Source organism: Carcharhinus amblyrhynchos, chromosome 7, assembly GCF_965287045.1.
Source record: "Carcharhinus amblyrhynchos chromosome 7, sCarAmb.v2.hapA, whole genome shotgun sequence".
Taxonomy (NCBI): Eukaryota; Metazoa; Chordata; class Chondrichthyes; order Carcharhiniformes; family Carcharhinidae; genus Carcharhinus; species Carcharhinus amblyrhynchos.
In genome coordinates this window covers 53,150,286-53,294,464 of record NC_137330.1, presented here as the reverse complement: position 1 = coordinate 53,294,464, position 144,179 = coordinate 53,150,286, and the positions used below count along the sequence as shown (strand labels likewise).

General features: G+C 42.1%; 1 protein-coding gene across 1 annotated transcript; it reads left to right on the top strand.

The window, feature by feature from the left end:
• Nucleotides 1-58,650: 58,650 nt before the first annotated feature.
• On the top strand, nt 58,651-142,421 carry slc30a2 (solute carrier family 30 member 2). Its single transcript, XM_080193274.1, has 8 exons — nt 58,651-58,872; nt 79,116-79,324; nt 87,466-87,612; nt 127,180-127,333; nt 133,625-133,835; nt 139,150-139,255; nt 140,551-140,685; nt 141,714-142,421. The coding sequence occupies exons 1-8, from the start codon at nt 58,793-58,795 to the stop codon at nt 141,857-141,859; spliced, it is 1,188 nt and encodes a 395-aa protein (XP_080049400.1). The 5' UTR covers nt 58,651-58,792; the 3' UTR covers nt 141,860-142,421.
• Nucleotides 142,422-144,179: the final 1,758 nt, after the last annotated feature.

Sequence of the window (144,179 nt, the reverse complement as noted above, 5' to 3'; positions counted from 1 at the left end):
CCTTTAATGAAACCGTGTTGCGCAATCGAGCCATTTCTAGCTCAGTGCAGGTGGGAAATTCTAGCTTAGGGAAACTAGTGTTATAGATGAACAAAATAATCTTTACCAGGTCAGAAAAATAAAACAATCTACATACCTATCTTATACTGTAACATTCAGAATTATTGAGGTAAATATGAATTAACAGGCAAACTGTCATCCGACACACCACACTGCACATTAAATGGCAGATATGACAAAGGCAGACCTCACAGATTTCTTGGCAATCCACCCAGGTATCAATAACTACAAAGGAATTGGAAGTGGAAGAGCTGATTAGTGAGCCCAGTTTCGGGGAAGAGGTTGAACAATTGGGAGGTGAGCAGTTGTTGAAGCAGTTTGAGTCAGAATGGCTTTTGAGGGAAATCAGAGGCAAGATTGTCAAAAGTGAAGAGTTGAAATCCCTTGTGAAGGAAACAGAGTTTTAATGAGATTGTAGTCATTGACATCTGGGTGGATTGCCGAGAAATCTGTGAGGTCTGCCTTTGTCACATCTGCCATTTAATGTGCAGTGTAGTGTATCGGACAACAGTTTACCTGTTAACTTACATTTATTCCAGTAATTCTGAATGTTAGAGTGTAATATGGATATCTAGATTGTTTTACTTTACTGACACAAAAACTCAGAGGTAAAGGTAAAGATTATTTTGTTTATTTATAAACCATAGAATCTTGTGGTTCCTTTCTACTTAACTGCGAGTTCAAACTTTTATCTACCTTAAACAAAATGTTACTTGTCTCTAACAGGATCACAAGAACATAAAAACATAAGAAATAGGAGCAGGAGTAGGCCATCTAGCCCTTCGAGCCTGCCCCGCCATTCAATAAGATCATGGCTGATCTGTCGTGGCTCAGTTCCACTTTCCCGCCCTCTCCCCATAACCCTTAATCCCCTCTCTTATCAAGAACCCATCAACCCGCTTCTTAAAAATATTTAGCGAGGCAGCCTCCACCACTTCAACGGGCAGAGAATTCCAGAGATTCACCACCCTTTGAGTGAAGAAGTTCCTCCTCAACTCCGTTCTAAACCGCCTCCCCTTTATCTTGAGGCTGTGCCCCCTAGTCCTACTGTCTTTTTTGAGCGGGAAGAGTCTCTCCACCTCTATCCTATCCATCCCATTCATCATCTTATACGTCTCAATGAGATCTCCCCTCATTCTTCTAAACTCTAACGAGTACAAGCCCAGTTTATTCAGCCTCTCCTCATAGCTCAATCCCCTCAACTCCGGTATCAGCCTAGTAAACCTCCTCTGCACTCCCTCCAGGGCTAAAATATCCTTGCGCAGGTGCGGCGCCCAAAACTGCACACAGTACTCCAGCTGCGGCCTCACCAATGCCCTATACAGCTGCAGCAAGACCTCCCTACTTTTATATTCAATCCCCCTCGCTATGAAGGCCAGCATCCCATTCGCCTTCCTGACCACCTGCTGCACCTGCAAGCTGGGTTTTTGCGACTCATGCACAAGGACCCCGAGGTCCCTCTGCACCGTCGCCTGCTGCAGTTTTTTGCCCCGTAAGTAATAGTCCTTCCTACCATTCTTCCTACCAAAGTGGACCACCTCACACTTGCCAACATTAAATTCCATTTGCCATTTCCTGGCCCATTCGCCCAGCCTATCTAGATCCTTCTGCAGACTCTCCACACCCTCCGCACAATTTGCCTTTCCCCCAATCTTGGTGTCATCAGCAAATTTCGACACCCTGCACTCGGTTCCCTCCTCCAGATCATCATAGCAATGAACATTGTTGGGAGTTACCAGGCTGTCAAGGCATTTAAAACTGCAACCGTTCAACACAGGAAAAGCTGTCCGAAGCGTTAAAAGACAAGATTGTTTGCTATTTCACTCTGTCTGTTGACATAACCCTTAAGGTTACCATGACAGGATTAGTGCTGCAGGGCGGATTCCACACAATGTATTAACACAATAGGGTGCTTGTCATTTTATAGCTTGATTGACAGCTCTAGGTGGTTATCAACCCATTGAAGTGTCTCTATGAATTCTAACACTTGTTTTTATAAGGGATTATGCAACTAAATTACATATGTGTTGTTATAAAGGAAAGTCAATTGAAGGAATGCGAATGTAGTAAATTAGTTTTTCTGAATGAGTTTTTTTTTGAATTCTGGAATAGACCCTTTTATTTAAATCTCAGCATGGGTCCAAAAGTCTGCCCTTGGTGGATACTGCATGCGTTGGTGTGGTAGGTGCAAGGGCAAAGGGTGGTGTGTGAGGGCATGGGATGGTATGAGTTGGCACTAAATTGTCTTCGGGCTATAAAAGGCCATGGGCTGGATAAAGTGGCATCAGGTGGTGTGGAGGATATGAGGGGCTGTGGTGGAATGGTGTGGTCATGATGTGGCTTGGGTTAGCATGTTTTTATGTTTTTCTATTAAATTTCAGCACAGTGCCTGTGCATTGAGGTAGGCCTTCTGCCCATCCTGCCTCCGCACTTCGCATCTTCATAACCCATTCTCGATTCACCTGGCTGAACCAATGAGAAACCCCGCCACCTTGAAACAAAACTCCAACCTTCCAGCCACTTTCCCTGGTGTGCTTTGAGTAGCTGGAATCTGTCTCAACTCTGTACTCCTGAGCCGGGTCAAAATTCCAGGTTATTGTTAAAAGGGTAATTACACCTCCCAATCACATCATGACTCGCCTAAATGTTTTACTTATGCTGCAGCCTTTCATGATGAACTCTAAAGGGGGCAACACCATTTTACCTACCTTTTAAACTTTATCTGCCTCCTGGTCGTTGTACAAGTCTGCATCCAACTGGTGTAAAACCAGTCAGCTGCAGAAATCCAGCCACCTCCCTGAAAATTTAAAATAACTTACTACAGATGGATCATCAATGTGCCCACAATGCTGTTAATTGAATGGCAGAGCAGACTCAATGGGCCAAATGGGCTACTTTTGCTCCTTTGTCTTATGGTCTAATTGCCTTCTGTATAGGACTGGGTCTGTTCCAGTGACAACTTTCATGAAAATGCTGGGAACAGAGGCTGGACATCCAGGTGTGCCGCTTGGCGGCTATTTTGCACCGGTCATGCCTCCATCAACATTGCACTGGAACCATGAAAATCTAGCCTGTAACAGGCATGTTATTGTCCATGCCTGACAGTCTGCTATTTTTCCTAATATGCACTACATCTTGTGAAAAGTGAAAAATAATCCCTTAAAGAACATAAAGCATTTAACAAGAAAAGGCTAGTTAGCCCATTAAGCCTGTTCCTTTCACTGACTGCTTGCCCATTGGTGGACACTGCCTCATGTAGTTAGCCTCCTACAAAGTATCTTCCTGCCTTATAAAAGTCAGCACTGTAGAATATTAGTCAGCATACTGTACAAGAGCAAAGCACTGTGTTTTTAATTCATGAGTCAGGGGTTGAAGTTAAATGAAGTATGTAGGATTTAATTAAAGTATTACTCAACATGCTAGCTTAGTGTTGGGGCCCAAATATTTGCTAAACTTTGCATGGCAACATACATTTTCTGGGCCTTTGTTTGTCTTCTAGGCTTAATCTGTCTCATCTGAATGTGTTACCGAGGACCCATAAAAATTAGCGATCCTTTGTTTTGGCAAATCATTGATTCACAGCCGACTGTTGTTCTGATACCATTGCTGTCTATAAAATAAACAGTTTAACAATTTAGGTCCAGCTCTCTCCTAATCAATTGTTTTGAACCTGTCAGCTGAAAGATTAGAGGAGTGCATGTGAAAGGCATAATAATCAATCTAGATCACAAGAGGGTCTTATTGTTATACTCCTGGATTACACTAAAGCGAAAATTTTATCTCAGTAGAAATGGCAGCCATGGCAGTGACACCACCAGGAAATGCATCCTTGGCTGGTCTATTGCTTTAAGCCCCAGTGGTGTTCTGTCTTCATGGCAAAATTCAGCCCTAGGGTAAGGCTACCTTTTGGCACTACTTTTCTAAGTGAATAGTGTTGTTAAACCTGAGAGAATCTCCCTTACTTTAAGGTAGATCCAAAATTTGTAACGACCTCTACATATACATAAACAGCAAATCCCAGTCTTCAACTGGGCTTTCACTGTTGGAGATCTATGTATCCTTCTGTTAAGAATCATACTTTTACGGTAAATTTAAACATTTTACGCTCAAGCTGTATTGCTTCACATCTCTATGCTTTCTACCTGCCCATGTCACTAGTGTTTATATCCTCTTGCAACCTCCCTCATTCCTCAACATATTTTGATATGGCCCATATTTTGTGACCCCTCTGAACTTTGACATTACGAGGTAGACTTCCTACCTTCCACTGAAGCATACAGATCAACTCATCTGAGTTGGACAGAAAAAATTGCATGTCTATTAAGAAGCCAGCTTGATCTTTCATTCTTTGTCATGGCCTGAAAAGCATTGTCAAAAAACCCAAGAAATTGTAATTTTTCTGTTACTAAGTAAAAAGATTAAATTAATCAATTCTGGGAGAGTGCAGTTCTAATGAGACTGGGTGAGTTAATGGTGAGATCAAAGGGAAAGAACGTATTTAAGGAGATAATTAAACTTATGGGTACAGCTGTTTTAGAACTCAGCAGACAGCAGGAATCACTGGCCAAACTCCCAGCAGGCAGTGTGAATGAAGCCAGATCGGAAAAAAACGCCTGCTGTTTAACTTCAGAGGACACCTCACAACAGAATTAAAGGCAGAGTGTGGTAAAAGTTATTGGACATTTATAGATCTTGAATTCTGAACAAATGGGAAAGATTAGCTCTGAAGGTAGTGAAATTAAGATTGTGTGGACTTGTTTTAAAGTATTGGTCCTTTGTGAAGCCATTGACATATTTAAGTGTAATTCTATTTTTTTTTCCCTATTTCTTAATGAACATTTACTTTACCATAAAATCATTACAAGCAGTCAGAGACATCATTTCTTAATTTCTAAACCTCTCCTCATACAATACAAATTGCAAAAAAGTAAACATGAGGGCAGTTGTTTCAAGTTTCCCTTCTGCAAATTGAACAGCTCGGCATTTACTATCAACCGTTCCCTTAGCAATGCCTAATTTTCCACGCAATCCAATGTATGCAGAACAGAAAAATATGTTAGCAATTTGTTCCAAAGCAAATTAAGCTTCTAAAGCATGTCTGTAAATGCAAATCTACTTAAATTCAGCAGCTGTATCCAGGTAATGTTGATTTTATATTTCTCTCCAAATAAGAGTTTGTTTTGTACCTCTTTTGGTTGCTGATTAAACTGATACGGAGTCCACAGTAGCACATTAGTTTGAGTGAATTTGTTCTTTTGACCACATTAGCACAGACGAAACAGCAAGTGCTAACACACTGGAGTGCTAAAGAAGGAAGTAAAACTGTAAACTGGGCTGCATTTTCGAGTCCTGCCAGGGGTAAGAGTAGAGAACAAAGAACAAAGAACATTACAGGAACAGACCCTTCGGCCCTCCAAGCCTGCACCACCCATGCTGAACTAAAACCCCCTACCTTTCTGGGGACCATATCCCTCCATTCCCATCCTATTCAGGTATGTGACAAGATGGCCCTTAAAAGTCACTATTGTATCTGCTTCCACTACTGCCCCCGGCAGCAAGTTCCAGGTTCCCACCACCCTCTGTGTAAAAAAACTTGCCTTGTATGTCTCCTTTAAACCTTGCCCCTTTCACCTTAAATCTATGCCTGCAAGTAATTAACTCTTCCACCCTGACTATCCATTCTCTCCATGCCCCTCATAATCTTGTAGACTTCTATCAGGTCACCGCTCAACCTCCATCGTTCCAGTGAGAACAAACCAAGTTTCTCCAATCTTTCCTCATAGCTAATGCCTTCCACACCAGGTAACATCCTGGTAAATTTTTCTGTATGCTTTCCAAAGCCTCCACATCCTTCTGGTAGTGTGGTGACCAGAATTGAACACTATATTCCAAGTGTGGCCTAACTAAGGTTCTATAAAGCTGCAATATGACTCGCCAATTTTTAAACTCAATGCCCGGCCAATGAAGGCAAGAATGTCATAAGCCCTCTTGACTACCTTCCCCACCTGCATTGCCACTTTCAGTGACCTGTGTACCTGAATACCCAGGTCCCTCTGCCTTTCAATATTCTTAAGGATTTTGCCATTTATTGTATATTTCCTCTCTGTATTAGACCTTCCAAAATGGTAAATATGATAGTTAGCTGAATGTACAGGAGGAAGGACAAGAAAGAAGATCTCTGGATTGGTAAAACGATGTAAAGATGAGGAAACCCAAAAAATATAGTATCAGTTCTGACACTGAATCAGAAACTGGCTGCGACCCTACAAAAAGATCACAAACTTGTGGATGGAGTCCTTCTTTTCCAGGAGGAAGTTTATATAATTGTAGTCTGGAACGGGACAGGAATGGAAATGGGGGCTGTAATTTAATAAGAATGAGGCCCAGAGAGCAAGTTAACATTCTCGATTGAAGTAGTAGTCCCATGGCTAAGAGCTGCTAACAAATTGGAAAATAAGCTCATAGAGGATGTCAAACAGAAAGAATTATAAAATTGGCAAGAATTTGGAGTATTTATTGATGTACTTAACTGGGCACAGACAGCTTTATCTCACTGGTGGATCTGTATAGAAAAGGTACCCCCAGACGGCATGTATCAGGCCAAAGTGAGATTAGTAGTCCAAGGCTTTGAAGAGAGATTAGGAGATCAGGATATTAGGGTGGACTTGCCTACAGCAGGAAAAGTAAGTTTGAGATTTTCTTGGCATCATTCCTGGGAGTGTAAATCAATTGACATAAAGGCTGTGTTTTTACAAGGTGAAAAGCTTCAAGCAGAAGTTTTTTTAAAACCCAAAGAAGCTAGTGATGTAGAGGAAAGCTATGGAAGTTGAACAAGTGTGTTTACAGCTTGAATGATTTGTTAAGAGTATGGTATTTTTTGGTGAGGTCTGTCCTGTTGAAAACAGGTAGTGTTTAGTTAAAGGTGGAACCCATAACGTTCTATTGGCATCATCAAGGAAAGCTGGCTGGAATTTTCGTTATGCCTGTTGATGATTTCTATGGGGAGATTCTGTTGAATTTGAGCAAGAGATAATTGAGAAGGTAAAGAAGGAATTCAAGATAGGAAGTCAGGCTTTTAAATACATAGGTTTGGATGTTAAACAAGACAAGTTATGTTTGACACTGAATCAACATTTTTATCTAGAAAATTTAATTTTATCCCTATAACTCAGGTTAGATCCTCACAAAATGAATATCCAACTGCCAAGCAAAAAAAACAGAACAACTGAGAAATTTGATAGGACAGTGGAACTGGTTATGCACTCAGATTAGACGTGGCACTTGCTTTGATGTGTTAGAGCTAAGTACCATGATGAAACATGCTTCAGTTGAAGGTATTCTGAGAGCAAATAGAACTCTTAAAAAGCTACATTCAGAAAGATGCATACTCAGGTTCCCAGCTTTGGGTGAGCCAGAAGAAATGAGGTTGGTTATTTATAGTGATGCTTCACATGCCAAACTCCCTGATGGATAGACTAGCACAGCAGGGTTTATCTACTCTTGGTGGGAAAAAAAGAGATGTGTTGTCCATTACCTTGGGAAGCCAAGAAAATAGTCATATAAAACACATTAGCTGCTGAAACACTGGCATTGGTAGCTGGATATGGGGTTTTACTTGTTTAAACAATATATTGTCAGAAATTTTATATAAGTGGCATGGCAGCACCGTGGTTAGCTTTGCTGCCTCACAGCGCCAGAGACCCAGATTCAGTCCCGGCCTCAGGAGTGTGGAGTGTGCGTGTCTGCGTGGGGTTCCTCCGGGTGCTCTGGTTTCCTCTCATACTCCAAAGGTGCTCAAGTTAGGTTGATTGGCCATGCTAAATTGACCCTTAGTGTCAGGCTTATTAGCAGGATAAATGGGGTTGCTGGGGTGGTACTGTTGTTGGTGCAGCTTGATGGGCCAAATGGCCTTCTTTTGCACTGTAGGGATTCTATGGTTTATAAAGGAGAATGTGAAAAGCATTTATCCATAGAATGTTATGTAGACAGCTGATCACTTTGAACAATGTTCATTCAGCAAAGAATGTAACAGAGAAAAGGCTAAGAATAGACCTAGTCAGGATAAAAGAAATGTTGGAGAGAAGGGAAATCTCCATAATGCAATCAGTTGATACAAGTCACCAGCTGTCTGACTGTTTTGCCAAAAGAATTGCCAGCCCTAAGAAATTATTAAATGTATTAGAAGAGGGGCATCTTATGTTTAATGAAATGAAAAAAATTTTTTTTTACAATGGCTTATGTATATTTGGTAAAGGAATTACAGATTTATAAATGTGAGGATGTTTATTTCTGTTTGAATCCAAAAGAATGTTCTTAAAAATGTTATTTTTTTCTTCCAAATCTTTGATTTAAAGAGAAAAGAGGGGAATCTGTCAATGTACTACTAATCAGAGTGTAGCCATCACCTTGTTAAGAGAATTACCAAAATGTAAAATTGATTGTGTTATAAATAGAAACAACTGCAACACCTTGGGGCTTGTGTTCCTTGTATGCCTGTAGCTCTGACAATAAAATAGCTTGAACCTAAAGACCAGTGTAAAATGATTCTTCCATTTATCATGAGTAATACTGAAGATGATGAGAGGTTCTCAATCACATTCTCAGCCCTTCCCAGAAGGAAAAAATAGTAAAATGGGAAAATAAGAATACTAGTCTGAACTGCTTAAAATGGAACAGCAGTAAAATGGGGAAATAGGAATATTAGTTTGGACGGTTCTTTCCTTCCAGTTTAGTTGGTGCTCTGGATATCTGGAAGAGAACGCCAACTGGGGTGCAACTGGCATCCACCCCAAACATCTCTGCACTCTCAGTGCCAGTGATCTGTCCAGGTTACAGTATGTCATGCATGCTGGGCACATCAATGTGCACTTCCTGCATCTATTCAAACTATTGTCATATATGGCTTTTCACGATGGAGAACCTCAAGCACTCATATTCCCAAGCCACTGTGGTCACATCAGCTGTATGAATTCAATCCATGATCGCAGACTGATCTTGTCTGAGTGCAGAACCAACTCAACTCAGCAAACAAGCTCCTCAACTGTGCTGTTTCTTCTTTAGGTGTGACATTATGGGGGTAATTCTCCAAAAGTGCTGAATTGGTGGGAAAACTGTTCTGGATCACAACTATTTTTTCAGTGTAACATCAGACTTGGATCTCCGCACTCTGTGCAATGCAGAGGTCACAATCAGGAATCTCATTAAAAACCTGGGGGGCGGGGCCTATTCGCACCAGAGTTTGACAGTTCTGGAACTCTGCGCATGCGCAGTGGTCCCAATCTGTTGCCTCCCCGTTTGCTGGTCAGCTCGATCACTGGCCAGCTGGGAGGCCCACAGTGCTGTCCCTCCAGCCACCCCCACCCCCCCGCCCCACCATGGCCTGATCACAGCCCCCACAGCAATTCCTGGGCCACTCCTGACCCCTCCTGCCCCAGAGCATCCTGATGTCGAGCTCACCCCTCCAGCAGTGGCGATCCTTCCCCATCCCCCTCACCCTAGCTGACCCCCCCTCCACTCCCGGGCGGCAGGCCTCCCTCCCCCCCCACCCTCCAGCTGGCCACCACCTTCCCCAGCCTGCCGCGATTGCTGGCCTCCCTCCAGCCCAGATCAATCCCCAAACAGAGTGGCAACAGGATTCCACCCCCCCACTAACCACCCTCTAGACCCTGCCCACATAGGCTCTGCCCCTTGGCACTGCCCAATGCCTGGTGGGCAGTGCCAAGGTGCTCCTTGGGCATGGGCACATTGCCCCTTGAGTAGTGCCAGGGGGCACAGACTGGCACTGCCAGAGTGCCTGTGCTCAGGCGGTACACCCCCCACCCCGGCTCAACCCCTTGGGAAGCCTGGATTGCACCCCCCCCATCCTTCATTCTGGCAGTGTCTCCCACTAGTTCCCTGAATGTGGGGGGCTACTCCAAACTCCACCAGAATGAAGTACTCCTGGTGGAGTGGGAGATGCTATCGGACCTGGCAAGTTCACCTGCAAAATACATTTTAAAAAAGATTTAAATGACTTACCTCTCTTCCCGTTGGTTTCCAGTGCGGTCTAGACTGTGACTGTTCGCTGGCTGTGGGAGATGCTCATGTGTTCCCAACGCATGCACGAATCCCGTGAAATGGCTGACACACGATTCTCCCGATAAGACCTGCCAGAAATGTTGCAGGTCGCAATGGGAGAATCGGGCCCTATATTTCTGTAATGACCAAGCATGATTAATTGGGATGTGGGAAACACTTTTTGAATAATTTTCTCTGAACGAATTCTGCTTACTGTCCAAACCAAGATATTTAAAGTCCCTGAAGTCTGGTTCCAATCTTCAATTCCACTTTAATCTTATTAGGAATGTATTTCTCAAATTCCAAAGTGACAACTCATAATAAATCACCATGCATCGTAAAGATACCTGAAAGTTTCCCTTTTTTGACATAAACATTAAGGGATCGTTGAACACTGCCTACTTTCAGCAAAATAGATCACAATCAAAAATACCATATCCATGAAGCATCATGCAGGCCATAATGCATTTCTTTAGTTTTTGAAGTTGCCCCCTTTCTGCATTGCTTGCCTCTTTAGACTGTTTAAGAATACTCCCTGAAATTTTTCATTTTGCAAAACTACAGCTTTAATATTAATTGTTCTACATTCCCATGAATATGTGGCCTGACAAATACGTACAGGATCATTTTCCCATTGAGGGTGAATGCACTGTTATATCTGTATTACCCAGTTGCTCTTCAAGACCCAGAGTAATTAGCCTCACTTTAACTTCCATCTGCAAGGAATTTTTCCATTTATGTGACTAGGCTGGTATTACCGGTATTTCAGAATAAACTCTAAATTCCTTCCAATTAACTAATTCTTTGTGTTTTTCCTTTCCTTTTAGTTTATTGGCAGTCACTGAAATGTGTATGGTCATGAGGCTTTCTGCATTAGTCCCATTGAGGGACTGTTCTGTAGCTCTCCTTTCTTCTTGCGTTCTATTCAAGCTGGTGGCTGTCTGTTTCACTTGGCTTGTGCTTGTTATCGATCATTTCAAAAGAGTCACTTTCACATCCAGAATCAGAACTTACACTCCACTTTCTTACTTTCCATGCTTTTACCCTATTCCGTCAGCCTATGGACCTCGCTTTTCTGTCATGATCTTAAAAATTTAACCAATATTTAAACTCGCCAATAGCTTATCCTACACATCCCACAATAGTTGCATCCCTCTACTCACTGGACTCTTCTGGAATATTTGTCACCTGAGAATGTACTTTAAGCAATTGGCTTTTGGGTGTGACATCCTTATCTTGTGTGTCATCATTCGCAAACTATCACCATCCAGCCCTGAAATATTGTATTCTGTTCCCCAGGGCAGTCATCACAATACACATGAGTATGTGAGGTGCTGGGTGCCTCATCAACTTCAATCAGCTGCTCAAATTCTGAGAGTTTGTATATCAATCCCAATTCACTGGGAGGAATGAACCTTACTAGTTAGATTACCATATTGGATAACCACTTCCTTACCTATTACTTTGCCAGGTCAATTCCATTCCTTACAGCCCTCTCTCTTGTAATATCCACAGAATTACAGTCTATATCAGACAATACGATATGATGCTTTAGAGCTGTCTGAATTTTATTTTAGACATTGACTTTAATGAAAGCCCTTCTCTCAGTGCAAAGCTTTCAACTGTGCAAGAAAATATTCATTAATCGTGTTGTAATTTTTTTTGGAATGAAAAGAAATATGGTCCAAGTGACCAGCTGACCTTTGCCTGACAAGCACCTATAGTAAAGAAGTTCAGAAAGAAGCCATTTGCCAGACAGACATAAAAGGAGAACTGCAGACACAAGCAAAGAAGCTGGGGGCGAAGGCAATCAACATATTGTCCTTGCCATGTATTATTTAATCATTATTAATACTTCTCCAACACTCCGATCATGCCTTTTGTTAAGGGGATACAATAATGCCCCGATTGGGTAAAATGCATATCAACTGGCACCTGAGGCTTTGTATTGTAAAAGAATTGTAGCCGAAACTTGTATTAGAATGTTTTTCTTGAAGTAGATTTAAGATGGGTGATGGGATAAGACTAGTATAGTTAATCAGCTCAATGTGTGTTACTTAATGTAATTAAGTGTAACTGATATAATCAATGCATGCGACCCAACAAAGTTAGTATAGTGATCACTCATTCGTGAATGTAAACAGTAGCCACTTGGGAGAACAATGGACACTGCCCAGTTGTCCAACTTGATATGTGACAGTAGCAAAAGAGAGAATAAAGTAAGCATGTTTTTCTTTACTATTCGGCTTGAGTTAGTTAAACTACGATTATTATGTAAGCAGAATTGTCTAGAAAAGGGCAAAGGTTTAACCACCATGGTTTCAAGAAGCAAAGAGATGTAACAGTGGATGACCAATCTCAAGCAAGATAGATAAAGGGTCGACCCAGAAACAATGGTGGCTAAACAAGATTGAATCTTGAAAGTAAGATAAGAATCTTGAGATATGGAGCTGTAATGTGCATAAAAAGACTGTAAGCAGATGGTTCAGTGGAATGTTCCGGACATCCCGGCTTTATTGTCTTATGTTGGAGAATAAAGTCTACTGCTTGGAGGATTACGACTCAGACTCTCTGTTTCAATCGGGTTAAATAAGTTGTCGTCTTGGGGAACCACAACAAAATTGGCGCTGAGGGCAGGGTTGGTGCGAGATCACCCAGAAAATAGCATCTGGAAGGAGTGGCGGAGGCGGTGGTCTGACCGGGGCTGGACATCCCAAAGCCGGCATTCTGACGGCAAGGTAAGCAGACTTATATTGCATGTAAATCCTTGTCGTCGGAAAAGGGGTCTCGAGGCCCGGCGCACCCGGTTCTCTGCTGGTCCTGGATCTCCCCAACCCAAAAGATATCCCGCGTAGGTGAAACTAAATTGGGCAAAAATATTTTGAGAGACTGAGTCCGATCTGAAGGGTAGAGTTTTGCATGCAAAGCGTGCTGCGATTGCTGTATTGTCTGTGAATGGGTAAAAAGTGAGACGCTAAAAGAGCCGAACGCTAATTGATACAACTAGGTTAGTCGAGCGGTTTGGAGCGGGATTCCAGGTTACGACTTGCCCAAGGAGAATAAGTGTAGGAAGGCCTGCCAGTCCGAACCTACCCAGGCCCTCGGGTAAAGGACGCCAACCGAGAGGGAGAGAGGTCTGTGAGAGATTATTCTCTTACCTAATACGGTAGTCAAAACTATAGGAGTGGGAATCGGAGTTAAGAGGAGGGGGCGAGCAGTTAGAGTAAAGGAAGTGAAAGACCAATTTGAACAGACTAGTCTGAGACAGCAGCGTGGAGAACGGGAATAAAAAGGGAGATTCAGAACACATTCAGGGTAATAACTAACGACTTGGAGAAACTACGCTAACAAAGTCTCCAAGTGGTGAAGCAGGCACACTCGTTTTAAGGGGAAGGACAGTTAGGAGATTGAAAGGGGAACAAAAACGGAAGAGACACTGGATTGGAAGAAGATTACATATATAACTAATTTGGATGAGGTAAAAAAATGAGTGGCCATATGTAAACTGGGAAGGAATAGCAGACAGAAATTGGATAAATAAAGTAAAATTAGAAACCTTAGGAAAACTAGTAAAGGGATCTGACCGGTATAGGGTTTTTATACACATAGACGAACAAGTGAAAACCTACTACCCTTTAGCCAGGGAAAGAAAGATAGTGCCAGGGAAGGGTGCCACGGGGAAGTGGATATTGGGACCCCGGTTAGAGTTGCAGATACTGGCAAGGGAAACACAAGGAAAAAGTGAACAGGGGACTGAGCACTGAAAGGTAGTACACCGGGTGACAATAACGATAATACCGAATTCTGACGAATTAAGCGATAAAAATTACAACAGTGATTCGAGAATACAGATAATGGCAAGTAAGGCTAAAACACCGGTGGAGATACTAGGGGATAAGTTGCCAGCCCTTAGAGGGGATATAGCGCATATTTCTAAAAAGTGGGCTAAAAGAACGAGTAAGACAAACACACAGTGGCTGGAAGAAGGCACGTGGTGCATAGAGAGGTGTGAGGATCAGAAGGGAATGTTGAAGAACTATAAAATCAAGGATAAATCGAGAAAGAGGAAGGAAAAGCGCGAAAAGGAGCTGGAGATATTGGCATTATTTGAAGAAGAAGGGAAAGAAAGGAGGAGGACATGGGGGAAAGATAGAATGCAAATGCCAGTCCAATTTCAGGACAAAAAAGAATTAGAAGATCCAAACCTAGCCCCGCCCCCATACTTAGAGGAGCAGAACTCTACGGGGCTGTATCCAGTTATAACAGGCACAATGAATTTTGAGGGAGAATGTGACATAAAGCAGATGACAAAGGAGAAATGGTCACAAAGGGACGAAGAAAGGAGACGAGGTATTGAGGAAGAAACTGGGAGAGCAGAAGAGAATTTGGATGAGCTGATCCGAAAAAGAAGGCAGTTGGAGGCAGAAGTAAACGTGGTAGACCTTTTGGAATGGGCAAAAAAGGTAATGGAAAGGGAAGAGGATAAGGAACAAGAAGGGGAAGGGAAGAATGCTAGAAAAGAATGTGAGCGGAGAACGGGAGGTAATTCCCACAAATATGAAAATGAGACACCACAGAAAAAAGCAGAAGGAAAGGGAGTTGGAATGAAGAAAGAGGATAGAAAGAAAGAAAGAGACGTAGAGGAAAGGTGCTGGGGAACACAGAAGTGGGGGGACAGACGAAAATATAGGGAAGCATGGACATGGAAATTTCCAGAGAAAGAAAAGATAGAGGAAGGAATGGAAGGAGAGGCGGAAGATAGTAGCGAAGAAGGGGAGAGACAGTTAGTGTTAGGGGGATGAAGACAATCAACGCAAAAAAGACAGCAGCCTGTAAAATATCCAGCTGAGGATTGAAGAGAGAAAGGGGTGCTCCCGGTGATTCTGAAGGGTGGCAGACTACAATATATCCCTTGGTCAGGTCAGGACTTGCCTAATTTGATTAGTGAATTACCCAATATCTTGGACGGGGCCGGAAGGTGGATTGGACAGCTGGAGGCTGGAATGGTGGGAAAAAGGATGGAGCTGGGTGACATCAAAGCCCTCCTGACAAAAGTGCTGGGAATGAGTCAAATGGCTGAGGTGATGAGACTTGCAGGCATTCCGACCGCAGCGTATGACCCAGATGTGGATGGAGTGCCAATGGACCCATACCGCCATGACATTTGGCAGGCATTACGAGATATGTACCCCAATCGGATGGATATAAAAACCCTGAAAGGGGAACCATTGGGTGAGGAAGAGAATGCGGCTGAGTATGTGGAAAATCAATTGAGAAGGTGGAGAAGGGACATGGAGAGGGATATTCTAACAGACCCACTAACCAACTCCCTGTTCCGAGCTGCAATTCTAGAAGGCTTGCCGGTTTCAGCTAAGGCAAGACTGGAAGAAGTGGTGGGCCTGGAATCAAAAAGCTACCGAGAATTTGTGGATTATGTTGCCCATGCAGTGGAGAGACACCGCAGGGATGAAAAGAATGCAGACAAACAGCTGAAGGAGATACAACGTAAACTCCTTCAAGCACAACTAGAAGAAATCAAAAGTAAGGAAAAGCTAAAAGCAAAAGAAGATCTCACACCCAAGAAAATAGCACCGATGGTGGTGAACCAAAAGACAGAGGAAATACCTGCACCAGTGCTAGGGAGGAACGGAGATGGAGGCCAGCCCATCATAACCGACAACATTTCTGCCTTCCTGCTGTCCATGAACCCAGGAGGCTATGGCCTAAATTATCAAAACCCTTACACCCCACAAAATCAGACTGACTGGAATGGAAATGGGAAAGGACAGGGAAGTGGTAAGCCACCCTATCAGAATCAGAGAGGACAGGGACAGGGAAATCATCAGACTCTAAGGCAGGGACCACCGCCTGGCCCTCCAGGTGCATGCTGGGGGTGCGGGGAGGCAGGACGTATAAAAAGAAATTGCCCACGGAGCCCCCGCAGGCAGGGAGAAAACCAGCAGCAGACAGGCCAACAAATGGCACAAATACCGTTGAATAACACCCCGATGTTTCAAAGACCTGTGAATTATCAGAGTTCCCTATAGGGAGGCCCAGAGAACCCCGGAATGGTACGACAGTACGTACAAATAACAGATACAGCTGATCAAGAACCTATAATTAGTGTCAGAGTAGGAGGGGTTGAAGTCCCCATGATGATAGACACCGGCGCCACATGTACGTGCATACAAGCAAAATATGCGGATCACCTACCATTATCAAACCAGTTTGTAAAAACTGTGGGGTTCTCGGGGAAAGTAACGTTAACTCAGATGACGATGCCAGTGCTTGTTACCATGGGAAACAAAACTACCTAAGTACCCGTATTAGTGTGTGATAAAACGCCATTAAATTTGCTGGGAAGGGATGCAATCCTAGGTCTAGGACTGAAGTTAGAATGCACAGAACAAGGAATTGATTTGACGGGAATGTATCCGCTTGGAATACCAGGAGAAGAAGGGGTTAATGTGTATTGGCTGGGAGATATAGAGGAGCAAGTTAGAAAGCAGGTATGGGAAGTTTAGGGAAAGCTTATAGACACTTGGGTTCCACAAGCCAAATGGCCAAGAACGGAATTGCACAGTACAATGATATTTGATGAAGAACAGAAACCCGAGACACAGGAGAAGTGGGGAAAGGAGGCAGGACAAGAACAGGAAATAAAGTCAGGAAGTATTTTAATTGGACCAGAGGGAGCGGCCCTCATGGTCGTTCGGGATGAATGGGTTAACAAATGGTTCTCTGTATCTGGGGCGGAGCCACATGTTACATTAAAAGTGAATCCGGGATACAGATCAAAAGACCTAGGACCAATGGTGCTGAGAGCACAGGAATTAGAATTTGTTCAAACAGATAATGTAGATATTTGGATGTCCGCCAATGGACAAATGATGAAAATACTCTCGAACACTAAGATTATCGGGAAGCCAAAACAAGTAAAAATACAGGTAAAGGATGAGAAACGAGAACAGGAGTGGAGAAAGAGTTTAGAAAGAGATTTAAACTCCCTCCCACAGGTACTGTGGTCTAAACAGGATACTGATATGGGAAGGGTCAAAAACGCCAATCCAGTGGAGATCGGATTAAAGACAGGATGACAGGGACCTTATAGGCCACAATATCCCATTAAGGCAGAAGCAATTGAAGGAATTAGAGGAACAATCAGGGGACTGATAGAAGCAGGAGCATTAAAGGAAACCCGGAGCAGGTGCAATACACCACTACTACCAGTGAAAAAGGCGGATGGGGAAAAATGGAGACTGGTGCATGACCTGAGAGCAGTTAACGAGGTAGTGGAAGATATGCCAGTAGAGGTTCCAAACCCTTACACCCTGTTGACTAATATACCACCTGAAAGTAGATGGTTTACTGTAATAGACCTATGTTCAGCATTTTTTAGCGTGCCGCTAGCTCAAGCAAGCCAGTATCTCTTTGCATTTACGTTTGAAGGGAAACAATACACATACAATAGGATGCCCCAAGGATTTAAGCATTCCCGGCATGTATTCAATCAGGTGTTGAGAGCAGATTTAGAGGGGATACAATTGGAAGGAACATTGATACAATATGTGGATGATTTATTATTATGCACAGAAACAAGAGAACAATGCAGGAAAGATAGTCTAAAACTATTAGAAAGACTAGTGGAAGGGGGACACAAAATATCCAGAAAAAAGCTGCAGCTGTGTCAGAAAAAGGTAGAATATCTTGGAAGGGAAATATCAGCAGGGCAAAAGAGGATAGAAGTGGTATTAAAAGTTCCAAAACCACAGACAGTGGGGCAGATGATGACATTCTTGGGAATGACAGGATTCAGTTCAGAATGGGTAGAGAGCTATGCAGAAAAAACACAGGCACTACGAAAGATAACGAGGAGGCAGGATGTGAAGAACTAAAAGCCAAACTAACATGGGACAGGGAGGCCTCGGAAGCATTTGAGAACATAAAGAAAGAAATGGCGCAGGCACCAGCATTGGCTTTACCTGCATATGACAAACCTTTTGACTTATTTGTGAGCAACAGAGAAGCAGGATTTGCTACAGCAGTGTTAATGCAGGAGAGTTGTAAGGGCAGACGGAGGCAGGCTGTAGCACACTATAGTACCAAGTTAGATGACGTAGCGATGGGATATCCTCCTTGCTATCAAGGCCTGGCAGCAGCTTGGTGGGCATACGAAAAGGCAGCCACAGTCACAATGGGGTATCCGATAAACATACATGTATACCCTAAGGTAGCCGAATTGATTGAACAAGGGAGATTTGTCCTGACGCCGGCTAGAATTCATCACTTTCGAATGTTGACCACATTCCCCGACATTACAATAGTAAAGTGCAACAGGGTCAACCCAGCCGACTATATGCTATTACCACATGAGGGAGAGGAGCATGAATGTGTAAGAGAGACAAGAACGTTTATGAAACTGAGGAAGGGCCTGAAGGCAGATAAGTTGGACACTGAAGGGAAAAGAATGTTATATGTTGATGGCTCGTGCTATAGGGATCATGTAGGAAATCACGCAGGTTACGCCATAGTTGAGCAAAAGGGGGAGACATTTGAAGTGATAGAGGCGGAAGGATGCGATCAACCTTGCTGAGCCCAGTTAGCAGAACTTAAAGCGTTGACCAGAGCATGTGAGCTAGCAGACGGGGAAGCAGTGGAGATTTATACTGATTCAGCTTATGCACATGGGGTCTGCCACTTATTTGGAGCAATATGGAGACAGAGGGGATTTATGAAAAGCGGAGGAGGACCAATACAACACGAAGGTCAAATAAGGACATTGATACAGGCCATGATGAGTCCGAGGGAATTAGCGATAATTAAGTGTCAGGCGCATAAAAAGGGAACGGATAGCATCACACAGGGAAACGCAAAGCCGACAAGGCAGCTAAAGAAGCGTCAGGATGCATTGAAACTACGGTAGCTCCAGTAGAAACAACAAGACCGCACCCAGGGCCAGGTGTGGGGAATATCGAACCCCAAATTACACTAGAAGGTGTGGCACAGTTACAGGATGAAGCCCCTGTAGCTGAAAAGATAATGTGGAAAGATAGGGGAGGACTACAGGGACAACATGACAAAATATGGAGAAATGGGGAGGGGTTGATTATAGCACCCACACCACTACTAACCGTACTGATCAGCGAAGCACACGGGGTTGATCACTGTGCAAGAGGAGAGGTGGCTGGGAAGATCAAAAAAGAAGGATTTTGGTCACCATACTTGCAAAACTCAATTGACTACATACTAAGTCAGTGTGAGGTGTGTGCTCAGAATAATATCAGAAAGGGCATTACTGCCCCAATAGGGCACATACCCATTCCCGAAGGACCATTTAAACATCTATGCATGGACTATGTGGATATGGGAAAGGTGGTAAGAGGGAAAAGTGATTATTGATAGATTCAGCAGATGGATAGAAGCAACGCCATCCAAAGATCAAGGATCTGGAACAGTGATTAACTTCCTGTCAAAAGAAATTATCCCAAGATTTGGCATACCCATGCAATTAAGTTCAGACAATGGATCTGCTTTTATCGGAAGGGCACTGAGAGAGACTCTCTCGGCACTCCAAATAAAGCAGAAGTTTGGATGTGTATATCATCCTCAGTCCCAAGGAATGGTGGAGAGAGCAAACGGGACCCTTAAGGCCAAAATAAACAAAATTTGCAGTGAAACAGGGAAAAACTGGATAGATGCTTTGCCATTGGCCCTAATGCAATACAGGAGTCAGGAAAACAGAATTACGCATTTAAGCCCACATGAAATGCTGACAGGAAGAGTAATGCCGGTGCCAAAGATTAAGGGATCGGGGGCCCCACGCAGGAGTGCTTAGATCAGGACACGAGAGAGTATATTCAACAACTAACTGTTATACATAGAACTATATTTGAACAGGAAAAAGCCAAGGAGGAGGAGAGTCCCACAGCGGAGCACCAGATCAAACCTGGAGATCGAGTATACATCAGAAAGTTTCGCAGGCGTTGGAACGAACCCAGGAGAGAAGGACCGTTTGAAGTCATAAGAACATAAGAACACAAGAAACAGGAGCAGGAGTAGGCCATCTAGCCCTTCAAGCCTGCCCCGCCATTCAATAAGATCATGGCTGATCTGTCGTGGCTCAGATCCACATTCCCGCCCTCTCCCCATAACCCTTAATCCCCTCGCTTATCAAAAACCCATCAACCCGCGTCTTAAAAATATTTAGCGAGGCAGCCCCCACCACCTCAACGGGCAGAGAATTCCAGAGATTCACCACCCTTTGAGTGAAGAAGTTCTTCCTCAACTCCGTTCTAAACCGCACCCCCCTTTATCTTGAGGCTGTGCCCCCTAGTCCTACTGTCCTTTCTGAGCGGGAAGAGTCTCTCCACCTCTATCCTATCCATCCCATTCATCATCTTATACGTCTCAATGAGATCTCCCCTCATTCTTCTAAACTCTAATGAGTACAAGCCTAGTTTATTCAGCCTCTCCTCATAGCTCAACCCCCTCAACTCCGGTATCAGCCTAGTAAACCTCCTCTGCACTCCCTCCAAGGCCAAAATATCCTTGCATAAGTACGGCGCCCAAAACTGCATACAGTACTCCAGCTGCGGCCTCACCAATGCCCTATACAGCTGCAGCAAGACCTCCCTACTTTTATATTCAATCCCCCTCGCTATGAAGGCCAGCATCCCATTCGCCTTCCTGACCACCTGCTGCACCTGCAAGCTGGGTTTTTGCGACTCATGCACAAGGACCCCGAGGTCCCTCTGCACTGTCGCCTGCTGCAGTTTTTCGCCACGTAAGTAATAATCCTTCCTACCATTATTCCTACCAAAGTGGACCACCTCACACTTGCCAACATTAAATTCCATTTGCCAGTTCCTGGCCCATTCGCCCAGCCTATCTAGATCCTTCTGTAGACTCTCCACACCCTCCGCACAATTTGCCGTTCCCCCAATCTTGGTGTCATCAGCAAATTTCGACACCATACACTCGGTTCCCTCCTCCAGATCATCTATATAAATGGTAAATAGCTGAGGCCCCAGCACCGATCCCTGGGGCACTCCACTAGTCACCAACCGCCAATCCGAATAGCACCCGTTGACCCCCACTCTCTGCCTCCTATTTGACAACCAATCCTCTATCCACGCTAACACCCTACCCCCAACTCCATGTCCCCTGACCTTCTGCAATAACCTCTTGTGAGGTACCTTGTCAAACGCCTTCTGAAAATCAAGAAAGACCACATCCACCGGCTCTCCTTTATCCACCGCCCTAGACACATCCTCATAGAGCTCCAGTAAATTTGTCAGACACGACTTCCCCTTAACGAAACCGTGCTGCATCTGCTCTATCAAGCAATTCCCCTCAAGATGCCTCGCTATTTCCTCCTTGATGATGGATTCTAACATTTTACCTGCAACAGACGTTAAACTAACCGGCCTATAATTCCCCGCCTTTTGCCTGGCACCCTTCTTAAACAACGGCGTAACATTAGCCGTTTTCCAATCTTCCGGCACTTCCCCGGAATCCAGCGACGTCTGGAAAATAACCACCAAGGCATCCACTATCACCTCCGCCATTTCTTTCAGAACCCTCGGATGCATTCCATCCGGTCCTGGGGACTTGTCCACAATCAGCCCTTCCAGTCTATTGAGAACCGCCTCTCTAGTAACAATAATGTCATTAAGACCCTCCAGTCCTACCACCTTTCCATCACTAACACCCGGCAAATTATTCACGTCCTCCTCCGTGAAGACCGAAACAAAAAAGTTATTCAAGGCCTCAGCCATATCCCCATCCCCTACCACTAAGTCCCCCTTCTCATCCTCTAAGGGTCCAACGTTCACCCTAGCCAGCCCCTTCCTTTTTATATACTTATAAAAACTCTTGCTATCCTTTTTTATATTAAGCGCTAGCCAAGTCACCAAAGTTTCTCCCACGGCCCTGCAAGTAGAAGGCAGTACACTGTGGTATCATCTAAATCACTGCACCAAAACGGTACTAGGAGTAGAAGAGGATAGGGAGATCGAAGACATTGATCATTTGGATCGAAGCAGTAGTGAGGAAGAGGGAGAACCGCAAGGGGAGGGTCTTAGGGAACAGGAACAGAACCAAGTCAGAAAAGAAGGGGAGGAGGATGGTGAAAATGATTCTGTGTCTGAGCTGGCTGATGATGCAAATATCCAGCCTGGGCTTACTAGCCAAGGTACGAAGGGAGGTGAGGAAGGGGCAGGGGCCTCTTTTCCCACCTAGGATTTGGAAACTATCTCCCGCCGGAACTTTCTTGACCCATAACAAAGGAAGAGGGGATACAGACAATGCGTGGTTCAATGATAGGAGAGGCGAGGTATCATTAGAGCTGAAGATGCAGAGACCCTTGAATAAGATACTAAAGAAAATAAAGAATAAAAGACATAGGGAAGGTGGTCTAGCAAGACGAATAAAACATAAACGATCAGTAAACACAGATACTATTTGGGAAAAGGCACAGAGAAACAAGTGGTGGAAGTGGGCTGAGTATACAGGCCGGAAGAATAATAATGGGAAAGAGTGTGTGCTATGTGCATCAGAAAGACCCCACACCCAAGTAATTGACATACCGTGGGGATCAGGGGAGTGTAGGGCTTGGCAACAAAACTGGAAGAAAGAAAACTACTGGGGAACATATGCAACGCACCTATGCACCCACACTGTAGGGAATCAGACAGTTACTGTACACATGATAAACTGTACGGGAACTTCATGCAGTGATATTTGTAAGGGGAAAATGCCAGTGTGCCAGTACCACTGCATTCTATATGCCGGAGTAGGAAATGGCACATATAATGTAGCTTCAAGGTGCCCGAAGTGGCCACGAATAACGATGGATGAGACCCCTGAAGAGTGGAGGATAGACCCTGATTTACAGATCCAAGACTGCTACTGGAGAGAGGATAGTAAGGGAACCGGGCTAGGGGAGTATGCAGGGAGATGTGAAAGGATATGGGATGTGACCGATATTCGCAGTTTGTATATCCCACAGAAAGGGGGGACCCCACCTCCTCCGTGGGTGTTGGATGTACAGATAAAGCAGTTGGCCGATCTCTGGTGGCTATGTGGCCCTGAAAAAGGGTTGTTGGCACGATTACCGCCAAATTGGATGGGATTGTGTGCCCGAGTCATGCTGGCCCAAAATACTGTGGTATTGCCAGTAGAAAATGAAGTAAAATCCCAAAAGGTTAAAAGAGCATACACCCCTAATCCCGAGGTAAAATTGGACGCGATTGGACAGCCCTGAGGCATTCCTAATGAATTTAAAGCTAGGAACGAGATAGCAGCTGGATTTGAATCTATTTTGGTCTGGATTACACCCAACAAAAACACTGAATGGATTAATTATATCTATTATAATCAACAAAGGTTTATTAATTATACAAATGATACCCTTGAGGCACTGGGTGAACAATTGGATGCGACCAGCAAGATGGCCTGGCAGAATCGACAGGCATTAGATTGGCTTCTGGCAGAAAAAGGAGGAGTGTGTGTCATGTTTGGGGACCAGTGCTGCACATTTATCCCTAATAACACTAACTCAGAGGGATCATTCACCCAGGCCATGACTAAGTTGAAAAATCTCAGGAGGGAGGTGAAGGAGAATGCTGGGTTCCGGCACGAAGTGTGGAGCTGGCTAGACAGTATGTTAGGAAGATGGGGGGCTTGGTTCGCTAAAACTGGAGTTGTAGTGGTCATGACAATAATCATCCTGGGATTAATATTTTGCTGTTTTTTACCTGTCCTGAGATCCCTCCTTGCTAGACTGGCAGTGCGACAGATGGTGACACAAGTATCAAGCAACCCACTTTCAGGAGAAGAAACAAAGGAATGGGGAGACATTGAACTGCCCCCGCTGGATGAATTCACAATGACCCTGATCGAAACTGAAACTTGTCATTCTGTGAAATAGCAATATTAAGTGGAAGATCGCCTTATGCCAACAGTAACACCTTGCTGATGCCTATTGAGGCCAGGAAACTTAGTTTGTACACAGTGATCAGTCTTTTTCCCTTCCCTAGACAAGAGTGGGAAGGTTTTTGGCTGATAACTGTTAGCGGCAGGTAATCTGGGGGAGCAACCTAAAAATCAGGACTTTGATAGACAGGCCATGATAAAGCTAGAATAGGGACATTGATCCCTGACCAAAATAGTTGGCTCCCCCACATTACTTGTAAATATGATAGAAGTGTGTATATGAAGAGGATTAAAACAAAATGACTACCTGAGTTAGCATTTTGGGAAACTGAGATGAGACTGGAAGATAGTCTCAAAGGGGGGATATGTAAAAGAATTGTAGCCAAAACTTGTATTAGAATGTTTTTCTTATATGTAAAAGAATTGTAGCCGAAACTTGTATTAGAATGTTTTCCTTGAAGTAGATTTAAGATGGGTGATGGGATAAGACTAGCATAGTTAATCAGCTCAATGTGTGTTACTTAATGTAATTAAGTGTAACTGATATAATCAATGCATGCGACCCAACGAAGTTAGTATAGTGATCACTCATTCGTGAATGTAAACAGTAGCCACTTGGGAGAACAATGGACACTGCCCAGTTGTCCAACTTGATATGTGACAGTAGCAAAAGAGAGAATAAAGTAAGCATGTTTTTCTTTACTATTCGGCTTGAGTTAGTTAAACTACGATTATTATGTAAGCAGAATTGTCTACATAAGGGCAAAGGTTTAACCACCATGGTTTCAAGAAGCAAAGAGATGTAACAATGGATGACCAATCTCAAGCAAGATAGATAAAGGGTCGACCCAGAAACAATGGTGGCTAAACAAGATTGAATCTTGAAAGTAAGATAAGAATCTTGAGATATGGAGCTGTAATGTGCATAAAAAGACTGTAAGCAGATGGTTCAGTGGAATGTTCCGGACATCCCGGCTTTATTGTCTTATGTCGGAGAATAAAGTCTACTGCTTGGAGGATTACGACTCAGACTCTCTGTTTCAATCGGGTTAAATAAGCTGTTGTCTTGGGGAACCACAACAGTATCTGTATAATTAAAAACTCACTTTCAAAAGTATTTAACCAAAGATTGCTTTCACAGCCATGTTTCCTTCCTCAGTCACTGTTTCTGGTTCTGACATACCACGTGTCCTTTGTTTGAATAGAGGGGAGTACGGTAGGATGAGAGAAGAATTGGCGAATGTGGACTGGGGGAGCGCGTTGGAGGGAGGGTCTGTTGAGGAGCAGTGGAGGATCTTTAAGGAGATCTTTCTTGGTGCTCAGCGGAAATTTATTCCGATGGTCAAAAAGGACAGTAGGAGGAGAGGTAATAAGCTGTGGATAACGAAGGAGGTGAAGGAAAGTGTTAAATTAAAAGCGGAGGAATTTAGAGTAGCTAAGAGTAGTGGGCGAGAAGAGGATTGGGAGAGGTTTAAATGTCAACAAAGATTGACAAAGAAGTTGATAAAGAAGGGTAGGAGAAACTATGAAGCTGGGCTAGCGCTTAATATAAAAAAGGATAGCAAGGGTTTTTATAAATATATAAAAAGGAAGAGGCTGGCTAGGGTGAATGTTGGTCCTTTAGAGGATGAGAAAGGGGACCTAGTGGTAGGGGATGAGGATATGGCTAAGGTATTGAATAACTTTTTTGTTTCTGTCTTCACGGAGGAGGACGTGAATAATTTGCCAGGTGTTAGCGATGGAAAGGTGGTAGGAATGGAGGGTCTTAATGACATTACTGTTACTAGAGAGGCAGTGCTCGACAGACTGGAGGGGCTGATTGTGGACAAGTCCCCAGGACCGGATGGAATGCATCCGAGGGTTCTGAAAGAAATGGCGGAGGTGATAGTGGATGCCTTGGTGGTTATTTTCCAGACGTCGCTGGATTCCGGGGAAGTGCCGGATGATTGGAAAACGGCTAATGTCACGCCGTTGTTTAAGAAGGGTGCCAGGCAAAAGGCGGGGAATTATAGGCCGGTTAGTTTAACGTCTGTGGTAGGTAAAATGTTAGAATCTGTCATTAAGGAGGAAATTGCGAGGCATCTTGAAGGGAATTGCTTGATAGAGCAGACGCAGCACGGTTTCATTAAAGGGAAGTCGTGTCTGACAAATTTACTGGAGTTCTATGAGGATGTGTCTAGGGCAGTGGATAGAGGAGAGCCGGTGGATGTGGTCTTTCTAGATTTTCAGAAGGCGTTTGACAAAGTGCCTCACAAGAGGTTATTGCAGAAGGTCGAGGGACATGGAGTTGGGGGTAGGGTGTTAGCGTGGATAGAGGATTGGTTGTCAAATAGGAGGCAGAGAGTGGGGGTCAACGGGTGCTATTCGGATTGGCGGATGGTGACTAGTGGAGTGCCCCAGGGGTCGGTACTGGGGCCTCAGCTTTTTACCATTTATATAGATGATCTGGAGGAGGGAACTGAGTGTAGGGTGTCGAAATTTGCTGATGACACCAAGATTGGGGGAACGGCAAATTGTGCGGAGGGTGTGGAGAGTCTACAGAAGGATCTAGATAGGCTGGGCGAATGGGCCAGGAAATGGCAGATGGAATTTAATGTTGGCAAGTGCGAGGTGGTCCACTTTGGTAGGAAGAATGGTAGGAAGGATTATTACTTACGGGGCGAAAAACTGCAGCAGGCGACGGTGCAGAGGGACCTCGGGGTCCTTGTGCATGAGTCGCAAAAACCCAGCTTGCAGGTGCAGCAGGTGGTCAGGAAGGCGAATGGGATGCTGGCCTTCATAGTGAGGGGGATTGAATATAAAAGTAGGGAGGTCTTGCTGCAGCTGTATAGGGCATTGGTGAGGCCGCAGCTGGAGTACTGTGTGCAGTTTTGGGCGCCGCACCTGCGCAAAGATATTTTGGCCTTGGAGGGAGTGCAGAGGAGGTTTACTAGGCTGATACCGGAGTTGAGGGGGTTGAGCTATGAGGAGAGGCTGAATAAACTGGGCTTGTACTCGTTAGAGTTTAGAAGAATGAGAGGAGATCTCATTGAGACGTATAAGATGATGAATGGGATGGATAGGATAGAGGTGGAAAGACTCTTCCCGCTCAAAAAAGACAGTAGGTCTAAGGGGCACAGCCTCAAGATAAAAGGGGGGCGGTTTAGAACGGAGTTGAGGAGGAACTTCTTCACTCAAAGGGTGGTGAATCTCTGGAATTCTCTACCCGTTGAAGTGGTGGAGGCTACCTCGCTAAATATTTTCTAGACGCGGGTTGATGGGTTTTTGATAAGAGAGGGGATTAAGGGTTATGGGGAGAGGGCGGGAAAGTGGAACTGAGCCACGACAGATCAGCCATGATCTTATTGAATGGCGGGGCAGGCTCGAAGGGCTAGATGGCCTACTCCTGCTCCTATTTCTTATGTTCTTATGTTCTTATATGGATTCCAGCTGAAGTTCCATCCATCATGTTTTGAATCCACCCAGGATTACAAGTATCTCTGAGACATACAACGTCCACACACACACCTTTCTCTCCAGCAGCACTGGCGCACCCATCTCAAAGGAGTCCTTCTACCAAGTTCCATTTCATTCTTTGTCTCATCTGACACCTTAACAGGGAACTTTTTCTCTTCCTTACAGATGTTAACAAATGCAAGCTCCAACATTTGGATCCTTTCTCAGCTTCTTGTCCCTCTGACTCCATCCCCTTTTCTAATCCCAACTCTTGCCATGTATTCAGTATTCAGTCCAGACGTTTCCCCCATGATCATTCTGCACAGCAAAGAATCCTGTTTTCTCCCCTCAATGTATTTGGTCTCAGCATGGCGATGAACATTTCTTCTGTTGCCTACGATTCCATTCTCACTTCTTGGGCAGGATCCTCCTCTGCACTGAATGAACCTTTTTATCTGCCTCCAATATTCTCCCTTTACCTGGCCCCACCCCCTGACCTCATGCCCGTTCTTAAGCTTTTAATTGAGAACCCTTGGTGTGACATTGGCCACTTCAATTTCTGTGCCCCCTCACCCACTCCAACCTGTTTTCTTTTGTACTTGCTACATTCTGTTCTCTCAGGTCTAACGCTGATTTTGTTATCATGCCTGCTAACAAGGGAGGGCCTTGTTGTTTGACACATTGACCTCTAACTAGCACAGGCTGAATACCAAATCTCAGACACTTTTTCCTACCTCCCACTGGACCATATCTCCACCACTAAACATCAAGTCATTGTTTTCAGGACTATCACTGACCTCATTGCCTTTGGAGACCTTCCCTCCACAATCTCCTACCTCATAGACTCCAACCCCAAACAGCACTTTACCACCTCCTTCCCAAAATCCACAAACAGGAGTGTCCTGCTTGACCCATCATTTCAGCCTCTTCCTGCCTCACTCAACTTATTTCTTCCTACGTTGACTTTACTTCCTTTGTCCAGTCTCTTCCCATCTACGTTCATGATTTTTCTGATTTCCTATGTCATTTCAACATGTTACATTTCCTGGCCTTAACTGCCTCCTCTTCATTTTGGATGTCCAATCCCTCTACACCTCCATCCCCCACCAGAGTTGTCTGAGAGCTCTCCACTTCTTCATAAACAGTGCCTGAACAATCCCCATCCACCACACCCTCCTCCACCTAGCTGAACTTGTCATTGAATAGTTTTTCCTTTAAATTGTCTTACTTCCTGCAAATAAAAGGTATGACTATGGGTACTCCACATGGGCTCTAGTTATGCCTGTCTCTTTGTAGGGTATGTGGAGCACTCCTTTTTCCAGTCCTTCTCAGTCTTTTTCCAGTTCATCAATGAATGTATTGATGCTGCTTCTTGTTCTCATTGGACCTGGAGAACTTAATGAACTTTGCTTCCAATTTCCACCCCTCTCTCACCTTAACATGGTCCATCTCTGATACTTCTCTTTCCTGATTTCCCTGTCTCCATTTCTGGTGATTGACCATCTACCAATACTCAGTACAAGCCCACTGACTCCCACATCTAGCTATCCTACTCCTCCCCCCACCCTGTTTTCTGTAAGGATTCTATCTCATTCTCCCAGTTTTTCCAACATATTTGTTTCCTGTATGAGCCACTACCAAACATATTTTCCCCTCACTTCCCCAGTCAGAATTCCAAATGGATTGTTTCCTTCCCTGGTCCACTCTTCACCACTCCCAACACTTCATCCCCTTCCCATGGCACCTTTCAATGTAAGCACCAGGGCTGTAACACCTGCTCTTTTACCTTCCCTCTTCACTGTCCAAGCTTCCTAAAACTCTTTTCCAATGAATCAATGATTCGATTGCATTTCTTTCAATTTATTCTGCTGTATTCACTGCTCACAATGTTCCTCCTCTTTAACTGGGAGATTAAATGCAGACTGGGTTACCACTTTGTGCAACATCTTCACTCCATCTGCAAGCACCACCCTGACCTTCCAGGCGCTTGGCATTTCAATTCATTAACTTGCTCTCATGCTCACATTTCTGTTCTTAGTCTGCTGCAATATTCCAGTGAAGCCCAACACAAACTGGAAGACCAGCATCTCATCTTGTAATTAGACACTTTACAGCCTTTTGAACTCAACACTAAGTTCAACAAATTCAGGCTATGAATCTGTCTTGTAGTTTGATTTTTTTCCAACTCCCACACCCAATGATTGTCTGTTTTTATGATCATGTTTTGCTTTCAGACAGTAGTGATTCTTTTTCTGCTATTAACACATCCTGCTTTTGGGCTTTCAAACTGGGCTGACCTTCATATCTACTTTATACCTCCTTTAGTCTACAATATTATCATTACTACTCCCTCTGTCTTATATCTATGACACCTTTGTCATTTAATCTCTCCTGACCTCCAACGTATTCTTGACCTTTGTTTTGCTCCCACCTACTCCACCCCCTCCTCCCCACCTCTGTTTTCAATAATTCAAAACCCAACACATTTTTTCTCTTCAGCTCTGAAGAAGAGTCATATGGACTCAAAGCATTAACTCTTTATCTCTCTTCACTGAGTGTTTGCAACACTTTCTGTTTTTATTTCTGTTTTCTAGCATCCACAGTATTTTGCTTCTATTGCCTGGCATTTGACTCTGTCTTCCTGCCTCAGGGGGAACTGTGCATAGCTGCTTCTGCCTTTGGTATCTCTTCCTGCACACCCATATCATAGAACAACAAATTCATTGGTTCCCTACAATGCAGAAGGCGGACATTCAGCCCATTAAGTCTGCACCAACTCTCTGACAGAGTATCTTATCCAGGCCCTACACCCACTTACTCCCTACAACTCCACTCATTTATAATGGCCCATTGAACCTACATATCTTGGAAGATTAAGGGGCAATTTAGCATGGCCAATCCATCTAAACTGCACAGCTAGGGCTATGAGAGGAAACAGACAGTCAACCAAGGCTGGACTTGAACCAAGGTCCTTGGAGCTGTGAGCTAGTAATGCTAACAACTGTGCCATTGTGCCACCATGTGACAGTGCTTCTTTGGATCTTTGCTGGTTACCTTCGTCTGGGGCCAGGGGCAGGCATCTACACCCATGCAAGACAAAGAGATCAAAGCCTTTTGCACTGCTAAGGCTTCCCAATGCAGTTTTTTAAACTGCCAGCAGGTTGGCAGATTCAATCATTGAGTGCGTATGCAAATACTTTTCTAAGAGGTGGCATATGTCACTGACAGCCTCCTTACTTACACTAAGCTTTCTCTGGCACTGCTTCACTGAGTGTGTGATTTGATGGACAATGCAGCTGTATTTTGTGGCAAGGTACATTCTGTACGTCCTTTCCAATGGCTTCACCATCAGAAGAATGCTATCAGATGAGGTGGAGACCAATATGCACCTCCCTAATGAATGCATTTCCCTCTGTAATTTGACTGCCATTTTAACAGGGCAGACTTCCTCCATCTGCAATCCTGGCTATTGCTATCACTCAATCCGCTAGTCGTGCAATGATGATGTGAACGCAGGACATCCCTCCACTTGTTTGTGCCCTCTTATGAGGAGATGCAGCGGCGTATCGTATTGTCACCAGACTAATAATCCAGAAACCTAAGATAATCCTCTGGGGACATGGGTTCAAATCCCACCATGGCAGATGGAGAAATTTGAATTCAATAAAAATCTGGAATTAAAAGTCTAATGATGACTAAGAAATGATTGTCCTAAAAATGCATCTGGTTCACTAATGTCCTTTTGGTGAGGAAATCTGCCACCCCTTATCTGGTCTGGCCTACATGTGACTTCAGACCAAAGGCAATGTGGTTGACTCTTAAAATGCCCTCTGAAATGGCATTTTAACGGCAATTAGGGAAGGGTGACAAATGCTGGTCCAGTCAGCAATGCCCACATCCCATGAATGAGTTTTTAAAAAATGAGTCAGCACTGCGGTCCTCCATGGCCGATATATATGTTACAGTTATGATCCTTAGCAGTACTATAGCTGTGGGGCATTCTCTGGAGTCAGGAAGAGGCCTGGGCATAGACCTTCCTCATGTTCCGGAGCAGCACGAGCCCTGATGCTTCCTCAGCTGAGTATCTTGTTGGAAGGTGAATACCCAGATTTCAGGCCTGATAGTTGGGGATAGCACCTTGCTAGAGCACATCAGGCCATTGAATCTTTTCCCACACTAGATTTGGGTTCTTCTCAAGGCCTCCTAGGTCTGTGCAAGTACCCTTCTCTCGCCATCCGCACAAATAGTACTTGTCTCTTCTCCCTCATGGCATCCAAATCTGTGACTGAAAAACGAGGTTGCCCTGCTCTGGGTTTGAGGCCGATGGCTCTCCTCAGCTATCATTATCTATACCAGAAGTTTTCTGTGCATTTTCGATATTCATTTTTAGAACTCATGTAGGAGCCACAGCAGTGATTGCCATGTGAGTTTAAATCAGTCCCACACTTAGATCCTTGATCTACCTCTGTTCCTTTTCCCATAGCTGCGAGTTGGCTGCCAAACCCATTTCCACACTAATTAACTGATCATCTCTGTCAGATTTGAGGCCCATTCCTGTTCTCCAAGGAGGGACTTTATGACCCAGAAACCATCCTGATTTCTATTGTCTGCCCCTGATGGGGAGGCTATTGGAAAGGACACACAGAATGTACCTTGCCACAGAACACAGCTACATCACTCTGTCAGTGAAGCAGTGCCAGAGAAAACTTAAACCGAGTAAGGAGGCTGTCAGTGACATATGCCACCTCTTAGAACAATACTTGCAGGTGCACTCAATGATTGGATCTGCCAACCCGCTGGCAGTTAAAATAACAGTGCTGAGTTACTACATGACAAAATCTTTCCACTATCCCTTGGGGATATATCTAGTTTAACTGGTCGTGCATTCAATGATATGACAGATGCTGCTTTTTCACATACAGCCAACTAAACCTAATCCCTTTCACAGCAGCAACAACTGTTAGGGCAAAAAAATGTGTTTCTTCTAAAAATTTGCTGGAATATGGATTGTGTTGCCACCATGATTGGTGGACTCCTGGTGCAGTTCTTGGTTACTGGTATATGTGACCTAGTTTCCTGAGACAGACTATAGTCTTACTCTGGCACTTGTTTTCAACGGATTTATTAACACTATGTATAAGATAGGTTACAGAGTAGGTATATCGCTCCTGAGTACAGAGTGTTCCAACTCTCTCTCAGGAGTCTAGCACATGACTGCTGATGTCGCTGGTACATCAAAGTCTACATCGTTCATCAGCATATCTAGTTTGTTAACTCTTTACACCAAATCTCTTCTCAAGCATTCTATCATCTACTTAATAACAAAGCGAAATAACGTTTTTAACAATTTACGTTACATTTCTGTAATTCCCCATTATTGCTACAGATTCTATCCCAATATCTACTCCTACTATTTCCTTGCCAGCTCCCCAGCCACATCCTCCAAGTCACTGTTATGAGGATTCAGTCTCCCACAGCATTCTCAACCATGAGGGAAGACATTTTAGTGATGTGGACTTTTTGCTTTTCTTTGAAGAACATCATCATGAGTAAAATGGGACAGCAACTTTGCAGTAGTGCTGATTATTGGAGTGTAGACATCAGAACTGTAAGGACAATGGTCCTTTCTCAACAAGAGACTGATGCATGAGAGACTAATTTGTTGCTGCCTCAACACTGGGGAAAGTCCTGAGAAAACAAATAGTCTTCAAGGTCAACGAATACTGTCACAGCCATATCACTACTGCTGCACTGAAGTCATTGAATTTATTGAATTGATTAATTATTGTCACATGTACTGCAATACAGTGGAAAGTATTGTTTCTTGTGAGCTATACAGACAAAACATACCATTCATAGAATACATAGGGGAGAAGGAAAGGACAGTGTGCAGAATATAGTTATGCAGTTACCAATAGGGTGAAGAGAAAGATCAGTTTAATATGTAATAGTGCCATTCAAAAGTCTGACAGCAGGGAAGAAGCTGCTCTTGAGTCAGTTGGGACAACTTTTCAAACTTTTGTATCTTTGTCTCGATGGAAGAAAGTGTCTCGGTTGTGTGGGATCCTTGATTATGCTGGCTGCTTTCCTGAGGCAGTGGGAAGTATAGACAGAGTCAATGGATGGGAGGCTGGTTTGCATGATGGACTGGGCTACATTCATAACCCCATCTGCCTTCATCTGAGATTCCACTGAACCTGGTTGATATGAATGAAAGCAACAAAATTGCTGTTGGCCGTTCAAGAAACAAAGAGATGTTTTCCAAGTGGTATTTTGGAAAGAACATGTTCTTTCTGTGGGTGGTGGTAACATTTTTCCTGTGTTGGGCTGCTTTATAATGGGCAATGGAAAGAATTTTAGAGGATATGAAGATAAAACAACACCATCTTCTACAATGGGTTAAAACTGTAAGCCGATTTGAAGACATTTTTCTTGTAAATGAATAAATTGAAGACAAAGGGTGGAATTCTCTGGCTGTTCTGTGGTCCCACTATAGTGAAAAGGACTGGAACCAGGAGTGCTCTGCACACTCCTTGGAAATGGGTCCTACCAACTTTTTGCCAGTATAATCCGCTAATGAATTGAAGCCTGGAATCAAATAAATCATTCCGCCTGGAAGGCTCTTCATAGTCTGCCAGTTACAGGCTAGACATTGATTGGTAGGTTCAGTGGAATAATGATCTGAATATTGAAAGTGGTGGTTTTAATGCCAATCAAACAGACTGCTTTGTCCTGGATGGTATTGAGCTTCTTAAGTATTGTTCATCAAGTGGAAGGTATTCTGGCACACTCCAAGCACACTCCTGACTTGTATCTTGTAGATGGCGGACAAACTTTGGGGACTCAGGAAGTGAGTTATTCACTGCAGAATTCCCGGTCTCTGACCTGCACTTGTAGATGCAGTGTTTATATGATTAGTCCAATTCAGTTTCTGGTCAGTGGTAACCACCTCCCCCCCCCCCCCCACCCCCACCCCCCAAGGATGTTGATAGTGGGAGATTCAGTCTTGGTAGTGACATGGAAAGACAGTTAGATAGTCTCTTGTTGGTGATGGTCATTGCCTGGCACTTTTGTGGTGTACATATTACTTGCTACTTATTAGTCCATGCCTGAACGTTGTCCAGGTCTTGCTGCATTTGGACACAGACTGCTTCAGTATCTGAAGAGTCATGACCGTGGCAGAACATTGAGCAATCATCAGTAAATCCTCATGTCTGACCTCATGATGGAGAGAAGGTCATTAAAACAGCTGAAGGTGTTAGGTCTAGGACATTCCCCTGAAGAATGTCTGCAGTGATGTCCTGCAACTGAGATGATTGAGCTTCAACAACATTTGCCTTTGTGCCAGGAATGACTCCAATCAGTAGAGAGTTTTCTGCCTGATCCCCAATGACTTAAATTTTGTGAAGGATTCTTGATTCTGCATTCCGTCAAATGTGCCTTAATGACAAGAGTTATCACCTCCGGAGTTCAGCTGTTTTGTCATTATTTACACCATCTGTAATGAAGTTGGGAGCTGAGCATTAAGAACATAAGAACAAGGAGCAGGAGCAGGCCATTTGGCCCTTCGAGCCAGCTCTGCCATTCAATAAGATCATGGCTGATCTTTTTGTGGACTCAGCTCCACTTACCATCTGCTCACCATGATCCTTTATTCCTTTACTGTTCAATAAGGTAGCCTCAATTACCTCACTGAGTAGGGAACTCCACAGATTCACAACCATTTGGGTGAAGAAGTTCCTCCTCTGCTCCCCCTTATTTTGAGGCCATGCCCCCTAATTCTAGTTTCACTCGCCAATGAAAACAACCTCCCTGCTTCTATCTTATCTATTCCCTTCATAATCTTATATGAGATCTCCCCTCATTCTTCTGAATTCCAATGAGTATAGCCCCAGTCTACTCAGTTTCTCCTCACAAGCCAATCCTCTCAACTCCGGAATCAACCTAATGAATCTCCTCTGTACCCGCTCCAGTGCCAGTATATCCTTTCTCAAGTAAGGAGACCAAAACTGTACACAGTACTCCAGGTGTGGCCTCACCAGCACCTTATAGAGCTGCAACATTATCTCGCTGTTTTCAAACTCCATCCCTCTAGCAATGAAAGAGAAAATTTAATTTGTCTTCTTAATTACCTGCTGCACCTGCAAACCAACTTTTTGTGATTCATGCACAAGGACACCCAAGTCCCTCTGCACAGCAGCATGCTGCAATTTTTTATCATTTAAATAATAGTTTATTTTGCTGTTATTTCTATGGATGACTTCACATTTACCAACATTGTACTCCATCTGCCAGACCCTCACCCACTCACTTAGACCGTCTATATCCCTTTGCAGACTTTCAGCATCTTCTATACACACTTTGCTCTGCCACTCATTTTAATGTCATCTGTGAATTTTGACACACTACCCTTGGTCTCCAACTCCAAATCATCTATGTAAATTGTAAACAATTGTGGTCCCAACGCTGATCCCTGAGGCACATCACTAGACACTAATCACCAACCAGAAAACATTCATTTATTCCCACTCTTTGCTTTCTGTTAGTTAACCAATCCTCTATCCATGCTAGAGGTGAGTGCTGTATGACTGAGAGGAGTGCTTTTGGAGTTGGATGAAAACAGGGAGTTAGGTGAAACAGGTAGCAGAGGCTACAAGCGAGAGTGCTGATTGTTAAGTAAATGTTATTTTTACCTTTCTGCTCTTGGCATTGTAGTTGTTGTACACTACTATAGTGTTTCTGTGCAAATTCTGTGGTTTATAGTTTGAAAAGATTATACTTGGTGGTATAAGGAGCAGGAAAGAAGGGACCTAGAAAATTGGATATAATCTGAAACAAAACATCTTTCAAAAGTTTAATTTAAAGGGGTAGGACATGATAGGAGAGCTCCAAGGTGTGGTTTGCTTCCCTTGCTCCATGTGGCAGGCTGGGGACAGTTTCAGACCTCTGGGTCAACATGAGTGCAGGAAATATCTCCAGCTACAGCTCCTGGAAGTTCGAGTTTCAGAGCTGGAGCAGCAGCTGGAGACACTGTGGAGCATCCGTGAGTCAGTGAGAATCGTGGATAGCATGTATGGTGGGACAATTAAGGAACAGTGGAGGATTTTCAAAGTGATCTTTCACAGCACTCAGCAAAAGTACGTACCAATGTTGAGAAAGGACTGTAGAAAAAGAGACAATCAGCCATGGATATCTAAGGAAATAAAGGAAGGTATCAAATTGAAAGAAACTGCATATAAAGTGGCAAAGATTAATGGGAAATAGAGGATTGGGAAATCTTTAAAGATGAGCAGAAAGCCACAGGAAAAGCTATAAAGAAAAGTAAGATGGATTATGAGAGTAAACTAGCGCAGAGTATAAAAACAGATAGCAAAAGTTTCTACAAATATATAAAATGAAAAAGAGTGGCTAAAGTAAACATTGGTTCTTTAGAGGGTAAGAAGGGGGATGTAATAATTGGAAATGAGGAAATGGTTGAAGTATTGAACAGATATTTTGCATCTGTCTTCACAGTGGAAGACACAATAACATGCCAAAAATTGAAGACAGGAAGGCTATGGCAGGTGAGAACCTAAAAACTACCTTTATTGCAAAAGAGGTAGTGTTGGGCAAGTTGATGGTGCTAAAAGTAGACAAGTCTCCTGGCCCTGATGGAATGCATCCCAGGTACTAAAAGAGATGGCAGGAGAAATAGCAAATGAACTATGATAATTTACCAAAATTTGCTGAACTCTGGAGTGGTTCCCGCAGATTGGAAAGCAGTAAATATGATGCCACTGTTTAAAAAAGGAAGTAGACAAAAGACGGGTAACCATATGCCAGTTAGCTTAATCAGGGAAGAAATAGCGAGACATCTGGATATAAATTGTCCCATTAGTAAGACACAGCATGGGTTCATGATGGGAAGATCATGTTTGATTAATTTGGTGAAATTCTTTAGGAACATTATATACGCAGTGGATAATAGGGAACCTGTGGATGTGGTGTATCTGGATTTCCAGAAGGCATTTGACAAGATGCTGCACCAAAGACTGCTACATAAGGTAAAGGTGCACGGTGTTACGGGGATTGTATTAGCACAGATAGAGCACTGGTTAACTGACAGAAAGCAAAGAGTGTTTTTCTGGTTGGCAGTCAGTGACTAGTGGTGTTCCTCAGGGATCAGTGTTGGGACCACAATTGTTTACAATTTACATAGATGATTTGGAGTTGGTGACCAAGTGTAGTGTGTCAAAATTCGCACATGACACTAAAATGGGTGGCAGAGCAAAGTGTGCAGAGGACGCTGAAAGTCTGCAAAGGGATACAGATAGTTTAAGTGAATGGGCGAGGGTCTGGCGGATGGAGTACAATGTTGGTAAATGTAGCGTCATCCATTTTGGTAGGAATAACTGCAAAATAGACGATTATTCAAATGGTAAAAAATTGCAGCATGCTGCTGTGTAGAGGGACCTGGGTGTACTTGTGCATGAATCACAAAAAGTTGGTTTGCAGGTGCAGCAGGTAATTAAGATGGCAAATAAAATTTTGTCCTTCATTTCTGGAGAGTAGGTCTTTAAAAATAGGGAGGTTATGTTGCAACTGTATAAGATGCTGGTGAGGCCACACATGGAGTACTGTATACAGTTTTGTTCTCCTTACTTAAGAAAAGATATACTGGCACTGAAGGGGTGCAGAGGAGATTTGTTAGCTTGATTCCGAAGTTGAAAGGTCTATGAGGTGAGACTAGTGGGCTGGGACTATACTCATTGGAATTCAGAAACATAAGGGGAGATCTTATAGAAAGATATAAGATTATGAAGGGAATAGGTAAGATAGAAGCAAGGAAGTTGTTTCCACTGGCAGGTGAAACTAGAAATGGGGGGCATAACCTCAATATAAGGGGAAGCAGATTTAGGACTGAGTTGAGGAGGGACTTCTTCACACAACGGATTGTGAATCTGTGGAATTCCCTGCCCAGTGAAGCAGTTGCGGCTACCTCATTGAATATCTTTAAGGCAAGGATGGTTAAATTTTTGAACAGTAAAGAAATTAAGGGTTATGGTAAGCAGGCGGGTAAGTGGAGCTGTGTCCACGAAAAGATCAGCCATGATCTTATTGAATGGTGGAGCAGGCTCGAGGGGCCTTGAGGGTCTACTCCTGCTCTTAGTTTTTATGTTCTTTAATACATTACCCATAACATTGTGCACCTTTATCTTATGCAGCAGCCTTTGGTGCAGCATTGTGTCAAATCCCTTCTGGAAATCCAGTTACACCACATCCACAAGTTCCCCATTGTCCACTGCACATGTAATGTTCTCAAAGAATTCCACCAAATTAGTCAAACATGACCTGCCTTTCATGAACCCATGTTGCGTCTGCCCAATTGGACAATTGATATCGAGATGTCTCATTTATTTCTTCCTTGATGATACATTCAAGCATTTTCCCTGCAGAAGTTAAGCTAACTGGTCTATAGTCTACCTCCTTTTTTAAACAGTGGTGTCACATTTGCTGTTTTCCGATCTGTGGGAACAACCCAGAGTCCAGCGAATTTTGATCAATTACCACTTGTGTATTTGCTATTTCCCCCACCATTTCCTCTAGTGCCTGGAATGCATTCTATCACGGCCAGGAGACTTGTCTACTTTTAGCCTCCATTAGCTTGCCCAACATTACCTCTTTTGTGATAATGAGAGTTTCTAGGTCCTCACCTGCCATTGCCTTCTTGTCATCAATTTTGGTCATGTTATTTGTATCTTCCACTGTGAAGACAGACACAAAATACCTGTTCAATGTCTCAGCCATTTCCTCATTTCCAATTATTACATCCCCCTTCTCATCCTCTAAAGGACCAATGTTTACTTTAGCCACTCTTTTTCATTTTATACTTTTGTAGAAATGTTTGCTATCTGTTTTTATATTCTGAGCCAGTTTACTCTCATAGTCCACCTTACTTTTCATTGTAGCTTTCTTTGTGGCTTTCTGTCGACCTTTAGAGGATTGGGAAATCTTTATTTCCCATTAATCTTTGCCACTTTATATGCAGTTTCTTTCAATTTGATACCCTCCTTTATTTTCTTAGATATCCATGGCTGATTATCTACAGTCCTTCCTCATCACTGGTACATACTTTTGCTGAAGACTGTGAAAGATCGCTTTGAAAATCCTCCACTGTTCCTCAATTGTCCCACCATAAAGTTTTTTGCTCCTAGTCTGCCTTAGCCAACTCCTCCCTCATCCCATTGCAGTCTCCTTTGTTTAAGCACAAGACACCGGTATTGGATTTTATCTTCTCACGCTCCATCTGTATTTTAAATTCAACCATACTGTGATCGCTTCTTCCGAGAGGATCCTTAACTGTAAATCTTAATTATTCCTCTTCATTACACTGGACCAGATCTAGGATTGCTTGCTCCCCCACAAGTTCTATTACATACTGTTCAAGGGAACTATTGCGAATACATTCCATGAACTCCTCTCAAGGTTCCCTTGACCGACCTGGTTTGACCAATTGACATGTAGATTAAAATCCCCATGATAATTGGTGTACCAGTTTTACATGCATCAGTTATTTCTTTGTTTATTTCTCACCCCATCGTGGTGTTATTATTTAGTGGCCTACAGACTACACCTCTCAGTGACCTTTTTCCTTACTATTTCTAATTTCCGCCCAAATGGATTCAACCTTTTTTTCCATAGAACCTATATCACCTCTTACTACTGCCCTGATGTCATCCTTAAATATCGGAGTTACACCACCTCCCCAATCTTCCTGTCTGTCTTTCCAAACAGTCTGCTACCCCTGGATATTAACTCCCAGTCGTGACTATACTGCAATCATGTCTCTGTAATGGCCACCAAATCATACTCATTTGCAATGATTTGTGCCGTCAACTCATTTACCTTGTTTTGAATGCTACGAGAATTCAGATAAAGTGTCCTTATACTAGTTTTTGTGCCTTCTTTTTGAATCCTAACACCACCGTTGATAACCCGTCCTGGGCGCTCCTTCCTTTTAACTATTTTCCCGATTTTTGATGTAGTTGGAACCTTTTCCCCCATGTGCTAACCTGCTGCTTTGCTTTCCATTAACCGTTATACTTCCCGTAGTTTTATTATTCCCTTCCCCTCCACTTGCTTGTTTAAAGTCCTTGTGACCACCCTATTTATCCTTTTCTGTAGAACATTGGTCCCAGGTCGCTTCAGGTGAAGACCGTCCCTATGGTACAGATCCCTCCTGTTCCAATACTGATGCCAATGCCCCATGAATTGGAACCCCTCTTTCCCACACCATTCCTTTAGTCATGTGTTAATTTCCCTAATTTTCTCAACCAGGCTAATTCTCACATGGCTCGGGTCATAATCCAGAGATTATAACCCTTGAGGATCTGTTCTTTAATTTAGTTCCTAGTGTTTGATAATCCCCAAACAACCTAATGCTTGATAATCCCTCTTTCCTAGTCTTGCCTATGTTGTTTGTTGCAACGTGGACCACAACAACTGGATCCTCCCCCTCCCACTCCAATATCCTTTCAAGTCAGTCAGACAGGCATCAGGCAGGCAACCTACCATGCAGGACTCATGATCTGGCTTGCAAAGGATGCTATCAACCCCCTAATTATAGAATCCCCTACAACTACCACTTTACTTTTTGCTACTCACACTTGAATGGCCTCCTCTTCCATGCCTCCTGTAGCATTAGTGTGTAAATTATGGCTGAGTAAGTACCACTTGATGGCACAGATGACAAACGTTCCATCACTTTGCTGACGGTCAAGAATAGACTGGGTGGTAATTGATTGGAATTTGTCCTGCTTTTTTGGACAGTACATACCTGGGCAATTTTGCATATTGCCAGGTAGATGCCAGGGCTGTAGCTGTACTGGACCAACTTGGCTATTGATGGGCCTAGTTCTTGAGCACAAGTTTCAGTACTATTGCCAGAATTTTTTCAGGACCCAAAGCCTTAGCAGTATCCAATATCTTTAGTTGTTTTTTGATATTATGTGGAGTTAATTAAATTAGCTGATGAGTGGCATCTGTGAAGTGGGAGATCTTCAGGAGGAGGTCGAGATGGATCACCCACTTAGTACTCTTAGCTAAAGATGGCTGCAAATGTGTAAACTTTTTTTTGCACGGTTGTACTGGGCTCCCCCACTATTAAGGATGGAGATATTGAGGTTGGGAGGTGCACTTGCCAAATACCCTTGCTTCCCTGCTACAAGATGGGCCACTCTGCTTAGTCTCCATGCCTCAGTTCAGACCAGCTACAGTGAGGCACATGTGAAGGCAAGCAAAATTATCATACTGATATTTTGAGTGTTAGAACCTTTTATTTGATGCTTGGAACGTTCAGCATTTGCAGTATTCAGGACTATGCAGTACCAGCCAAAGACAGTTATGCATAGATAGGATGCAGGACTGGGCGGAGAAGTGGCAGATGGACTTCAACGCGGATAAATGTGTTGTCGTCCATTTTGGCAGAACCAACGGGATGAACGAGTACACTATTAAGGGCAGAAGTCTGAGTAGTGTTGAGGAGCAGAAGGATCTTGGGGTCCGGGTCCACAGGACTCTTAAATCGGCCTCGCAGGTGGAGGAGGTGGTCAAGAAGGCGTATGGTGTACTGGCCTTCATTAATCGAGGGATTGAGTTTAGGAGTCGGGAGGTAATGCTGGAACTTTATAAGACCCTTGTCAGGCCTCATTTGGAGTATTGTGCGCAGTTCTGGTCGCCTCACTATAGGAAAGATGTAGAAGCTATTGAAAGGGTGCAGAGGAGATTTACAAGGATGTTGCCTGGACTGGGAGGCATGCCTTATGAAGTTAGGTTGAGGGAGCTGGGACTCTTTTCCCTGGAGAGACGAAGGTTGAGAGGTGACCTGATAGAAGTTTACAAAATGTTGAGAGGAATAGATAGGGTGGACTCTCAGAGGCTATTTCCCCGGTTTGAAATGGTCGCTACGAGAGGACACAGATTTAAGGTGCGGGGAGGGAGGTTCAGAAGTGATGTTAGGGGTAAGTTTTTCACTCAGAGGGTGGTGAGTGAATGGAATCAGCTGCCGTCAGTGGTGGTGGAGGCGAACTCGCTGGGGTCTTTTAAAAGACTTCTGGATGAGTATATGGGGTTTAATGAGATTGAGGGTTATAGATAGGTCTGTAGGTTGGTAGGTGATGTGGTCGGCGCAACTTGTGGGCCGAAGGGCCTGTTTGTGCTGTAGTGTTCTATGTTCTATGTTCTATGTCTAACTTTTGGTGGAGATATTTCATTGGACTTCACCAGGAATATGAAAGGGATAGGGGTCTGAATATTCAGCAGGTAACTTCATATCTACTGATCCAAAGAACACTTATGCATTGGTCAATTATCAGGAGATCAGCATTCAACTCCATTAAAATGCCCACATTGAAACCACTCAACCTTTGTGACAAACTCCTAACATGGGCTTTCACATTTTACATTTAAACAATAAATAAAATAGATACAGCAATGACTCAGTGAAACAATTACTGTTTATTGTAGTAATAATGAATATCTGTAGGATGTGTAGTGTGCTTGGCTGTTCTGACATTAACTTTTGTGATATGATTGCCTATCTTGTAGCTATGCTGCGATGCAAAAGCCAAATTTTCAAATGTTCCTCATGGAGAAATGGCAGAGGAGGTTTCAAGGTTTGCTGTGCATGTTTTAAGGATTGTTCTGGCACCTGACCGCCATCTGTTTCTAGCAATGTGGGACCAACAGATTGGGAATGCAGGGGACAGCACAAGTTGCATTACTCATTTGAAAAGTCAGTGCAGGGATGATGAACCGAATTGCCACCTTCTGTAGCGATTCTGTGTTTCTGTGATCATCTTTTGTCATTGACCCAGGAATAATAATTCTTTTAGCAGCATCGTGCTTCACCTTGTCTTTCCATGCAGGGTTCAGCAACAGCAACTTTTTTTTTCTCTCTGCCATTTCCTTGGCTTGGTTTCTCCCTGTAAGCTGTTCATCTGTGCGGCTTCCTTTCTCCACAGATGCTGCCAGAGCTGCTCAATGCTTCCAGCAATTTCTGATTCCACTTCAGATTTCTGGCATTGCTGTATTTAATTTCTTACAGTTTCCTAGGCTGTTGTCAAAAGGATTATGAGTTAAATGATTTCATTTTTTCCCCTTCTTCAGTATGCTCACAAAAATTCACAGATGTACTCAGTATGCATTTTTCTAGCTGGCTGAAGTATAATTTGTGCACAGCCAAGCCATCAAAATAATGCTTTACTCCTTAAGCAGACATGTGTTAATGGAGCAGGGAATCCAAAGAACTCCTTTAATGATGATTACTGTGAATAGCATGAGAGAGAGAAAGGTCAAGCAATTGTGGAAGATAATTGTGCACAGGTCATAGAATTTCAATAACCTGCTCCATTTAGGTGAGGTGAATTGGCCGTACTAAATTGCCCATTGGTGTCCAAGGAGGTGTAAATTAGGGGGATTAGCAGGGCCAGAGAGAGATGGAAATTGAAGAACGGGACGTTGTAAAGAAGAAGAAAGGAATTCTGCTGAAGATCAGTTTTGTAAAAAGGACTCCCAGTGCTGGAGTGACAGGGACTCTGAATGAGATGGCTGGGGGGATTCCTGTGTAATGGAAAGAGATTCTGAATAGAGACATGGTGGAACTGATGGAGAGTGGTGGCAAGGGGAAAACTGTGGCTTTGATGATGGGCCAACCTTCCGTTGTGAGGTTACGGGGATAGGGAGCAGGGTGTGGCCCTGGTTAAGATGTCAGTCGGTGAAGACTTAATGGGCCAAATGGTTTCCTTCTCCACTGTATGATTTGGAATGATATAGGAAGGAAAGTAACTGTTTTGAATGTTAAGGCAAGCCTTTCAGAGAGGAAAGGATTGATTAGGGACAGTCAACATGGCTTTGTGAGTGGAAAATCATATCTCACGAATTTGATTGAATTTTTAGAAAGGGTAACCAAGAGGGTAGATGAGGGCAGAGAAGTCAAAGTTGTCTACATGGACTTCAGCAAGATCTTTGACAGGATACCACATGGTAGGTTGTTGCATAAGGTTAAATCGCACAGGATCCAGGATGAGGTAGCCAATTAGATACAAAATTGGCTTGAACCCGAGGGTGGTTGTAGAAGGTTGTTTTTCAAACTGGAGGCCGATGACAAGTGGTGTGCCTCAGGGATCGGTGCTGGGTTCACTCTTATTTGTTATTTATATTAATGAAATGGATGAGAATTTAGGGTGCATGGTTAGTAAGTTTGCAGATGACGCCAAGATTGGTGGCATAGTGGACTGTAAAGAAGGTTACCTAGAATTGCAATGGGATCTTGATCCATTGGGCCAATGGGCTGATGAATGGCAGATGTTGTTTAATTTAGACAAATGCAATGTGATGCATTTTGGTAGATTGAAACAGGGCATATTCTATTCAGTTAATGGTAGGGCACTGGGGAGAGTTATAGAACAAAGAGATCTAGGGGTACAGGTTCGTAGTTCCTTGAAAGTGGAGTCACAGGAGGACAGGGTGGTGAAGAAGACATTCAGCATATTTGGTTTTCTTAGTCAGAACACTGAACACAGGAGTTGGGATGTCTTGTTGAAGTGTACAAGACATTGTACAAGGCCACAGTTGGAATACTGTGTACAGTTCTGGTCACCCTAGTATAATAAGAGTGGAGAAATGATTTACAAGGATGCTACTGGAACTTGATGGTTTGAGTTAAGAAGAGGCTGGATAGACTAGGATCTTTTTCTCTGGAGCATAGGAGACTTAGGGGTGATCTTACAGGAGTCTACAAAATAACGAGGGGCATAGAAAGGTAGATATTCAATATCTTTTCCCAAAGGTAGAGGGGAGAGATACAAAAGGGTCCAAAGGGGCAATTATTTCACTCAGAAGGTGCTGAGTGTCTGGAATGAGATGCCTGACACAGTAGTAGAGGTGGGTACAATTTTGTCTTTTAAAAACATTTAGACAGTTACATGTGTAAGATTTGTATAGAGGAATATAGGCCAAATGCGGGCAATTGGGACTAGGTTAGTGATTAAAACTGGATAGTATGGACAAGTTGGGCCAAAGGGCCTGTTTCCATGCTGTAAACCTCTATGATTCTAAGCAATGAGAATGACAGTGAATTATTTCACAGTCGTATTGAGGGAAAGTAGCTAACACTGATTGAAATGTCTAAGTAAGAGTTTGCAGGTTTCCATCATAGAAAAGGTTGGCAACAGTATTCTATAGTAAGAAGTCTCATGACAGGTTTATTTGGTAGCAAAAGCCACTAGCTTTTTAATGACATGTTGAAGGCTCCGGAGAAGATGTTGTAGCTTCTCCGCTCCAGGGAAGTACTGGACGACAAAGGGTATGTCATTGATGAAGGCGAGCATCTCATTGATGAAGACAAACATCTCACCAAGGCCATCCCCACACACCCACTTTTCGCCTTCAAACAACCGCACAACCTCAAACAGACCATTGTCCGCAGCAAACTCCCCAGCCTTCAGGAGAACAGTGACCACGACATCACACAATCCCGCCATAGCAACCTCTGCAAGACATGCCGGATCATCAACACAGATGCCATCATCTCACATGAGAGCACCATCCATCAGGTACACAGTCAATACTCTCGCAACTCAGCCAACGTTATCTACCTGATACGCTGCAGGAAAAGATGTCCCGAGGCATGGTACATTGGGGGGACCGTGCAGATGCAATGCCAACAGATAAATGAACACTGCTGAACAATCACCGGGCAAGACTGTTCTCTTCCTGTTGGTGAACACTTCAGCAGTCACAGGCATTTGGCCTCTGATCTTCCGGTAAGCGTTCTCCAGGGCGGCCTTCACGACACACAACAGCACAGAGTTGCTGAGCAGAGACTAATAGCCAAGTTCCACACACATGAGGACGGTCTCAACCAGGATCTTGGGTTCATGTCATACTGTCTGTAACCCCCACGACTAGCCTGGACTTGCAAAATCTCACTAACTGTCCAGTCTGGGGACAATACACATCTCTTTACCCTGTGCTTAATGCTCTGTCCACTCACATTTTCTGTACCTTTAAGACTTGATTACCTGTGTAGACTTGCTTTCCAACCATTATTTTGTAAATTGAGTTTGTGTCTTTATACGCCCTGTTTGTGAATAGAACTTCCACTTACCTGACAAAGGGGCACTCTGAAAGCTAGTGGCTTTTGCTACCAAATAAACCTGTTGGACTTTAACATGGTGTAGTGATACTTCTTACTGTGTTCACTCCAGTCCAACAACGGCATCTCCACATCAAGAGTACTCTACAACAGAATTGAGCCAATACTTTAGAATGGAATACATCAGAGAAGTAATGATGATATTTCACAAGCATGATACAGGCTAAAAAACAAAAGACATTCTTATTAGGTTTACCAACTATTAGGTTTATTAGGTTTACCAACTATTCTTTTTATCAACTGGAACAATTAACATGAACAGTGGAACTACAGAGGTTTACAGCACAAAAAGAATCAATTTGGCCCATCTCTTCACTTGTTCTTTACTGAATTACTCAAAATTAATCACGTTGTCCCGTTCAGTCCCCAAAGTCCTGTACCTTCCTCTGATTCAACTATTTGGGCATTTTCTTTTTGTTCCACCTCCTACTTTGACAATGTTGCTCTTAGCTATGCTTTCATAAATGGCTGATCGCTTTGCTGAACTAAAAGTATACTATTGTAATAGTGAGTTTTTGGATGTTATAGTTTATTTTGCATGTTCAAATTGTCATGTTTATTGAAATCCTTTCAAATGTAGTTATCATGTCAATGACTCATAATTACAAATCAAGATATTTGATAAGAGACTTTTTTTGTGAAAACTGAAGCACATGGCATTAAAAGTAATATGTTATCCAGAAAGATTACTGCAGGACAAAGTGCAAAGGGAAGGTGAAGGGTTTTTTTTCAGGTTGGCTGGACGTAATGATTTACCCTGGGATCAGTGGTAGGATGTCTTGCTATTTATTTATTTGGCCATAAACAGAAGAATTATATCAAAGTTTGTTCATGATGCCAAGTCAAAGAGCAATGCAGTGATTCCAGGAGAATGTGTATGTTTTCGGACAAAATGAAGGCACAGTTCAATGTAGAAAAATGTGAAATAATGCATTTGGACACAAAGGGCAATGAAAGGAGTTAAATGATCCAAAACTAGGAATCGTAAGTATAGGATAGTCACTTGTGATGTCAGGAGAATTCCTTTTACAAGACATTGGTAAGAATGTGAAACTTGCTACCACATGGAATAGTTATACAAATGCATATTCTTGTTGTAGCTGAGGTGATTAGCATAGATGCGCTTAAGGGGAAGCTAAATATGTACACAACTGAGAAATTAATTGAGGAATAAAGGAAAAGGATATGCTGATCGCGTGAGAGGAAGTAAGATTAGAGGTTCATGTGGAGCATGAAGGTTGACATAGACTGACTAACCTGTTTCTGTGCTGTATATTTCATGTAATCCTATGTAATATTTATTCACTTTCACTTAGAAGTGTAATGGTTTGTACCAAATCATTCCATGCTCTAATAATTCTGGTTAAAGAAATTTCTCCTAATCTCTTTCCTTGTGCTCTTCCTGGCAATTTTGGATAGATGACTTCTCGTCACTGACACTTTCCCAGCTTGTCTAAGACAACCTATTTCTGACACAGAGTCGGAACCTTATTGGGCTGGAATGCAGAAATGTAAGCAGATAACAACATTGCACATAGATGCTTTCAAGAGATCTCATGTACTGTTACACTTATAAAACAGTCATCACTTTTTATGTAAACACTAATGTGTAAAAATGATTTTGTGCACAACCAAAATATTTACTTTTGTATTTACCAATTCCTGAATTGTGTCCATATCTTTGCAGAAAATGCTATGTGTGGGGCTCAAGGGAAAAGTAATAATTGATGAGTTCCCCTTGCATGTTTGTCATTTTGGACACTAGGGTGTGCTGCAAGTGGTTCAAGTTCTCCCTTATCCTCTTCTTGGTGTCATCCTTATTATAGGTCATTTTTTGCAAGATAATATGCCTCTTTCAATAATGTGAGCAAACTTCAATTATTTTGGCAGCCCATTCCATTTCGTACTGAAAGATATTGAAAGAGCAGTCCAACAACCAAAAACTTTGGGTTAGGGTGTCAATGATTTACCATGTGTATGTTTCAGCTTTAAACATGTACTCCTTATGACCAGTTACCTACTGCTCAGGTGTGTTGTGCAGAGCAGCAACATTATTCAGTCAGGAACATTTGTTAGAGCAAAAAATTGAGACCTCAGCAAGAAACAATTTTATCAAATTTTCTATATCCAAAGCTGTCATTAGAGAATTATTGAAGTGAAATCTATGACTAACAAGAGTACAAGAATTAAAAGGAAGAGAAGGGGACTTAAAACAATTATAATTACCAGGGGAAAGAATACCGAGAAAATTATTAGAACTAAAAACTGAATATTCCCAGGTCCTGATGGACTAAATCCTAGTGTCTTATAAGAAATAACAGCTGAGATTGTGGTTGCATTTGTTTTAATTTTCCAAAACTCCCTAGATTCTGGAAAGGTTCAATCAGATTGGAAAATATTGAATGTCACTCATCTATTAATGGTAGGGGAGAGACAAAAATCAGGAAAATACAGACCAGTTAGCTTAACATCTGTCATAAGGAAAATACTGCTATATGAAGGTGGTTATGGTGGGGTGTTTAGAGAATCTCCCTGCAGGGTCAACATAGTTTTGTGAAAGGCAACCATATTTCATTAATTTATTTGAGTTCTTTGAAGGAGTAACAAGCAACATGGCAGAACCTTTTGATGTGGCCAGGTTAGATTTTCAGAAGGCATTTAACAAGGTGCCACATCAAAATAACAGCTCATGGTGAAGAGGATAGTTAGGAAATAGAAAACAGGCATAAATGGATCATTGTCAGCTTGACAAAATGTGACAAGTGGTGACAGCACTGGGGCCTTAACTATTTACAATCTATATTAATGACTTGAATGATAGATTGAATGTATGGTTGCTAAATTTGCTGACAATGCAAAGATAGGTGGGAAAATAAGTTGTCAAGAGGTCGCAAGGAGCCTGCAAAGAGACATAGCTAGGTTAAGTGAGCAGGCAAAAACTTGATAATTATGTGGGAAAATGTGAACATGTCCACTTTGGCAGGGAGAATATAAAAACAGGGAGTACTGCGTGCAGTTTTGGTCGCCGCACTTGTGCAAGGATATTTTGGCCTTGGAAGGAGTGCAGAGGAGGTTCACTAGGCTGATAGTGGAGATGAGGGGGTTGGACTATGAAGAGAGGCTGAATAGGCTGGGTTTGTACTCATTGGAGTTTAGAAGGATGAGGGGGGATCTTATAGAGACGTATATGATAATGAAGGGGATGGATAGGATAGAGGTAGAGAGATTCTTCCCGCTTAGAAAGGACAGCAGGACTAGAGGGCACAGCCTCAAGATAAGAGGGGGACAGTTTAGAACAGAGTTGAGGAGGATCTTCTTCACTCAAAGGGTGGTGAATCTCTGGAATTCTCTGCCCGTTGAAGTGGTGGAGGCTACCTCGCTAAATATATTTAAGACACGGGTAGATAGGTTTTTGGTAGGCAAGGGAATTAAGGGTTATGGGGAGAAAGCAGGAAAGTGGAACTGAGCCACTTCAGATCAGCCATGATCTTATTGAATGGCGGGGCAGGCTCGAAGGGCTAGATGGCCTACTCCTGCTCCTATTTCTTATGTTCTAATGTTCTTAATATAAAAGCAGCATATTATTTAAATAGGGAGAGATTGCAAAACTCCACCATAAAAAGTGATCTGGTGTCTTGGTACATGAGCAAAAGGTTAGTATGCAGGTACAGCAAATGATTGGGAAGGCACAAGTTGCATACAGGGGAATGGATTATAAAAATTTTGCTGCAGTTGTGTAGGGTATTGGTGGATCAAACCTAGAGTACTTTGTGCAATTTTGGTCTCCTTATTCAAGAAAGTACATAATTGCGTTAGGAGAAGTTCAGAGAATGTTCACTCATCTGGTTCCTGGGGTGAAGGGATTATCCTGTGAGGAAAGGATGGACAAGTTAGGCCTGTAAATATTGGACTTTAGAAGAATGAGAGGTGATCATATTGAACCATATGAAGTCCTGAAGGGACATGACGGGGCAAATGCTGAAAGGAGATTTCTCTTGTGGGAGAAACTAGAATTAGGGGACAGAGTTAAAAATAGGCAGTCTCCTGTTTAAGGCAGAGATGAGGAGAAATATTTTCTCTGAGGGTCACGAGTATGTGGGATTCTATTCCTCAGTGGTTAAGACAGAGTCATTGAATATTTTTTAAAGCTGGATTAGATAGGTTCTTGATTGACACGGGAGTCAAAAGGTATGGAGGCTAGGAAGGAAAGTGAGGTTGAGGCCGCAACCAGATCAGCCAAGATCCCATTGAATTGTAGAGCAGGCTTGAGAAGCTGAATGTTCCTAATTCATATGTTCATACATGTGTTCATACAAAGATAACAGCCCCAGCGAAGGCATTACACTGAGAAAGTGATTATATCTGAACCATGTTTTTCAGAAAATTCACATAGTATACGTATATATTTCCTGCAAATCTTTGTCAATTGTATTTTTAATCCAGATACTGGGAAGCACGTCATAAGTTGCTATGGTAGTCTGATTTCATCTCCTGGATAAATTGGAAGGAAATATTGGCAGATGAGACAGCGAGCAAACAATGGGAAATGTACAAATAAAGAATGCTTAGGGCACAAAGCTGCAAATTCCCACAAGGGTAGATGCTGAGAGACTGTTTCCCCAGGTGGGAGAGTCTAGAACTATAGGTCATGGTTCACAGAACAGTGGTTGGCCATTTTGGACTGAGATGAGGTGGAATTTCTTCACCCAGAGAATTGCCAATCTTTGTAATTCTCCAGCCCAGACAGTAGGGGATATTAAGTCATACTGTGTATTCAAGACTGCAATTTTAATCACTATGGGAATCTAGGGTTGTGGAGGTGAGGCAGGAAAGCGGAGTTGATGTCGAAGATCAACCATGATCTTATTGAATGGCAGAGTAGGCTTCAGGGGTTGCATGACCTACAGCCACTCCTATTTCTTATAATCTTAGGTTAACATATGAAGCTGCATTTATTTTTAATAATATCAGACATCAAAATATATCATCTTTTAAACTAAAATGAGTGGTTGTAGTTGAGGAGGTTGAGCTATGAGGAGAGGCTGAATAAATTAGGCTTGTACTCGTTAGAGTTTAGAAGAATGAGGGGAGATCTCATTGAGACGTATAAGATGATGAATGGGATGGATAGGATAGAGGTGGAGAGACTCTTCCCGCTCAGAAAGGGTAGCAGGACTAGGGGGCACAGCCTCAAGATAAAGGGGGGGCGGTTTAGAACAGAGTTGAGGAGGAACTTCTTCACTCAAAGGGTGGTGAATCTCTGGAATTCTCTGCCCGTTGAAGTGGTGGAGGCTGCCTCGCTAAATATTTTTAAGACGCGGGTTGATGGGTTTTTGATAAGCGAGGGGATTGAGGGTTATGGGGAGAGGGCGGGAATGTGGAACTGAGCCACGACAGATCAGCCATGATCTTATTGAATGGCGGGGCAGGCTCGAAGGGCCAGATGGCCTACTCCTGCTCCTATTTCTTATGTTCTTATGTCTAGTTGTATTTCACTCATGCTGCATATTTAAAAGAAATCTCAATGCTTCTAAACTGATGCAAATTGGACTTTCTCTAATATGGGGAAAATTACACAATCTCCCAGATGTGACAGTAGATCAGGGTTTTGTAAACTTGCTGCTGATAGACTAGGAGAAGCACTGACATCTTGTGTTGTCCATTTAATTATCTTTTGTTGCTCAACTTTTAAATTTGATATCCATAGTGCTTTTTATTGATTCTTGATGATTATATCTTTCACAGATATACTTGGCTCCTTTCCAAACTTTTGAAACCATCTGACAACACTAGTTTGAAATACTGTGTGTGAAGTATCTTAAATGCATGACTTAACTCTTTCACTAACATAGTTACTTCTCTATTGGGATAAAGGTACAAAAGTCTGAGGTTACGTACCAACCGACTCAAGAACAGCTTTTTCACAATTGCCATCAGACTTCTGAATGGGCCTATCTTGCATTAAGCTAATCTTTCTCTACACCCAAGCTATGACTGTAGCACTACATTCTTCACTCTCTTCTTTCCTTATATATGAACGGTATGCCTTGTCTGTATAGCGTGCAAGAAACAATAATTTTCACTGTAAAAAATACATGTGACAATAATAAACCAAATCAACTTTTGTATTCACTGAACAGAAAATGGTTGTAGATATTTGGTAAAGTCATTTCATATTACCAATAAGTACATGTGTCGATTATGAGGGATATAGTAATGTGGTGGTTATATTACTGAGTTAGTAACCCATTAATTAATTGGTACAGTTGGTGTTATAACTCAACAGGAAAATCCCAGAATGGAACGCTGGCTCAAAAAACCGTAGCCTTTACATTTTTATTAAAATGTGGAGGAACAGAGTCAGAGGATGACTAATTAGGTTTAATAACAAGAAAAAAACATTAAATGTGGAAAAAATTGATTATTATATAGTAGTCCTTTATTCTCCCTTGGCTTAAAAAGTACACATAAACTTTCAGATTGACACTGATGACTAAGTATATCTTAAGCTAGAATGGTCTCATTAACACAAAGTCCCTTTAAGCACACAAGATCACTGTGGTCAAATACATGCATGTGTTCTGAACCCAAGTTAGTGTCTTTGGACTGCTCCTTGGAATCCCACAGATGATTGTCACATGAGAGTTTCCAACCTCCACTCCCAAAAACACTCTTTAAAATCTTCTGTCATATGCTTTCTCTTTGCAATTTGCATTCCAAATCCAATCTAGATTTTCCAAATGACACTCCTTAGCAAATTTTCCACTCCACTTTTAACAGCAAATTGAGTCCAGGATTTTACAGCACCCCCCCCCCCCCACCCCAAGTCTGCTACTCCACTTTAAATCTGGTTGCTGCAATTGTCCCTTTAACTCAGAATACTTTGTTTACTCTTCCTTGAATCCTTCTGAACAATATCTCAGTGTCTGTTCACTTAACGTTTGTCGTCTTTATGCATTCTTTCTGTCCCTGGTTATCTGGACTGTAACTTGTTCCTTAGGAAGTCTGCATCTTTGCAACTCCCTTATCCTGTGCAGCTTCTCCTGGCAGAGCTGAGAGTTGTTTGCTTCTCGATGTCCTGTCTCCAACAGTTACAAATCCAGCTAAAACAAAAACTTAAAAGCATATCAATCCTTGGATGGGCCTCCCGTTGCTAACTGTTGCCCAAACACTTCTGCTTGACTATTTATTCTTCATGCCATAGCCCTCTTTAAGAACAATAGAATCACATTGGAATTGAAACCAACCCCCATACATACAAACACCTTTGTCCAGCATGAATCTAACTCTAGGTTTTATCCTTCCAGGCAAAGAAACATTAAATTAGACCCACTTAAGAATATACATTATTTTTAACGTTTACTAATACAAATATAAATACCATAAAACTACCTTTGCTTTCCGAACATAATAATCCAGAGAATTGAAATTCAAATCCCAACAAGGAACTTTGAGAATTTGAATCTAGTTTTTTAAAAATCTGCAAATAAAAAGCCACTGCATGTAAATATCAGATCTTCACAAAAATCCAACTGTTTCGCTAATGGGATATTGTCAAACTATGTCTGATTCTAACCCCACATCAATATTATTTGACTCTAATTGCTCTGAAATGACTTAGCAAGTCACTTGGTTGTATCAAACTATTGCAAACAACATCTTCTCCATGTAAACTCATTCATAATGGCCCACCACTTTCTCAAAGCAACTAGAGACAGGCCGCAGATGCCAGCCTGACCAGCCATCATGAGAATAGCTACTAATTACAAAAAAAGACCTAGAACATTAATGCTAACACTGAAGAGGTGTTACATAGTCACTATATGATTTATAAGATTTTTTATATGTACAATTTCAACTTTGTGCTACAGTCTAATAATAGTTCTCCTTTACTTTTATCAGTACTTTCAAGATGCCGATGCAAACAAATGAATCATTCCAAGGACTTTGCTTCTCGTATTTTGGTACAACAGATGTCTAGATTCCATGAAAAATCTTTATGATGTGCTTTGATGCTGAATTACAAAGCCACAGTAGGAAGTAAGGGGAATTAAAAATGATCATTTTTAACCGTCAAGCAGGGAGATTTTGGAAAAGAAGAGAGAATAAACAGAATATTTGCACTTCAGACAAATACTGCAAATCTAAAATGGGAGTTGAAACTAAAGAAATGCTAATTAACAGTGCTGATAGTTGAGAACAAAGAATGTTACCTACATCTTAACAAAACTTTGTAAAGTGTTACATTTCAAGTATATTGCTACAATACGCTCACACCAATAAAGTGGTCCCCTAGTGTTAAAGATGCAATATGCAGGAATGAAAACTAAGGAATATTTCTTATCTTGTGCCACTTACATGTTTCGATAAATTTCCTGTTGTAAGTGAACTAATGCTCAATTGCATTGCAATGGAATATGGGTAAATTCTCCGTCCTGGACAATCTGTGTCCAGTGCTACTGTAATCTCCCTCCAGTGCCACTGTAATCTCCCTCCAGTGCCACTGTAATCTCCCTCCAGTGCCACTGTAATATCCCTCCAATGCCACTGTAATCTCCCTCCAATGCCACTGCAATCTCCCACAGTATCATTTTAATCTTCCACCATTGCCACTGTAATCTCCTTTCAATCCCACAGCAAATTCCTCCCACTGTCACTATAATCTCCTCAGGTCCTCTGTAACCCCCTCTTAGTGCCACTGTAATCTCCTCCCAATTTCACTGTAATCTCCTAGTGTCTTGTAATCTCCTCCTAGTGTCACTGTAATATCCTTCCAGTGCCACTGTAACCTCCTCCCAATACCATTGTAATCTCCCACCATTGCCATCATTTCCTCCCAATTTCACTGTCATCTCCCCCAGAGCCACTGTAATCTCCTCTTCAATCTCCCAGTGTGACAGTAATATCCCACTGTCACTGTAACTTCTCCCAGTATCACTGTAATCTCCCAGTGCCACTGTACTCACCACCTTGTGCCACTGTCATTTTATTCCAGTGTCACTGTAATTTTATCCCAGTGCCACTGTAACATTTTTATAGTGCCACTGTAATCTCCTGGTGCCACTGAAAACTCTTCCCAGTGCCATTATAATCTCTGCCTCGTGCCACTGTAATCTACTCTCAGATGACTGTAATGTCACAGTGACATTATAATCTCCCCCATGCCACTGTCATCTCTCCCTGGTAGCACTGTAATATCATCCCTGCTGCACTTCAATCTCCCAGTGTCACAGTCCCACTGCACTTGCCAGGTGCCAGTGTAATCTCCCAGTGATCCTTCCAATGCCACTGAATTTTTCCCAGTGCTGCTATAATCTTTCAGTGCTACTGTAATTTTACAATGCCATTGTAATGTCCTCCTGGTGCCTGGAGATACTCAAAAGGTGAAAAGTAATGAAATTGCTCAGAATGTGATCCCTATGATTCTGCTAGCATTGCATCTGACTGTGCCCTCTGGCATTGATCTTATTGGAATTTGCATGAATGGTAGGAGAGTCCCTCATTAAATAAAGAAAACAGTTGCATTTATAAAGTGCCTTTTATGAAGTATACAGCAGAAGGCCACAAGAACCTCCACAGAGTGCAATGTAGGGCCTGTCAACTCCATGACATTAGAAACTTAGGTTTTGTAAAAGTTCCCATCTTTTTGCCAGTACTCTCCTGGCATGGGGCATGAGGTAAAAGATCATAGACTTGCAGCCTGACTACAACTGGGGCAGCACAGTGGCGCAGTATTTAGTACTGCTGCCTCACAGCACCTGGGATCCAGGTTCGATTCCCAGCTTGGGGAATAGTGTGGATTTTGCACATTCTCCCCATGTCAGCATGGGTTTCGTCTGGGTGCTCTGGTTTCCTCCCAAAGTCCAAAGATATGCGGCTTAGGTGAATTGGCCATGCTAAATTGCCTCTTAGTGTCAGGGGACTAGCTAGGGTAGATGCATGTGTTATTGGGGAGGGCCTGGGCGGGATTGTGATTGGTGCAGACTTGATGGGTCAAATGGCCTCCTTCTGCACTGTAAGATTCTTTGATTCTATAATTAATAACAATATAAAGCAATGGTGGAACCAAAATCCCAATGGAGTGGTTACATACTTGTCTGATGATTATGTCTATGTCCCAATCTTCAGTCTGGACACTGCAACTGAGGAAAGTAAGTTGGGCAGTCATGTTTTGGGTAGACCACAGCTTCGGGACTACACTTGGCCAGAGGGTTCAGGCAGATAAGGTTTTTGGTCCTGCTTGCCACAGGAATTGGATAGAAGACCAGATTAGACTTTAACATTAGATGTAGGGCAGCGGAAACTAAGAACTGGGTTAAAATAGCAAGCTTGTGTAGAAAGTGTGGACTATCTTCTTATGATCTGCAAGGTTTTTTATTTAAAAAGACAGACAAATATTGGCATATAGATCAATAGTGACAAGTGCAAGACCAACATAAATGTACTGTGAATGTTGACAGGTCAAGCGTGTCTGAAAAATAGTGGCATTTAAAGTGAGGTTAATGTTGAACAAGAGGTGCATTTTGTGTCACACCATGGTATCCACAGGTTTTTGAGTAGATTTCATTCACTAATGCATCCTGTTTTTTCTCCGCCATACCTACCCGAACTGTGTAAATAATACCACCATGTAAAATTCAGAGCTTGCAGAGTGATTAGAATTTCCATTCTGGGAGCTTTGCTCAGTGGCCACATGCCTCTTCCTATTTCATACACTTTACAATCTCAGCACCAAGGGACTGGCCATTCCTGCCCTCGGAGTCCATTCCATGATGCAGATGTCCAAATCTAATCCAATGTGGTAAGGAGGAGAATGGGTTTTTACTTAGCCACACTCCACACAGAGATCTGAGGAGATGTTGCTTGAGCTGTTTTGGGGCGAGCCACTCAAACTATTCTGGAGGAGGTAGAGGTGTGAAAAGCGTGAATCTGTGAGACCAGTGTCCAGCTGACACCTCGGTGCCACACTGAGAGGCGAACCTTGATGAAGGTGTTTGGGGAAAGCAGGATGTTTCCGGTCAGCAGGACGGGATGCAGTAAACAATGCTAAAGTGTTGAGTGACAGTTATATGAGAAGACCGCAGTGTTCAGAAACTATACACCGCAGTTGCAGAATCATTGGCCTCAAAAGATGATCAGATGCATGCCAGCTGGGAAGAGAGCAAGTGAAGACACCAAAGCGAGACTTACCACAGGGAAATCTGAGTGGAAAAATGACAATGGGGAGACCGCTGCAGAGATTGGCATTAGTCTCTGTGTGACTTTAGCTAGTCTCCTTGTAACGACTGACTCTCCCTACAGCCTTCAAATGAGGCATTGCACAATCGGCTTCCCCCTGCCTTCCATTCAACAGGCGTGTTAAGCTCATGTTAAGCAAAGCAAATAAAATTGGATTGAATTTACGGCCCTGAAGGGCTATTTTCTACACATAATGGCCAAACGCTCTGATACCTGTTGGACTCTTCGCACGCTCCGTTAGAATACAGTTATGTTGTGTGGCAAGCGGCTAACTGCATTTGCGAGGCTATACTTGTGCAATTGAAATTCAGGTTTTTATGCCGTACATCACTCCGTAAGGCGAACGGCACGGACTAAGTTTACAGTTGAGCTGCAGAAATGTTATAAAAGTCAACATTCCGGTAGTGTCGAGGTGGGAACGCAAGGCTACAGACTCGGTTTGCCAGCGGCTCGACAGAAAGCGGTCGGTGGCAGGGATTTGTTGCCAGTCCTCGGGGACTCGGCAGCAGCATTTGAGTCTGAAAGATGTCAGTCGTGTGGGCACACGTCGCACAGTGTGCAGTGTTGGTGCTCACAGTCAAAAGCCGCTCGGATTGCCCTTTGCACACGACTCACTCTCTGATTAACATATAGCTCAGCGGGAAAGAACCCCTCGGGCAGAGGAGCTTTCAGCCCAGTAAGACAAACTTTACCCGGCCGGAAAGAACCACACGGGAGGAAAGGTTGCCTTCATTTTTTTCAGTGAAATGCGTTATGATTTGAGATGACTTTCAAACCCAGAGAATCTTCACTGAAGTGATTTAACTCAGTCTAAAGGATATCCGGTTAGTGCTTTCTTAAGTTCCACTGTGCTGCATTGTTGCAGTTGGAAATATGGATCAGTTTGTGGATTCAGAAAAAGCTAATCTGATAACTGAAAATAAAGCGAGGATGTATACTCTGCGCCTGAAAAGGTAAGAAAACAAAGCATAGCGGGCTGTCATTGTTACTGTACAGTTATTATAGCTGGGAATGTGCTTGCATTAAGGAAGGTCACGATGCGTTAATACATTGGCATTCAATGAATCAATTGAAAGGAAATTGCTTTCCGTAGGCTATTTAACTATAATAACCAAATGGAATGCGTGTGGAATGTATTTTTCCTGCTATCAGCTATCTCACACAATTGGCGTTTTGCATTTTAAGCACATTAATGTGAAACGTGCTGGTGATATTACACTGAGGCGATGCTGTTCCGGTTGGCTGTGAGTAAATGTTTGTCTAAGCTCGTTATTCAGTGAATTGGGTGAATGTTTAGCGAGTAACGCGGGTATCCAGGTAAACGTGATGGAACCATCGCAAATGGTTAGGTTTGAAGTGAAACGATGAGGGCTGGACTTTTAGTCGGCTCACCGAAGAGCTGCAGTCCTGTAGGTTTGTAGGAGATGCATTTAAATTCTGGTGCCATCGCTTTCCCTACTTTTGATTTTGTTGGATTAAATATAGTTCAAGAGGGATTCTGCTGGGCAGATTTTGGAGCCAGTTGATGTATCTTCCCGGTGGCGTTATCACACCCTGCAGTCTACACTGATGCGCAAGCGGGAGGGAGAATGTGGCCAATTCGGTTACTGCGTTGGTAATCGTGATTATTATCTATGGAATATGCATATGTTGGCTATTATCTTTTATATGATTAGGATACACTAAATACTTGGACATTTTGTTTTAATTCAGCTTGGGCACACACTTTACATGTTACACTTTATGGTTATACGTTCAAAGGCCTCTTGAAGCAAGTGCAGATTTCCAGCTGGGTTTCAATGTTTGTATTGTCACTGAGCTAAAAATCCCCACTCAGAATAGATCCCCGCAAGAGCAGTTTGTGTGAAGAAAATCATTTTCACGCCTGGTTTCATTTCAGACAATCTGTGATTAATAGCTCGGGGAACTGATCGTTTACCAGATAATGCAAAAGGCAATACTAATGATTGATGCTATTTTATAAGAAGGATTTTAGAAATTCGTTCACCATTTATTGAAATATTTATTTTAAATGCCCACACTTTGTTTCCCATCTGTTATCGTGGTTCATTTGATAACTTTTGACTGAAATATTTGCTTTTGAAAGGCAGAGGCTGCCACAAATATCCCATTACTTTCAAAATATTCCACATCCGTACACAAATCAGTTAAACGGAGGGCTGAAAAGCTGGACCACAATTTCAACTGCATCTGATAAGAGCAAGATTTATAAAACACGATGTGAAAACAAATATATATTGTATAAATTGAATCACAGAACAGCATCTTAACAAATGTGTAGGCTTTCACTTCCCTCAGTGCGTAAAGTTGTAGAAGTAACGTTTTACCACTGCATTGTGACAGCAGTTTGAATAAAAGTAGTTTTTCTTAAACTTGACTCTCAAGAAATCATTCCACATGTCACGGTCATGCATAGGGCCAATTTCTACATAGAAAACGATTGGTTATAGCCTATACTTTCAAATATGTATTTGCCAAATAAATAGAAACAGAAAATTCCCGAAAGACTCTGCAGGTCTGGCAGCATCTGTGGAGAGAGAAACAGACCGGAAATGTCACCAGTCTACATTTGCCAAACTTGCCTTCACTCGTAGTTTACCGCCGAGCGAGCAGTGTATTTTATCCAGTGTATTAAGTTTAAAACATTGGGCAACATTTTTTTAAAATCAGCTGAACACACTGCACACTTCCTAATGGAGTAAAATGTTTCTAGTGGCTTATGGTAATTATGGTAATACCAATTCTGCAACACTGGCCATTGTAATTGTAGCATCGTGGATAGTAATCATTGATTAATTTAGCCTTGGATGCGGTAGATTACTCTAATACTCCAGTGAATCGTTGTTAACATTCCAGAGCTGCAGGGACACTTTCTTGGTCTAGGCATTCACCTATACGTTATTCCTCACCTGGACCACACCCATTGGACACCACAGGGGCTGGGGTGCATTATAGACCCCGATAATCACATTATGATTTAATGTTTTAAGTTTCCTTTATACTTTGGTTCTGTTCGGGCTGTTCCCCCTGCCTTTGGGGAGCTGCCCCTTTTACTTTGTCCCTGACTTAATTTGAGTTTTTTTTTGTTTTGCCCTAAAAGAAACCTGGACCACTAATGAAACTCAAGTAGGTTTGTGAAAAGATCACCTACCACACATCACCTCTGGGTTTGTCTTGATTACCTACTCAGTCCGGGACAGTTCCGTCAATTCAACCAGACTTGTCTAATTGGCGCGCTCCAGAAGTAAAAATGTATACGCTTAATGTAGACTTCTAACGAACTCGAGAAAGGACGCAACACTTGAACTGTAAAATAAACCTAAGCTGTTGCGTGAAATCAGCCGTATCGGGGCTGGGGGACAAATCAATAACTAATTTATCTGGCATAATGCTCATGTGAAATCGGTGAATCCCGTCTCTGCATTGTAAATAAATGCCATGTAATTACATTAAGAAATAACATTGACAGTTATTTTAAATATGTCCCAATATTAAATCCTTAAGAATTGGAAACACTGCACGAAGTTGAGATACCCACTAGTAAATAATCAAATGGTATTCGAAGAATAACACATTTTTTACTCTTGTATTACCCAATCAATGCAGGTTAATAATTATTGGCCTGCTGTCTGTTGTGTGAAGATTGGACTTGTTTCTATTGTGACGGTTTGGCTATTAGTTTTCCCCTCCACCACCAGCAGCCCAAAATAACACTACGAGATCACATCATTTCAGATTCCAACCCTGGCTCTGAAAGAAATGGGACGAAAGCTTAATTTGGAGATAGGAGATCGAAACTGCAGATGTATTACAGCACAGGCATGAGATGAACTGATCTGTCGAGAAAGGAAACATTCTAATGGCGTGTTTGAATTTACTACTTAAATGCAGAGGATCATTTTTCTTGCCCTCTGCAAATCATTTTGTACAAAATAAGTATTTTCCGTTGATTGGCCATAAAATCTGTTTATCCGTCGGATTTCAAAATTACAATGTGGCATTCATCCTTAATCCAAAGAATCTTGAAAATGATCAGCATTTTCTAAATGGGAATTACTGGTGGTAAGCAAAAGCATATTTGTATTAAAAAAAAATCTTAGCCACAAGGAAGACATTAACATGTCAACACATAAACTGTTGAAAACCAGACCAGACAAAAAGGGATGCAATTGCAACCGGGGAATCGTCATTGTTTAACAGTGGGGGGGGGACCCTTTCCGGATGATATACTAAAGGATATCAAAATTCAGCAAGAGTATTTCTTATCAAGCGTCCCAGCACTCTAAAGGAAATTTACCAAAAACAGCTCCATAAAAAAAATTGTACCTGAATTGCTTTTGTTTCAAAAAGGAATATTTGAAAATAATTGAAACGCTGAACCTCGTGAAGCGAACCGAATCCACCCAAAATACCAAGTCATCTGACTTAATGTGTTTATGAATTTCAGAGGTCGGGTCTGACTGTCTGACTTGGAGGTAGGGCACAGAAATTAGGATAATCGTATCATCGGAGTTAGGGATTGGGTCAGATTATATCTTCTATCACTGAAAGCCTGTATTCTGAGTATTGCAGCACTGTACAACATCTGGCAGTATTAAATCTGCATTTCACTTGTACTGTAAAATAATTATCCATTATTAACTTGTAATGTAAAATTATCACTCAATTTACCCATTCCTTATTTGCTTTTCTGAGGCTGTTGTTTAGAGATATCATTGAATACATAAGCTTGCCATTGAAAAAATATATTTCAAAATATATACAGAGCAAATTAGAATTTAACCCATAGCAGAAACATTGAGTATTATCAAGGTATCTAGGTGCAAGCAACGTACAGCCCTGTGCACAATAGTTATCTGCTACCCAATATCCTTTCTGTGGTGATGTTGTAGAACATGCATTCATGAAGAATAGGAACCACAATCTCCCACAGTAATCTGGAAAACAAAAATATATGCTTTACACTCCATTAATCCAATGGAACCCAACAGCATAGGAAGCTTCTTCACAAACTGGAGCTCTTCAATACACACACAAGGCAGCATTTGTGATTCACAAAGTTAAGGAACAGTAACAAGGTAAATTAGATTTAATCGTTTTATGCCATGATAGCACTAAATGCTCAGAATGGTTCCAGCTTCAGTTTGGCACCTTCTCTCTGATTTTGGTGAGGCATTTTCTTACTGTTCTACAAGGTTTCCTTTCAGTAATTTTTACTCTCTTTGGTATTCAGTCTGCATTTGACACGCTCATATGAAAATTACTCATTTAGCTATATAGTATGCTAATGCTAAATGGGTGGATCAGAAAAGACACACAAATGATGATTTTTCGAGATTAATCTTTGAATGTTGATAAGAGCATACCTTAAATTGTTATTTGTTTATAGTAATAATAAATAGTGGCACAGTGGTTAGTACTGCTGCCTCACAGCACCAGGGACGCATGTTCGATTCCTGGCTGGGGTCATTGTCTATATGGAGTTTGCATGTTCTCCCTGTGTCTGTGCGGATTTCCTCCCGCAATCCAAAGATGTGCACATTAGGTGGATTGGCCATGCTAAATTCTCCATTACTGTACCCGAAAAGGTGCCAGAGTGTGGCGACTGGGGGATTTTCACAGCAACTTCATTGCAGTGTCAATGTAAACCTACTTGTGACTAATAAGTAAGCTTCAAAAACTTTACAGTGGGACTCTACACATGTTCTTAGCTTGCACAAAAACTGCATGGCAAACTTGAGTGTGAAGATGATTGCCAAGGAAACAAACCGACACTGAGTCACCCAGACTACAGTGTTTCCTTTCTGTTAAGTGGTTTCTCAATGGGGTGATCGACCATGGATGCAAAGGATAGTCCTGGTCACTGAACAATTCCATCCAATGTTTCTTCTTCTTAAAATAACATTGACTTCATTGTGTGGAAGTCAACTGTGCCAGTATATCCACTTTTGAGGTAATGGTCATTGACATATATAATGCCACTTCTGTAGTTAGGTACTGTCTGAAAAATAATTGAATGCAAAACCTATTAGTTGATGGAGGCCATAGGATTGATGAGATGAATGCTGATATGCACAAAGGTGTGCAGTGCACGGCATTACCCTGCATTTGGAGGGGATCCACTTCTCAGAATTTTCTGCTCAGCTTCTTTCTACAAGAACTGAAATGAAGGCGTTGTTTCATTCAAAAACAACATTTGTTCACTGTTTGGTAAAGGGGTGCACTGTAAGTTGCCTCATGTTACCAATGTTTCCCTTTAGAAGTTAGAAGGATGGCATGAGAGCTTCATGCTGTGGTAATCTTCCATTTTAAAGTAAGAGTTGTCAGCAGGCTAGCCTGCAGCAGGTGGTACTGTTTGAGTGATCCTTGTGAAACAAACAGTATGCACAATGTATCCTCAGGTACATCCAATAAATCCGGGAGTGATCTATGAATGCAATGATGGGTGCAAGACGAAATGTGGTAGCATCTGTATTTAGGCATTCATGAGCTTCTTCTGATCACAATGATGCAAAATGTTGAGAAGTCCAATGGAATACTGATTCCCATCACTTCTTACAGTAGGACGAGAACATCATTAGCAATCAAGAATAATGAAACTTATTTGCTTTAAAAAATGCCAAATTCTTAACTGCTGGATAACTTTGAAAAATCAACTAATGCATGCATTAATAAATGAAAAAGGAGCAAAAAAAATCACAGAAACCTTACAATCATTAAAAACTATGAATTAGCTTAAAAGCAGGCCCGATCCTAAGTCCTCCTTTCGCATGTTTCATGAATAGAATCCACAGTTGGATGATTTCATGTGGGGCCAGTTTAGTTCCATCCTATGACCTTCAGTTTAATGTACCAGCTACCACATGATATTGGACATGCCACTGCTCACCACAGCTAGGCAGATTTTCAGATGTAACTTAAGAGGAAATCCAATTTATTTTAACATTTCTTTACTTATCAACGATATAGTGATGGCAAATATATTTGTTTCTGATATAATTATAATTATCTCCAGTGTCTTCCTTTCCTCTGTCAATCCTCATGTTAACTTTCATATACAGATTAAAAATCTACATGTTCCTCTTCACGCTTAAATTTTTTGTACTTCAATTTTCTGTCACATCTAATGCTCCTTCATGATTTGAATTTCATACTCCCTCACACTTTGACAATTTTGTGCAAAAATACTACAATTCCAAAACCTTTCTGATTATCCATTTAGAATATGCAATATGTCAATGTGGATTCATTGCCAAAAAGGTAAAATGGTAATGATTAGAATGCCTCAATAACTAACTGGTAAAATGCTAGCTAGTAGTTGAATTGCCTTTCAGATAGTTGAATCTGCTGGGTGGGATTTGATAAAACTGAATGTTTCTTGTATGTAGCTCTTAATCATTTTGCAATTCCCATGAAGGAGCACCTTGCAATGAGTTGGATGTAGAAATTCCGAACGAATGAACTTCTAAATGGATCCAAGCACCAACAATCCAAAAAGAGTCCATTTTATTGAGACAAATTAATGTTCTGCAGTTGTAAGATCACAATTGTGGATAATCATAATCAAATTGCTGCAGATACACAAATTGAACAATCATTTTAAATAATATCTCCAAATGCATTGCAGATAAAAGGAACAAAACCTGCAAATGTGAAAATCTGAATTAAAATGTGAAATGCAAAATACCCATCAGCTTTGGAAAGGAAAGAAGGAAGGTAAATATATCAGGTGGAAACCATTCACCCAAACAGAACTGAGTTTTGATTAACAAGTGAAATTCTGTGATATGATTCAAATTAATAACTGGAAAATTGGGTGTGCTGTAAATTGGCCATGTGGATCCCTATGTCCAATTCTTCAACCCATGACCCGTCAAATATGGCTCTGTGTGAGGAGCAGAAGTCCATAACATGTACCCTAAGGATTTCAAAGCAAAACAAAAACGTTTTCCTTCTGATACTTTTTATTTGTTGGTATTTTCAGCATTGCATCTCATTGTCTTTATTTTCCATTCCTGGTTAGTAGCCTTCTATCTTGTAAGACGATGGTTAGTGCTGCGGTGTTAACTCTGTGGTTAAGTCTCACCTGATGTGATTCAGGGGCCTCACTCCAGCATGACAGTCTCTGCTGACAATGGGTTGAGAAGGTGCATGATTCACTACCCTCTATTTTCTCTGGGCCCTCTGCTCAGCTAGCTGAGCTTTCCGCTCACCTCTTCCAACAGTCAGCCTCCAGGGGTCACCAACATCAGCAACTGTCTCCTAGTTTTCAGTGCCAATGACGTTATTTCATAGCTTGCTTGCTTGTTGAATAGACACGCAGGAGGCTGTGACTCAGTGGCCAATTCACTGCACAGAAGGCCTTTGGGTACATGGCTATCATCCATCTGATGAAAAAGGCTAACTAGTCATGATGTGGATATGCCGGTGTTGGACTGGGGTAAACACAGTAAAAAGTCTGACAACACCAGGTTTAAGTCCAACCAATTTATTTGATAGTACTCTCACTAGCTTTTGGGGTTAGCCCCTTCAGAACTCTCCATTCACCTGATGAAGGGACTAACCCCGAAAGCTAGTGAGTACTATCAAATAAATTGGTTGGACTTAAACCTGGTGTTGTCAGACTTTTTACTGAAAAAGGCTAAGACAGCATAGGCATTGTTAGCTTGGCAATGAATATATACTGATGGAATTAACATACTTTAGGACCTCTGAATTGGTGACCTTTTCCTGCTAAGAGTTACCAAGGATATGTCTGAGAGAGCAAAGATGGAAACTGTTCAGCATTTTGTCCTGCTCTGCATATGCTGTCCGGATCTCACCACTGTAGAGAGAGTATGCTGAGGGCAGAGGTAGACTTGCAGTTTGGTGTTCTCAGTTAGGTTGCTGTTGTTCCACGTTCTCTGACACAGCTTGGACATAGTAAGAAGTCTCACAACAATGCATCTCCACATCATGACTTCTTACTGTGTTTACCCCAGTCCAATGCTGGCATCTCTATATCACAACTTGGATGTACCAGCTTCAGCTTTTGTGAAGCAATTGTTAATTTTAGCATCAAGTGACTGATTGCTGGTGATTGTGAAACCTAGATATGTGAAGATATCAACAATTTCTAGTATCAGGGTGTGGTGCTGAGGACAGAGGAGTGGGGGTGATTAGAGATGTGGGAAAGCATACAAAACCTCAATAGAGCCGAAGTGGCCTGAATGTCTTCCGTTAAATGATTGTGCCCCTATTCCACTTGTTAAATTCTGCATTTACATCTGCCTCCTTCACCCCATTGATGCTCTCTCAAAGGGCCATGCTGCTTGCTCCCTGAAGCTCCTTGCTGCTCTCTAATACACAGACATATATATATATGTTTCCCTGACTCCCTTCCCTTGACAGACATACCCAGAAATTCCTCCCTCCAACCAATCCTGAACACCTTAGTCTGTATTTTTCTTGCAGTTGCCAGACTGAGAAGATATGTCAATTGTTGATCTTCCAGTCCTGAAACCACATTGAGATTCAGGGTAAATGGGTTCAGCCAGGATCTGCAGGCTGACAAGAACAACATGGGCAAATACTTCACCCATGATGCTGATCAGGGAGATACCTCAATAGTTGTTGCAGTTGCTGTGGTTGTTCTTGTTCTTGTACTTGTACAAAGTCACAATCTTCACATGTATATCCTGGCACACTGCTCATTCCCTCCAGTGGAGACAGAGTTGTTCCTGCAGATATTGCAAGAGTCCTGGTATCCCGTGGCTTGATGAGTTCAGGCAGCATAACATTAAAACTTTGCCATTGTAATTGTGTCAGTAACTTTGTGAAGCTTCATTACTGCGGGTTTATGATCGAGCTGTGCCATGGCAGGCAGGCTATCTATGGTGTCTAGAAGTTCCTTGGTGAGTCAACCTTGGAGTACTACTCAAAGTTTCTTGCACCCATCTCTCCAAACAGCTTATTTCTGCTTGTGACATCTCTTGCCTTTTGTTCTGAATGGAACTTTTTTTTTTGCTCATAGGTCTGTTGTTTTTTTGATCCCTCCATACATGTCCTTTGCATTCCCTATGTCAAAGCACATCTGGATATTCTGGCAGAGTTGTAACCAAATAACGCCTAGCAGTCTGTTGGACTTTACTTTGAGTAGCTCTTAATCATAGAATCGTAGAAAACCCTGCAGAGCAGAACAAGGCCTTTCATCCCATCGAGTCTGCACTAACAACAATCCCACCCAAGCCCTATCTCTGTAACCCCACATATTTACCCTGCTAACCTCTCTAACCTATGCATCCCAGGACACTAAGGGATAATTTAGCATGACCAATCAACCGAACCCACTCATCTTTCGGACTGTGGGAGGAAACCAGAACGTCCAGAGGAAACCCAAGCATACACGACGAGAATGTGCAAACTTCACACAGATAGTGACCCAAGCCAGGAATCGAACTCAGGTCCCTTGAGCTGTGAGGCAGCAGCGCTAATTACTGTGTCATCATGCGTAATGCATTCAGAGTTTTCTTGCTCTCTCTCTCACTAATGAGAGTGGACTAATTGACTTCATTAACACATTCCATCACACTGATGTTGGCCTCAAAACAATGAGCACTTTTCCACGATTGCTTTTTGTTTGTTGAGAGTGCAATATTGTAGATGGTGTCTCAAAGTCAGTTCTATTTCCTTTCTTTACCCTGTAAGGAAATTCTATGGGGTGCCTGTTCAATTGAGTCATTGAACTGTTTTTTTTAACCTGAGTGGACAGTATGACTGATGTTGATACGAGGATGGCATTTCTGCATTGAATGAAAAGGCATCAGGTTTGCACCTCAACCTGTGCCCCCCACAGGGAGTGATCTGTATCCCAGTCAGTGCCTTGGCTGCTGTGTGAGTTGAGAATGCTGTTCAGAGAGTCATGGTTGCTGATGTGCAGATCTAGCTCGTTCCAATGCCCTGTTCTTCAATGTCTCCAGAACACCTTCTGGCATGTTTTTTTTCTGAAAGAAGGTGTCGGATGCACAAGGCTCATTTTAGTGGCAATGAAGCAGCATGAATTAAGTTTGGAACACTATTTTACAAGGACTTCGTTTCCTTTAGCGCCTGACACATTCTCTAACCTCTTTTCCCTTAGGTAGGTGAAGCACCTCACACGTTAGGTGGCTTCATGCAAATGAGATAATTACGTAATAGTGCCATGGTTGAGTTAAAATATTGGCCAGGAAAGATTTCCTTTCCCTTCTTTGAAATAGGATCACAAGATCTTTGTATCCACTGGAAAGAGCAAACAAGTCCTGGAATTAACAACTCGCCCAAAAAATAGCCCTGCCAGCAATGCAATACCCACTTAATGCTGCAAATAAATCCTAAATAAATTGGGAATCCTAAGACTCAAAAAGAGAGACCTAGAGGGGAGATAGAAAGTTATATAAGAGAATGGAGAAAATATATGCAAAACAATGCTTCCAGATGTGCCAGATAGCAAAACAGGTGGGCACATCATTCAGTGGAATTGAAGGTAATTTTGTGACCTTGCTTGACAGGTAGAAGAGAAAGAGAAAGGATAAAGTCAAAGTTCTTTTGATTGGCAGAGCTAGATATTGATAATAACATCCCACTAAACAATTCTTCCCCTTTGGACCTAACTCATCCTTTGCATTCTTGCCGGAAACATTTAATAATCTGCTACTGATTTAGTTTATCAATTAATTTCTCAAGCCATATTTTATGAAAGTTTTTAATCTAAACAAATAATCCAATGTCATCAGACTATATGCAATGTTGCATTCACAAATTTTAATTTATATGCCTACATTTTAACTGTGGGCTGTTAATCTATTTATAAATTCTCCCATAGAATAAATTCCCTGAGTGGTTTGATATAGGATTGTACAGACTAAGAAGGGCGCAAGCTCAATTCCTGATCAAATTAACTGATCCTATTGGGGATATGGCAGGGACTGCTGAAACTGGTCTCAATGTTCCTGGCCCCTAGGACGGGTAAGCGCAATAAAATGCAGCTGAACTCCAGGTCCCGACTGATATCCTCTGATCCCTGCTGGTCATTACAAGTGTATAAGGGCAAATGAAGGTAGGATTAGATCCTCCTTTCATCAAGTAGGCTTCTGACAATCTGAATTAAACATGGATTTTAATGTATGGAAACCTGTGGGGGCGGGGAGTGCATGGTGGTGCAGAGATTAACACTGTTGCCTCATAGTGCCAGGGACCTGAGTTCAATTCTGCCCTTAGATGTGGAGTTTACATGTTTTCCTCATGTCTGTGTGGGTTTCCTTTGGGTGCTCAGGTTTCCTCCCACTGTCCAGAGATCTGCAGGTTAGGCCATGCTAAATTGCACCTTTAGTGTCAGAGGGATTAACAGGGTAAATATATGGGGTTATGGGGAATAGGCCTGGGTAGGATTGTTATTGGTGCAGACTCGGTGGGCTGAATGGCCTCTTTCTGCAGAATAGGGATTCTATGATGTACCTTAGCTCTTGAAATGCTATTCTAGTGCATGTAGCCCTGTGCCAGGAGCTATAAAAATGAGTCATCAATAATTGTTTCATGTACCAGAATGCAAGTCATTCGTGTTAAGAAAGAATGGGAATGGTGAAAGAAAGAGAATATTGAGATTTGAAGAAAATACAAAAACTATTAGAATGCATGTCCTTGAAGTCAGTATCAAATGGAATTTTCCAAAAAAATGGCAAAGGCATTCTCCGCTCCTCGTCAGCAGCTGGGATTCTCCAATCCCACTGCTGTGACTGGAGATTTGGCTGAGTGCCAAATTCTTCATTTTCACTGGCAGGTGGCTTGTCCAGCATTGGAGAATTCCAGCCAAAGTACCAAAGGTTCTGATAGAAAACTGTATGTATCGCCCTAGAAACACATCCAGGTTTTCATTACAAATTGACTGAAACTTTGTCAAAAGCTGCAGGGGTGGAGGGGGCAAGTTTTATGCCATTATTCTGGCAGGGTGGAGCTCACAAGGCCAGCTCCACAAAGATCAGGGTGCCCCAGTCTCAAAGTGAAGTTAAAGGCCCCGTGCAACCGTGCACCCCTCCTACTCCCGCCTCCAGGGTTTTGGCAAACAAGGGGAACACCCGAATCCTTACACACTGAAGGCAAAGCCCTTCTACCACTCAGTGGTCAGGTCACTCCTCACCCCCACCACCAACAGGTTATTCAACCACGACCCACCTTCACCAGCGTCAGTGGCCAACCTCCCCATTCTCAGTGTCTGTAATCGTCAACCTTCCCTCTCACCATCAAGGCTGTGCCCTCAGCCCCTTACTATATCCTTCATATTCCTATAACTGTGTGGCCAAATTCCTCTCCAACTCCATTTTCAGGGGTTTGCTGATGATGATGATGGGTTGGATCTCAAACAATGATGAGATAGAGTACAGGAATGAGAGAGAGAGAGAATCTGGTAAATGATGCGATGACAATAATCTCCCTGTCAATGTCAACAAAACGAACAGTATAGTTATCGACTTCAGGAAACCTAGAGGAGAACACACCCCTGTTTACATCAATGGGGATGAAGTAGAAATGGCCGAGAGCTTCAAGCCTTTAGGTGTCCAGATCACCAACAACCTGTCCTGGTCCCTCCATGCCAACAATCTAGTTTAAAAAATACCCACCAACACCTCTAATTTCTCAGAAGACTAAGGAAATTTGGCATATCCGCTACAATTGTCTCCGACTTTTACAGATGCACCATAGAAAGCATTCTTTTTGTTTGCATCACAGCTTGGTATGGATCCTGCTCTCTCCAAATTGCAAGAAAGTACAGAGGGCTGCAAACAAAGCCCAGTCCATCGCTCAAATCAGTTTCTCACCTATTGGCACTGTCTACACATTCTGCTGCCTCGGGAAAGCAGCCAGCATAATTAAGAACCCCATGCACCCTGGACACTGATAATACACTCTTCCACCTTCTTCTGCTGGGGAAAAAAATACAAATGTCTGAGGATACTTACCAACAAAAGAGCAATTTCTTCCCTGCTGCCATCAGACTTTTGAATGGACCTACCTCGTATTAAGTTGATCCTTCTGTACGCCCGAGCTATGACTATAACAGTACATTCTGTACTTTCTCCTTTCCTTCTTTATGTGTGGTATGCTTTGTCTGTATAGCACACAAGAAACAATAATTTTCACTAATACATGTGACAATAAATAAAATCAGTAAATGTTCTGAACAGATTTTTTTTAGATATTTTCAGTTAATGTCAGATTATTAAACATTCTTATTAAAAATGCTTTTATGTGAAAGACCAATTTGCAGCTATATTAATAATAAAAATTAAATACATCAATTAATATTTTCATTACAACTTAAAGTGATGCCTAATAACCGTGGTTCAACAAAAGTATGTTGGAAGAGAAACTTGAAGCATTAGATCAATTCAGGAAACCGAAGCAGTTGTGTCTGGATTGCTACTAGTTCCCAGAAACTCTACGCACTTATATTTCTCATGTGAAATAACTTTACAGAGCATTTTGAGATCGAGGGAAGAAGAAAAAGGCTTGCTCTTGATTTATTTTTTGCTTTTCAGATACAACTTGGAAGAAAATGTGGTGAGACCACATCTGGAGTATTGTATCCAGTTTTGGTCATCTTACTTGAGGAAGGATGTGATGGCATTGGTTCACCAGATTGATTCCAGGGATGAAAGGATTGACGTATGAGGAAAAATTAAATAGTTTGGGATTATATTTGCTGGAATATAGAAGGATGAGAGGGGATCTGATCAAGGAATATAAAATTTTAAAGTAAATGTAGACCAAATGTTTCCGCTTTATGGGGCAATCTAGAATAAGAGGTCACAGGTATAGTTTAAGAGGCAGTAGATTTAAAACTGAGATGAGGAGGAACCAGTGCCAGATTTAGGTGTAAACTAAACAAGGTACAGCTTAGGGCCTCACAAATCCACAGGGGCCTCACAAAATTTCAGAAGATTCAAAATGAAGAGAACATTTAAGAGCGGATACCAGAAAAGAAAAAGAAAGCACCAGCTTGAAGAGCAGATCAAAAAAATTACCAGAAGTTGACAGTTACTTTACTCCAGAAACAGTTAAGGATCCACAAACCGAAGGTGATCAGCAAAGTCCAAAACAACCACAGCCTAGTGCCTCTGCCACAGAGACAACAGAATCTGGAATCTCAGCTGAGGAATACACTGGAAGTGATGCAAATGTGAGCGTTGCAGAGCCGACATCCACAGTTGAAACAACAAAATTCATGAAACTCAATGATGTAGGTCAATGGGGTGTCTTAACCGAGGATGAACTCTCTTACTGGATCCTTGAGGGTCCTTCAGAGTGTCAACACTGGAACGGCCTATTTGAAAACTCAAAGCGATCATTCAAAAATCAAGATAGATATTGTTCAAAAGGTCTTTTTCAGTCCAGAAAAGTTAATAGTGAAATATATGATCGGGAATGGCTAGTGTATTCTCCAACTATCTTGTGAGACCTTTTGGTGTAAGTTTTTAACAAGGGCCTCCAAGCTTTATATAGCTTAGAGTTGCACCAACTCCAAATCCAACACTGGGAGGAACTACTCACAGAGGATGGAACTCGCTGTCCCATAGCGCGGTGGAGTCTGAATCTTTGGTTTTAAGAAGGAGATAGATAGATATATTCCTATTTAAAAAAGGGATATGGGGAAATAGGTGGGGAGATGGATTTGAGAGTAGGCAGAGATCTGCCATGATCTGATAAAATGGAAGAGCAAGCTTGAAGGGCTGAACTTATCTACTACTGCTCCTAATTCCTATAAATCTTGAACCCACCATTACATCCCTGTAAAACTAGGGAGTGAAAACATGAGGCTGGTGCTGTGTAGCAAGATCAAACAGAATAGTTGTAAAATAGTCTTTATATAAAGTCAAAACTATTCACATAAATTTACATTAGACAGAATGTTGGTATCTGGAGAGCCTTCTAGTAAAACCAAATAATCTGTCGCATTAAAATTTTGATGTGTGCTGTGCTACTGATGAGACTGAGCAGAGTTTGAGGTGCAGCCGAATGTATCGATATATGGTTCAACAAGCTGTCAGAATGATTGATGAATAACTGCTGTTGGTGTAAAAGCATGAATGAACTGGTGATAAATTACTCTACCCAATGACCGCGTAACAGTGGGAAAAGATGGTGTGATGATCAGGCACTTAGTTGTTTTTTTTTGGTCAGTTGGGTGTCTGCCACAAATATTTACATATTTCATTCTTGCAAAGCTCATCAGCCTCATGTTTGATTCCTATAGGTTCTTATCCTTGCTGTTGGTCTGTGGATGCTTTGTTTCAGATCAGATGCCAACTCCTTATGATTTATTATCCTCTTTATTCCTATCTATGTGCATGCCTAAAATAAATGAAATACGTGACGCCCTCCAAAAAAAGTCAAAGCTGAATTTTAACTCATTTAAATGCAGTAAGAGTCTCTGAAGTTTACAGCGTGTTATGAAAGCATTAACTACCTGCAGTAGCTCCTACTGAAGCATATGCCAGCCAGCATAGGATAACAATGCTCGGTTGCAAAATGAAATGCTTAGGGACGCAGAGCCTTAATGACGCCTGCTGCTCTGAACTCTTCATTACCTCCGCCACACACCACTTAGGTTTACAAGCTCCTGCTTTGAGTTTGTGGTTGCTCAGGTATGAGAGCTGTTCTATCACTGCACTAGTACAGGGCAAATTCTCAAACTTAATAGCTAACATAACAAAAACAAAACATTACCGATGCTGGAACTCTGAAATGAAAGTGAAAAATGCTACAAACGATCAACTGGCCTGGCAGCATCTACAGAGAGAGGAAAAGAGTTAACATTTTGTGTTGATGAACTTTGGTCAGTACAATTGTAATGAGAATTTCAGAAGGTTGACTGATTATTTCTCCCAGGTTAGGTTTCATTAAACAGAACAAGCAAGCATGGTGCTAAGGAAAGATTGCTGGTTGCAGGAATTATTTATCTGCTGGAATTAATATTTGTTTCATACAAGCCAATATTCAATGAGAAGTCTGAGGTGCAGTTTAACTATTTTTGATCTTCATAGAATCCCTACAGTGCAGAAGGAGGCCATTCAGCCCATCGAGTCTGTACTGACCACAATCCCACCCAGGCCCCATTCCCTTATCCCCACATATTTACTGTGTTAATCCCCCTGATACTAGGGTCAATTGCGCATGGCCAATCAACCTAACCCGCACATCTTTGGACTGTGGGAGGAAACAAGAGCGCCTGGAGGAAACTCACACAGACACGGGGAGAATGTGCAAACTCCACACAGACAGTGACTGAGACCGGAATTGAACTTGGGTCCCTGGCGCTGTGAGGCAGCAGTGTTAACCACTGTGCCATCATGCCACCCACTACATTTACTGTGTGGTGATCTGTTATAGATGGTTCTTGTGAATAAACAGCACCCAGCAGCAAAAACTGATGTCAGTGTAACTGCATCAGAGTCAGGGGAAATTAACATGAAAAAAATGTTCAAATATTTTTGATTACAAAATTCTTGGGAAATTTTGATAATTACAAGTACAATTTGAAAAGGAGTCACCTACAGTGAATACCATCTTTCCCTCTGAACACCTTTCTCCCTCAAAATATTTAACAATCCCACATAACAATAAGAAACTGACTATTTAACATTTAACCTGCCAAAATATATCCCAGGGCCAAGTCTAATTCTGCTTGAGTAAAAACAGAACTTTTCTGGGAGCTTCTTGAATTTGTTAGTGTGAAGGGCCTGTGCCTTTTTAAGGACCTTTCCAGGAAATTTGTTGGTGTTGAGTGGGATAGTTGTCATGTCTCTTCTGCCATGTTTTGTTTTGGTCCTACACTTGTTTCTTAAAGGATCAACTGAAGGTTACCATCAAACAGCAAAGTTAACTTTTTAAAAGTTGTGTTTCTGTGGGATCAAAGGAAACAGGCCTATTCTTCTGTACACTTCCGAAGACCTCTATCGACCTATGCTCAACACCCATCCAACCCTCTTCCCTTTCCCAGTACTTACCAGAGGTCCAGTCAGGTTGTTTCAGTGGCTTAAACCTGATATCTAGCTCAACAGAGCTGCCTGGGACCACTAACTGGTGTTAGAGGCAGCTCTCTGAACTTATTAAAAAGGAGACCTAAGGACAATATTGGTTGGGCCTCAGGCCCACATTTTTGGGCACAGTGATTGCTGCATCTTGTTCACACTGGCCTAGCAGTATTATCTAATTTGTAATCCAGAAAATCCAAAATTTGATATCAATTCTAATAAACAACATGTAGTAAAGAAGAAACATCACCAAATTGTCAAATTCATGCCATCATTGCACAGCTGTAAGGTTCCATTCTACAATTCAGCCTTTTCTCTCAATGCTTCTGTCTTCTGTTTATGGTTCAAAATGTTTCCATAAGCAAAGTTGTAACTTTCTATTTGTCGTCTGTTTTGATATCCTTCCATCAATTGGAGATAATGGACATGTAGCAATCAATCTATGTGCTGATTAGCATGTTGAAGTTTCATAACTAATCTCTAATTGCAGCATATTGCTTACTGGAAGTTATTTAACATGTCCACCAAATTCTCCAGTCTCTCCTGAAAAGTGAGAAATATCATTCCGATGTCAGGCTAAAGGATACAGATTAAAATTACTTGGTTAGATTTATTTACAGAAGCAGTATGTTCTTTCACGGGATGTGGGCATTGCTGGCTAGACCAGCATCCATTGCCTATCTTTATTGCCCTTGAGTATATAGTGTTGAGCGCCTTCTTGAACTGCTGCAGTCCATATAGTGTAGGTACATCCACAGTGCTGTTAGGGAGAGTGTTCCATGATTTTGACCCCGAGACAGTGAAAGAAAGGGATATCATTCCAAGTCAGGATGGTGTGTGGCTTGGAAGGAACTTGCAGGTGGTGATGTTCCCATGCATGTGTTGTTCTTGTCCAAGGTGGTAAAGGTTGCAGATTTGGAAGGCGCTATCGAAGGAGCCTTGTTGAGTTCCTGCAGTGCTTCTCGCAGATGATGCGCACTGCTGCCACAATGTGTCAGTGACAGAGGAAATGAATGGTTAAGGTGAATTGGCCAATCAAGCTAGCTGTCTTGTCCTAGATGTTTTTGAACTTTAAGTGTTGTTGGAACTGCACACATCCAGGCAGGTGGAGAGTATTCTATCACACTCCTGACTTGTGCCTTGTATTTGGCGGACAGGCTTTGGAGAGCAGAGAGATGAGTTATTTGCTATAGAATTCTTAATCTCCGACCTGCTCATGTGGCCACAGTATTTATGTGGTTAATCCACTTTAGTTTCTGGTCAATGGTAACACCCAGGCTATTGATTGTGGGGAGCACAACAATGGTAATGAAAGTCAAAGGGCAATGGTTAGATCCTCTCTTGTTAAAGATGTCATTACCTGACCACTTGTGTGACATGAATGTTACTTGCCACTTATTTGACGAAGCTGAATGTGGCCCAAGACTTGAATTTTCATGTTCCCACTTCTGCCTCAAAATCCACTGGGCGAGGGAAGGGGAGAGTGTAATATTTTGGCCCAGGTCTTGCTGCATATGGATATAGGCTGCTTCAGTATCTGAAGCCACAAATGTGCTGAACATTCTGCGAACATTGGTGGAGTTTGGACCTTAAGATTAAGGGAAGATCATTGATGAAGCAGCTAAATAATAAAGCAAGATAGTGAAAAGGCAAAATAGTTTAGAATGATAAAATTAGGTGTTTATCTTATTCAGTAATAGTCCCAAGTCCAAATGAATATTTTCTTATTCCCCTTTCCTTTAACTACCTGTTTGACCTTAAATGTTGACATAGGTTTTTTATGCTGCCCAGGACTAAAGCAGGTGTGATTCTGCTCAGTTCTATCTATTTGCGCAGTGGAAATAATCTTCTTTCTAGATGTTTCTGTAACATTTTTTAAGTTCCTTTCATGTCTGGTGATGTTAGTGCAAGTTTCAGCAAAGTGATTTTGATGTCTAATGTTTCTCCAAAATGTGATGCAATGATCACAAGTCAGTAATTGTGTACATAAAATGGCCTCTTCTAAGCTCATTTGCCCAACCACTACTACATACTAAGTTAATATTTTGCATGGTTAGGGGTTATTTTCCTTTGACTTGCTCCTCAATTTGGGAAAGTGAAAGGACAGAACAAGTTCTTGAAGGCTACATTCACTGTATAGGAAAAAAATGTACAGAATTCTCCTCCCAAATATCTGCCAATCCTCTTTAGGACCACCTAACTATTTATTGCACCATATAAATGAGTCAAGGGGATAAAACCACTCCAAGTTATTCCCATCCCATCTTGACTGTAAACACAAAATTCATAATTTAGTGAGGCAACTTTAATCTAACCCATCCAATGGGAAACTGGTTACCCTTCTATATGGTGACAGTATTCATTTGCAAGTATGCGAGCTGATTACAGGAGACAATATATTAATCTCATCCCGTCTGTCACCCTGTGCGTATGTGCACATTCAGTTTAGGTCATTCAGTGATCAGGAACAGAGAACTTGGAGTGCATTTTCTCCATCCAAACCCTGATACACTATGGCCACAGAAACATAGAAATGGAAGCATTAGCACTAGTTTTCTGTATACCATTCACCTATAAATATGCCATGTACATAGGTTTGTATGCACTTTTGCAGATATGCTTGCTGAGTAGGTGTTATATGAGCAGGATATCTGTTGTATAATACCAACCAAATTTTATGGAAATAACATGATACGCACAGATACCTTTTAAATTCATTTGAACACCTGAACTGCTGAACAGATGAACCAAACAACCATGAAATTGCATAAAATAATTTCAAATGTAAGAGATTTCCATTTTTGATATAATTATCTCAGTTAATCAGCTGGGCAGCACGGTGGCACAGTGGTTAGCACTGCTGCCTCACAGCGCCAGGGACCCAGGTTCCATTCCTGGCTTGGGTCACTGTCTGTGTGGAAGTTGCATGTTCTCCCTGTGTCTGCAGGGGTTTCCTCCGTGTGCTTTGGTTTCCTCCCACAGTCTGAAAGACGTGCTCGTTAGGTGCATTGACCTGAACAGATGCCGGACTGTGGCGACTAGAGGAATTTCACAGTCACTTCATTGCAGTGTTAATGTAAGCCTTACTTGTGACTAATAAATAAATAAACTTTACTTTCATTCCATTGCAGCCCCTTTTCCAGTTCAAAAGAAGTCTACCCAAATTACCCGTTTGACAATGGAAACAATGCCAACTCTATTGAATTGGAGAGATATACAAGTCAACACTGCCACAGCAGATCTACATCTGACATTGAAAACAGAGAAAAACTGCAGGCGAGAAGGAAACTCTACATTGCTGCTATTATATGCTTGATATTTATGGTTGGAGAAGTTGTAGGTGAGTATAATGTATCTGTTGTTAAACTTTATCTTCTTTCTTCCAATTTTCCAGATTTTTTTCCAGAATTACTCTTTGTTCATAAGCACCATCAGCTACTGAGGAGCAGGGTCATGACTTAAGTTTCCCAGCCTAACTCTGGATGTTTATAAACAGTGCATTTGGTGAATGGCTGAAACCTCCCATGTGCGCATTTTACTCCCCCATTTCCTCCCCTCCACCTAAGCAACATAGTCAGACTCACAGAATCATATCACTTCATTTCTATTGTCTATTCAACCAGATACAAAGAACAAAGAAAATTACAGCACAGGAACAAGCCTTTCAGCCCTCCAAGCCTGCACTGACCATGCTGCCCAACTGAACTAAAACCCCTTATCCTTCTGGGGACCATATCTCTCTATTCCCATCTTATTCATGTGTTTGTCAAGACACCCCTTAAAGGTCACTACCGAATTGCTTCTACTACCTCCCCTGGACAGTGAGTTTCAGGCACCCAACAGCCTCTGTGTAAAAACAAAAACTGCCTCATACGTGCCTTCTAAACCTTGCTCCTCGCACCTTAAACCAATGCCTAATTTTCCAGATTTTGTTTCGAAATTACTCTAGTTCATTCGTAAGCATTATCAGCTACTGAGGGGCAGGACCATGACTCAGTTTCCCAGACTAATTCTGGACGTCTATAAACAGGCAAAAACTATTGGTCTCGACAACAGCCCAACTGTTATTATTAATGTTGTTATTAGTACTGAACTCCTGAACTAGCTACACCTTTTGTCAAGCTGTTCCATCACACCTACAGCACTAGCATCTACTTGAGAATGTGGGAGGGTGCTACAAGAAAATAAGAAATAGGAGCAGGAGTAGGCCATCTAGCCCCTCGAGTCTGCTCTGCCATTCAATAAGATCATGGCTGATCTGATAGTGGTTCAGTTCCACTTACCTGCCTGCTCCCTATAACCGTTAATTCCCTTTATTGGTCAAAAATCTGTGACTTAAACACATTTAACAAGGTAGCCTCCATTGCTTCAATGGGCAGAGAATTCCAAAGATTCACTATCCCATGGGAGAAGAAGTTCCTCCTCAACTCTGTTCTAAATTGACTCCCCCTTATTTTGAGACTGTGCCCTCTAGTTCTTGTTTCCATTCTAAGTGGAAATGATCTCACTGCTTCTAACCTATCTAGCCCTTTCATTATCTTGTAAGTCCCTATAAGATCTCCCCTCAGCCTTCTAAACTCCAATGAGTACAAGCCCAGTCTACTCAATCACTCCTCATAAGCTAGCCCCTGATCTCCGGAATCAACCTGGAGAACCTTCTCTGCACTCCCTCCAAACCTAATACACCCTTTCTTAAATAAGGGGACCAAAATTGTACGCAGTACTCCAGGTACGGCCTCACCAGTACCTTGTACAATTGCAGCACGACCTCCCTGCTTTTATACTCCATCCCTGCCGCGATAAATGCCAACATTTCATTTGCCTTCTTTATCTCCTGCAAACTGAGTTTTTGTGATTCATGCACAAGGACCCCCAGGTCCCTCTGCACGTTGTAATTTTTCACCATTTGAATAATAGTCCATTTTAGGATTATTCCTTCCAAAGTGGATAACCTCAAACTTACCAGTGTTATACTCCATCTGCCAAATCCTTACCCACTCACTTAGCCTATCCAAACCTCTCTGCAGACTTTGTGTCCTCCACGCAATTTGCTTTCCCACTCAGCTTTGTGTCATCCGCAAACTTTATTACCCAACACTCGGTCCCCTCCTCCAGACCATCTATATATATGGTAAACAGTTGAGGCCCCAACACCGATCCCTGTGGCATGTCACTAGTCACCGACTATCAACTGGAAAAGCACGCATTTATTCCGACTCACTGCTTTCTGTTAGATAGTCAATCCTCAATCCACACTAACGTTTTACCCCCAACTCCGTGTACCTTTATCTTATGCAGCAACCTTTTGTGAGGGACCTTATCGAATGCCCTCGAAATCTAAATATACCACATCCACCGGTTCCCCTCTGTCAACCACACTCATTACATCTTCATAAAAGTCCAGTAAATTCATCAAACATGACTTTCCCTTCATGAATCCATGCTGCGTCTGCTTGATTGAACCATTCTTTTCAGGTGTCCTGCTATTTCTTTCTTAATGATAGTTTCCAGCATTTTCCCAACTACAGATGTCAAGCTAACCAGCCTGTAGTCACCCGCCTTTTGTCTACCTCCCTTTTTAAACAGTGGCGTTACATTAGCTGTTTTCCAATCAGCTGGCACCTCCCCAGAGTCCAGCGAATTTTGATAAATTACAACTAACGCATCTGCTATTACTTCTGCTGTTTCTTTTCTTTTAGTACCCTGGGATGCATTCCATCCAGACCTGGGGACTTGTCTTCCTTTAGTCCCATTAGCCTACCCAGCACTACCTCTTTAGTAATAGTGATCGTTTTAAGGTCCTCACCCCCTACAGTCCTATGACCATCAATTATCGGTATGCTATTTGTGTCCTCCACTGTGAAGACCAACACAAAAAACTTGTTTAAGGTCTCAGCCATTTCATCGTTTGCCATTATTAAATCCCCCTTCTCATCTTCTAAGGGACCAACATTTACTATAGCCACTCTTGTATTTGTAAAAACTTTTATTATCAGTTTTTATATTTTGTGCTAGTTTACTTTCATAATCTATCTTTCCTTTTCTTTATTGCTTTCTTCATAGTTCTTTGTTTTTTAAAGCTTTTCCAATCTTCTAGTTCCCCACTAATTTTGGCCACTCTGTATGCATTGGTTTTTAATTTGATACTCTCCTTTATTTCTTTAGTTATCCACGGCTGGTTATCCCTTTTCTTACATTTCCTTCTTTTTCATTGGAATATATTTTTTCTGAGTACTGAGAAAAATCTCCTTAAAAATCCACCACTGTTCCTCAACTGTCCCCACCAACTAGTCTGTGTTCCCAGCCTACATTACCGACTCTGCCCTCATCCTATCATACTCCTCCTTGTTCGAGCAGAGGACCCTGGTTTGGGACCCTACTTTCTCACCCTCCATCTGTATTAGAAATTCAACATATTGTGATCATTCATTCCAAAAGGATCCCTCACAAGGAGATCATTAATTTTGCCTGCCTCATTACACAGGACCAGATCCAAGATAGCCTGCTCCCTCATAGTTTCCTCGAACAGTATGTTACAGAACCTATCTCAACAGCATTCTAAGAACTCTTCCTCAAGTCCACTGCGTCCGACTTGAGTTGACCAGTCAATACGGAGGTTAAAATCCCCCATGATTATTGCCGTACCATTTTTACACGCATCTGTTATTTGTTTGTTTATAGTCCACCCCACCTCGAAGTTATTATTTGGGGGCCTATGAACCACGTCCACCAGTGACTTTTTTTCCCTTACTATTCCTTATCTCTATCCATTTTGCTCCTTAGAGCCTATATTGTCTCTCACTACCGCCCTGATGTTATACTTAATGTAAAAAGTCAGACAACACCAGGTTTTAGTCCAACTGATTTATTTGATAGTAAACGCACAAGCTTTCAAGGTTTCCCTCTTCGTCAGGTGAATGGAGAGTTCTGGCCTCGGACAGAGCATAAAAAGCACAGACAGTTTAGAGATTACTGATTAGAATGCGAATCTTTACACCTAACCTGCTGTTCAAGTCCTAAAGTGGCTGACAATGTGTGTGGAAGGAGCACTGATCACAGTTTAAAGAGATGTGTATTGTCTCCAGACAGTACAGTAAGTGAGGTTTTGCAAACCCAGGCAAGTCACGGGGGTTACAGATAGTGCAACATGAACCCAAGATCCCTGTTGAGACCGTCCTCATGTGTGTGGAACTTGGCTATCAGTCTCTGCTCAGCGACTCTGCGCTGTCGCGTGTCGTGAAGGCCGCCTTGGAGAATGCTTACCCAAAGGTCAGAGGCTGAATGCCCGTGACCACTGAAGTGTTCGCCAACAGGAAGGGAACAGTCTTGCCTGGTGATTGTCGAGCGATGTTCATTCACCCTTTGTCGTAGCGTCTGCATGGTCTCCCTAATGTACCATGCTTCGGGACATCCTTTCTTGCAACGTATCAGGTAGACAATGTTGGCTGAGTTGCAAGAGTATTTACCGTGTACCTGGTGGATGGTATTCTCACGTGTGATGATGGTATCCATGTCGATGATCCGGCATGTCTTGCAGAGGTTGCTGTGGCAGGGTTGTGTGGTGTTGTGGTCACTGTTCTCCCGAAGACTGGGTAGTTTGCTGCGAACAATGGTCTGTTTGAGGTTGTGTGGTTGTCTGAAGGCAAGAAGTGGGGGTGTGGGGATGGCCCTGGCGAGATGTTCGTCTTCATCAATGATATGTTGAAGACTCCAGAGAAGATGTCGTAGCTTCTCCGCTCCAGGGAAGTACTGGACGACGAAGGGTACTCTGTCCACTGTGCCCCGTGTTTGTCTTCTGAGGAGATCGGTGCGGTTTTTCGCTGTGGCGCATTGGAACTGTCGATCTAAGAGTCGAGCACCATATCCTGTTCTTAAGAGGGCATCTTTCAGCGTCTGGAGGTGTCTGTCACGATCCTCCTCATCTGAGCAAATCCTGTGTAAACGGAGGGCTTGTCCACAGGGGATGGCTTCTTTAACATGTTTAGGGTGGAAGCTGGAGAATTGTCTGTGGGCTTGCGGTACAGTGAGGTGCTGAGGTGACCGTCCTTAATGGAGATGCATGTGTCCAAGAATGCAACTGATTCTGGGGAATAGTCCATGGTGAGTCTGATGGTGGGGTGGAATTTGTTGATATCATCATATAGTTGTTTCAGTGATTGTTCACCATGAGGCCAAAGGAAGAAAATGTCATCGATGTATCTAGTGTATAGCATCGGTTGAAGATTCCGTGCAGTGAAGAAGTCTTGTTCGAACCTGTGCATGAAGATGTTGGCATATTGAGGTGCAAATTTGGTCCCCATGGCTGTTCTGTGTGTCTGGATGAAAAACTGGCTGTTGAAGGTGAAGACATTGTGGTCCAGGATAAAGCGGATGAGTTGTAAAATTGCATCTGGAAACTGGCAGTTGTCAACATTGAGTACTGAGGCAGTCGCAGCAATGCCATCATTGTGGGGGATGTTGGTGTAGAGCGCCGAGACATCCATTGAGACGAGGAGTGTCCCTGGTTCAACTGCTCCATGTGTGCTGAGTTTCAGTAGGAAGTCCGTAGTGTCGCGACAAAAGCTGGGGGTTCTTTGTACAATGGGTTTCAGGATGCCCTCGACGTAGCCGGAGAGGTTCTCACACAGAGTTCCATTGCCCGATACGATGGGACGGCCAGGTGTGTTTGCCTTGTGTATCTTTGGGAGGCAGTAGAGATCTCCAATGCGGGGAGTACGTGGAATGAGAGCATGGAAGGTGCTCTGAAGGTCCGGATCAAAGGTCTTGATCAGATTGTTGAGTTGACGAGTGTGTTCTTTGGTTGGATCTGTGGGTAACTGTCTGTTTAGTTGTCGGTACACTTCTTTACAGTAATCCGTTCTGTTCAGTATGACGATGGCCCCTCCTTTGTCTGCTGGTTTGATGACAATGTTGCGGTTGGTCTTGAGAGCGTGGATGGTGTTGCGTTGTGCTTGGGTGATGTTCGGGGCTGTCTCGTGAGTGCGGTTGATGAATCTGGTGTTAACACACCTCCTGATGGTTTGGGCATACAAGTCCAGTCGAGGGCAGCAGCCTTCCGGAGGAGTCCAATTGGATTCCTTCCTCTTAGGTTGTTGCACCACTTTAGGACTTGAACAGCAGGTTAGGTGTAAAGATTCGCATTCTAATCAGTAATCTCTAAACTGTCTGTGCTTTATATGCTCTGTCCGAGGCCAGAACTCTCCATTCACCTGAAGAAGAGGGAAACCTCGAAAGCTTGTGCGTTTACTATCAAATAAATCGGTTGGACTAAAACCTGGTGTTGTCAGGCTTTTTACTGTGTGTACCCCAGTCCAACGCTGGCACATCCACATCAGTTATACTTAATGAACAGAGCTACCCCACCTCCTTTTCCTTCTGTCTATCCTTCCGAAATGTCTGATATCCTGTCTGGGATAAGTATGTCAAATCCAACCCAACCAGTTACTTATCATTCTATTCTTAATCCCCTCAACCACCTGATGGAAGGAATACCAATATTGCTATAAAGTGACACTTGCCAATAAAATATTATTTTTATTATGTATAAGTGACAGTTTTGACGCAAATGACATTATTTATTGTGGCATATTTGTTGCCCTTGTGTTACATGTTAATGCACTGCGTAAGCAAAGAGCTTGTGTTACAATTTTCCTGCAAGGTGATGCACCTTTAACCCTTTGTGTACTATGGATGAAATACTGGATACTGTCAGACTGTGGGAGTCACTAAAATTGTATTAAAGCAATTAAACATCTTTTTGATTAAATTTAGAAAGACATTAACATTGTGAAGATTACTGTCTTTAACCACAGGAGCAGAACAATATTGAAAGTTATTAAAATATTTAATCAGCTTCACTTAATTTGTGCTCAGTTGTACAAAGCTTCCATTAAGCGATAACATTAACATGGAAAGTGAATCCTGCTAAGTGAACTAACTCTGCCATTAATTAATGTATGTGCATAATTACAACGTACTATAGGTTGAGTGTCCTTTATCTAAAACCTTCAGGGCTGATTGCATTTCAGATAATTTCAGATTTTGGATATTGCATACAGAACTAGGCCTACTGACATTATAATAGCCTAAACCTGGTCTCGCTATAGTCTAAAGTAAATAAAAAGGCTAGAAAAGTAAAATGTATCACTGGTAATAAATACAGGGTACCTGTAATAAATTGCAACCCATGATGCCATCTGTAATTCTGCGAGATTTGTGTTGAGTGCAGGCAAACAGTCAGACTTCACCCGCTACAAGTTTGGATGCAGTTGGCGAGATTCTGTCGGCAAGATTCGGGTCATGTTCGGTTGGGTCAGGGACTTCCCAAGCTAAGGGTTGTGTGTTCTGATAAAGGGTCATCCAGACTTGAAATGTTTGCTCTATTTTCTTTCCACAGATGCTGTCAGACCTGCTGAGATTTTTCAATATTTTCTAATTTTGTTGTAAATGTTGTGTGCGTTAGGGAATGTTTGTTTTGGCTCGGATTGTGTTGACTCTGGTCAGGGAATTCTTTCCCTCAAGCTTGATGAAGTCCAAAGAAGTGTGCGTTTTGGTTTTATTCGGTTTTTGGACTTGCAGATAAAGGATCCTCAATATGTAGTTTAAAATGGTTTGAAAGAACATTTATTTTCATGCTCTGCTAAAAATAAACAAAGGTTAAATAGTCAGATAGTAAATGTTAGATTGTCAGAAGCTTTTTCCCAAGGTGGAAGAGTCAATTACTATGGGGCACAGATTTAAGGTGCGAGGGGCAATGTTTAAAGGAAATGTCGGAGGCAGATTTTTTACAGAGTAGTGGGTGCCCAGAACTCGTTGCCAGGGGAGGTAGTGGAAGCGGATACGGTAGTGACTTCTAAGGGGCATCTTGACAAATACATGAACAGGATGGGAACAGAGGGATATGGTCCCCGGAAGGGTAGGAGATTTTAGTTCAGTCGGGCAGCAGGCTTGGAGGGCTGAAGGGTCTGTTCCTGTGTGTAATTTTCTTTGTTCTTTGCTCTTAAAAAAAGTTACATGACTTTTCTTAAATGGCAGGGTCTGTGATGAACCTTGCGCAGATTGGAAATGACAGTGGCTGAAAAAATGATCCACTGTGAACTATTGCACTTTGTGTGTGTTGATGTGAAATGAAGAGCTTTGCAGATCTTTAAACCGCTTGCCGAAAGGCTGGATTGTACATTGATTGTAAAAGTGCGTGCTTTGTTCTCTAAAGCTTTTTTTTCAAGCATTCATATTGTTTTTGTGCTTTGAAGATTCTGGTACCTTTGGTCTTTTGATTTCATCTGCAATACGGTCAAATATGTCAAACATGTCGTGATGGCACCACAGCTAATGATTCACCAATCATGGTGAAGATAAAGGCTGTGGCACTAATCGCGAATGTATTAGGTAGGATTTCTCTGTCCTGTTGTTACAAGGCTTCTGTGTGGCTTCCTAAATTGTATTAAATAGATGGTTTTCCTTGTTTCTTTTCCCATTTAGGTGGCTACTTTGCTCACAGTTTGGCCATCATGACAGATGCAGCACATTTACTGACAGATTTTGGCAGTATGCTAGTTAGTCTCTTCTCCCTTTGGATTTCCACACGTCCTGCCACAAAAACAATGAACTTTGGGTGGCATAGGTCAGGTAGGAGAGTTTTTCTTTATTGTATTCAGAAATGGGGGTATATTTGCAAACCCTTTAAATAGTCAGTGCTTTGGAAGAACCAAGACCGGTTTGATTTTTAAAAAAAAATCTTGTTTCTGTTTAGTACAAACATTTAGTATAATAGTATCTCAAATAATACAAGTTGTTTCTTTTTATGTACTTCCCCAACTTTTGTCTGTAACGTTTATATTTAAAGATCTTCCTGAATAATTTGTTCTGTTGAGAAAAATAAACATTTCATATTTAAAAATAAAAATCTATGATTTTTACTAAAAATTTTTTCTTAAAGTAAGACCTGATCTTGGATTGAATACATTGGCTTAAGACTGCTGCTGTTTTCAGAAATATAGGTTTCTGTTATGCTGTTGATAATGAGATTATGTTTTTATTAAGGGTTGCCACATTCATTTTAATTCTGTTGACATTTATGGGGCATTTACTTATGACTAAAAGGCTCTGCACTAATATGAAATCAGATTTTATCAGTACATATTTCAGTCTGAAGGAACAATGCGAATTGTTGGATGCAGAAGGACATTTGGGGTTTCTATAAACAGACAAGTATTTAAAATTTGTATTGAATAAAACACAGGTCTGGATTTTGCTGTGGTAATGATGGCAAAGCTGCCCGCTCTTACCGTCATCACTACACTGACAGCAATTCCTGAAGCTGGCACAAACACAGGGCAAAACAGAAATCCAGAGGTTGATGTCAGTGAATGTAAAATCCTTCTCCTTGTAGAGAGTCCACAGATTGCCATCTACCTGTCAGTCGTAAAATGATAAGAACTTCCAGTCGAACCACTGTTAGTCTCATTTTAGAGTTTTTCAATATTACACGTTGTTGCATGAAGCGTTTTTAACAGCATATTAACTTCATAATTATAGCTTACACTCTTAATGGCCTGAAGAACTAATTTTATATTTGTGGAATGTCAAATTTCTCTGCAATGATTAAAAATCTTTTCATCTTTATTTTATCTTCTGTCTGACTACAATCATGCCTGTATCACACTATCTGACAACTTAAATTGAAATGGAAAGATTTTAAGTGTTTTTAACTTCTGGTTTGCTGTCTATGTGAATACTTGAATTTAACTGGTTGTCTTCCTGCTTGCTGACATCACTGCTGTTGCATGCCAACAAAATCGCTTTGGTTTGGTGCAAGATTTAAATAACTATGAAAAAGGGGAAATTTCCTCCATGCAGCCCACTACATCTTTGTGGACAGCTTTCTTCAAAGGCAACAATCAGCACCCTTGCTTTGCCACTGATTGCGAAATCTGGACCATAGAGTTTGACATCTAAGGAGAATCTGGGAAGATCACCACTATTCTGGTTTGACAGGCTTTTATAGCACAAAAAGAAAATTAAATTGGAGAGATGCTTGTAGAATCTTTAGTTGCAATCTTATCCCCAAAATCTGGTGGGTTAGCATTGAGTCTCTTGCTGCCCCTGCCTGCTGTATAGTGCTTCCAGCCTAACAGGGTGCTCAACATTTCAATCGGACTGACTTTTGGGTGGGGATCTCACAGAAACATATAAAATCCTGATGGGAGTTGACAGGCTAAATGCAGGAAGAATATCCCCAATGGTGGGGAAGTGCAGAACTAAGGGTCACAGTCTAAGAATAAGAAGTAAGCCATTCAGGACTGAGATGAGGAAGAGCTTCATCACTCAGTTGTGAACCTGTGGAATTCTCTACCACAGAAAGCTGTTGGGGCCAGTTTGTTAGATATGTTCAAGAGGGAGCTGGACATGGCCCTTGTGGCTAAAGGGGTTAAGAGGTATGGAGCAAAGCAGGAGAGGCATGCTGAAAGTACAAGATCAACCATGGTCATATTGAATGGTGATGCAGGCTTGAAGGGCTGAATGTCCTACTTCTGCACCTATTTTCTATGTTTCATATTTCCAGTAGGACTATGTGTGTTTCGCTTTTTAATATACAAAGTGTAGTATCTTGCGTATCTTTGAAAGCATTACCTTGTAGCCCATTACGAATCCTCTTTTCCTTCCCAAGATGAGGTAGAAAGAAGTGGCACTCTGGAGCCTGACATATCATAGTTGATGGTGGATAGCTCCCCATCAACAGCACTAGCATAGCTAATGGCACCCTGGAGAATTTAGTCAGTAATTTCAAGGAAGATGTAATCAGTGCACAAATATGGTGGAGCGGATGGAAATGACTGCACAGGGACAAAAGAACTAGCAAACCTGTGAATTCTTGCCATAAGTAATTGCTACCTTACTTGCACCACTGTCACATACAGCAAAATACATTTTTCACATTACTAATGCCGTCTGTGAATAGTAGCTGGTGGAGAATGGTGATGTCCCTTCGATATCACGAAAGGATTTATGCAAAAATGCAGCAGTATAGAACACGTGGCATCTTCATCAGCAGGACATGTTTCATTATGATAGTGTCAGAACTGCCTTTATGTAAAAACAGTATGTTATAATTGAACATAAAATGAAGACTGAAGAAGGTCTAAGAAAGCTGCCTGGCCTCGGTATGTCTGACCTCCAAGGAAATGACATTTGTTTTCAACTCCCCAACTGCAGAATGTGCATTTTGGAACTAGGACTGTTAAAGAATGGCCTGATTCTGTAGTGAGCCATAAAATAACAGTGCTTGCTGCTGTCTTCAAAGAAAGCTGCTCACAAAAACCTAGCAAACTCTGCGTAATGAATGTCATCTTTTTCACAGCTTTAATTTGATTCTGGGGCAAAAAATAGAGGTTCTCTGCCTTCCAGCAGCAGTGATGTCATCAAACAGGCTAGGCAGCCAATCACACTAAGGTACTCTCAGAGACAGCAAACCAGGAAGTAAAATGTACTGATTAGCCTTCACTTTTTCTTACAGAAAGTAAGGTAAAAATTGGAACAAAATATGGGATTAAGATAAAAGCTAACATTTTATAAACAAGCTTTAAAGAATATTTTGTTATGTTAAAAATGTTGCAATATTTATCATAATGGAGAAATTTGACACAAATATAAAATTGATTTCTCAGGGCCAGAGAGATTGTTATGAACTTAACCTATTAAAAATCCAGTTAGACCTCATTCAACAAGGAACACATTTCTCAAAGGTTTTTAAGTGAGATTAATAGCATTTTAATATAAGCTCGCATTAATTCAGAGTGATTTCAGAAGATATCAACAGTGAGTGGATCAATGACAGCAGTTTAACTGCACATGCACAAATGCCAGAAATTACTTTCAGTTTTACTGTTGTAATGGCAGTGGACGTTGATAGTTTCACCAGCAACTGCAAAATCATAATACCATCAATATGTATTTTTCTTGTATATAACTGGAATGCATTAAAAATTCCAGAGACTAATGGAAAATTTTAAGACTTTAGTGTAGAAGGTAATGCAGACAGATAAATCAAAAGACTGACCCACAAAATCAGGGGCAAATCAGGACTAAAAGTCATTTGGCAATGGCTTAGTTAGTTGTGTTCTTGCCTCTAGTCAGAATCAGAGAAATATTACACCACAGAAGGAGGCAAATTGGCATTGTATATGTGGCAGCTTTCTGTAGGACCAATTTGCTTAGTGGCCCTGCACATTCTTCTTTTTCAGGTGTCAATCTGATTCCCTCTTGAATGGCTTGGTTGAACTATCCTCCACCACAATCGCAGGCAGTATATTCCAGATCCTAAACGCTCACTGTGTGAAAAAGCTTTCTCTCATTGCTTCTTTTGCCAATTTCCTTCAATTTGTACCCTTTTGTTCTCAATCCTTCAACCAATGGGAACAATTTTTCCCTGTCAACTCTGTTGAGATGCCTCATGATTTTGAATAGGTCTGTAAAGTCGCCTCTGAACCTCCTTCTCCAAGGAGAACAATTCCAACTTCAATCTATATAGGTAACTGAAGTCCTTCATTGCTGGCACTATTCTCATCAAGCTTTTCTGTACATTTCTCTTGTCTTCATATCCTTCCTAAAGTATGGCACACAGAATATACCATCTGAGGCCAAGCTAGTTTTCTATACAAGTTTAGCATAAATTATTTGGTTTTATGCTCTATGTCCTATTAATAAGGCTGTTTGCCTTATTAACTGCTGTCTCAATCTGTCCTGTCACCCCCAATAATTAGTGCACATATGCGTCCAGGTTTTCCTGCTCCTTCACCCATTTTAGAATTGTACCCTCTATTTCATGTTTTCCGTCTATGTTCTTCTTACCAATATGAATTAGTTTGCACTTCACTGCATTAAATTTCATCTGCTCCTTATCCACTCATTCCACCAACCTGCCTACGTTCTCTTGAAGTTCTACATTGTCCTCCTTGCAGTTCACTATGCTTTCAAGTTTTGTGTCATCCACAAATTTTGAAATTGTAGCCTGCGTTGCAAGGTCTAGATCATTAATATATACCAAAAACAGCGAGAGTCCCAGCCCCAAATCCTGGGGAACTCCACTACAAAACTTCCTCCAATCCAAAGAACATTCATATTAAGCCTTGCTTTGCGTTCATTGTCAACAATTTTGTTGAGAAATAAAGCGTAGACGATACAAGTGATTTAGGATTGTGCAATGTTTAAAGATTTCAAGGCCTTTAGGGAGTCAGGAAGAAAAGACTGTAGTTTCTTTTTGAGGAACAGTTGACCATTGAGAGGAAACAGATTATTAAAATTTCCATTCTTCTATTCACCACAAGTTGTAAGAAATATCCCAAAACAAGGACCATCTTACAGGGGTGCCTAAACACAGTGGGGAAAAAAAAAATCTCCTCTTGAAATGTTGTGATTATGTTGCTGAGATCTTGGACATCCACTTACAAGCCTGTCCCTGCTAGATTTACAACACCAGGTTAAAGTCTAACAGGTTTATTTGGTAGTAAACACCATTAGCTTTTGGAGCGCTGCTCCTTCATCAGGTGAGGGAGAGATTTGAGATCTCCCACTCACCTGACGAAGGAGCAGCGCTCTGAAAGCGAGTGGCGTTTACTATCAAATAAGCCTGTTGGACTTTAACTTGGCGTTGTGAGACTTCTTACTGTGTTTACCCCAGTCCAACGCCAGCATCTCCACATCATCCTGCTAGATTTGTCAGCATGATTGTTTTGAAAGAGGTTCAGTCACATCAGAGAAAACCCACTAACTACTTTCGTGCAGATTTCTGGTTCCATGCTATAGTGCTCAGAACCAGGACTTAGCTGGAAATCAGGCTGGTGAGGTGCACTTCCCTAATAGTATCCATATACATCCAGTCAGAAGTACCAGTCAGTAGGAAGCTCTGATAGCTACTATGTTGACCAGTGTGGTTTGGTGCTATGACATAAGTGTACAACCAGAGGCTTATGTTACTGACATTCCAACAGCCATCACAAGAAGCAGCTAACTGTCACCATAGCTCTGTGGTGAAGGATCATTAATCTGAATCTTTAGCTCCACGGATGCTGCTTGACCTACTGAGTATTTCCAGCATTTTTTGTTTTAATTTCAGATTTGCCTTTGTGTTGCTACTTCAGTCTGGGAGCACTTCTTCAATGTAGGTTATAGAGTTAGAGATCAGCAAAGGATAGAATGGGCTTAGACACATTCACAATGCTAAGATCGCTAAGAGGGCACTATTGATGGAAAGGTGGGAAGTGTGGGAGGAGACAAAGATGTGATGTGACTTCAACTCATAAGAACATAAGAAATAGGAGCAGGAGTAGGCCATCTAGCCCTTCGAGCCTGCCCCGCCATTCAATAAGATCATGGCTGATCTGTCGTGGCTCAGTTCCACATTCCCGCCCTCTCCCCATAACCCTTAATCCCCTCGCTTATCAAAAACCCATCAACCCGCGTCTTAAAAATATTTAGCGAGGTAGCCTCCACCACTTCAACAGGCAGAGAATTCCAGAGATTCACCACCCTTTGAGTGAAGAAGTTCCTCCTCAACTCCGCCCCCCCTTTATCTTGAGGCTGTGCCCCCTAGTCCTACTGTCCTTTCTGAGCGGGAAGAGTCTCTCCACCTCTATCCTATCCATCCCTTTCATCATCTTATATGTCTCAATGAGATCTCCCCTCATTCTTCTAAACTCTAATGAGTACAAGCCTAGTTTATTCAGCCTCTCCTCATAGCTCAACCCCCTCAACTCCGGCATCAGCCTAGTAAACCTCCTCTGCGCTCCCTCCAAGGCCAAAATATCCTTGTGTAAGTACGGCGCCCAAAACTGCACACAACACTCCAGCTGCGGCCTCACCAATGCCCTATACAGCTGCAGCAAGACCTCCCTACTTTTATATTCAATCCCCCTCGCTATGAAGGCCAGCATCCCATTCGCAAGCTGGGTTTTTGCGACTCATGCACAAGGACCCCGAGGTCCCTCTGCACCGTCGCCTGCTGCAGTTTTTTGCCACGTAAGTAATAGTCCTTCCTACCATTCTTCCTACCAAAGTGGACCACCTCGCACTTGCCAACATTAAATTCCATTTGCCAGTTCCTGGCCCATTCGCCCAGCCTATCTAAATCCTTCTGCAGACTCTCCACACCCTCTGCGCAATTTGCCGTACCACCAATCTTGGTGTCATCAGCAAATTTCGACACCATACACTTGTGGGATACTGGCTCTAGTTTTTATGGGGAGACAGTGAAGGCTGAAAATAGCCAAAGAACCCAGCAAGGTCAGAGCCAGTGAGATGCTGCCAAATCTAACGAGATCTCTTGTTTTTTATATCTTGTTTCCTGTGCAGCAACCAGGCAAATTGATAGCCTAACTGGTAACCAGAAAGAAAAGCAGAGATGAAAATTTACAATTCAGGACTCTTGCAGATGCTTCCTGGCAATCAGAAGGGGGAAGATTGGCCATTGGGATTTGGCAGGGTGTTGGGAGGGTTGATGATTGGCACTGGGGCTGGGTGAGTTGGGGGAGGGGGAAAGAAAGAGAAACGATAGGATGGAGAGGGAAGGTCAGCAATTTCAGCAGTAGTGGGAAGAGGACACAATCAGCTTTGGAGAAGCCTTCCTTGAAATTCTGTTCCTCCTGGCCCACAAAGGGTTTTGAGAGACAATTATCTTGTGCAGCCATTACCTCCTGCCTACCTTTCCATGCCAGGTTACCCAACCCCTCAGAAATCCATGCAACTGCAGTAGTCTATTTTAAACTGGGCTCCCAATTACATTGTGGGTGCCCAATTTAAATATGTTCATCAAGTGTTCTGCTCCTCCATAATGGGATACTAATATCTACGCCATCAAAACGCCACTGGAAAATGAGTGGTGTGTTGGTGGCACATTGCTGTATTTACATTTTAACTCTCAGCTCTCTCCACCTAGTGAGTTAATACGCGGCTAATGTGTGTTATGTTCTTGGATCCTCAGATATACTATACAGTATATTTGTAATTTGAGACATGGCATGTGGTAAGTATAAAATGCATGAGAAGAATAAATGACTTTGGATGGTTCCTAAAGCAATCCAACACTGGGGATATCTTTGCATCAGTTCTGGGTCTGGTATAAAAGCTGAAAATAAACTCTGCAGGTCTGGCACCGTCTGTGGAGAATTTATGTGTCAATAAAAGCAAATTATTGCGGATACTGGAATCTGAAACCAAAAGAGAAAATGCTGGAAAATCTCAGCTGGTCCGGCAGTAAGCGTAAGGAGAGAAAAGAGCTGATGTTTCGAGTTCAGGCAACCCTTTGTCAAAGCTTTGAATTAATGTTTTGAGTCCAATGTCACCTATTATGATGGCACTTCAGTCTACTGCTGTGAGGCTTGTCCAGTAGGGAAGGAGCAGCAGGGGAGTTGAAGACAGCTGGCTGTTCTCAGGCCAGCAAGATCAGGGGTTCCAGGGCTTGTACATTGCAGCCACCGAGCAGTACTTTATTAATGGTCTAATTCGAGGGTAATAATGATGGAAGACTGGCCACATTGAGATTATTTCATCACCCTTCTACAAAACTGAAGACAGATAGATAATATCCCTTTCTGTCTCTCTCCAGCTATGGACTCAAAATGTTAACTCTATTTCTCTCTCCACAGATGCTGCCTGTTGAATTTATCCAGCATTTTTCTGTTTTTATTTCAAATTTTCCAGCATCTGCAGTATTTTTGCTTTTATCTGGGCCTGGAGTAGTTCTGTTGATGGAAATTGCTTGATTGGGCAATAATTCCAATTTTGTTATCAGGCGACTTTCAGGCTAGCCAAAAGTGAACTAGATGGGCCATGGTCTTCTCTAGTGTGACTATCCTTTGTGTAAGACTTGGAGGGTTTCATTGAAGAAACAATGCTTTTCAGCAGCAGGATGTATCCCTGACTGAATGCAGTTCTCAATCACTCTGTTCCACATCAGTCTCTCTGCCAATACATCAGATCTGTCCATCTTATCCTCTTCCTATTCAAAATCCTTTTCATAGAATCATAGAAACCCTATAGTGCAGAAGGAAGCCATTTGGCCTATCGAGTCTGAACTGATTATAATCCCACCCAGGCCCTAATCCCATAACCCCACATATTTACCTTGCTAATTTCCTGACAGTAGGGGCAATTTAACATGGCTAATCTACCTAAGCTGCACATCTTTGGATTTTTCCTGTTGACATCCTGCCAAATGAGTTGACTTTCATAAGAACATAAGAAATAGGAGCAGGAGTAGGCCATCTAGCTCCTCGAGCCTGCCCCGCCATTCAATAAGATCATGGCTGATCTGTCGTGGCTCAGTTCCACATTCCCGCCCTCTCCCCATAACCCTTAATCCCCTCTCTTATCAAAAACCCATCAACCCGCGTTTTAAATATATTTAGCGAGGCAGCCTCCACCACTTCAACGGACAGAGAATTCCAGAGATTCACCACCCTTTGAGTGAAGAAGTTCCTCCTCAACTCTGTTCTAAACTGCCCCCCCCTTATCTTGAGGCTGTGCCCTCTAGTCCTGCTGTCATCTCGCTGCACAGCCTCATTCTTTGAATGTTGTGTAATGTACCAATATTGATGATGGAGGCCCTGACTTGTACCATAGAATTCCATGGCCTCAGATTGGTCAGAATAGCTGAATCATTGTCTAAGTGTCCTTGGGGTGTGCTCCACAAAAAGCTGTGGGTGGCCCAGGTCTCATTATTGCTGAAGTGCAATGGCTTCTAATTGAGATCATCAGTCATGGTTACAATCAGTAACCCTGGTCTCCCAACATTCATTTTCAGTTAACCCAAGCACTATGAATTGCTGCAGAATAAAGTAGTGTGACTGTGGCGCTGATAGCAGGCATTATTCTACTGCTGACATTTCTGTATTCTGAAACCACCTGAATATTTATGGACTGCTTGCCCTTCCTATTCATAAATACTTTCAGATTGCTGTGTAGATCTCAGATAGCCACATGGATTCCTTGTGTAATGAACTAGATCAGTGAAAACTTTGCTAAATGATTAAAGTTTTATATGTTCTCATCCCTTTTTGGTAACTTTTCATAGAGAAAATTTTAAAGTGTTTTTCTTTGATAATAGAACACAAGTTTTATGAACTACAGACTGTTTTATGGATACAAGCTGCAGGCACTGACCCAGAAGGATCTTGTTTCACAGAAGCTTAATGTCATTATGCCTTCCAAGGAGCAGCCTTCTCCTGGTGGCTACGTTTTCACTGTTCGAGCAGAAAGTATGATTCAGTCAATGCCTTAGTATTGAACAATAGCCAGTGCATACAAGTCTCCTCTAACACGTGTAAGTGCAGCATTGTCTGGAAAGGCAGCTGTATGAGATTGGAGTGAATATATTGAGGTATTTTTGGACCTAAAGATTTTGCTCCCTGATTAATTGATCCTTCTTATCAATCCACATGGAACTACAGGCACAGCCAAAGACTGGAGTTTACTGCAACCCCAACCCATCCCATCCCACACAACACGTTTTTCCAAGATGACTCACCATTAGCCACTAACAAGACTCTCTGCTTCTGCCAAAGTCAATAGCCATTTGCATTGCTTGCTGATTGTGCCACTGGGGAACCTTTGGTGGCACCAGAAGATCCCATTCAAAGAAATACTCATGAGATGGAATTTTATGGCACCTCCGACCCACTGGATCTTCTGGTCCTACCAAAGTCAATAGATTTTTTGAGTGGCTCACTGCATTTTACAGCTCCACTCCCATCATGGTTAAAATTCCATCCATCGACTCTGTTTCTAGTACAGCTTGTGTTGGAGCAGTAAGTGGAAGGACCACTAAAGTGTGACTTCAATACACTGAAGATCTGAGCAATATGACTGAAAAATAGAGGAAAAGAATACAAGATATGAATTTAACCTTTAACAGCTGAAACACTCCAAGACAGCTTGAGCCATTGGCTGTCATGTTCCTGTTGCATTTAGGGAAGTGCACACTGAACAATGATGGAGCATCACCTAGAGTTATAAAGTTCTGTATGGATTCTAATTTTCATAAATATTTCACTTAAATGTGGCATATGGCTGCCTGCATGCAAGGTGGAATATCTGATTTTCTAATCTTTGGCTGACACCACCAAGGCCCCTGGCAGAGTCTCAAAATTTGCCCAAAGGACCAATCACTGGAAGATAAGTGAACGTTTTATTCTGAATATAAAACTGAATCCATTGAATACATTTCTATTTTCTCCTTGATAGGATTCATTGCCCAAGCATTAAATGGATTACAACTGTCTTATTTTTAATAGACACTGCTCTTATGACTCTGAATTTACTGCTGTCAAACCCTTCTCTTAACTCCAATTGGAGACTGCAGGATCCATTGGAAAATAATAGGAATCTGATATCTGGTAGTCTGGAGTATACAAGTAGTGAAATAGCTGTCCATCCTTCATAAGGATAATGATGTTGAGGGCTCATGACCCTTATGCACTGAAAGTTCAATAAGGACATGCACAGTCTGGGAGACCTATCTGCCTACAGGCAGCTGATACTCAATTGAGGTACATTAAAACCTATTGTCAGAAGTAGACCTGGATTTTCCAATCAACCTGCAAATCACCACAGGCAGTGGGAAACAGCTTTGCCACCTGGAGACAGCCTCCCAACAGTGAACTGAAGGGCCAACACTCCAGACAGGCTTTGAAATCTGTGTTCTGTTGCAGTCACTGTGAAATAACCCCTCCCACTCCTTCACAGAGCCTGTTTTTTTAATCCATTTTTTAATTTAAGATTTACATGTGTTACAGGGAGAGTGACACCATCTTTGGGTGCTCTGGCACCCACTTATCTGTGAGGGCATTGTGCTGAAAGTCCCTCCATTTCGGAGGGCTTGCGTACTCTCCTTAAATCGGACAACACACCTGCCCTCTAGTCACTACTTCAGGAAAACTACTTCATTGACTGATTCCCCACACAATGCTGGCTTTTGATCTCCATGTACAGCTAATCAGAGGGGTCCTCGTGCCATAGGGAAAATCCAGCCTGTGGTCTACTATTCAGTGCAACTGCTGAGATCAGTGAGTGGATGTTTGGGGCCAATTAATCCAATGTTTCCATTTACCTGGAGGAAGTTCCATATTTGCAGAATCAAACTGTGTTTGTGTAAAATATTTATTGGCTTTAACTTGTATTGGATTACTAAATTAATTATTTAGTGGGCCATGTGACACAAATCCCCATTTATTATTTTCAGATGCCACCCTGATTTGTGCTGTGTTTTTTGTTGTTGAAACAAACATTGCCTTCATTGCGATTCGAATGGTAGCAGAGAGAAAGAGAACTAAGGAGACTTTGCTTTTTAATGTATTGCCACATTCACATTCACTGTGCCATGAATCTTTGTTGGCAGTACACATTATAAAAGATGTGATCCATTTTCTGTAACAATACCCGCGGCCAGAAGTAAAACGCCACACACAATTACAATGTCCTCAGAGCCAGCTTCATTTGTAAAGAAAAAGCATTTTAATTAATTTATTGTCTACTTTAGAAAACCTAATTAACGAAGGCACTTTGAATGTATTTCTTCCGTGCTTTGCTTTTTAATTACTGGTAACTCATCGATAAATATGGCAGATAATACAATTTTATTACTATCCTGATTTTGATATTCTATCCTGATTTTGATATTCTATTATGTTGAGGTTTGTAAATAAATGGAAAAGAAAATCACAGAGCCTTTACAATGCAGAAGGAAAATGACAATATCATCCAGAAATGTTGAAGAAAAGGTCCACCAAGTTGTTATTAAAAGCAATTTTTCTAACTTTCTGTCCACGGTGTCTGGATATTGAAAGCTATTATCTAAAGGTGATAAGCTGCTGTGGGAAATGGAAAGAGAGGGTTGAATTTTAAATTCGGGACTTGTTGGGAACGGGTTGAGGAAAGTCCAACAACACAGGAAACAAGCGGTTGGATTTTATGCACCTTGTCAGTGTGTTCGGAAAGGAGGTGGGGGGGGATTTGCAAAATTCAGTGGTGGCCTTCCTGCTGCTTACCTACCCACCCCCGATCTACTTGAAATCTAATGGGGATTGTAGGAGGAGGTAGACAGCTCACCCAGCCTTGTATCTATTGAGGCCTTTAAGTAGGCATTCATGGTGGTGCCGGTATATTACCTGCAGTGGGCTGATGTCGGGTAATGTGGGAGAGCCTCTTTTTGGATTCCCTGGGTCCATTGGAGGCCCTCGAACCAAGGTCATACTTGCTTTAATCATGACCCCTGGCCTTTTGAACCACTACCCCTACTCACCTCCCCCATTCCACGACCCCCAACTCCAGACTTACTCATCAGTCGAGGCTGCTCAGCACTGCCTGCAGGTCCAGCGGTGGTACTGCTGGGACTACAGAGGTAACGATTAATCCAATTGGCTGGCCACTCTAAGAAGGGACTTCCTCATAAGAGTTGGAAGTCTCACCTTAAAGCAATAAATGTGGCACCTAGCATTAGACTTCTGAATTAGCCATTGGAATCATGGATGGGCTTCCATCCCAACCTCTTAGCTGGGGAAAATTTTGGAGACCGCAAGGCCCAATAAAATTCAGCCTCCATGAGCAGTGCAGCAAGCTTCTCACTGGATTTTTAACCCAGCCACTGAACTACCAAATCTTTTCTGGGCTTTCTGTCAACTAATATTAGTGGGTGCGGTGAGGACCTTCACAACACAATTTCAACTCTAGTATTTAAATGGATATTCCAAAGGAGTTTGGTGTTGGGAGCCAAGGAAAAGGGAATGTAGAAATCAAGGTTCAGTGTTGCTGGTCGAGTGAGGACCCAGTTGAATGTACTGAACAACAGCTTATATTTATAAGAGTGCATTCAAAGTAACAAAATGTCTCAAAATACTTCACAGGAGCATTATTCAACAGTGTGACAGAGCCATACAAGGAGATATTGGTTCTTAACTTCTCACCTCCTATGTGGGGGGGGTGGGGGTTTGGGGGAGGGGGAGGGAGGTTGTGGTGGTGGTTGTTGTTGTTCCCCAGAGGTATACTAGGTAGCTCCTGGACGTCTCCAGGGAAGATTTTCATGGTAATTTTCTGGGAAGTTTATAGTATTACTTGGCAATCTCTGCATCAATTTAAATTGGAGATTTTGGATGGTTCCATCTGTCTTTGCAGAAAGTTATCCAGGAAGAGTTGGAAGAATTAAAATCACTTCTATTCTAGATAACTATACTACTGACTCTCACAACCCCTTCACCCAGCCAACTACATTCCTGACTATACCCCCACCCCCAACTACCTACCCAACCCCTCCATCCCTCAACCGTTATCTCGAGCCAACCTCCTCTGACTATCCAACAATCCTTCCCCTGAGTACCCAAGGCCACCTGCCCCCAACCATTCTAATATCTTACCCACTTACCTCCCACATTTCCCACTGGCTTCTCAAAGAAACTGGGACCTTTAAATTCACCCACTTCACTGCAGTCAGCACCATTAAACAGGGGCCATAGCTTCATTTGCCCTGAAGCTGCTGTCCTACACTGGAAGGATTCCAGAACTCCTACACTGCACAATTCTCACCAGGCCTGGGACAGAAGCTTGAGTGAGAAATGTGCAGCTGCAGACTAAGGTAAATAAAAAGGAACACCTTGGCAATGTGATGCTGCTGCCATTCCACATATGTTCCGGCCATTAGGTCAGATGAACAGAAGTTTAATCAATTAGATAGATTTTAAGGAGTCTTAAAGGAGGAAAACCAAAGTTTATCCCGTTATCTCAATATTTTCACTTCCAACAACAATCATGAGGGTTGACACTTCACTATGATACCAATAACAAATTTGTTAACACACTAACTTGAAACTCTGCTGCTATTTTAATGAAAGTGGACCAGAGATCAGATAGTAGATTCGGATTTAGTCCGCCTAAATAATGACAAAAAATGTGATGAAAGCTAGATTAATGGATTGGAGAAAAGCTGATAGAAGGAATGGAAATTTGGGGAAAATAAAATGAGTGACAATGTTGGCAAACAATGGTATAGAACAAGAGTGGGAAACATTTAAAAACAGTACTTAAGAGCACAGGAAAAGTATACTCTGTTCAAAGGAAAGAATAAACTAAACAAGTGAAACTCCACGAAAGAATAAAGGTAAAAGGGAACTACTGAGAAGTACATTGGAGTACAAGCAGCAGAGAAATATATGAGAGTATGAAAAAAATAAGAGAAATCAAGGGAAAACAATTAGCAAGGCAAAAGGGAATGATGAAATTAAGTTATCAAGCAGCAAAAAACATTAAAGGATTATGCCACAGATAACGATAGGTGGCAGGAATGTGAAATAATTTCTTCATTTTGGTATTCACCAGGATTTTCTGGCCATTCATGACATTAGGATTCTCCTGCCCTGTTGCAGCGAATGGAGATTTGGCTGAGGGCCAAATTCTGTCCTTCCTTGCAATGGCAGCAGGTATGAATGGCCAGAAAATTACAGCCAACATTGAATGGTAGCTAATGAGACCATAGAACCATAGGATCCTAGAGTGCAGAGAGAGACCATTCGGCCCATCAAATCTGCACCAACAACAATCCCACCTAGGCCCTATCAAAATAACCCCACATATTTACTTGCTAATCCCTCTAGTCTATGCATCCTGGGACAATAAGGGACAATTTAGCATGGCCAATGCACCTAATCTACACATATTTGGACTGTGGGAGGAAACCGCAACAGTCAGAGGAAACCCACCCAGACACAGGAAGAACGTGCAAACACCACACAGACAGTGACCCAAGCCAGGAATCAAACCCCGGGCCCTGGTGCTGAGAGATGGTAGTGCTAACTACTGTGCCACCATGTCACACATAAACACATGCTTTGAAAATAAATAATGTGGTGTTCTGAATAAAATAGAAAAACTCAAAGATAAAACTTGATGCAAATAGACTGTATCACGTATTTTAAAATAACCCAGGGAAGTTTTCTTTTAGGTTTATGTTTGTTTATTATTATCACAAGTAGGCTTACATTAACACTGCAAAGAAGTTGCTGTGAAAACCTGATTTGCCACACTGCGGCACCTGATTGGCTACACTGAGGAGAATTTAGCATGGCCAGTGCACCTAACCAGTATGTCTTTTGGACTGCGGGAGGAAACTGAGGATCTGGAGGAAACCCATGCAGACATGGGGAGAATGTGCAGACTCCACGCAGACAGTCACCCAATCTGGGAATTGAACCTGGGTCCCTAGCAGTGAGGCAGCAGTGCTAACCACTGTGCCATCATGCCACCCTTGTCATTGTGCTGCCCTACTTACTCATATTTAACAAATTGCTAGAGAAGGGTGTACTGCCAGAGGACTGACAGATAGCTAATATAATTTGTAATTCCTTTATTTGAGAAGGAGATAGAACATGTCCACAGAATTATAGATGAGTCAGCTTAATATTAGTGGTAGGAGAATAATAGAGCCCTTCCAAATGAGAGAATATAAGAACATCTAGGAACAAAAAGTATTATAACTAAAAGCATGAATTTTAAAAGGGAAAAGCTTACTTGATCTGCCTTATTGAATATGGTGCAGACAATGTTGGGAGAGAACTGAAACTCTAACTGTAATACTCTAACCTTTTCAGCTGTAAATAACAGCAGAACTTTTACAAGTTTAGATAGAGAATTTTTTTTTGTGCATTTACCCTGAAAGTCTAACTGTTATGTGCACAAGAGTGGTATAGTTAAAGAGATTACTATAAACTAAAACAGTCGATAGTTCACAGTTTGGCTCAGTGTTGAACATCCAATGCAGGCTGGTAAAGAAATAAATATTTTCCATTCTTGAGTTGTGGTTTAGTTGAGTTCTCACAGGTGGAGTTGGATATCAGGATTATTGTAGGGTTCCCTCAAAGAGATGGCTTTGCAGAAGATCATGAAGTCAGTTCCTTGTGGATTCCTTACCAGGTCAAATCTTGCATTAGTGGACCTTGAGGGAAAGGAATTAGGCTGAGCGTTTACTAAGATTTTCAGTCTTCAGCTTCTTGACAACAATGACACAGCAGTTTTACTGCTATTGTTCTGCAGCGCTCCCAGCAGATTGGATGATCAACATTGTTACTTATCTCTTCCATATACGGGAGGCAATTCTCCCAAAAAATTCTAAGTGCCAGATTTGTGTGAAAACTGGATCTGTATCAGTAACTGCCACTGATTTTCAGAGTGAATCTCTGACACTCTGAATGCTGCGGAGTCCCCTTTTGTCATTCTTCTGAAAAGCAGTGGGTGTGGCCTGTTCTCACCTGAGAGGCTGGCAGCTTAGGACCTGTTGGCGCCAAGATCAGCGTATGCATAGTAGCCCCACACTACCAGTCTCCTGATCGCTAGCCAGCCCCAAGACTCCAATTCACTGCCCCTTCAAACTCCCCCCTCCCCTCCATATTCCCAGTCGCTGGCCTCCCGGATCTCTGTGGCAAACCCTGATATCTCCATCTCCCCGCCAGCCTCGATCTCCCCAACTCCACCCACTCCCCAGCAGACCCTCCCTCCCCACCACCCGGATGGCCAGCCCCAATCACCCCTCTTCCCTCCCTTGCCTGTGATCCTTTTGCAGAGTGGCAGTGGGGACTCCCCCACCCTCCAATTAGCCCCCTATAGACCCCACCCCAATTAGCACCACTCCCTCTGGTCCTGCCCCATGGGCAGTGCCTGATCAGCAGTGCCAAGGTGCCCCTTGGGCATTACCACTTTGCCTCTTGGACAGTGTCAGAGGGCCAAGCTGGGGGTGCCTTTTTTCTATTCCGGAAGGGTTGGGCCACCTGTTCCCCATTAGAGGAGAGTAGGAGTAAACCCAGCTGAAGTGAACCAGTCTTGGCAAGGGGGGGGCAGTTAGATTTCAGTTTGTGACAACTTGGGTCTTGTTTGCAGACATCACCCCTGGAGGTTTGGGGCAATCATCCTGGCCTCAGACTGATCCATTGTAGTTAGGTTAGTTTTACAAGGGCAGCTATACCACTTTATCCTGGAAAATCCCTTTGTCCTGACAAGACAGTGTGACAGTGTTTCCTGGAATCCAGAGTCAGATGAACTGTCGAAGGCCGTCTTTTAAAGCTCATCGTGATCTATTTTCAAAAATGAAAGAATCTCAAAAGCTTCCATATGAACACAGTCCATACAGTGCCTTCACTGGGATTGATAAGTATTTTAAGGAGATAACACAGGGTGGGAAGATAATGGTAATGCAGTGCATGTAATTTATCTGGATTTTCAAAGCTACTTGACAAGTTGTCCCACAGCAGAATGAATGAGAACGTGGAGTCAGAAGACAAGTAGCAGAATGGATTGCTGACTGGTTTCAAGATAGAAAGCAGAGTGTGTGTGTGTGAAGAGTAGTTATTCAGAATGGCAGAAGTTGGGAAGAGGTGATCCCGAAGGATCGTGCTGGGACTACTACTGTTCACAATTTACATCAACACTTTAGATTTTAGCATCAAAGCTCAATTTCTAAATTTGCAGGTGGCTCCAACTTGGAGTGATAACCATATCGAGGATGGCAACAAATTAAAGGAGGAAATGAACAAACTTGCATGTTGGACAACTAAGTTCAAGACATATTTGTGAGGTAGTACATTTTGGTAGGAAGAACATAATGATCATTTACTACTTAGGAAGAAGTTTCTCAACACCAGTTTAAAGTCCAACAGCTTTATTTGGAAACACTACCACTAAATTTGGTGATTCCAATTAAACCTGTTGGACCTTAACCTAGTGTTGAGAGACTTCTTACTGTGCCCACCACAATCCAATGCCGGCATCAACACATTATACTTAGGACATAAGAACAAGGAGCAGGAGTAGGCATCTGGCCCACTCGAGCCTGCTCCACCATTAAATAAGATCATGGCTAATATTTTCATGGACTCAGCTCCACTTACCCGCCCACTCACTTTACTGTTCAACATGTGGGTCCAGGTGGGGTATGGGACCAAAAGTTATGTCACAGGTTAGCAAGGCCATAAAAATGTAAACCAAGCACTAGGCTTTATTTTTAGAAGGGTAGAATTGTAAAGTAGGGAAGTTGTGCTAAACCTGTGTCGAATCTTGGTTAAATACATTTACATTACTGTGTCCAGTTCTGGTCTCTATATTATCAAAAGGAGTACTGGAGAAGATGCAGGGAAGATATGGAAGGATGATATCAGAAATACATGGGCATATGTGTCAGCAAAGGATTGACAGGCTAAGTCTCTTTCCTGTTGAGAAAAGAAAGAAGAGGGTAACATTGTAGAGGTCTTTAAAATTGTGAAAGGCATTGATAGATGAAAATTAGGGAGAATATTTCTTCTTGCGGGGAAGAGCAAATCTAGAAAGGCATCAAAATAAAATAGTTGCTAAAAAATCCAAGCAAGAATTCAGGAGAAATTTATTTACTCAATGTGGAACTTGCACTACAGGGAATAATTTAGAATCCAGCAGTTAAGGGGAAACTGAACAAGAACATGAACAGAATAGGTGGTTATTCTTTGAATAAATGCTTTTTTGCACTCTGGCTTGCCACAGTCATGTCAAATTTTGTACATAAAGGTTTCTGGGCAGTAGCCATTTTGATCCAGCGCATGGAAGAAAAAAGTGTGCAGCTGAAATTGAGTGGATTTTCATTGTTGCAAGAGAACCAGCAGATGAAAAATAGCAGACAATAACTAAAAAGAACTTCAGTCTGCAACATTTTACGTGACATTGATTGCTGGACGAGTCAGAATGACTTTGAATATTCTTGTAACTGCTCCTATGGAGATGAAGGGAGATTTGAGTGTGATTTAGAAATTCTTCCACTCAGTGGCAAAGTTGTGAAATTGCCACAGAGTTGACCAAGAAATCTGCAAAATAAGAATAGTAACTCACCTCATCCAATTTAGAGTAAAAGCTGTGTTGTACCCTGAGCCTCTTTGAGGAAGAGAAAATGCAGTTTAAAATTTGAGGCATTAAAGAGCCACTTCTAACCCTCTCCTAATGTTATTCATCAACAGTATGTGTTCAACACCAGAGCTCAGAAATGGGGAGAATATTGATCATTGTGTGACTGCACTGAAATATGTGGCTGAATCTTGAGTTTGGGTAGATAGAAAGATCTATCTTGTTAGAGAGATGGAACAAGCAATCACAACCTGAGCATATGTCTACTGAGAGAAGCTGAATTTATTTTCAAGAAAGCTGTTGATGCATATCAATATTTGGGGATTGCAAATTATCAGCTGAAGAGTATTAATGGGAGAACTGATGAGGCTTTGTACTTTGCTGAAAGGCAGTTCAGGCCACCCAAGCAAAATTCAATGGAGAAAAGAAAGAACTATTTATGGAAGGGCTGGCAGAAAGATCAAGACCAGAGTACTGGGTGTAGATATTACAGGGGATACCACAAATGAAAAAGAAATGCACAAAGTAACTACAAGCAGCTGAATCACTTCACACACCAATGTTATATTGGAAAGAAGGAAAGCAAGTTTATAAAGATGGTTGCTAGAGAGAAATTGGATATTTCTGGTGAATTGCTCTACACCCAAGACCAAGTTGGCACTGTCAAGTTTCAAGATAAAGATGGTTTGTTACTCTTGGAATGACAACTGCAGAAGGGGAGCATCAGGTCAATGTGAAGTTTCTGATAGACATCAGTGCCAAGTGAAACATCATGAACTCTGCAGACCTGTATGAAGTGGCTGAAGGTGGTCACCCAAAAATGAAGCTATCCATGATAAAGTTGAAGCTATTTGTTGGAACAATGCCCATCCCAAGAAGACAAACTAAGCTGAGAGCCAAATGCAGTAGGAAGGAAGAAAATGTGCAGTTCCAGATGGTAATTGCTGAGCAAAAACCAATCAACTGAAAAGTCAGAACTTTGGATGGTAACCCCTCATGTACCACAAGAGATTTACAGTGTCTCACTCGTGGCATCAAGCCATTGACTATTGACAAATTACAAAGATGTTTTCACAGGTTTTAGATGACTTCTTACTGAATATCACTTTGAAATAGATGCGAGACCAGCACAGTATCTTCCACAGAGAGTTCTTGCTGACCTGAAATCCAGCCTGGAAGTCAAAATAGAAGAGCTTCAAAAGATGGGAGTAATCAAAAAAGTGATATCATCTACAGACGGGATCAGCAGCTTGGTAGCAGTGAAAATAATCTGGAAAGTGGAATGTGTGCATTGATCCAAAAGACTTTAGCAAAGCTTTGAAGAGATCTCACTATCCAATGCCAACCATTGGATACATTTTTCTGTTGCTTGCCAAGGCAAAGGTTTTTATTGCCCAGATGGTAAGGATGGATCCTGGAAGTGAAGTTGGATGAAAGCAAAAGTTTTCTGATTATGTTCTGGATGCCATTTGGGAGATTCAGATGGTTTTGCATGCCATTTGGCACCTATTGCTTTGGAAAAGTTTCAATATAGACAGCATGAGATAGTGAATGATCTTCCAGGAGTGGAATTGATTATGAATGATGGTCTACGGATGTATATGTATGATGGAAAAAGTCATTTCACCCACCAGATGGAACAATTTCAAAGTGAAGTACAAACAAGGGAAGCAGATGTACATCACTGACATGCTCCCTTTGAAGGAGTTGATGATACCAGTACAAAGTGTAAAACCTTCAAGATCTAAAGCGAAGCCACAACACATGCACTCGAAATTATTAACTCCATAGAGACATTGAATTGGACAGACAAGCACCTTGCTCAGATCAAGCAAACTACACAATAAGATGTAACTCTCCAAGTGCTGTGGGAGATAATGATGAAAGAATGACCTAAAACCATCAAACCTGTTGCTACAAGAGAGTATTGGTCATACAGAGATGAAGTGGTTGCCCAAGATGGCATCTTGTACAAAGAAATGCAAGTCATTGCCCCTAAGGAGCTGAGAAAAAGAGATCTGAAGCATATGCATGCAAGTCATCAAGGAATTGTATCTAGTCTGAGGAAGGCAAGAGAAGTGCTCCACTGGTCAAAAATGAGCAATGAGATTAAGGACCACATCAGCTAGGGAAGTGCTTGAAACAGACATCAAGCTAAGTAAGCTGAAGAACTGTTCATGGCTCATGACAACCCAAACAGATCATAATGATGTTTGGAGTAGACTTCTTCACTCTCATTGGCACTTATTATCCTATCACCATGGCCTATTATTCAAACTACTGAAAATTAGGCAAGTTGTCATCAATGACTACTGGTGAGATCATAGAATGCCTGAAAGCATAATTCAGTTATTATGGCAATCATTATGACATTGTGATGAGCAACTATGGCCTTCAGTTCTTGAGTGAATTCAGGTGCTACATAAACATCTGGGAAATTCAGCACCATACATCATCACCAAGTTATCCCTAGACAAATAGAAAGGCTGAAAGTACAGATGTGTACAAGGCAATCTTAGAATGGAGAAATACACTCACTCAAGGAATCGAAACTAATCCAATTCAGCAACTAATTTCATGTTGCACCCAATACTGTTCCAACAGCTAAAAAAACTACTGAAGCCAAAAGTAGTAACAAGCATGAGTGTTAAAATCAAAGTGAAGTGACAGAAAATCAATGCACTCAACAAAAGTCAGCCTTGTGACTTGAGTGGAGCAGTTGCCACCTCAACTGTATACAGTAAAAATAACAGCTAGATGTATCGTCGCAACAAAGTTCATAGGTCGATGAAACTGGAGTCACAGGTGGACAGAGTGGTGAAGAAGGCATTCAGCATGCTTGATTTCATTGGTCAGAACATTAAATTCAGGAGTTTGGATGTCATGTTGAAGTTGTACAAGACATTGTTAAGGCTATACTTGGAATACTGTATACAGTTCTGGTCACCATATTATAGAAAAGTTATTATTAAACTAAGAGTGAAGAGATTTACTAGGATGCTACCAGGACTTAATGGTTTGAGTTATGAGAGGCTGGATAGACTGGGACTTCTCCCTCTGGAGCATAGAAGGCTGAAGGGTGATTTTACAGGGGTCTAGAAAATAACGAGGGGCATAGAAGACGTAGATAGTCAATATCTTTTCCCAAAGATAGGGAAGTCTAAAACTACAGGGCATAGGTTTAAAGTGAGAGGGGAGAGATACAAAAGAGTTCAGAGGAGCAATTTTTTTCCACACAGAGGGTGGTGAGTGTCTGGAACAAGCTGCCAGACGTAGTAGTAGAGATGGATACAATTTTGTCTTTTTAAAAGAGTTTAGACAGTTACATGGGTAAAATGGGTACAGAGGGATATGGGCCAAATGCAGGCAATTGGGATTAGCTTAGGGGTTTGAAAAAAAATGGGCAGCATGAACAAGTTGGACTGAAGGGCCTGTCTCCATGCTCCATCTCTATGACTCTATGAGAAACATATGCATGCAACTAGAGAAGCCATTCCTTCACAGCCCATAACCATTGAGAAAGAGTTGATTTTACCAACTGAACAAGGAATTAAATGACCTTCAGTCCCAGAGGTAAGCCATTCACCAAATACAATAGGTCAGCAGCAACAAATACTACAGCAGTAAAACTCACCACAGCAATGACATTCTCTGGAAAGGCAACATCACCCTAGGAAAGAGCAGATGCCAGATAAACAGACAACAGTCCACATACATTTCATTAGAAGACATGAACACTTTCAAAATTCTGGCCAAAATTTTACAATTTATTTTTGGGTGTTTTCTAACCTGGAAGAATGTGAAATGGCAGTTGACAATATTGAACCTACGTCACAATGTCATTGGGCACTTGCCTGATATTATGGTCAGCAGGACCACAGACAATGAAGGCAATTAAGAGGGTGATTGACTGGAATTTTACAATGCACTGAGATTTCTCAGTTGGTACGTGTCAACATGAGCAAGCAGCCATCCCATTGGATGAGAAAACTGAAACAAGGACAGAATTGAAGAGGATAGGAGTATTGACTGAGTGAATTGTCAAGAATCCAGACAAGAGTTTGCTACTGTTTTTTTAATTTGGATTTCAGTCCTTTCCCTCTTGTTTTTCCTGAAGTATTTGCTTTATTAGCCTTGTTCCAAGGAGTCTTTTGTCAATTCTGCTGGAGCACTTCTGTTCATTGCAGCCTTTATTGCTTCAGGCAGTACCATCAGCATTTCAGCAGATGAAGACCGTGTGGATGAAGACCATGTGGATCTCCTCTGAGGAGGAAGAGAGGGGCAGAAAGGAAAAGTGTACAAGTATCTGTCAGCAACATCACAGGAGGGGGGAACCTGTGGGAGGAGATGTGTAGGCACTGGGGATGCAAGGCCAGCAGAGAGAACAAGGTGGATGGCAAGACAGAAAAGGCTAATATCCTGATGCCAGTGTGTATATGGTCTGAGGTGCAGTGTTGCAGGAGGCCTTGCCTCTCTAGAGACACCATGACATTATTATGCCACATGATTGAGCCAGTGATTTCCTCCGACTGTGTGGGTTGATACCCAATACCAGTGCTCAGAAGATTGCTGTAGCCCTCATTTTTTATGCACTGAAATCTTTCCAGGGTGTGGAGTATTCCCACCTGCTGTTCACAGTACTGAGAAGTTGGTAAATGGCCCCCTCTTCAGACAAGTCTTCATATTCATTGGATCAAGCCAGTCAGGCTGAGTGTGCCAGGGGCTTCACAACTGTTACTGGGTTCCCCCACATCCAAGGTGTCATAGACTGCACTAACATGGCTATTAGACTCCAGCAGGTCAGCTACATTTATTTGTGAACAGAAAATATTATCACTCCATGAACATGCAACTACAAGAGCCAGATTCTACAAACTTGCACAAACACTTTGCCAGCACCCATGATGCATACATTTTGCAGCACTCCCAGATACCAAGACTGTGGCTGCAGGTTGGCTAGATGTTTGGCTGCTGGCAACACGTATCCATTGAAAAAGAGGGGTATAACCAGAGTCCTGCCTCCAGAAGGGCAGTGATTGAGAATAGGTTCAGCTGCCAGGTCCATTCTGGGAGTTCCCAGAGTTGTCCAGAGCACATGTTCTTTATCACTGTGGCCTGCTATGCTCTGCACAATCTGGCACTCAAAACAGGAGACCCACTCAAGAATGAGGATACTGAGACAGCTCCACACCCCTCAGAGGAAGACTTTGCAGTGAATCTGATAAGAAGCTCAGTCAGGCACAAGTTGAGGATAAGGAGGCAGCATTTCCTCAGCTACAGTGCCAAGGCTTGGCTTCCACCTCTGTGCAAGGGCACCACCTCCTTCACATACATCTCTGAGAAGGCAATGCCATGACCTCAATGTCACCTCACAAATAAATTTAATAATGTTTCCTACCCCTACCATCTATTGTATGGCATTGATGAGGCCTACACTTGTGAAAAACATGAGGGACTTCAGGGCATTGAAACAAAATCCAGGTTTATTTCTTACCTGTATAGTAAACATGTATGGTTTCTAAAGAGAGAAACAATACACAGTCCTGATGAAATAAACACTTGTTGTCCAAGCCTCTCAGCTGCAGCTCAGTAAAGCAAAGACACAAGTTCTGCTCCTTTAAAAGGACTTTTATTTCCTTAAATCAACTCCACATACCATTCTCCCCCAATGTCCAATGCCACCCTTTTATATATCAGTGACTTCTATTGAATAATTGACATCAAATTAGGACTTAATTGGAAGGTCTGTTAACCCATTCCTAGCACTTATCACTCTTGAAAACCTCATCCTGTGTGCTCACAGTGCCTTAAACATACACCTGTGAGTGCTCCACCTTGGCGGTCCCCTCTCACTGGCAGCAGCGTTAGAGATAGATTACTGACTCTACTGTCGTGTTGGTCCTGATATCTTGGCAACTGTCCTCTGGCCGACAGAGCCTGAGCAAGCTCCACCTGGTAGAGTGCCCCCAGTGACAAAGTAGGGTCTCAGAATATGGCCTGATCACTGGCTGAGGGGCAGAGAGGCTTCTGCCCTCATGGCTAAGCGATGAATACTCAGAATTTGAACTTCTCATTGGAGATGCAACAACCTTATTCTTCTTGCACAATTGCCCAGTCTCTCATCTGTCCACTGAATTCTTACCATCCTCTGAGGTCCTAGTCTGTCAGAGATTTGTTGACCTTCCTCTTTGCTTGCATTCTATGTCCAGGGTGTCCACCCCAAACCTGTTGGCATGAGTATCTCATGCTGGGCGCTCAATGTCTCCACTAGAGCGCGCATGCAGTCAGCTGAGAATCTTTGGCAGAGTGCCCACCAACATTGGCAGCATGCCTGCTGTGCCCATTGACTGCAGAGATCATCACTTGTGCCAAATTTTCAGTTCTCTTGTCAATAGCACTGTTAAGCTCCTCCTCAACTCCTGGCAACCTTCAGGGAGCTGGATGGGCTCACTTTATACATCTTCAGGGTCACCATTCAATTCAGCACCACAAGTAGATTAGGTAACTTGCAATTCATTTCCCAAATCTTGGTTTTCTTTGAAGGATCAAGTAGCTTTATATGCTGGAAATGTATACAAAATACACTAGATAGCCCTTTGTTCTTAAATACTCCATCAGATTAATGAAGCATAATATATTGCTTTAGATCCACATGATTGCTCTTTATAGCCTTCATGTTTCTTCAATGAGCATTTGATTTAATGCTAGCAAACATTTTTTTTCACTGTAGTGAACAATAAATTTAGAAATTCAAATATTTAGAGACAGTTCCTATGAAACAAAGGGATTCTTAATACTTTATCTTCAATCCTCCTCGCCTACAGACTTTGAATGATGTTAATTTCTTTTGGACCTCACTCAAATGGCTATTCCCATGTAAACTGGAGCAGTGAGTGCCAGTGGGGTTTTTCAATCACAGAACCGTTGCGTTCATAATTGGCATTTGAATATATATACTTGCTGCAACAATAACTAACAATGGACATCTGTAGAAAATTGCCCCAAGACATTTCATAAAGAAGTAAGGAAAGTCAACATCAAGGCAAAGAAAGAAACCAAAAACTTGATCAGAACTTAAGGTGGGTCTTCAAGGAGTAGAAGGAACAGGGAGAACTTTTTTTTGGAATACAATTCATTAATGCCTAGCAGCCTATGGAAACCCAAACCAATTTTCTTTCCTCGGGAATGCTGAGTTCAGTTGTGTTGTCTCTCTGTCCGTCAGGATTCATCTAATTTAGCTTGGACCAAGGGTCAAGCTTGCACTGTTCTCATCTCTATGACCCAGAATAAAACCAATGCCAACACAGCATTTCCCAATACAATTACAATTGTTCGTCACAAAGCTCCAGAGGCTATGAGAGTGGAGAGTTGGTATCTCGGCTGCTGAAAAAGACAGTAGGTCAGCATTTGCTTCTGCTTGGATTTCATCCCATGCGAGAGCTACTGTAAATTCCATTTGGATTAGTAGGCTAGTCTTCCAGTCCTTCCTCTCTAACATGTATGGAACTTGTCAGAAATTTGCCCATTACCTCCTTGTGAAGTCTCAATGGATATTTTGTCAGCTGAGAATTGTATGAGTTCCATGATGCCTTTAAAAAAGGCCTCAAAAATGTTTTTCAGAGGAAGGTAATCAATCCCAGAGTAAATTGATTACCTTGCTTACCATGGCACTTTTTTAGGACTATTTTAAAATATACTGCCCTCATTTGCTTTGGCTCTGCCATGTGCAATACATCTTTGTGACCAAATTGCTTAATATTCTGTTAAGAGCGCTGATGAAACTCTAATCACTGAACCATGAGAGAAACATTCAAATGCTAGAGGAGTACAGAGTAGAGCCACAGGTCTGATTCTGCTGCGAGACACTGGAGTCATGAGAAAAGTTTGGAGAATCTTGGACATGGAAGTAAGAGGTGATCTTCTCAAGGGATGCAAGCTCGTTATCAAAGTGGGAAGGGTTAAATCTGGAGTGTTAAGATTAAAAAGTTGAGAGTAAGGCAAGGACATAAATTCAAATTGGTGAAAGGTGAGTCAAGAACTGATGTTCTGCTGGGAAAGCTCATTTTTAAAGAGTCTAGGGCCCACTGGGCCTGATGAGACCTGGCAGTTTTATATCTAGCTAGTTCTGCTGGGGGTTACTGCATTATATAAAAGCACCAACTAAGTCACGGGAACGAAACAATTCCCTCTCTTTAAGCTAAAACTGTAATTTGTTCAGCTCAAGATTGAGGAAGCGACAGCAAATTCTGCTGAGCTCATTACAAATTCCTCTGCTCGTTTGAAATCATTCACAGCCGGAATTTGACTAATGAGGTGATTGCTACAACAATGAGCCAATGAGCCACTGGCCAGCAGCTAAATACTTCCCGCTGAGCAATGGCTTTGTTACTGAGTATATATGGGCACTGTCTGTCATCAAGTGACTCTGTACCAGCATCGCTATTGTAAATCTAAGTGAAACTCATTAACCTCTATAATTCTGAATGGCTTCAGGCAAAGATTTTCTCTGGCCACTATTTGTAAAAAATCCCAAACCAGAGTATAAGGAATGCATAGAAATAGGTACTAATACAAATAGTTGAGATGATACATACCGCAAACAAAGAAAATCTTAGCCACTTTTTGTAATCAAGTATCTTATTCAGTTTAGAAATAAAATATTGCTGTTATTTTGTTTCAAATGATTTAAATTAAACATGACATTGAATTCTAGTGTTCTATCATGTACAATGAAATAAATATCTAATAGCCTTGAAGTAAAGCCTATAAAATATGATGCTAGTCTGTGAGAAGTGAGATGAACCAGAACAGGGTTATCCTGCTACGTCACCTGAAATCTCAAGTGGATGAAATTATGCTAATGCTGTTTAATTGTGCCAACGCATTATCTTGTTTGTGTGAAATTGCTGTATCACCCGTGTTGGATATCCAACACTAATTCTGTGACAGGGAAAAAAGGATAATGCCGGATGGATGTTTTTCAGACTGGGAGGTGATTTGCTATGTTGTTTCCCAAGGATGAGTTTAGGGTTTATTACTCATTTTTTTTCAATTTTTATTAATAATACAGATTCAGTTTGCAGATGATACAAAAATTGGCAAAGTAGTGGATAGTGATGATGATAGTTACAGAACTTGAGGCTGTCCTCAAAGTATTCCCGATGAGCTCAAAACATCTTCGCTGACTTGTGGGAAACAATGGCTTCTGACTGACAAAGTGGAGATAGCTCATTCTACACATCGAGAGACATTGTTGTGGACATGCAGAGGTGAAATTGAGGCACAAATGTCCAAATAGCCCATCTATCAAAACCTACAAGCACCACCTGCCCCTCCTATGGCAGAGTCTGCAGTTTCTGCATTGGACTCATCAGTAATCTCAGAACTCATTGAATGAAAGTGGAAGCAAGCCATCCTTGATCCCAAGGATAGACATAGGTAGGATGATGAAATGGGCAAAAGCATAGTACGGTTCAATGCAGAGATGTGTGAAATGATACACTTTGTGATGATTAATGTGAACAGTCTACTGGCATGATTTTGAAAAGTATAAATGAGCCGAGACCTTGGTGTATCTACACAAATCCTTGAAGGTGGCAGGGCAATTTGATAAGCGGGCTAAAAATGCCTTGGGTGTATAAATAAGAGGGACAGAATCAAAAAGCGCGAAAGGTCATTCAAGAGCTTTATCAATCAGGTCTCAGCTGGAGATTTGTGGACAATTCTGGGCACCACACATCAGGAAATATGTAAAGATTCTGTAGAGAAAAAGGTTATAACAATGTTCCTAGGGGTGAGGGACTTCAACAATGAGCTGTTGGGAAAGTTAAGTCTTTGGAACAAAGGAAGTCAAGATGTGATCTAATGGATAATAGGGTTTGATGGAGCAATTAGAGAAAAGTTGCTCCCTCTAACTAAAAGACTGAGAATTAATTTTATTATTTCGTTGGTTATGAGCATTGCTGGTAAGGTCAGGACTTTTTGCCTATTCCTTATTGTCCTCGAGAAGATGATAATGAGTCACCTACTTGAACCGCTGCAGGATCTGTGGTGTAGGCACACCGTAGTTGATCAGATCTCAAACAATGATGAGACAGAGAATATAAGTGAGATGGAAAATCTGGTGAACTGGTGCAGTCACACAGTAAAAAGTCTGACAACACCAGGTTTTAGTCCAACCTATTTATTTGATAATATACTCGCAAGCTTTCGGGTTAGCCCCTTCGTCAGGTGAATGGAGAGTTCTGGCCTCAGACAGAGCATATAAAGCACAGACAGTTTAGAGTTGTAATCTCTAAACTGTCTGTGCTTTATATGCTCTGTCTGAGGCCAGAACTCTCCATTCACCTGACGAAGGGGCTAACCCGAAAGCTTGCGAGTATATTATCAAATAAATAGGTTGGACTAAAACCTGGTGTTGTCAGACTTTTTACTGTGTTTACGCCAGTCCAATGCCGGCATACCCACATCAGAACTGGTGCAGTGACATAATTTCTTCCTCATTGTCAATGAAATGAAGGAGATTGTCATTGACTTCAGGAAGTATAAAGGAGAACATATATAGTGGATAGAGCCGTGAAGAAGGCTTATAGTGTGTTAGTATTTATTAACAGGGGTTTGAGTTTAAGAGCCATGGGGTTATGCTGCAACTATACCAGACCTTGGTGAGACCACATTTGGAATATTGTGTTCAGTTCTGGTCACCTCGCTATAAGGAGGATGTGGAAACATTGGAGAGAGTGCAGAGGAAATTTACCAGGATGCTGCCTGGTTTGGAGGGTAGGTCTTATGAGGAAAGCTGGGGCTTTTCTCTTTAGAGTGGAGGAGGATGAGAGCGACTTGATAGAGGTTTATAAGATGCTGAGGGGGATAGATACAGTGGACGTGCAGAGATTATTTCCTCAGGTGGATGTAGCTGTCACTAGGGGCCATAACTATAAGATTCATAGTGGGAGATATAGGAGGGATGTCCAAGGTAGATTATTCACTCAGAGAGTGGTTGGGATGTGGAATGCACTGCCTGCTGTGATATTGGAGTCAGACACTTTAGGAACTTTCAAAGGGTTATTGGATAGGCACATGGAGCACACCAGAATGATAGGGAGTGGGATAGCTTGATCTTGGGTTTGGACATAGCTCAGCACAACATTGAGGGCTGAAGGGTCTGTACTGTACTGTATTGTTTTATATTTCTATGTTTCTAATATGCCCCTGTCTACATCAATGGGGATGAAGTAGAAAGGGTTGACAGCTTCAAGTTTTTAGGTGTCCAGATCACCAACAACCTGTCCTGGACCCTCCCATGCTGACACTATAGTTGAAAAAGCCCACTAATGCTTCTACTTTCTCATAAGAGCAAAGAAATTTGGCCTGTCAGCTTTTACCAACTTTTACAGATGCACCATAGAAAGCATTCTTTCTGCTTGTATTATAGCATGGTATGGGTCCTGCTCTGCCCAAGACTGCAAAAAACAACAAAATGTTTGAATGTAGGCCAATCATCACACAAACCAGCCTTCCATCCATTGACTCTGTCTACGCTTATTTGGCAAAGCAGCCAGCATAATTAAGGTCCCACACACCCCAGACACTCTCTCTTCCACCATCTTCCATCGAGAAAAAGATACAAAAGTCTGAGGTCACGTATCAACTGACTCAAGAACAGCTTCTTCCCTGCTGTTATCAGACTTTTGAATGGACCTACCTTGCTTTAAGTTGATCTTTCTCTACACCCTACATAGATTCTGCACTGTCTCGTTTCCTTCTCTGTGAACAGTATGCTTTGTCTTTAAAGCATGCAAGAAACAAACCTGTCACTAATATGTGACAATGATCAAATCAAATCAAATCAAACAATGCTGATGAATAGGGTTCTCCAGGATTGTGACCCAGCAACAATGAATTGAATGGCACTACTGTTCCAGGTATGGTGATGTGTGGCTTCCACCTGACAGTGTTCCTGTACTCCTCACTTTTGTAGACAGTGGCAGTTGCAGCTTGGAAGATGCTGTCAAGGATGCCTTGGTGAGTTGCTGCAGTGCATCCTGTAAGAGGGTACACACTGCAAACAGAGTCTGCAGTGTTGTGGAGGAGTTGACTGTTTAAGGAGATAGGGTGCCAATCAAGTGGGCTGCTTTGTGCTGGATGGTGCTGAGCTTCTTGAGCATTGCTGGAACTGCACTCAGTCAAACCTGGGGAGAGTCAAGAGGTGAGTCATTCAATGGCAGGGCTAACAAGTCTATATTCCAAACTGTTCATGTTCATCTGACTTCTACAATGAGATTTATTGTTTTCATTAACACCAACACCATGGGTGCCCAGGCTTGCCAACGTTGCCACCACATCTACACCATGTATAATACAACTGTTACATCAGCAATGATATGCTGATCCAAGTGGATTCGACCAACCTATCATCTTAAATGTAGACGGTCTTTTTGGATCATTGCCAAAGTTCTTCAGCAATCCCCCCCTTAGCTTTGTGATCAATGGCGTGGTGCTTGGAAGAACTGTGATATACCAAATGTTTCCTTATAGAGTAATTCAGAAAGATCAAACCTTCCTCCCAAATAATAGAGGACGAGATATGGAAGATGGTGTAACATAATTGAACATAATTGAGGAAGCTGACAGGCCATCTACAAGACATCCGTATTGCTATATTGGAAATGTTATCTTGTATATCCAAATTATTGATTTTTTTTGCTATTTCTTTACTTAAGAAGACACTGACTGCAGACTTCCCTGTAAAGACATTATCCATATGTTGAGGAAAGGATGAATCTGAAACCCTGCCTTTTCCTTAATCCAAGTTTATTTCCAAGACCACAGAGTTTTGGCACAGATTCCTCTTTTTCCTCTTCCACCCAATGGGACTCTTTTTAGACATTTGCAAAAATTCCTTTATCTTTCTTCAATGGGTGGTAGCTGCTGTCAATTGCAAACTTAAATATCCGCACTCCATTGCAGCAAGATTCCAACATTAATACTCTCAGCCTCTTATCTTTTACTTACTTCTTTCATAGGATGTGGGAGTCATTGTCCAGGCCAGCATGTTTTTCAATCCTTAATTGCCTTTGTGAAGGTGATGGTGAATTGCCTTCTTGAACTGCTACACTCCATTTCATGTAGGTACATCCATAGTGCCATCAGGAAAGGGAGCTCCAGGATGTTGATCCAGCAACAGTGACGGAACGGCAGTATATTTCCATGTCAGGTTGGTGTGTGTCTTGCAGGGGTAATTGCAGGTGGTGGTGTGCCCATGCATCTGATGCTCTTGTTCTTCCAGTATGGAAGACGTTGCAAATTTGGAAGGTGCTGTAACTGGAGCTTTGGGAGTTGCTGCTCTTGTGGATGGTACACACTGTTGCTACTATGTCTCAGTGGTGGAGGCTGAGGTGGAGGATGCAGTGCCGATCAAGCAGGCTGCTTTGTCCTGGATGATAAACAGATTCTGGAGTGTTGATGGAGCCCCATTCATCCAGGCAAGCGGGAAGTATTCAATCACAGTCCTGACCTGTGCCTTGGAGATGGTAAACAGGCTATGGTCAGTTCAGTTTCTGGTCAATGGCAATCCACAGGATGGTCATGTCATTGAACATCAAGGAGAGACTGTTGGGTTCTCTTCTGTTTAAGACGGGCATTGCCTGGCACTTTTGTGGCATGACTATGTCTTATCACCTGAATGTTGCCCAGGTTTTGCTGAAATGTCTAGCAGCTATGTTCTTTAGGACTTGGCCAACTCTGTCAGCAATGATGCTCTCGAACCACTCTTGATGACATTTTGTGCCCTTGCCACCCTCAGTGCTTCTTCCAAGTGGTGCTCAACATAGAGGAGTCCTGATTCATCAGCTGAAGGAGGAGAGGGCAGACCAGTAGGTAGTCAGTCATCAGCAGGATGTTTCCTTTGACTTGATACCATGAAATATCACGGAATCCAGAGTCACTATTAAGAAATCCCAACGCAACCTCCTCCTGACTGTATACCACTGTGCCATCACCACCTCTGCTGTTTGTCCTGACGATGACATGAGACATACCCACGTTAGGAGAGAGACTGTAAGCTAAGAATCCATAAGTATGACTACATCAGGCTATTGCTTAACTGGTCTGTGGGACAGCTCTCCCAATTTTGGCACCAACCCCCAGGTGTTAGTAAGGAGGACAGCAAGGTTGACAGGCTTGAGTCTGCCATAGTCATTTCCAGTTCCTAGATTGATGCTGGGTCGTCCATCAGTTTCATTCCTTTTAGGTTTTGTGGTTTTGATACAACTGAGTGGCTTGCTAGACCATGATGTGGGTATGCCAGCGTTGGACTGGCGTAAACACAGTAAAAAGTCTGACAACACCAGGTTTTAGTCCAACCTATTTATTTGATAATATACTCACAAGCTTTCGGGTTAGCCCCTTTGTCAGGTGAATGGAGAGTTCTGGCCTCAGACAGAGCATATAAAGCACAGACTGTCTGTGCTTTATATGCTCTGTCTGAGGCCAGAACTCTCCATTCACCTGACAAAGGGGCTAACCCGAAAGCTTGTGAGTATATTATCAAATAAATAGGTTGGACTAAAACCTGGTGTTGTCAGACTTTTTACTGTTGCTAGACCATCCCAGAGGCCATTTCAGATTCAATCACATTGCAGTGGGTCTAGAGTCACAAGTAGAACAGAGCAGGTAAAAATTTCCTCTGCTAAAGGGCATTAATGAACCATTAGTGGGTTTTTATGACAATCGACAATGGTTATAGTCATAATTACAGAGATTAAAATTTTAATTCCAGATTTCTTAATTGAATTTAAATTGCACCAGCTGCCATGGTGGGATTCAAACCCATGTCCCAGAACATTAACCTGGGCCTCTGCATTACTAACTCAGTGACATTATCACTGTGTCACCACCTCTCCAGCTGCTCTTGTAGGCAGAGTATTTATATGGCTGGTCCTGTAAAGTTTCTGTTCAATTGTCAGAGTCTATTTCCTCAGGTGGATGTAGCTGTTACTAGGGAGCATAACTATAAGGTTCATGGTGGGAGATATAGGAGGGATGTCCAAGGTAGGTTCTTTACTCAGAGAGTGGTTGGGGTGTGGAATACACTGCCTGCTGTGATAGTGGAGTCAGACACTTTAGGAACTTTCAAGTGGTTATTGGATAGGCACATGGAACACACCAGAATGATAGGGCGGGGATAGCTTGATCTTGGTTTTGGACAAAGCTCAGCACAACATCGAGGGCCGAAGGGCCTGTACTGTGCTGTACTGTTCTATGTTCTATGTAACCCCCATGATAATACTGGGGGATTCAGTGATATTAATGCCATTGAATGCCAAGGGGAGATAGTTAGATTCTCTCTTATTGGAGAACTGTCATTGCTTGTACTTGTGTGGCACAAATGCTAATTATTAGTTATCAGTAAGCCTGTTTATTACTCACATTTTGCTATAAGTGAGAACAGACCGTCTCAGTATCGTGGAGTTGCGAATGGTACTGAACCATCGAATTCAGTTTCACTAGGGACCATCATATTCGGTCAAATATTTTGTTCCAGGGCAATTACCACCACCTTATCTCACTCTAGAATTTAGTTCCTTGTCCATGTTTGAACTAAGGCTGTGATGAGGCCTGGAGCCAAGTGGTCCTCGCAAAGCCCACTAAGGCTAGCAAATTACCAGTGAGTAATTGTGACTCACTGTTAACAACATCTCCCATCAATTTGCTGATAAATGAGAGTAGACTGATGGGGCAGTAATTGTTGTGATTAGACTTGGCTTGTTTTTTGTAGTAAAAAGTCTGACAACACCAGGTTTTAGTCCAACCTATTTATTTGATAATTTTATCAAATTATAATAAAATAATATTATCAAATAAATAGGTTGGACTAAAACCTGGTGTTGTCAGACTTTTTACTGTGTTTACACCAGTCCAACGCCAGCATACCCACATCATGTTTTTTGTAGACAGTAGATACCTGGGCAGTTTTCTGATTTGTCAAGTAAATGAAACTACTGTCATACCTGTACTGGAACAGCGTGGTGCAGTAATTTCTGGTAGGTAAGTCTTCAATAGAAAGTTGTTGGGATCCACAACCTTTGCTATATCCAGTGCACTCAGCGTGAATCACTTTGGTAAAAGACTGGCTTTTGTGATGGTAGGGACTTCAGAAGGAGGACAAGGTGGATTGTTCATGTTGTACTTCTGGTTAAAGATGGCTGAAAAAGCCTCAAACTTTGTCTTTTTCACACACGTGCTGAGATCAGCCACAATTGAGAATGGAGCCCCGTCTGCCCATGATTTGTTCCTTCACAACAGGATGTGACTGGCAGCAGAGCTTTAATCTGATCCATTGTATCTGGCAATCTTTTAGCTCTGTCTATGGCATGCTCCCTTGGCGTAACTTCACCAAGTTGATACCTCATTTTCAAATATGCTTTGTCCTGTGCCTGGCATGAACATTCATTGGCAAAAATCTTGAGGGGAGGTGAGGAGAAATGTTTTCATTAGGCGGTCAGCATTTGGAACACTCTACCTGAAAAGGTGGTGGAAACTAGTTCCATAAAGAATTTTATTTGGATGGGTCCTTGAGGATGAGGAACTTGCTGAACTCAGCAAGGATGTGGAAGAAAGCATGGTAATTCTTCCAAAGAGCTGGCAGAGATATGCTGGCCTAATGACACCCTTCACTGTTGTACCTTTCTATAATTTTAACAAAGCTGATGACCTAATTAAAACAATCAGGTTAATGTCCTTTGAGAATTAGAACATAGAACATCGAAAAGCTACAGCACAAACAGGCCCTTCGGCCCACAAGTTGCGCCGATGATATCCATATCTACCAGGCTTACCTATAACATAAGAACATAAGAAATAGGAGCAGGAGTAGGCCATCTAGCCCTTCGAGCCTCCCCCGCCATTCAATAAGATCATGGCTGATCTGTCGTGGCTCAGTTCCACTTTCCCGCCCTCTCCCCATAACCCTTAATCCCCTCTCTTATCAAGAACCCATCAACCCGCGTCTTAAAAATATTTAGCGAGGCAGCCTCCACCACTTCAACGGGCAGAGAATTCCAGAGATTCACCACCCTTTGAGTGAAGAAGTTCCTCCTCAACTCCATTCTAAACCGCCCCCCCTTTATCTTGAGGCTGTGCCCTCTAGTCCTACTGTCCTTTCTGAGCGGGAAGAGCCTCTCCACCTCTATCCTATCCATCCCATTCATCATCTTATACGTCTCAATGAGATCTCCCCTCATTCTTCTAAACTCTAACGAGTACAAGCCTAGTTTATTCAGCCTCTCCTCATAGCTCAACCCCCTCAACTCCGGCATCAGCCTAGTAAACCTCCTCTGCACTCCCTCCAAGGCCAAAATATCTTTGCGCAGGTGCGGCGCCCAAAACTGCACACAGTACTCCAGCTGCGGCCTCACCAAACCCTCAATTCTATTAAGTTCCATGTACTCATCCAGAAGTCTCTTGATAGACTCTATCGAATTTGCCTCCACCACCACTGCTGGCAACCGATTCCACTCACCCACCACCCTCTGAGTGAAAAACTTACCCCTGACATCTCCTCTGTACCTACTCCCCAGCAAATTAAACCTGTGTTCTCTCATAGCAACCATTTCAGCCCTTGGAAAAAGCCTCTGAGAATCCACCCAATCTATACCTCTCAACATCTTATACACTTCTATCAGGTCACCTCTCATCCTTCGTCTCTCTAAGGAGAAAAGACCGAGCTCCGTCAACCTAACCTCATAAGGCATGTCACCCAATCCAGAATTGTTTGTCTAATAGATTTTTATTATAAAATAGTCACAATAAATGTTTCCAAGACAAACTGGTGCAGTTTGTCTTGGAAACTGGGGTCCGGGTCCACAGGACTCTTAAATCGGCCTCGCAGGTGGAGGATGTGGTCAAGAAGGCGTATAAGAACATAAGAACATAAGAAATAGGAGCAGGAGTAGGCCATCTAGCCCCTTGAGCCTGCCCTGCCATTCAATAAGATCATGGCTGATCTGTCGTGGCTCAGTTCCACATTCCCGCCCTCTCCCCATAACCCTTAATCCCCTCGCTTATCAAAAACCCATCAACCCGCGTCTTAAAAATATTTAGCGAGGCAGCCTCCACCACTTCAACGGGCAAAGAATTCCAGAGATTCACCACCCTTTGAGTGAAGAAGTTCCTCCTCAACTCCGTTCTAAACTGCCCCCCCCTTTATCTTGAGGCTGTGCCCCCTAGTCCTACTGTCCTTTCTGAGCGGGAAGAGTCTCTCCACCTCTATCCTATCCATCCCATTCATCATCTTATATGTCTCAATGAGATCTCCCCTCAATCTTCTAAACTCTAACGAGCACAAGCCTAGTTTATTCAGCCTCTCCTCATAGCTCAACCCCCTCAACTCCGGCATCAGCCTAGTAAACCTCCTCTGCACTCCCTCCAAGGCCAAAATATCCTTGCGTAAGTACGGCGACCAAAACTGCACACAGTACTCCAGCTGCGGCCTCACCAATGCCCTATACAGCCGCAGCAAGACCTCCCTACTTTTATATTCAATCCCCCTCGCTATGAAGGCCAGCATCCCATTCTCCTTCCTGACCACCTGCTGCACCTGCAGGCTGGGTTTTTGCGACTCATGCACAAGGACCCTGAGGTCCCTCTGCACCGTCGCCTGCTGCAGTTTTTCACCACGTAAGTAATAGTCCTTCCTACCATTATTCCTACCAAAGTGGACCACCTCGCACTTGCCAACATTAAATTCCATTTGCCATTTCCTGGCCCATTCGCCCAGCCTATCTAGATCCTTCTGCAGACTCTCCACACCCTCCGCACAATTTGCCGTTCCACCAATCTTGGTGTCATCAGCAAATTTCGACACCCTACACTCGGTTCCCTCCTCCAGATCATCTATATAAATGGTAAATAGCTGAGGCCCCAGCACCGACCCCTGGGGCACTCCACTAGTCACCATCCGCCAATCCGAATAGCACCCATTGACCCCCACTCTCTGCCTCCTATTTGACAACCAATCCTCTATCCACGCTAACACCCTACCCCCAACTCCATGCCCCCTGACCTTCTGCAATAACCTCTTGTGAGGTACCTTGTCAAATGCCTTCTGAAAATCAAGAATGACCACATCCACCGGCTCTCCTCTATCCACCGCCCTAGACACATCCTCATAGAGCTCCAATAAATTAGTCAGACATGACTTCCCCTTAACGAAACCGTGCTGCGTCTGCTCTATCAAGCAATTCCCTTCAAGATGGCCTTCATTAATCAAGGGATTGAGTTTAGGAATCGGGAGGTAATGCTGCAACTTTATAAGACCCTTGTCAGGCCTCACTTGGAGTACTGTGCGCAGTTCTGGTCGCCTCACTACAGGAAGGATGTGGAAGCTATTGAAAGGGTGCAGAGGAGATTTACAAGGATGTTGCCTGGACTGGGAGGCATGCCTTATGAAGATAGGTTGAGGAAGCTGGGACTCTTCTCCTTGGAGAGACGAAGGTTGAGAGGCAACCTGATAGAGGTTTATAAAATGTTGAGAGGAATAGATAGGGTGGATTCTCAGAGGCTATTTCCCCAGGTTGAAATGGTCGCTACGAGAGGACACAGATTTAAGGTGCGGGGAGGCAAGTACAGAAGTGATGTTGGGGTAAGTTTTTCACTCAGGGGGTGGTGAGTGAATGGAATCGGCTGCCATCAGTGGTGGTGGAGGCAAACTCACTGGGGTCTTTTAAAAGACTTCTGGATGAGTATATGGGATTTAATGGGATTGGGGGTTATAGATAGGTCAAGATAAAGGGGGGGCGGTTTAGAACGGAGTTGAGGAGGAACTTCTTCACTCAAAGGGTGGTGAATCTCTGGAATTCTTTGCCCGTTGAAGTGGTGGAGGCTGCCTCGCTAAATATTTTTAAGACGGGGGTTGATGGGTTTTTGATAAGCGAGGGGATTAAAGGTTATGGGGAGAGGGCGGGAATGTGGAACTGAGACACGACAGATCAGCCATGATCTTATTGAATGACGGGGCAGGCTCCAAGGGCTGGATGGCCTACTCCTGCTCCTATTTCTTATGTTCTTATGTTCTTATATTGGTAGGTATTGATGTGATCGGCGCAGCTCGTGGGCCGAAGGGCCTGTTTGTGCTGTAGTGTTCTATGTTATATGTTCTAAGTACACAAGTCTTCTGATTGTCACCTAATGCATGTTACTCCACTTTTTGGCTGTGAATCTGAAAACAGAAGCTGTCGGGATCTGTAAAATGATAGTAGGACTGCCTTGCTCTAATGTCTGTTTTTTTGTTTTGTGTCGCAGAGATTCTGGGGGCTCTCCTTTCAGTGCTGTCAATCTGGGCAGTGACAGCGGTATTGGTTTACCTTGCTATCCAGCGACTGATCAGCAAAGACTTTGAGATTGAAAGCCATGTTATGCTTATAACATCTGGGTGCGCAGTAGGAGTCAATATCATGTAAGCAATATTAATGTACATTTAATCACGCAAAGAATATTTGTTTACAGAATTCCAATAAAAATTGCATAAAGTCTTTTTACCAGCAGAAATTGAAACATGGTGGTATTTTGTGAGGGATTTATGAGGGTAGATTATGAGAGGATGTTTTCCCTGGCTATAGTGTAGAAGTAGGAAATCGTTTCAGAATAAGGAGTTTGCATAAGAACATAAGAAATAGGAGCAGGAGTAGGCCATCTAGCCCTTCGAGCCTGCCCCGCCATTCAATAAGATCATGGCTGATCTGTCGTGTCTCAGTTCCACTTTCCCGCCCTCTCCCCATAACCCTTAATCCCCTCTTTTATCAAGAACCCATCAACCCGCTTCTTAAAAATATTTAGCGAGGCAGCCTCCACCACTTCAACGGGCAGAGAATTCCAGAGATTCACCACCCTTTGAGTGAAGAAGTTCCTCCTCAACTCCATTCTAAACCGCCCCCCCCTTCATCTTGAGGCTGTGCCCTTTAGTCCTACTGTCCTTTCTGAGCGGGAAGAGTCTCTCCACCTCTATCCTATCCATCCCATTCATCATCTTATACGTCTCAATGAGATCTCCTCTCATTCTTCTAAACTCTAACGAGTACAAGCCTAGTTTATTCAGCCTCTCCTCATAGCTCAACCCCCTCAACTCCGGTATCAGCCTAGTAAACCTCCTCCGCACTCCCTCCAAGGCCAAAATATCCTTGCGTAAGTACGGCGACCAAAACTGCACACAGTACTCCAGCTGCGGCCTCACCAATGCCCTATACAGCTGCAGCAAGACCTCCCTACTTTTATATTCAATCCCCCTCGCTATGAAGGCCAGCATCCCATTCGCCTTCCTGACCACCTGCTGCACCTGCAGGCTGGGTTTTTGCGACTCATGCACAAGGACCCCGAGGTCCCTCTGTACCGCTGCCTGCTGCAGTTTTTCGCCACGTAAGTAATAGTCCTTCCTACCATTATTCCTACCACAGTGGACCACCTCTCACTTGCCAACATTAAATTCCATTTGCCATTTCCTGGCCCATTCGCCCAGCCTATCTAGATCCTTCTGCAGACTCTCCACTCCCTCCGCACAATTTGCCGTTCCACCAACCTTGGTGTCATCAGCAAATTTCGACACCCTACACTCGGTTCCCTCCTCCAGATCATCTATATAAATGGTAAAAAGCTGAGGCCCCAGCACCGACCCCTGGGGCACTCCACTAGTCACCAACCGCCAATCCGAATAGCACCCATTAACCCCCACTCTCTGCCTCCTATTTGACAACCAATCCTCTATCCACGCTAACACCCTACCCCCAACTCCATGCCCCCTTACCGTCTGCAATAACCTCTTTTACCATTTTGAACTGAGATGAAGAAAAATTTCTTCCCTTAGAATATTGTTAGTCTCTGAAATTTTCTACCCTAAGGGCTGTGGATGCTCAGTTGTTGATTATATCCAAGGTTTAGATCAAAATATTTTTGGCGTCTGAGGGAATCAAGAGGCATTGGGATCAAGCAGTTGAGATTGAAGATCAACCATAATTTTATTGAAGGGCGGAGGAAGCTCAAGAGCCTTTTGACCAACGCATGTTCCTATTATTTTTATGTCATGTTCTACACAGACTATAATCTAAATTGTGGTGGTGAAATTAAGTGGTTCGATTTTTAAATAAACCCCGTTTATATCTCCAATTTTGCTTTCTCCTGTTTTTCAAAATTGACACATGATGATTTTAAAAACACAAGTGGCTGGAATTATATATTGACTAACAAAATAAGAAGTTGTTGGCAATGCAGAACTTTAATATTGCTGAAAAGAAAAAGACACTTTGTCAAAGCTTGCAGTCATTGAGTGGGATTCTCCCAAAACATTTCTGAGTGCCAAATTTGCGTAAAAATGGATTTTCAAAATGTATCGCCCACAGTCTGTGATGCACAGAGTGCCTGAGAGAAATTCATGCTGAAAATCAGGGGGCACGGCCTGTTCCTGCTAGAGAGGCCAGCAACTGAGTGGGCCACTGCGCATGTACCGATCTGTCAGAGCGGAAATTGGCACATTTGCAGTAACCCCACACTGCCAGTCTCCTGATTGCTGGCCAGCACAGCAACCCCCTATCGCTGTTCCTCCGATCCCCTCCCCCGCTTCCCCCCCCCTCCCCCCCTCCCCCCCACTTCCCTCCAAGCCAACCCTGATTTCCACCTCCCCATTGCCAGCTCCTCTCCCTCCACCCGGCAGTCCCGACCCCCCTCCCCAGCAGTCGCACAGCACCCCACCCCAATGGCCAGCCCTATTCAGTCCCTTCTCTCCCTCTGCCCACGATCCACTGATCCTGTGCAGAGTAACAGCAGGATTCTTCCACCCCACTGATCTCCCCCTCCCCCCACCCACCCAATAGGCCCACCCCTCTGGTTCCGCCATCTTGGCACTGCCCAATGTCTAATGGGAGATGGGGGAGACACTAGCAGTCCCAGAGACTTCAGTTCCAGGCCTGCTAATGATAAGCAAATTGCGGTTTTAATATTTAAATCAGTTCCATGCTGATATGTGGAGCAGTGCGGATGGTGGCATAAATCCTGGCCCCGGAGACGCACAGAGGCTGACGTCTCCTCTGCTGATGTCCCCCAGCCCTAGAGCAGCACAGCAGGCTGGGAGAATCACTCCCATCATCTTTCCTGATCAGTCAAGTGTAGGCTGTCCAAGATGTACAAAAGTGATGTTCCTATATCCTAGCTATGACTGGTTCTGCACAGCATGAATTGACCAATTGATGAATTGTAACAACCAGTTTTGAACAAGACACGATGAAAGATTTGTGAAGACCACAAAGGATATCGACAGCAATGTTGGTTTGCTTATTTGACACTGACAGCCTGTACATAGTGTTCCACTTAAAGAAGCCACAGATATTTGCACTGCACTATCATGGTGATCTAGACCTGCCACCATTGTGTGACTCAGCATTCACTGAGTTTCTGAAAACAGCAACTTCTGCAGTTGAATTCTATTTTAAGGACACCATCTATGGCCTAATAGATGCTGTTGCTATGGGATCTCCTCTCGGCCGAGTCTTGCAAATATGTTGGTTGAGTTCCATGATTTGATTTGATTGGATTTATTATTGGCGCATGTATTGGTATACAGTGAAAAGTAGTGTTTCTTTCATGTTATACAAAGCATACCGTTCATAGAGTTCCTCAGGGAGAAGGAAAGGAAAGGGTGCAGCATACAGTGTTACAGTCATAGCTAGAGTGTAGAGAAAGATCAAATAGGTCCATCCAAAAGTCAGATGGCAGCAGAGAAGAAGCTGTTCTTGAGTCGGTTGGTCAGGAGTCTTCAGGGTCCTGAGAATTGCCAAATCATTCATAGAGAAGGAAATGAGAGAATGCAGAATGTAGTGTTACAATCATAGCTAGGGTGTAGAGAAAGATCAACTTACTGCAAGGTTAGTCCATTCAAAAGTCTGATGACACCTAATCTCCTACTCTTTGCATATTTTTCATAGAATCATAGAATCCCTACAGTGCAGGAGACCATTTGGCCTATTGAGCCTGCACCGACAAAAATCCCACCCAGGCCCTATTCCCGTAACACCATTTATTTACCCTGCTAATCCCTCTGACACTAAGGAGGAATTTACCATGGCCAATCAACCTAACCCACAAATCTTTGGACTGTGGGAGTGAACTGGAGTTCCCAGAGTAAACCCATGCAGACACAGAAAGAACCTGAAAACTCAAGTCACCCGAGGCCAGAATTAAACATGGGTCTCTGGTGCTGTGAGGCAGCAGTGCTAACCACTGTGCCACTGTATCTCTCCATACTATATTTGATAGATTGGATGATATATTTGCTATAGTTAAATCTGCAGTTGCATGTAATAATTGCCTTATATGTCTTAATGGGCTCCATCCTGCGCTCAAATGTACCTTTGAAATGGAATAGTCAAATGAACTCCTTTTCCTTGACATTGTAGTTATTGCCAGAAGTTCCTCTATCATGGTTTACCACAAGCCTACCTTTACTAGTCAATATGTGTTGAGAATCTTATAGTTCCACCCACAATAATCTTTATTGGCAACCTCGTAAATTGGGCCCAAGGCATTTGGTTGCCATGTAAGCTTAATGCTGAAGTAGTGCATGTCGAAAACATCCTGTGGGATAGTGGCTATCCTGGTCAGGTCATTTATTTGCTTTCTATCATACAACACATGAACAGACCTAAGGCCATCACTTTAGGTCCTGAAAATACCCATTAGGCATCTCAAAAATATGAGCAACAGGTGAAGCTAGCTGTTTCACACTGCCACTATTGCCATTAAGAGAATGCTACTGTCAAACAAAAATCTATCACACAGATGAATAATGTTTCATATGAACTTCAGTGCCAGTGAGATGCTAGATATGCCGGCTGCCTGTACCAATAACTGGCGGGTCATATCAAACAGCATGTCTTTCCCACTGTTTGCAATAGGCAGGATACAGACCACATTCAACCAATTCATACTTCCAAAACTCAGAACACAGTGTCCAAATTGGATGTAATTCCATGATTGGACACCATTTGCTAAATAATCCTCATTGTGCTAAGAATTATGCTGAGAAACATTTTAAGGTTGTCACTCGGGCTGGTAGTATGGCACATTTGTGTACTGGAAGCTACATATATTGACACACAGGCCCTGCTGTTTGCAGACAGAAAGAACAATACACACATTAGGTCTGTTGCAGCTTAACAAAATGACTGTCAGCCATTTACTAGTTTATTCTTCAGGTCAATGTCTTGACATTCAGACTCGAGCAGCCTGGTTTAAATTTCACTTAGTGCCTGGCAATTAATTGTCAGTCACCATCAACTGGCGCATTCTCCACGATAATACCTTTATCTATCACAATCCACTTGCCAACCAATCAACAGTATAAATTTGTTTCACTTTATATCGGTATTCTTGCAATTATCCTGATCCGTGTGAGATGAAAAGCTTTGGCAAAAAATATCTTTTTTCAGCAAAGTAAAACATCTGCTAATAAATGAATTCTTTTCTACCCTGTTGTATGAATTTACTGATTCATACTGAGGCATGTTTCCATAGATGCTTAAGACTATCAGTACCTCTCACTTTCTTCAGACGAATGTAAATAATGCTGGGAGTTTATTTCAAAAGGTGGGAATCATTGTCAAGGCTAACCTCTCTCACATTCCTGCAGCAATCAGGGAATTGGAACCTTGTTTCTTTTTCCTTTTTTTCCTCTGGTCTAAAAGGCAATGTCCAATTTTAGTGTTTTTACTGAGATCACACAACAGAGATCAGGGGCTTTCATGTGTTGTATATCTCAGTACCACACTAGGCCATGCCATGCGCTTCCCAATAAGGCAAACAGGTAAACTTGAGAAGAAGTCTCCTTCTGCTTTAGATGTGCTTTAGACTGGCCCATACATGATGTGATTAAAACTGAATTCAACTGCATGATTTCATAAGCTTAATATATACTGAGATGGTGCTTTAGATGTGATGGTATGATTACATCACACTGCACAATTATGTGGTGGGGAACAGAAAGATGGTTACCCTGAACTTATCTCTTTTGTGGCCTGTTATTTTCTTAAAATGTTTTGTTTGCATTTTCTGGACAACTTTTATGGATGATTAAGCCCTCAAAATCCATGACTGTTCCTCTTCCATTAGAATTTCAGCAGGACCTTGCTGCAATGGTCATAACATTGGACCAGCCTTATGCTTGTGAAAGTGACAGAAGGGTTGAGGAATAAAAGAATGGCCAAAGGCCTGGAAACTAGGAGATACAACTACTTAAATGTTCAGGAACAACACTCTTGTTTAGAAGTCATTTTTCCCCCTATGTAATTAACACAATGAATGGAGTAGAAATATATGGAACTGAGGATGATACAATGTATAATGTGAGTTTTATTAACAGAAAAATTCAGAGGGGTGTCATAAAAATGTTCAATGATATTAATTAAATATAAATGATATAGAAAAGCCGACTTTATTTAGTTACATGTATTAAATAATCAGACAAAGATGATATCAAATAGGTGAACACCATTCAGATAGCTCAAGGTGTCTCAAACTCTCAAAGTATATCAAGGATATGCTCGTGTATATATCAAAATATAACAGCCTTTAAATTTGACATATCATTGAAATTATTTGTAGGATGTGAATGCCACAAGTGCTGAAGTAGCTTAAGTTTCAGTTCACAAAGTCCTTGAAAATAAAAAGAATTTGATAAGTTTTGTCACAACAATTTTTTGTGTTGCAGAATGGCTGTCATACTCCATCAATCAAACCCTTCTCACAGCCATGGTCATGCATTTGGCTACGAGGAGTTAGAAAACAGCACAGCTGACGAGCACTCTTCTCAACAAAACCACCTGGGCAACACAAGCGTGAGAGCAGCCTTCGTACATGTCATTGGAGACTTATTTCAGAGCATCGGAGTGTTTGTGGCCGCAACCGTCATCTTCTTTAAGGTTCTTGCTGTATCCTAATGACTATATTTATTTGGTATTTTAATCACAAGTTTATTTCACTGAGGAAATTTATCACTTGTGTGATAAAATAACAAAACCATATTATCAGATGTCGTTTAAAGATTGAAATTCTTTTGAGATCTCTTTTTACTGCACTGATGAATGCATTTGCATCTAATTTCTATTTCCTACTTTAATGAAGTCAACCATGTATTTATTTTAAATAGGTTAATACCTCAGCTAAGCAAACACTCGCAGAAATTCACAGTGATTATGTCAACCACTGCATTAAAAAAGAGCCCAGAGAATTTGCAACTTTCTTTTTAATTCCTCTGGAAACTAACATTTATACATCAATATTTTCTCGATAGTGAGAAACCAGGAGCTGTGGAGGAGCAAAGGGATTTAAGTTTTCAAATATGTAAATCATTAAAAACCAATGCACAGGTATGAAAATTAATCATAAAAGCTAATAGCATGTTGACCTTTACCTCATAGGAATTAGAATTTACAAGTGAGGAAGTGATTCTTCAATTGTGCAGAAGCCCATTTGAAGCATTTCACTTTGATCACTGTGCCTCAGGAAGGTTATGTTGGCCTTGTAAGGGATATAGTGCAGAATCACTAGAATAATAGCAGGATTAAATTATAAGCACAGTTTGTTTAAACTTTACTGGTATTGCCTTGCGTTTAGAAAGTGATCTAATTGGGTATTTAAAATGACAGGATTTGATAGAGTGAAGGAATGTTTTATTTGTAAATTTTAAAACAAAGTCTGGGTGGAATTTTCCAGCCAGGCTCGCTCCAAGACTGGAAAATCCTGCCTGGGGTTAACAGACCTTTGCATGGTCCTGTTCTGCTCATTACAATTTCTGAGGTGGACAGGACAGGAAAATTTCACTCTCTGTCTGAATCTTCTGGAACTGACTTTTCTTTTAAAGATGGACAACAAAATACTGCAGAGGGTGTCTGCCAATGATCATCTACCCTAACCTGTCGATTCAAAACTATCACGCTGTCTCAAATTGATGCATTCCAGAATGAGGAAGTGTCACTACCCATCACTTCAGGCCCCCCAAAGGGTATTCCCTGACTTGAATAGATCAATGTGAAACCAAGACAGTGATTTTCTCAATACTTCCCCTGCCTCCACCACAAGCAAATGCTTGCAAATAATGTGACCAATTAACTTAAGCCTAACACCATATTTGGAAAACGGGACTGTGAGAAGCCATGTGGTAAGACAGCCATGTTAGTCTCCCTGACTATTTCTAAAGTGCTGTGTGCACAATGGCAACAGCTGTAGCAGAAGTGAGGGCAGCAACTTAAGAACTGAAGACTGCAATATTGTTAAGATCTTCAGGACTGTTCATTTTCCTGTTTACCAATATGGCAAACCAACCTCTTAATAATAAGGCTATAACCAACATTGTGTCCTGCAAAATGGCTATCTCCTCTGCAATGACTCTGGCATATGATTTAACCCATTGGATTTACCTGGACGACACTTCTGGAGAGAAAATGCCTTCTTCATCAAGCCTGCAACCTGTGGTTTACAAAACAAGCCAGTCATGTGAATTACAGATTATTCTTTAGTTTATAATTTGCAAAAGTGCAATATTTTCTTTAGTTGTATTTTCCTTGTGTATGTGACTGGGTTAAGTGGTGATGTAGTGTTAGATTTTCAAGAAGAAATAATCCTCTTTACTTAAACATACAAAAAGCTTGTTGCTGATTTTTCAAATTCCCCCCTTCCCCCCAACTAACTAACCAGAGATTCAGAAATACACACAGCTTCTTTTTCAAAAAAACATACTGATTAAGGACAAGCAGAGAAGGGAGCAGAGGTTTCAGTAGTTTATCTCTTACTGTCTACAACAGCAGTAACAGAGAAATTCATAGTAGTAAAAAATGAGACATGCTGTCTTGGCTTTTGTTTCGCTCTCATTGGGACAGTTCACAATAAACCAATACTAAAAGGAACAGCAATTTATACACCATGAGAAGGGAGTGCTGATTAGTTGGCAAGTGAAATTTGGTTGAAGTGTTGCCATGGAGAACGCGCTAGGGAACACTTAACTGCAAAGCTTTGGTTCAAACTCAAACCAGGCTGGTCATCTCTGCTTGCTCATTTCCCATGGCGGTGCCTTGACCAATGTAATAGCTGTCCCCCAAGCTTTTATTTAGTTGAAAAAGATGTAATCCATGTACATGCTCCTTCTGTCAGCAAAGGACAGAGGCCTGTGTGTGAGTATCTGTAGCTTCTAGAATGAGTTTTTTAAAAAATCACACTGGGAGCCCAAATGATAATCTTAAATTTGTTTTCAGTGCAATTCTTGGCACATTCAGGAAGCAAACATATTGGCTGGAATTTTCCAACTATTCACACCAGTGGGATTTTCACAGGTGGTGCACCCCCACATGGGTTTCCAGCAACATGAGGTGCAGTCACTGAGAAATCCTACTCACATCAGCGGGATCAGAAAATCTCACCATCGCTGGTGAATAGTGTGCCACCGTTAACCATTCTTTTGGAAATGTGCAAGGGGTAGGAGGTTAGGTGTCATTCCATCAAAGGTACATTTCTCATGGAAAATGATAATGATATTAGCAAGAGCTGGGCTTAGAGGGGATTCCATGGCAAAATCATCTATTTGAGCATACACGTGTCATAAAACTGAATTCAGCTGTGTGAGTTCCATAGTTCAGTAAATACAGATTCAGACCAAGGCAGTGTGTCTGGATTGCCATAATATAGTGATATGGTGCAAATGTCTGTGGCTTCCTCGAGTGGTACATTGGTAAATAGGTTAGCAATGTTAAACGAGCACTTGGACACAGCATTGCCACTGATATGCAAGTTGGTTGCAAAGGTGAAGGAATTCTTTGCCATGTTCCTGGAAAGCTTGCTTGGAACTGGTTGTAGCAACTCGTTCAACCATTTGGCTAGTTCATGTTGTGAGGATGAACCTTTTCATATATGCAACAGATCTAAATTTCTATCCATTGTACCTGCCTTTAAACATGACCAGACAGCCCTAGCTAAAAGCGAGTTACAAGAATACTTGTTGGAGTTATGTAAGAGTAACAAGCTGCCAGGTGGTATAAATGATAGGTTTTGTCCTCACAGTTCACTGTGTGCATATATATGGGCTGCTCAAGGCACAAAAAAGTGATATCCCTTCATGCCATACCATACCTATGACTGGTTCTGCACAACATGAATCAGAGTCCACTTGCCAACCAATCAGTCTCTCTTCCTACACAGTATAAATTGTTATTCCCTTTACTATTGGTATTCTTGTGAACTGTCCTGATGAGTGCAAGGCGAAAAGCTTCAGCAGCATGTCTCTTTTTTTCAACAGCACTTGAGAAATTCTCTCTTTCGGAGTATTGAGAAAAAGAAGGCATGATCTTAAAATTTGAGGAATAAAATCAGGAAGTATGTATTTCTAAAGAAAAGGCACATTCTGGGAAGGTGTTAAATACACTAAGCACTCTCTTCAGCATTCTAATTAACACACTGGTATAAAATTCCTTCAATATGGTCATTAAGATAAACTTTCCCTTGGAATGTGCTCCCATTGCTAACGAGTGGCCAAGATCTTGCAGTAATGTGAGAACAGCCTCTAGGGATGGGAAATTCACCAATTCATCCACTAAGTGTTTTGCTTAAAATAATTGATCATTCTGATTTATGGGCAATAAAACTTGGAGGTCTCTGGGCTAGAACATATCCTATGTTTTCAGAAATAATTTCCTTTTAGGAAATACATTTTAATTAAATTGATAATTCCCTCGCGCATGGAATGTTGCTCATTTCTGGAACAATATGAAGTTGAGACTCTCACAGCCAATGATATATTTTATATGAATATGTAAATTTTCATTAAATCATAAGCTATTTTTAAACCAGTGATTTTCTTTCGCGTGTGTCAGCCTGAGCCTCTGGTTTCAAAGGTTATGCTTTGTAAGTCCACACAACAACTGAACCTTAGTCATTGCTCCAGTGAGCCACTGAGAGAATAATCTCTTTCAGATTAAAACTTAAACGCAAAACCTACCTACTTTTCAGATAGATGTTAAAGGTCCCATTGCACCAACTGAAAGCATACAGGTGTTTCCCCAAAGCTCCCAAAAATTGGAAGATAAATCTAGACAAGAAAGGCTCTTCCATGAATAAGGAATATCAGAGAGGGAAACACTGAGGACCCTGAAACTTGAACAAATGTGAATGAGAAATTCAGAAGGAAAGACTCAAAATGCTTACATCATTAATAGGAGAAAGAAGCAAATGGCTTTACTCAGTGGAGAAAGTAGGTTTGCCTAACTGAGGTAGGATTCAACTCCAGATTTGGCTGACTTGGCAAATAGGACTGAACTGAGAACTGACGAACGCCCACATACCAAGTGCAAAGACTGAGCCAGGAGCTGCACAGATTTAAAGAACGATGAGAGAAGTTCTTATAAGCACAATTGAGGTGGTCCTCCATTGTCAATTGGCTGATCTCTAACCAAATGAGGCAGTTGCATTGGCTTTTTGTGTGGCTCGCTTTAGTCTTCACTAAGAACACATGGAAGCCCTGTTAATGGAAATAATTGTAAACTCTAAGGGACTAGAATAAGAGGGAGGAAGATCCAGACATCGGAAGTATTTTAGTATTGATAAGAAATGGTGAATTCACTATTTTATTCACATCTTTGAGAAGTAATGGAAGCATTTGTGATCTGATATACACGGCCTTATGTAGGACTACAATTGGAATCAAAAATGATGAATTGCTATGGAGTGATAAAAATAATTAACATTGCCCAATTCAGCCAATGACTCAGTGAATATATTCAGTGAACTGTTGAACCAAACTTCCAGACCAGAAAAACATTTGACTTCATCCCTGGGTTATCAAACCTCTGGTAGGTTGGGGAGAGGGACATCAGACATGAGTCTCATTTTTAATCAATAGTTATTGACCTCTGTTGAAGCGACTTGAATAGATGTCATGTAGCAACAGGTTTAACTTGATCTTGATGTTCTCTTGGTTAATTAGCCTTCCAACATTCACGATCAAAGATTTGCATGAGAATAATGAACATATGGCTAAAGCTGTCCAAGGGAATCTATTGCTCCTCCAGCTCAATAAGGGGGTAATGCCTTCGGGAGAGATGGGGAGAAAATTAATCTTATAATCTATTTTATCATTTTAAATAAACTGAATAAAATCTCACAGATTTGTAATTGTTTTTTACTATGGAATCATCTCTTTTGAATATAAGCATGCTAGCTGGTCTCTTTATTGTTTGTTTTCAATTACAGCCTGCTTATAAAATCGCCGATCCTATCTCTACGTTCTTTTTCTCAATTTTTGTCCTGGGTTCCACCATTACTATTTTAAAGGATGTCTTCCGTGTACTCATGGAAGGTAGGACATATTTCAATGCAATTTCTTTAGAGAAATACAATCTATGCATTGACACATTACTCCCTCCCTCCAACCACATCATCAACAATAAAGTTGAAGTGTAACTTGTGACTAGTAAAGTAAAACTTGCATTTATACTGCACTTTGAGTCCACCGACATCATTAACAGGGGAAAGGTGCAAATGGCTTTAGTCAGTGGAGGAAATAGGTTTGCCCAATTGGGGCTGGATTGAACTCCAGATCTGGCTGACTTGGCAGAACTGATAAATGCCCACATACACAGTCCAAAGGTTGAGCCAGGAACTGCACAAATTTACAGACTGAAATAGGAGGTGAAAGAAGAGTGAGAGATACCTGGACTGCTTTACAGTCAATGAAATACTTTTCAAAATGTAGTTAATGTTGTAATGTAGGTTATTTGAAGAAAACATTTGCATGCACTTCATTGAGCTACTTGTCTATAAAATACTGTACTAGCTGATTAAAAGTTAGACTGAGGATAGAATCAAAATGGAAGATAGATGACCATAAATACAGATTTATAGCAAAAAAAGAAAATCTACAAATACATCAGGTGAGTGTATTTTTTCTGAAATTAAAAATACCAAATGTTGAAAATGTGCAACATCTACACGTATAATAGTTCAGACAATGGACAGTGATAGCTGCATCTGAGATCATAGTGTATGGTGCTAGAGGTGCTAATGATATGTTATTGCTACTATAGAGATGACCATAAAACATATTTCTTGTTGGATGACTGGAACAGAGTGGCCTATTTTCTTATTCTTTAACAGAAGAGTGTTGAATAAGATTGTGCTGGATTGTGCTAGATTTGCCCCAAATATCCTTGGTCTGTACGGTCACATTACTGTGTTGAGATATCTAATCCAGAAGTGGCTGCACAGTGTTGCTGCCACATCCTCAAGTAATTAACACCACTAAATGATCATACACAAACAGATATGAAACAGTGACACTTGCTGAGGGAAGGAAATGCCACAAATGTACAATATGCAAATACTGGTCAACAATACCACCTTAATTTATAAGGAACCGATAAACTAAAGACCCTGTTCCAGTGAGATTGTTCTTAGACACAACAGAGCAAGCAACTATTGCCAGAAATTTCATAACCCTTGTTATGATTTTCAAAGACAAAAATGTTTTGCAATTCAATTCCTTAAGAAGAAAATGACCATAGGAAATGTATTTGCATCACTTCTGAGTTTGAACAAAATCTTATTCTTTAAAATAAATAAATAAATAAAACAAATCCTACTTCCCCTGATTAGGTACTCCAAAAGGAATGAACTTCAATTCAGTGAAGGAAGTTCTTCTTTCCATCAAAGGAGTGAAAGCCATGCACAGTCTCCAGCTCTGGGCTTTGACATTAAACCAGCCTGTGCTCTCTGTTCACATTGCCATAGGTGAGTAATGCTATAATCATACCTTTTTACCATTTAATTACATCTTCCTATTTTGAAAGGAAATAGTTGTTGGTGTGTGACCATTCCAGTGGTTATTATGGGGATGAAGATAGATTGGAGAAGTTAGGATTTTTCTCCTTAGAGAAAAGACTGAAAGGAAATGTAATATTTATTCCAAATCATGAGGGGTCCGGACATAGGGAGAAACAATCTTCACTTATGAAAGAATCACAAACAAGAGGGCACAGATTTAAATTAACTGGCAAAAAGAACAAAAGCGATATGAGGAAAAACATTTTCACACAGTGTGGGGTTAGAGTTTGACATGCTGTGCCTGAGAGTATGGTGGGGGTTGGTTCAATTGAAACATTGTCATCTGAAAGGGAACAATGTGCAGAATTAGAAGGAGAAAGTCGGGGAATGGGAATAGGTGAATTGCTCATTCGGAAAGCTGGTGTAGGCATGATGGGCCAAATGGCCTCCTACTGCACCACAACAATTCTATAATTCTGTAATTGTGACAGTTGAGAATTAAGTTGTTTTCTTTTGCCAATACTAATTGCTTGGATGTGATTTTCAGCTTCAGATCAGTAGAGATGAGGGCATGTCTATATGGGCAAATGTTACCGAAATGAGATTGTGCTAAATAGTGAATGCTAGCCTCTGGGGATTGGGTGTAAGTCATACTCCAACTGAAGATTCTGTCAATAGATAGGGGGAATTTTTAAAGACTAAAAGAGAAGAGGGATTTTATTTTTAGCATCAACAGTACTATTGATACAGTAATTTCTTTAAGCAGATTAATATCATTTAACAATTCTTCAGCTGAATGTGCGTCATGTCTGGATGTGCATCATATCTGTCTTAAAAGAACAAAATTAATTTACCTTATAAACCACTGAAGATGAAATAACAACTATTTCTGTGGATCATCTCTTTAAAATAGAGTGAGGTAGTGAAGCTTGGAGAGGCAACCAGAGAAATCAACGACCATTTATTGTCTGTTAATTATACCCTTGCTATTACAGAGGAGAATGCAGATGCTCAAACTGTGTTGAAGGAAACCACTGAAATCCTTCGAAGCAAGTTTACCTTCCACACCACAACGATTCAAGTGGAAAAATTCTCAGAGGACATGTTAGACTGCAGCCTGTGTCAAGACCCAAAAGACTAAGATTTCTTTCAAACGTAAGATCCCAGGAGGTGCCATTTGTTGTTGTGTTGTACATTTGTCTCTGTAATTTACAGGTTTTTTGAAAGACTACTCCAGCTTACCCTTCTACAGGGCGCTGGATTAAACACTTTTAGTACGAGACTCGATTTCCCTCTGCAAAGCAAAAATCAAAAAGAAGAAAAAGATAGGAAGGAGAGATGAAATTATTCCAGAGCGAGTAGAAACCCTGCTGTGCAGTTAGCTGAATCAATAGGGCTTTTGATATTTCCAGGATAGGGAGTCATTAATGAGATAAGTGCAGGTTTAACAACTCTCATTAAGTAATATTAAGTTCCTAATTAGGCACAACTTGTGGAAGCATACAACAAAATCTAAAAAACTTGATACGTTCATTGTATTTATTAGCCAAAGTAAGTTGGTAGGATTTTTCTGAAGACTTCTGAACTCTGCCACTGGGCTGAAATCGGAGTCAGAAGCCCTCGCTATCTGGGCAACCTGTGATTCTTCTGGGATCATTGATCTAATTGCCAGAGGGCAGGCTTGCCATTCAATGACGTGGAGATGCCAGCATTGGTAAACACGGTAAGAAGTCTTACAACACCAGGTTAAAGTCCAACAGGTTTATTTGGTCGCAAACACCACTAGCTTTTGGAGCGCTCCGAAAGCTAGTGGTGTTTGCGACCAAATAAACCTGTTGGACTTTAACCTGGTGTTGTAAGACTTCTTACTGTATTCAATGAAGGACAGAGGGCAGGTTGTCAAAACTGGACATAATCAGAGGTTCGCTTGTGAGCAGCAGCAAAGTGCCATGGTAGGTAAGTGAGGGAGAGAGAGAGAACATCCCATAAATGGGGAGGCCTGCTTTCTAACTTTTTAAAAGTTAAAGTAAAATAATAGATTCAGCGACCTGATAATCATTGTGGGTGCGCACTGGAGCTCTTGCACAGGGCAGCCTGTGGCTGCTGCTGGAGCCAGCCAGGCCATAAGGGCCTCTAATCCTTCCTGGACGTTGGCAGCAGGCTGCTAAATTGCTTCCATGGCCTGGTGGGGTGGGGGTGAGGAACCTGGATGCAAACTAGAAAATCCCAGTCAGTTTCCTTCAGTAGAATGCAATTGGTCCTTAATTAGATGAATCAATATTTGTCACGTATCGGTGAGGAGTCTTGCTGTCCAGCTCTGGGAAAAGACCTGGGGGGCGGGGCGGGTGGGCACGGTGGTGGTGGTGGTGGCAAGTGAGCATGGAACCAAGGAGCTAGCATGCTGACCAGCAATGATATTTTTAGTGCATACCTGTCTCTGTTCCCAGCTTGGGTGGGAGTTAAAAAAATCCTCCATAAAAATTTCTGTTTAGCTCATTATTTGGCCTGACACCCTTGGCTTCAGTCAATTATTTTTGACTGTGACAGTGGGACTATCCATTTGTATAATCAGGATCTTATTAGGCTTGCTCAGGATAAATATATGCTTTGTAAACTGTTCACAGGGTACAGTATTGGTGATGTTAATCCAAATGAAGTTATTAAGGGAACACATTAATTCTTGCCATGAGGCCATGCAAACTAGGCACAAGGATTGGTTAAAAAAAAATTAGACCTTGGCTATCATGGAGATAGTTCATCATCTTTAAAAGGTAATGTTAAAAGATAATGTTTGGGCAGCCTGCTTTACTGGCAGTACCCTTGTAGACATGACATGGGTGGAGAAAGGAAAGTGAGGGAATTTAATTGGATATATTTGTGTATTTTACACACAGAGTGTTCTGATTGCAAACCCCTTTGCAACCAAGAAACCAGAATGAAGCTCTGAAATTAACAGTGCAGAATGTAGATTTAACAGGGGATGTTTTAGTGGATTGAGAATATTTGGTAGGATCGTGGAGCCACCCCAAATGCTCTTTGTGCCGAAGGCTCTAAAGATGCTTTAATATGGCTCAGCTGATAAGTGCAAATTGAATGGTTAACAGTGGACAGTGATTTTTTTGGGAACATCCCAGGTATGGAAAAACAAAGTGCAAGAGTTTCCATTTTGACAGAGTAATTAGAAGAAAACATTAAGCATGCATGGCCTAATGTTATAGGATAAATGCAACAACACTTGCAAACTGTTGGCATGCATCATGAGATCAAACCTCCAGGATTGGTATAATTGGCATCCTTGTTGCTTCACGTGAAAGTTATTTTCTTAAAGTTTATCTTATTGCGGGCTACATCCAAGGCAGGAAAACCTATGTAGTCAAGGAGTGTTGCCAGCATGGCTCAGGATAGCTCAATTTCAGAAATGACTCCAGCATCTGGTTTAAAGAGACCTAAAAATTGTGTCT

What these genes read in the sequence shown, in the direction of transcription:
- slc30a2 (XM_080193274.1), top strand. Translation starts at nt 58,793, where the DNA reads ATGGATCAGTTTGTGGATTCAGAAAAAGCTAATCTGATAACTGAAAAT. An exon ending in CTTCCGTGTACTCATGGAAG is followed by an intron (nt 139,256 to 140,550) that starts GTAGGACATATT and finishes TCCCCTGATTAG; the next exon opens with GTACTCCAAAAGGAATGAAC. An exon ending in CTCTGTTCACATTGCCATAG is followed by an intron (nt 140,686 to 141,713) that starts GTGAGTAATGCT and finishes TTGCTATTACAG; the next exon opens with AGGAGAATGCAGATGCTCAA.